At 42.5% G+C, this 144,179-nt stretch overlaps 2 protein-coding genes across 11 annotated transcripts; one reads left to right on the top strand and one right to left on the bottom strand.

Moving 5' to 3' along the window:
• The first annotated feature begins 1,320 nt into the window (after positions 1-1,320).
• KIDINS220 (kinase D interacting substrate 220) lies at positions 1,321-93,951 on the top strand. 10 transcript variants are annotated; one of them, XM_059132705.1, is made up of 32 exons: positions 1,321-1,458; positions 7,978-8,121; positions 14,659-14,757; positions 15,564-15,662; positions 20,304-20,402; positions 21,670-21,771; positions 24,417-24,515; positions 27,099-27,296; positions 29,283-29,381; positions 31,262-31,360; positions 32,864-32,962; positions 35,707-35,884; positions 37,162-37,326; positions 39,140-39,319; positions 40,348-40,513; positions 42,706-42,857; positions 43,035-43,324; positions 44,066-44,206; positions 44,924-45,167; positions 45,332-45,420; positions 46,874-47,018; positions 51,538-51,700; positions 69,863-70,041; positions 71,117-71,343; positions 73,764-73,877; positions 74,638-74,694; positions 78,907-78,942; positions 80,602-80,634; positions 85,086-85,217; positions 87,061-87,159; positions 88,148-88,384; positions 90,976-93,951. In XM_059132705.1, exons 2-32 carry the CDS (start codon positions 8,014-8,016, stop codon positions 92,236-92,238), a joined length of 5,391 nt encoding a protein of 1,796 aa, XP_058988688.1. In that variant the 5' UTR covers positions 1,321-1,458; positions 7,978-8,013; the 3' UTR covers positions 92,239-93,951. The 10 variants fall into 10 exon arrangements, with proteins under 10 accessions (XP_058988688.1, XP_058988690.1, XP_058988691.1 ...); XM_059132707.1 differs by having other exon boundaries at positions 21,673-21,771; XM_059132706.1 differs by having other exon boundaries at positions 1,365-1,500.
• Positions 93,952-120,884: 26,933 nt separating this feature from the next.
• On the bottom strand, positions 120,885-123,325 carry ID2 (inhibitor of DNA binding 2). The gene is made up of 3 exons (XM_059132716.1): positions 122,845-123,325; positions 122,464-122,527; positions 120,885-121,651 (listed from the first exon to the last, which is right to left on the bottom strand). Exons 1-2 carry the CDS (start codon positions 123,190-123,192, stop codon positions 122,471-122,473), a joined length of 405 nt encoding a protein of 134 aa, XP_058988699.1. The 5' UTR covers positions 123,193-123,325; the 3' UTR covers positions 120,885-121,651; positions 122,464-122,470.
• Positions 123,326-144,179: the final 20,854 nt, after the last annotated feature.

Raw genomic sequence — 144,179 nt, forward strand, 5'->3', positions numbered from 1 at the left:
TGCAATTGCATCCCTTGGAATCAGCTGGGCAAGAGACAGGGCAGAACTTCTAGGGGTGGAAACAACATTGGGAAAGAACAGAGATGAGACCGAATATGGCCCAATGTTCCATGAACTGTAAATGCTTGCCATTTACAAGCATTTGGGGGTGGGGACAGGATAGGAGGAGCTCAATGGCCAGAGCGATGGGATGGCAGGAAGTCTGGCAAGGGGCCAGCTCCTTAGGAGGACTGCATGCTAAGTACTTTCTGGGAATTTATTCTATGGAAATGGAAGGCTGCTGAGAAATTTAATCAAAGAAGTGTCCCGAGGGAGCAATCTCCTGTTGAACCAGTGAGTGGGGCACCAGCAGATACAGGGAGGGGGTTGGGGGCTCTTAGGATAATCCTGGTGGGAGTTTCTGCAGCCATTGGATCTGAGTTGATGAAGTGGCTGATGGGATGACCTTGGGGAGGTCGGGGGAGGGGGGGGTGGGGGGTGGGGGGTGATGGGGGCTGAGCCATATGAAATGACTTCCCAGTTCCGCTCTTGGTGGATGGGGCAGCAGCCCGTTCCCAGACTGGAGCAGTACAGGAGGAGGATCACACTGGGTCACTGGGTGCGGACGGGGAAGACTCTAGAAACAAGCAGTTGAAGGGAAGTGGAATCTGAGAGCAGCGGCCAGGGAAATGGGAGCGGAAATAGGAGAATGAGAGTCACAGACACCCAGGAAGCTGAACATGTCCAGGAGGGAGCCTTGAAAGGAGTCCACAGTAGGACCCGAGCTGAAAGCTCTCAATTGCTTTCGGCCTCAGGCAAGCCCAGGTACCTTCCGCAGAGACCCTGGGCGGCCAAGCCGGCAGGGCGGAGGTGGGCTCAAGGAAAGACCAGCGTGGATGTAACCCCCCGGCGCTCGGGCAGGGCGGACACCTGGCTTCCGGGTTCCGGAGGAGAGACTCTGGCCGGCTTTAGTTTGCAATGTATTAGCAATGTTTCCTGAAGCTATAATTGGGTTTATTTCTCTGCCTAAATTTTGATTACAGTGGTGAATAGGGACTATAAATTATCATAAAAGGAGTGACACTGACAAGGAAGAAAATCTTGCCCCGGGTACTTGTCAAAAATACACCCATTTGGAGGTCAGAAGGAGGGGGCGGAGGGCTACCGAATCCGGGGATCCGCCGACCTGCCTGCCCCACACCCACCTCGCCCGCCGGCTCCCCGGGGCCTGCCGGCTCCCCGGCCCTTCAGGCTCCCCGGCCCTCCGGGGGCGTGGCCACCTGCAGCCCCGCCCCGCCGCCCGCGGCCACGTGACCTGTCAGTTTGCGGAGAGGGACGAAAATGGCCGCCGGGTTTGGTGAGGGCGAAGCGCTGGAAGCCGCCGCCTCTCCCATTCCCGTCTTCTGACGGCGCCTGCGGCAGAGCAGACCCTTTCCGTCCGAGCTGTGGGGCGCGGGCCTCAGGCCGGGCTGTGAGACGGTCAGTGCGATGGTCGGCTCCGCGGCAGGACGGGCAGAGGAGGTGGGGGCCAGGCCCGCGGGGAGGGGGCGAGGCCCGGCGCGGCGGGCCCGCGGCCTGGTGGGGGGGGGGGGGGCGAGGCCGGGTGTAGCAGGGCCGCGGCCGGCGGAGGAGGGGGCGAGGCCGGGTGTGGGGGCCCGCGGCTGGGCGCTCGGGAGCTCGAGGTCCGGCTTTCCCCGGGAGGCCGCGCTTGCTGGAGCGCCGCGAAGGCCTCGCACTCGGTGTCTCGGGTGGTCAGTCTGGCGGGCGGCGGGGAGGTGCGTGTCTGGGGCGGCGGGGAGGGAGCATGGGGGAGGGGCCTCGGGGAAACTGTTTTCTTTTGTGCGGCAGCCGCTGGCACACCCTCGGTCTCGGGAGCCGCCTTAGCTGCTCCGTTAGGGCAGGTGCTCAGGTTTCTTTCTCCGGCTTCCGAGGGCCAGGTGGATGGTTTTCTTCCTTTGCTTTCTTACCGGGCTTCCTTGCTCTCTTGTCCGGTGCGGGCCTTTGAGTGCCTGGAAAAACAGCAGCAAGGCGTTGATTGCGATGCCTCCATGATTTATTTATAGGGAAACGATTTCTTTGTCCGCCAGCAATATTGGATTATTTTTCTTTCAAGTTGTTTTGACATAGAGAAAGCTTTAAACCAATGAAGGACGTTTTCTTGTTAGTAACTGTTGATGGAGCCGTCTCTGCGAGCCGCTAGGGGCGCCGGCTGAAAATGCAGTTTTCCGAGCCTTACCTTCAGAAATTGCTGTGCAGCCGGCCGGGGTGTGGCTCTGCAGTCACGCCTTCCGATTCCACCCGGCGATTCTGATGTTTTGTCATTGCCCACACTGGGACAACACCGGGGACTGAACATCTAAAAATGTTCAAAGCACCTTCGCGAGCTGATGGAGAGCCAGCCGGGAGAAGTGGCTGCGGCCGCGGCGTGTTCTTTGTTCCCTAGCTTTAGCCGCATGGAGACTGGTCATCAGAATCATTTTGGGCTGCTTGTTAAAACGTCAATTCTGGGCTCATCCCAGATCTGCCGGGTGGGATTCTTTCCGGTAGAAGCCAAGGAATATTTGTGTTTGACAGACTTGCCGAGGAGCTCTGGTGCACACAAGTGTGAGGATCCTCGTTCTGCATTCTTTGCGTGAATGATATCCAGATGGTTTTTACAGATACTGCTGGATTAACCAACCCATCCTTTTTGGGGCATGTCAAATTCAGCCTGGCCAAAGCACCCCATGGCCAGAGTAGGGAGGTGGTAGGGGGCTATGACCCTGCAGAAAAAAAGTCCTCACTTCCTTCTGACTTGCCTTTTGGTTAATGGGTGCACCTCCTCCAGTCACTGATGCGTATCATCTAGTCATCCTTGACTTTTTTTTTTTTAATCTCCAGTCACATAGTTTCTTTGATTTTACATCCAGAATCTCTCTTCTGGGTATTTTGGTAGGTTAAAAGGTCAAATATGGGGGATTTTATAATGTTCAAGCTCATATCTCTCATTTCTTCTTCATTTCCTGTGGGTTATTTTGGTGGTTCCCTGACTGGTGTCCAGAGTTCTAATTTTTCTTTCCTGGGCTACATACACTGCTGAGAGATTCACTTTCCTAGAATCATGCCCGTGTGCCATCCCCCTCTTCCTGCTTTTGCTCAAAAACTGTCAGTTTCTCAGCTTTATCTGCCGTGTATTAGGGCTGTTTGGAAGGCACAGAACAGAGACTTACTCTTTTACCTCAGGGAAAAGGAGATTTATGGGAATTAATGAGAATCAGCAAGAAATCAGGACCCAAGGCAGCTTCACCTTCTGCCTCTCTGTCAGGGGCTGCATTTGTTTTCTTACATCTCTGTTCATATCTGTTAGGTTCTCTCTGCTGACTGGTTATCTCAAAACTGTATCATCTGGCACATTGCCCATAATGACGGAGACTTTGGTGTCTGATTCCCAGTTCTGAAGAGGAATCTCACTGGCCCGGCTTATGTTTTTGAGCACTCACGTGTCCCAGATCATGTGCCTGTCCCTGATGACGGCTGATGGTAGAAAACAGGGCTGTCGAGGGTAGCAGAGCCTGTGGGCAGGCAAAGACCTAGGGAAGAGGCATGTTTAGTACACCTACGCAGTTATTCAGTTTGATAGTTACTGATTCTATTTGGTATATTCCTGGGATAGGTTCTAGGGATGTAAGGACAAAGGAGAGACAGCCCTTATCCTTGAAGAAGTTACAGATCTAACCAATCACCTTCACTTCCCGTCCTAGCGCTTACTCTTTACTTAAACATTCCATTCATGCTATTCATTGTTTTTGGGTGTACGCTACCTAGGCACTCGGCTGTCCATGTTTATCTTCTCGTGACAATACCAAGGTCTAACTGTGTGATGCAGGCCAGTTCCTGACAGTCAGGGGCTGCTTTTCTCTTTCTCAGCTCCAATTTTGTAGGCATTACACCAGATATAAGGTGGGTCTTTCCTCAAGAACTTGGGAGTTTAGAGTTGTGGACAAGAATGAGTAAAATGGTATATGAGCTGTCAACCTGAAGCATATCCACAGGTTATAGAGACTGAGTTCAGGGCACTGGCCCAGCCTAGAGCAAGCAGCCAGTTGGAGGCTTCCAGAAGATAATGTTAGAGCCAGTCCATATGGATGAGTAGAAACTGTCCAGGCATATCTATGGAGGATGGGCTTTCTAAGCTGAGGGAGAAGTAAATGCAGAGGCCTGGGGAAAAAAAAAAAAAAGTGTGGGGCAGCCAAGGGTTGCAAGCAGATTAGTCAGCCTGGACCTGGAAGAGTCGAGGTGGAAGCTTTGTGTCCTTTGTGGGAGGGAGACAGAGATGAGGCTGGAATGGTGAGATGGGGCAGGGTTGCGAAGGGTCTACAGGTTTTCATAATCATAATCCAGAACTGTGTTTATGAATCCTCACTGCTCTACACAGAGCATAGCTTTTCATAGGAATTATAGAATTGAATCTTTACAGTAGCTTTCAAAGGATTTGAGAGTTTCAGTCCCTTGAATAAACTTTTGGGTAATAAAGCCATCATCTTTTGTTCTCCCAGCATGAATTTATGGGGAACTAACAGAAGAATTTTAAAGAAGTGTATTTTAGGTCACTCTTGGTTCAGTGTGGCAGCTTGATTGAGATGGGGTCAGACTGGAGAGAGGAGACATAAGTTGGGGGCTGTCACATTGATCCAGGTGAGAGATGGTACAGTAGAAATTCTTAGGACAGGTTCCTAGATTACAACAGTTTCCTCTTTTCTGGAAACATTGCCAGTACTATGTGACCTTTAACCCCTTCCCAGTCCTGTGACTATAGTTCATTGGTTCCAGTAGCACTTGGCCCAATGTGGGACTTTTGAATCTGGGGACAAAGAATAATCTGCTTTCTCTGAGAAACTGTCTGACTTGGACTAGATAGCTGTTGGCAGCCAAATTCCCATTTGTGTAGAAGAAGTTGATCTAGAACAAAAGTAGATTAAGCCAACAGAGAATGAGAATTCTACTGGCATTTGCCTTTCAGCGGCACCCACCCTTCCCACAATGTGGTTATGGGAAATAAATCAGTATCCTTATTTCCTGTCTTCCTTAAGCTAGTTTAAATTTGTTTCTTGTACCGAAGGAGTCTTGATTCGCATAGATGGTGAATGCCCTAAACTAGGGCACTGAGAGTCTGGTTGGCTGATGTCAGATGTTAGGAAATGCAGTAGACAGAAAATGGTAATGGTTGTACTCTGGAGACAGTGGTTGATGCTTTGAAACAGTGGATGTGAGGATGGTGTTCAAAATGGAAGGAGTAAATTGAGCAAAGGCAGGTGTGCGGAGCAGCCTGCAGGTAGGGACAGCTTTGAGCTTGGCTGGGCTGTGGGAGGGTGTGGCGCTGGTATCAAGAGGTAAGAGTGGTCGTTAGAGCCAGATCCTGGATGCCTTACTGAGGTGTTAGACTTCATCTTACAAGGTGAACTAATGAAGACATGGATATTGGTGGCAACTGTTAATAAAAATCTCTTACTGGTTTGCAATGACAGAAGTGTCCTATTCTTAGATATGTGATGTACAGCATAGAGAGTACAGTCAGTAGTATTATAACAACTTTGTGTGGTGATGGATGGCACCTGAAATTAATAGGATATTGTATGTCCATTATAGTTCAGGAAAAAAAGTATCATATTCTGGAAAATTAGGAAATAAAGTTTCTAAAAAAAATAAAAATCACATTAATGCCATCAACATTTGATCTTTTTCATTTCTGTATTTAATAATGTATATATTTACAGTAGTTGAGATGCTGTATACTATAGTTTTTTAGTTAATTTTTTCTGCCACTGAATATGTCACAAGCATTTTTTGTCAGTATATTTTTTAGCAACATTTGGTGACTGTATATTATTCCACTGTGTGAACACATTATAATTTATGTACTCTCCCATCCTAAGTTTCTCATTATGAATAAAATTGTGTGGTACATAAAAATCTTTGTCCATGTTTCCTGTGTTTTTAGAATTGATACTTAGGGGTGAAGTTACATAACTTTTTTGATGATTTTTGAAAAGTAAAGTATTATTGAGATACAATTTATATCAAATTGTTTATCCTTTTTACTGTCCAGTTTTGAGTTTTGACAAATGCATGTAAGCTTGTAACTACCACCACAAGCAGAAAATAGAATAGTCCAAGGACTCCCCAAACTCTCTTAAACCCCAGTGTAGTCCCCTCTTTCTCCTCCTTTAGACTGACAACCTCTGATCTATTTTCTGTCCGTATAGTTTTCCTTTTCCAGAATATCATATAAATGGAATCATAGAGTGGAGTAGTTTCTGTCTTCTAGTCCCCAGAGATAGACTTCTAATCCACGTGCAAAACACATCACCGTATCCCAAGGCCCCCAAAGTCTCAGCTCATTACAGTATTAACTCAAGAGTCAAAAAATCTCGTTTGAATCTTGTCAGCTCTCGGGTTCTAAATCTGATTATCTAAATCAGGTATGAGTGAGGCTCTGGGTAGAGTCCGTCTTGAGGCATGATTCCTGTCCGTCTGTGAACCTCTGAAACTCGAGAAATGTCACGTGCTATCAAATACAATGCGGGGCAAACATGGGATACCAGTAATTGACATTGCTCAAGAAAAGGGAAAATGAAAGGACAACATTTTTAATTTTGGTGAACTCTGATTTATACTTTTCTTTTCTTTGAAGACCATGCTTTTAGTATTATATCAAAGAAATCATTGCTTAATCCAAAATAGTCTTATGTTATCTTCCAGAAGTTTTGTGCTTTTAGATATTTAGGTCAATTTTAGCATATGTATTTCGTTCAAGGTATGCACTGAAATCTGTTTATTTGCATTTGGATGTCTCAGTTGGGTAAAACAACATGCCTACTTTTTTTGAATTTACATTCAGTAGCGGTAGATGGACAAGAAACACCCAATATGATATGTTTGCAGTGGTGGTAAGTGCCATGGAGAATATAAAGCAGGGCAAGGGGGTGGGAGTGGGGACCGCTGTGGTGGATAGGTGAGGTTGTTACTGTGCTACATCACAGGGTCAGGTTAGAATTTCCTAACCAGGAAGGAAGAGAGGGAGAGAGCCATGTGCATTTCTGGTGGAAGAGATTTAGGCAGAAAGAATTCCTGAGGTGGCAGAGGGCTTGGTGTGTTGAAGCTGTGAAATGGGTAAGGAGGAGAGGAGGTCACTTAGAGTTGAGACCAAGGTAACACGTGGGATTTAAGTTCTTTGAGAAGCTGTTGGAGGGCTTTGAGCAAGGCAGGATGGACTCGGACTCAGTGCTCCTGCAGGAAGGGTTCTTCAGTGAGCATCCGAGGCAGTAGCCTCTCCTGGGAGCTTATTAAAGATGTGGACTCGGGTTGCACCCACACCCATCAGATCAGAATCTCTGACGGTAAGGGCCAGGCATCAGGGTTTTACAGGCTCTGTAGGTGATTCTGATGCATTTTACGGTTTTAGAAGCTCTGGTCAGACCTATGGTTTTAGAATATCGCTGTGGTTGCCTTGTGGAGGACAGACTGGGGAAGGCAAATGCAAGTGGGAAGAGCAGTTGGGATCTAGATGAGAAGCCACAGTGGCTGGGACCAGGGTGGTTGTGAGGGAGGTGGTGAGAAGCAGTTGGGTTTTATAGATGAAGCTGAAAGGATTTGCTAATAGATGGAGCTCAGAATGTAGAGGACGAGGTAAGTCATGGGTAATTCCATGGAAGAATGGAGCTGGAGCTGCCGTTTATGGAGATGAAGGAGCAGTGGGGACTTTCTTCTGTTTAGGGGCGGTGATGAGGTTGGCGCGGGAGACGCATCTGGGATTTGGGTGAGTTAAGACGGAAGTGTGTGGGAGTCTTGGGAAGGGAGGGGTGGGCATTTGGGCAGCTGAGCTGTGGGGTCTTGCTTTTATTCCTGACAGTGGAGGTGTGTTTATACAAGTTAAGGTTAAAAATGATAATATAGTTAATAATAAATTAGTTTTTTCCTAATCACAAATTATGCATATTTTATCTAATCTGCCTCTAACAGGTATTGGAATAAAGTTAACTACAGCTTTCTGTGAAAATGTCAGTTCTGATATCACAGAGTGTAATAAATTATGTAGAAGAAGAAAACATTCCTGCCCTGAAAGCTCTTCTTGAAAAATGCAAAGATGTAGATGAGAGAAATGAGGTAAGACCACGTCCCCCCCGCCTTTTTTTTTTCCATGTCTAGTGTGGGGCTTGAACTCATAACCCTGGAATAAGGAATTAGATGCTCTACTGACTAAGCCAGGCAGGCACCCCCAAGACCAAGTTTCTAAAATTAAGTTCTTTTCACAAATATTTGTTGACTACTGACTACTGTGTACAAGGCATTGTGCTAAGAATACAGGTGAGTATGAAATATAAAGTTAAGCTTGGTCAGATTGTTAAAAGTACTTCAAAGGGGCACCTGGGTGGCTCAGAGGGTTAAGCCTCTACCTTCAGCTCAGGTCATGATCTCAGGGTCCTGGGATCGAGCCCCACATCGGGCTCTCTGCTCAGCCTGGAGCCTGCTTCCTCCTCTCTTTCTGCCTGCTACTCTGCCTACTTGTGATTTCTCTCTCTGTCAAATAAATAAGTAAAATCTTAAAAAAAAAGTACCTCAAATTCCATACTTTTGGAATACATTTGAACTTACATGATTGAATATGGAATTTAGATTTATGATTGACTCTTCTTTTAGATGAAATAATCAGTACTTGGGAAGTTTGATTACTAAAGTCTGAAGTGTTTCTAGGAAGTTTTAAAGAACTTCTAGACCCAGTCTTTTTAGAAATAGATTAACTAGATAAAATATTTCAAATATTTTCTTTAATGGAATCTTAGTTCTTTTTCTGACTTATTCATTCCACACACTTAGGGATTTTAAAGAGCTTACATCTTTAAGACAGTTAAATAGGTCATGTGTTTTGTTTAACAAGATAGGGAAGTATATATTTACCATTTTCATTAACTTCTATTAGGTATTTCTATTCAACAATTAAGTAAGCTGTTGACTGTATTTTATCATGCAGCACCATATTACAGCATTTTAGGGACTAAGAAACTTTTTGTATGAAATTTTTAAGTGTCAAAGTTTGTATTTTAAAAATTTAAGAAAAATGAAACTTTAGGGGTACCTGACTGGCTCAGCTTGAAGAGCATGTGACTGTTTATCTTGTGATGGTGAGTTTGAGCCTCACATTGGGTGCAGAGCTTACTTAAAAATAAATGAATGTATGAATGAGTGAATAAACTTAAGAAAAAAACCCAAAACTTTCTTAAAACTGTATTTTCAATGTAACGTAATTTTTTTTTGCCAGTGAATAAGGTGAATGAGGAGTGATACGTATATATGTATGTCTGTATGTGTATACATATATGTGTCTGTGTATGCAGACATATAAAGAGTTTCATTTTTTTTGCTGTGGGGAAAAAACATAAAATTTATCATCTGAACCATTTCATTTGTGTTCATTCGTGCAACTGGTGCATAATGTTGTGAAATATCTCCAGAACTTCTTCAAATCTCAACCTCCGTACCTGTAGAGCAGCACCTGCCTCGTTCTTTCCCTCGCAGCCCCAGGTAACTGCTCTTCCACTTTCTGCTCCTAGGAGTTGACTCCTCTCAGTACTTCATAAAAGTGGAATCATAAAATATTTGTCTTTGTGACGGCTGATTTCACTTAGCGTAATATCCTTAAAGTTCAATCATGTTGTGGCATATGACAAGATTTCTTTCCTTCTTACTTTTTTATTTTTTAAAAGATTTTATTTTATTTATGTGAGAGAGAGAGAGGGAAAAAACAACAAAGGAGCAGTGAGGAGAGCAGAAGGAGGGAGGAGCAGGGAGCCTGATGCGGGACTTGATCCCGGGACCCTGAGATCATGACCTGAGCTGAAGGTAGACACTTCACTGATTGAGCCACCCGCACATCCGGATTTCTTTCCTTTTTAAAGCTGAATACTATTCCATTGAATTTTGCTTATGCATTTATCTATTGATGGACATTTGGGTTTTTTCTTCCTCTTGTCTATTGTGAATAGTGCTGCTATGAACACGAATATGCAAATATTGCAAATTTTTTTAAAGTTGTGGAATCAGCAGTTATTACTTATGATTATGATTATTATTTTTGACCTAGGTTACCTGATTTCATTAAACACTAACTGTCATAAAGAAATCTTAAAGATTTTATTTATTTATTTGACAGACAGAGATCACAAGTAGGCAGAGAGACAGGCAGAGAGAGAGAGAGAGGGAAGCAGGCTCCCTGCTGAGCAGAGAGCCCGATGCGGGACTTGATCCCAGGACCCTGAGATCATGACCCGAGCCGAAGGCAGCGGCTTAACCCACTGAGCCACCCAGGCGCCCCTCATAAAGAAATCTTAACATAGAATTTTGTTAATGCATAGCAAAATTTGTTATTGCGATAACCTTATGGGAGTTCATGATTTTATCGGATCAGCTCCTTTAATTTGCATAGCAACTCTATAAAGAATAGTGCTGTTATTTATCTTGATTTACAGGTAAATGGCTTAATTCCTTAGCTTCCTATTCCAGATACTGTCTGGTAGAACCCAAGTTTGAACTCTGTTCTATTTTATTTCAGACTGTAATCTGTTTATGCTCTATTGCCATTCTTTGCATTTTCAGAATAAGTTCATCTAATGATGTGCCGATATTTTCAGTGTTCCTATATGTTTTGGTTAGAGCACAGTATGTTTTGGTTAGGTAACTCTTATGTGATTATGAGTTGTCAATAATTGTTCTACATAAATAAGAGAGAAAATTTGTAACTGGAGATTGTTGTTATAAAGAACTGCTTAAAAGAGTAGTTGTTTTATTAGCATTTAACTGATACTAATAATATTTATTTTTAAAATTTTTAATATTTATTTATTTATTTAGAGAACACACAAGAGAAGGGAGGTGCAGAGGGAGAGGGATAATCTCAAGCAGACTCCATGCTGAGTGTGGGGCCTGTTTTGGGGCTCGATCTCACAACCCTGAGATCATGACCTGAGGTGAAATCAAGAGTCAGCTGCTCAACTGACTGAGCCACCCAGGCACCCCTGATTTTAATGGTATTTATATTTAAGTTTAATATTGCATTGGTTGAAATTGGAGTTTTAAAATAGTGGTTGGAAACAACCTGGATTGTTTAGTTATGGCTCAGTGTGAAGGTTGGAGAGAAAGTAGCTTTCTCAAGGCCCTTTTTGGCATTTTGCTTCTATAGCTATGGATAAAATGTAAATTTTTTAGAATTCTGTAAAGTTGTATGGATCCTTTCTTTCTTGCTCTTTAAAGTATTTAATTTATATTAATGTGTTTTATCAGTTTTGAAAAAGTCTCTTAAAGATTACATCAATAAAATAAAATAATGTGGGGAAAATGGCCATACTGTGTTTTAGCATACAATTGGCTGCCATAAATAAATGCTAATTTCTTGCCTCCTTTTCTGTCTGCTTTATTTATAAACTAGGTAGCTCTTGGCATGTGAATATTCTCGATGATGATGAATCTTTGCCCTGAGTCTCTCCACTTTCCTTTCCTTTCTTCCCTCTCCTCTCCTCAAAAAGAACAAAGTTACTCTCAGCTCTTCTTGGTACAGGATTATAGTGCTGAGGTTGGGCAGTATTCTCCTAGGAAGATGAAGTGGGACTTAAAATTCAAGGAGTGCATTTTGGTAGTTGAGCTAGTCTAACTACCGAGTTGTCCTGGCTACTTGGCTAGAGCAGTATCATGGGATTATTTCCAGCTGCAAGGGAAGCTGAACAATGTGGGGTTTTTTGTTTTTGTTTTTGTTTTTTTTTAGCTGAGCACATTGCTAACCAAAATCCCCTAAATAAAATCCCATCACTCTGGATACTGGAGAGACAACTAATATTTAGTTTTTGCAAGAGAAACTGATAACTACTCAGGTCTTTTGTCTGGCTTGTTTCTAGTTACGAGATTTATACCATCTTTCTTATTTGTGTTAGAGGTATTTGTGCACATTTATGTTATTTTTTTCCCTTATAGTCAAGAAGCACCTGTCTCTGTGAACAATCTGAAATGTGACTGTGACCCCAGAAAGTAAACAGAAAGCTTCTGAGTCTCTGCAATTACTAATCTGAAAACTCTAATGTAAAATTCATACATCCTTAGGGCCATGGATTCAGGAATAATTGGCTTTAATTTATGTATCATACCGATGTCCTAGTTACGTCATTTTTTATCTCAGGTGATTAGAAGGGAGAAGGATGCTATAGAAAGTTTGTCAGAGGGTGTTAGAGCTGGCAGAGGCAAGCTGGATGTAATAATTGATGTCTGTAGTTATGACTCAGTTGTGAACATGATGTTTAAGGTAATCTGTTCAACAAGTAGTAAGTAATATGTGCATTGCTTTTGAAAATAATGGTTATCATACTATATAATCAAATTTAATGTTTAAGGGATAAACTTTTTCACCTGGAAAATCTATTTGTGCATAATACCTCATTCCATAATGACCTTGGTTGAATGACATATAATTTAGTATCCATTGTTATATAAGAATGTCTGTATTTAATCTGTGTATTTTTGTACTTTGTTTAAAGGAGTATTTGTGTTTAACCCTTTACCTGTATTACTCTTATAATAGACTGTTTTATTTTGTCAGTTATTATAATTTGCTTTTTTTGTATGTTGCCACTGACAGATTTTTTAATTTGTTGAAACTTTACTTGCTCATTTATTTAACAAGTATTTGAGTACCTGTGTGACAGTCACTGTCCTTCGCACTGGTGATACAATATGATGATGATAATTGTATTATTTTTGCATCTACACTTATGTTGGTTTTTTCCATACAGTGAAATATTATTTTCAGGTGTACAATTTAGTAATTCAGCACTTCCATACAATACCCGGGGCTCATCGCAAGTGCACTCCTTAATCTCCATCACCTGTTTAGCCCATCCCCCATTCATCTACCCTCTGTTAACCATCAATTTGTTCTCTTTATTTTGTTTTATTTTTTGAACAACTTTATTTATTTATTTATTTATTCATTAGAGAGAGAGAGAGAGAGACAACAGCGAGAGAGAAAACACAAGCAGGGGGAGTGGGAGAGGGAGAAGCAGGCTTCCAGCTGAGCAGGGAGCCTGATCCTGGGCTTGATCCCAGGACACTGGGATCATGACTTGAGCTGAAAGCAGACCCTTAATGACTGAGCCACTCAGGCTCCCCTGTTCTCTATATTTTGGAGTCTTTTTCTTGGTTTGCCTCTCTTTTTTGAGGAATACAATATTAAAGAAAACAGACATGCTTCTCACCGTCAGAGCCTTTAGGAGAAATGGACAATGATCAGTTACTAATCACACAAATAAAAGTAATTACAAATGAGGATTAGTATACTAAAGAAAATTAGAGTGCATTAGTTAGGGTTCCTTGAGGGGTTGATGTTCACCCAAGAGTTGAAAGATAGGTGGTAGTTAATTGGGTGAGACAGAGGGAAAACTTTGTGTGAGGATCCTGAAGTGGGAAAGAGTTTAAGGGTATGTTGGTGAGGAGGGAATGGCACAGAGTAAGTTCTAAGGTAGTCCTGCCATGGCTACTGTAAATATTTTGGTTCTGATCCAAAAGAGCACTAGAAAACCACGAGGATTTTATGCAGAGAAATGATGCCATATTAGCATTTAAAAGAAACACAGATATTTCCCCCTACACTGATATACACATAGTAAGTAGATGTTTAAAAGAATAATTTGTCTAATTGAACTTAATTTTTGGTGTACATTTTGTCTTATATACCTTAGTATGTTTTAACACCTTCAGTACTATCACTGTGAGCCCAGTGCTCCTCCTCTGTTTCATTGACGGCACTTATGGAAGATGACTGTGTGTGTACCTACTTGGGGTAGGTGAGTCTTGCTGCTGGAGGGAACCCATCACAGGACCTGGCCGCCCAGGCCCTGCCGCACTGTCTCAGAGCTCAGGAATTACTGTCTCTTACTTCTGTGGCTCATTCTAGGCACCCAGGCTGGGCAGTCGTGGTGTAATGAGAAGAAGCTTTAATTTGAGTTAAGGTTTTAAGGGAGATCTTAAAAAACGATATACACATTATATATAACACCTGTATTGTTTCTGTTTATTGTTTTATTTTCCTGCCTCTTGCCCTAATGAACATCTTACACATACAGTTAAAATCACATTCTATATCATATTCTATCTGGTATTGTTAGAAAATTTGGTTACCATAGATTTGCTAAGATTTTTATACACATTGTAGTAACTACTTTTCAGAGCCTAGTGTTCATGTTTTACTTATTTTGAATGAAATTGTAGTGCCGAAACCAGACTACTACTGCTGTAGTGAAAACATGTTTCAGGGACGCCTGGGTGGTTCAGTCGGTTAAGCATCTGCCTTCTGTTCTGGTCATGATCCCAGGGTCCTGGGATGGAGTCCTGCATTGGGCTCCCTGCTCAGTGGGGAGCCTGCTTCTCCCTCTGCCTGCTGCTCCCCCTGCCTATGCTCTCTCTCTGACAAATAAATAAAATCTTTAAAAAAAAATTTCGTTTTCTCTTTGACTTCTATATTATTAGCAGACTGAAAAGATTTCAAAGGTGTTTCTAAATTTAAATTCTGTAAACAAGGTTTAACATACCGTTGTGAAAACGTAAGTGCGGTCTGTCTAACTGCGGTGTTCCATAAAGCCCTGTGTGTCTTTTTTTATTCTCTAGTGTGGCCAGACCCCGTTGATGATAGCTGCTGAGCAAGGCAATCTGGAAATAGTGAAAGAGTTAATTAAGAATGGAGCTAATTGCAATCTGGAAGATTTGGTATATATTAAAATAATCTACTTATTTGTTGTCTTTTTCTTTTCCTTAACTTTGTCCTTTGTTTTTAAGAAGTGGCTCAGAATTAGTAGATTACAGTTACTCTTTCAGATCTAGCTTAACTTTGCCTAATAATATGCTAAGTCAGTTTTTAAAGGGGTGATGCAGGAGAGAAATTTTTATTTTTATTATTATTATTTTTTTACTATATGCTGGCTAACTGAACATAATAAAAAATGAAAAGAAGTAAAACATTTTTACTTTAAATGAAAAACTTCAGCTCTTCATTTGTAAGTATAGATGGCTCTGGCTGAATAGGAGCACATATGTTTGGGTGCTTGTGGCCTTTCTTTAAAAATCAAGGGCAGTAGTTTTTTCTTTACCGCGTAGTTTCTAAATTTATTGTATGGGATCGCCTTAGATTGATAGCCAGTGAACATGCTCTTAAATCTGATGACAGCCTCTTTATTTCAATTTGTAGTAAGGGTTGCCAGCCACAAGGATTAGCTTTAAGGTTTCGATTGTCATCTTTTTTTTTTTTTTTTTTAAAACAAAACAAAACAAAACAACACAGTATGTGATTATACGAGCCGTGAAAAGACTGCGCGAGTGCTCGGGCCCCACAGCTGATGTGCAGAGACATTCTTAACAGAGCCCGTGCTGCAGTGTTATTTTAGAGTGGTTCAGAGTGGGCCAGATCATGTCAGTTTGGTATGATCATTTGGTATGTAAGCCTGAATTTAGTGTTCCTCACTTTGGATTGTTATTTTTGGTATTGAAATGGTGACATTGGTGACTGTGTGTTCAAGGATAACTGGACAGCGCTTATATCGGCATCAAAGGAAGGGCACGTGCACATCGTGGAGGAACTGCTTAAATGTGGGGTTAACCTGGAGCACCGCGACATGGTATGTATGTCAGTTATGATATGTTGTTTAATTCGCTGGAATCTTAATGTAATACATACATCTGCAACATTGTATTTTTGTGTGTGAGGTTATATTATAATAATGCTTTTAGGATTTGGGGCTCGGCATTGATGACTCACAAGAATGTGTGAAAACCCAGGTGATATAATGACCATATTTTAGAATACTCTTAGTCATCATTTTCAGTTTATTTCAGAGTTTAAAATTCAGAAATATTATTAAAAACAACTCATTAACTTTTAGTATATTAGTGTTTTAAAACTTTATGAGAGAACGGTTTCTTTAAGAGGAACTTAAAGAGGGACAGTATAGTTAAAAAAAATATTTTCAGTTGTTTAAAGTTATAACTTTCAGAGTAATATTTATAAATCTATTTTAAAAATGTGATTGTGTTCAGACATGCCATCTATACACATTACAGGTTTAACAAGAAATGATTCTTAATTATCTTAGTTCTTATGTGTTCCTGGCATCTCCTTAAACGTAAAGATGAAGAAAGAGATCATTTCCAGCTCATTTTTTCTGCAAAATGTTCAGCCTTTTCCAAAGTTAATTTTAACAGTGGAAGAGAGGAAGGAATTGATCTGCCTTGAGGTATAAAATGTGTACTGCTCCGCTGATAATGCTTTATGAAGTGCAGGCGGTCTGAGTTTGTAAGAAACTGCAGGGTTCTACCATCTTGATTATAATTTACACAGTGTGCTTCCCTGTTAATCTTGTATGTATTCTCAAACTGAATGAAGTAGGTGGTATACTTATAGGAAAACACAGAACCATTTATATCCTACTTATTTGTGAAAAGAAGTTAAAGTATATTGCTATAAAAGTTGAGAGAGAAAAGATCATGATGTCAGTAACCTAGGTAGAGGATGGGTCGGTGTGGCAGGTGAGAATAAAATGTGGTGTTCTCATCTTACTGGTATATAACGTAGAAGGGAAATGGGGGGGTTCCTAGTTCTCAATATTTTATTAAAGGCACCAAACCAATTAATCAGGTGAATTAATATTAAGTGTCTATTCTATGCCTGGTCTCTTTATGTGCTTTTTAGCTTCTCTCTGGTTAGCTGACTTCTCAGAACAATCCTCTGGGCTAGGGATTCATCTTGTTCTCAGCGCATATAGTTCAGGAAATTGAAACTGAAAGAAGTACCCTTTGCCCAAAGCAGTCAGGCTGAGTGTTGAACCCAGGTCTGCCTTACTCCAAAGTTTTTTCTCTATTGCTTTTCCACATGTATTAATAGGGAGTTAGGAACCATAAAGTACACATTATGAATGTGTCAAACTTAGTAAGATTTGTACAAAATGATCTTAAGCTTTTTTAGTTTTTAATATGTTTATTTCCCCTAAGTAATTACCACAGTATCTTTTAACATATTTATGGAGTCTTCATGTTTGGCTTTAAAACACCAACATTGGGGAAACTGAGGGCTGCGTCTCCCTGAATAGTTAGTGTTGAGGGACCCTAACCTCATAGGACTGGGTGGGTGGTAGTAACGGCTGAGCTGTGAGGGAAGGCAGAGTCCCTTGGACCTGTGCAGGGGAGGAGAGTGACCACCAGGGGTTGTCTTTGGGTCCAGGAAGAACCAGAATATAACATCTCGAAGTCTAGTGGGAATTTTTTTTTCATGTAAGGATTTTTTCTTAAAAGGACCTTTGTGGGTGCTAAACTAAAGGTATTCTAATCTTTTCATTCTGCAAATTCGGGTATAGTTTTCTCCTAGATTCTTGCATAGGGTGACATTATACAAATTAAAAGGAGAGCATGATAGTCAAACAATTCTGGGCAGGCATTTTAAAGATTAAAATGTTGGTGTATGTAAGACTTTATAACAAATGCCAGGCTCTATAATTTGACCTAAATTAATTGTCAGCCTTTCCTAGTCTTTGATGACCTTAACCCTTTTGAAGATTACTCCTCTGGCATTTTTATTTTTTATTTTTTGCTTTTTATTTTATTTTATTTAGATTTTTTTTTTTTAAAGATTTTATTTATTTATTCGACAGACAAAGATCACAGGTAGGCATAGAGGCAGGCAGAGAGAGAAAGAGAGAGTGAGAAACAGGCTTCCCGCTGAGCAGAGAGCCCGATGTGGGGCTCGATCCCAGGACCCTGGGATCAGACCTGAGCTGAAGGCAGAGGCTTTAACCCACTGAGCCACCCAGGCGCCCCATAGATTTTGTTTATTAGAGAGAGAGAGGAGTGCATGCATGAGAGCGGGGGGAGGGGCACAGGGAGAGGGAGAAGCAGACTGTCCACTGAGCAGGGAGCCCCATGTGGGGCTTGATCTCAGGACCCCAAGATCATGACCTGAGCCACCCAGGGACCCCTCCTCTGGCATTTTTAGGATGTCTCTCAGTTTAGATTGTTTGATGTGTCTCACGATGAGGTTGGGATTGTGCTCTGCTGGGTAGGATAGCACAGAGATGGTGTTCTCAGCGCACCACATGTAGGTACATAACAGCAGGCCTGTCGCTGGTGAGGTTAACCTTGATCTCTTGGTTAAGGTAGTATCTGCCAGATTTCTTCACTGTAAGCTTACTATTTCCCCCTTTGTAATTACTAAGCATTTTGGAGAAGATACTTTGAAATTATACAGATGTCCTGCTTTTGAGTGAACTTTCATTTGTTTTGCCATCTGCCAATATATCTTGCATGCAGAGTTATTAGTGTGGTGTTATAATGGTGATTTTTCTACTTCCCTCATTCCCTATATATACATTGATTAATTCGAATTCTTCTGTGAGGAAGAGTTCTTTCTCTTTCCATGTCTCTATGGATCTGTATGTTAGATCTATAGATACATGTACTCTGATGAATATTTATTTTATTATTTGGGTTATAATTTAGTTCTGTGCTTACTTTCCTGCTCGGGTTGTTCCAACTTTGGCCACTGGGAGCTTCTGTGCCCTTTTGAGATGTCCTGCCCTATCCTTTGTTTTTAAGCCCTTATTTTCTGGCATCCCATACTTCAGGCCCAGGTTTATCTTGTATTTTATCTGTCTTATTTTCCTAATTATCAGCTCTGGAATCAATCAGTTTTCCAAGGAATCATGGTTTCTTTTATTGGAAAATGTTATTGAGAAGCCAGTATCTTGGTTTAGGTGTTAGGTGTTAGGTTTAGGTGAGCTTATTGTTACGGGGGTGTCACTACCTATAGTCCTTCTCAATGGGTAAACATAGAAAATACATGCCTGTATACTAACTCTTAAATATACATGCATCTATTTCTATCTTTGTGTGTGTATTTTTAAAGAGACCAGGTTGATACTGCAAACCAATTTGTTATCATCTTTTCCCTTTCCTTAATTTGTAACTCTTTTCTGATGGTGAGAAATTGGGCTCTATTATCTACACAACATATTTACTTATTTGTTTAACTCTAGTATACATATAAAGCAGTTCCAGAATTGCTAATCAATACTCTGAGAGAAACAGATTTACCTACTAGGTACAGTGTTTGTGTTCAGTTCTTTAACATTACAGTATCCAGCCAAAATACTGCTTTCCAAAGTTACCCAGGGTTAGCATCTAAGTAGTTCTGTGATTATGTGATTCATTTGTGATATAGTTAGATGCATTTGGCCCAGTCTGTATTCAATTTTTTCTTTCCGTATTCTGGTTGATTTTTACATTTGCATACAGTTAAGTTCACTCCTTTGGTGTATAGCTCTGTGGCTTTTGACAAGCACATACTGTCTATGTCTCCCGCCACGTTCCGTATAGAGCGGTTCCACCCCTCAGCGGCACTCCTACCTGCTCCTTTATAATTGTCGCCTCTACCCACTTCTCAACCATTTCGAACCACTGATCTGTTTTCTCTTTCTACAGTTGTGCCTTTTTCCGATCAGGGCAAGTATTTTTTTAATCTCCATTTTAGTGATGATGAAAGAGACTGAGAAGGATTAAGTGATTTATATTGTCAAAACGGAATGTGGGTTAAATGCTGGTTTAAAAAAAACCAAAACATTTATTTCTTCATATAATTTGATGACATTGGTCTTTTTTACTGAACTGCATTATAGCTGAAGAGAAAATTGCTTAAAATAAAAAAGAAAAGAAAAGAAAATTGCTCCTGTAGTTAGAAAATAAAATATCACACTGATCATTCACACTTGGTGAATTCACCCTGAAAATCGTGATCTGCAGATGTCTGCCTTAGCATCCTCTCTTTTTTAGCAGAGGTGCTGTACTGATCTGGGATTTATAGGATGTGTTTAAATGCAGCAGTTGAATGTGATTGCTAGAAATCCTCTCTAGAAAAAAAAAAAAAACTAGACTCATGCAAGAATATCTAGGGACATAGAAAGCATTTCAAAGAAAAAATTTTTAAACAGCCAAAATAAATCTTGGAAATTTGAAAAATCTAACATGAATGTTCTCTATTTTAGTTTCCATGATATAGTCAACATTTGGAGTAATCACTTACGGAATTAAGAGATTTGACTTATTTCAGATACTATTTGTTTTTTGGGGAGTTTGGGATTTAAAACTACATAGTAGTGTCTTAATACACAATGGTTTTATATAGAAATATTCAAAGAAGGAACTTCATTAATGGCATTTTTGTGCTTGGCACAAAATGACAAAGTTTTCTCTCTTCCCAACTCTTTTGTCCTTAGGGAGGATGGACAGCACTTATGTGGGCATGTTACAAAGGCCGGACCGACGTGGCGGAGTTGCTTCTTTCTCATGGTGCCAATCCGAGTGTCACTGGTTTGGTAAGCGTTTACAAAAATTTCACTCTAATATAAGTGGTAAGTTCTCTTAGGTAATACTTAAGGCTGGTTATATTTTAGACTTTATATTAGATAGAAATTAGCTAGATCTTACTAAAAATAATAATGCAGGATATGATTTCAAATCACAGTGAGAATTTTTTTCTCAAGATAAGCTTATTTCTCAGTTTTTGTCAACAAAACAGTAACTCTTAGAGCTTAAATGTTAATTATAACTATATAACCTTTCAGAAGGAGATTTTGAAATCTCTGTGTCATATTGCCTGTTTTCTGTGGGTATGCATTCTTACTCTAAGTTTATTTAAGGAAAAGGGGTGTTTACCAGATACCCATGCCATTTCTCCATACATCTCTTTACATGATAATACATGCCTTACTACTCTGCTCGATCTCACACTGCAGGTTGAGAGATTATCCTTCTGAGAGGGGATATCCTTTTTTACTGTATACATATGTCAGATAATCATGTTGTAAACTTTAAATATCTTGTGATTTTATTTGTCAGTTAATAAAGCTGAAAAAAGGAGAAACTTAATTCAGGTTAATAGAAGGATTACGTAAGTTAGTGGAAGGATTATATTATACCTTTCTCTTACTAGTCTTTCCTGTTGGCTAGATAATCATATTAAATGTATTAATCTGTAAAAATAAATGTGTTCATACAACTATCATATGATCTCCCTGATATGAGGAAGTGGTGATGCAACATGGGGGCTTAAGTGGGTAGGAGAAGAATAAATGAAACAAGATGGGATTGGGAGGGAGACAAACCATAAGTGACTCTTAATCTCACAAAACAAACTGAGGGTTGCTGGGGGGAGGGGGTTAGGGAGAAGGGGGTGGGATTATGGACATTGGGGAGGGTATGTGCTTTGGTGAGTGCTGTGAAGTGTGTAAACCTGGTGATTCACAGACCTGTACCCCTGGGGATAAAAATATATGTTTATAAAAAATAAAAAATTTATAAAAAAAAAAAATGTGTTCATAATATACATATATATTTAAGGTTGAGTGCATCTTATTAGCTGATAATGTCTTATGAGTATTACATGTTTTTTTAAAGTGGAGAATGATCTGTAACTTAATTTCTAAAAATATTACTTTGTGTTACTCCCTTTATTACTTACTTTTCTTAGCAAATGTTTGTTGTAAATATCCACCTAAAGGATTTTTCTTTCCCTCCCTCCCTTGCATCCTCCCTCCTCATCTCCTGTTCTGTGTGCCTACTTCCCCCCTACCTGTCTCCCAGCAGTACAGTGTTTACCCAATCATTTGGGCAGCAGGGAGAGGCCATGCAGATATAGTGCATCTTTTGCTGCAAAATGGGGCTAAAGTCAACTGCTCTGATAAGGTAGGTCAGCAGGATCTTTCCAGGTTCCAGTCTGTATTATGTGCACTCAGTGTGTCTAAATGCAAGGTTTTTCACGTGATCTCATGAGACTCTGCTGGCTAATATTCTATTGATACATGTTAATGTATTTTATATAGACAGATAGGTGGATCCTGTACACGTATTACCTACTAAGTGTCCCTCCTTTTTTTTTTTTTTTTTTTTAACATCACGTTCATCATTCTCTGGAGAATAGGGAAGATTCCATCTATTTTCATTATTTGCAGTTTTCTCTTTTAACTCTTACTCCTGCCTTCAGGAGGAAGGTAGCTGCTTTCCCTGGATGCTTGCCAGATCGATCTTTCTGAAATTCAGGTTTAGTTCTCTCTCTCTCATGCTCAAAGGCTGGAGACATCAGTCCCGGGTATGATGTGTGAAGACAGCCCTTGGCTCCCTTTCTGCCCTTTCTCCTGCCTTCTGAACCCTAAAACTGCTTTGCTGCTCGACTGCCAATGGGTACAGGTGCCTGGATTCAGCTGGTTTTAGCCCTTCATGCCTTTGCATGTGCTCTTTCAGTGCGGAGAGCCTCTCCTCCTCATCTGCTTTACTTTCTGTCTATCCTGCACCCGGAGCTCATTTCCATTCGCTTCAGAATATTTCCCAGAATTTTGTTCTATTCACTTTTTAAATCCTTAATATTCATCCTAAACACTTAATGAGTATATAATTAGAACTTGACACCCTGTGGGTAACTGTAATCTTTTCAAATTAATAACAGTTCAGTGAAATATAGGAAAATAGCCAATAATTAGACATTTTTGATAATTGGAATATATTCTCAGCATAAATTTAAGTAAAATAGTATTGCTTAATCTGATGGGAACGTTGGGAATCATCCTTATGTTAATCTGAGTGGTGCTTGTATGGATAAATACATATGTAGAAAACCCAAGTAGTACATTTAAGATAGATGTTTTTTATTTTATTTATTTATATTTTAGATTTTATTTATTTGAAAGTGGTGGGTGGGGAGGGGCAGAGGAAGAGGAAGAAGAAGACTCCCTGCCAAGCGTGGAGCCTCACCCACAGGGCTCAGTCCCAGGACGCTGAGATCATGACCTGAGCCAAAGTTAGGTGGTTAACCAACTGAGACACCCAGGTGCCCCTAGATTGATGTATTTTATATACTTTATGTAGGCTATGCTCATTTTTTATAAAAGTATTACCTAAAATAATAGGTTAACAAGGACTCTAAAGAGACTATTAGAAATATTTATAATATGGCATTTAAAAATACTGTATTTTGGGACAATTCAGTAATCCAGAATGGCTGTCTCTTTTTTTTTTTTCTTCTTCTCACATTCTTGTTTAAATTCTAGTTAGTTAACATACAATGCAATGTTGGTTTCAGGAGTAGAATTCAGTGATTCATCACTTAACATACAACACCTATGCTCATCAAGATTGGCTGTCTTTTTTTCAGATTAGTGAGGTTTTATTTTATATCCAAAGTGGATATGGTTCCCTCTGTTGATGTTTCTGATTTGACACTTTAGTATGATGGTGAAATCTTTGATTTCTCTTTCTGGCCTACTGAAAAATGCTTTATGTGACCTGGCATTCACGGCCCCTCCAGAATCAGGTATTATGCTACCTAGTCTGTCACACTGACATTTCGAGAAAAGTTTAATACTACTGTGTGCAGTACTCTGTATCTGTACTAAACACAGAAGATAGAAAAACAAAGTTCCTTGGTCATACTTGCCACATTTCAAGTGCTCAACAGCTATATGAGACCAGTGGCTCCTGTATTGGCCAGTGCAAAATTAGAGAGCATTTCCATCAGCATAGAACTTTTTGTTAAAGCTGTTACAGAAAGGTGGCATTTATTACATGTTTATTTCAGTCTGTAGTCTCATGTAGTTAAAGATCACCATGGGTATTCATACATCTCTTGATTACCAGACTCCTCAAAGACAGAACATTGCTTTTATGCATAATGTGCATTCTCTCATGTTTTTTGGATCACATTCCAGGCGAAGGTGCTTTTAAGTGCAGTTTTTAGGGAAGTTTATTTTGTCAAGTTTATAGAGGCTGATTTGGGGGTGGTCGTTAAGAGCACAGACTGAAGCAGGCTTTGGGGTCATGGGTCTCACTCTACCTCTTGGTACCTTTGTGACTTGAAGCCTGTAATTAATTTCTCAGGGCGTCATTTGCTGTCGGTCAAAATGTGATATTTCAAATTATCCTTATTCTTATGATAAGGATTACATGAGTTAACCCATGTAAAGTAGTTAGAATTATATTTGTCATTTGGTTCTTAATGTTTTTGCCTGTAGTCAGACTGTTGGACTTTAAATTTATTTCACAAGGTGCAGGAAGCAATGAAAGCTTATTGAAGATTAGAGGCTGTATGACTTTATGATGGAAAAATTGCCACTAATTATAAAAGCTAAAGTTGGTTAAAAGAAGTTTCATATACTGGTTAATCATCGCTTCAGGAGAAAAAAACTGGGGAAAATATGGCTTATCTAGGATTAAAGTTATAATTTGTATAAACAGTAATTTAAGAATACTCAATATGATTTTTATTGAATTTATGTTGAGAAAGTTTCTTTTATCATAGTTCTAATGATAATTATACATTTTTAATTGTATTTTTGTAGTATGGAACTACCCCTCTTGTTTGGGCTGCACGGAAGGGTCATTTGGAGTGTGTTAAGCATTTATTGGCCATGGGAGCTGATGTTGATCAAGAAGGAGCTGTAAGTATCTTTTCTATTTAATAAACCCTCGTAATAGAGATTGTTTTTAGTTTTAAGGGAGAGAATGTTTTTTCTTAGTATATGTCTAGAACATTTTCCCTAAAGTTCTTAAGTGATACTTAGAAAAACAAGCATTTTCTTTCTATTATCCTGAAAAATATATTATGTTCTAGGTAGTATGTACTATAAATATATGCTTTTAAGGATTTATTGCTAGTGCATGTAAATTGTGGGAAGCTAAAACTATAAAGAATATCTTACAGTCATCTTACTATTGATTGAATCAGTATTGAAATACTCTTGAGAGCTTGTTTGGAGGTTCTAGTAGGGGAGCGCAGCTACTCGTATACCCTTGACCGAAGAACGGTCCTCTCCTCTATCGGGGAAGGTCGTCCTCTTCGACCGAGCGCGCAGCTTCGGGAGGGACGCACATGGAGCGGTGAGGGAGGAAGGGGACCCCCGCCTAGCCAGCCGCATCAGCCACGCCAACCCTGGCGATCAATGGGGTGACAGATGTCGCAGCCAGATCACCCTCACATCCAGTATTGAAATACTCTTAAATCAAATAGTTTGAAATACTATTAATTATGGGAAAGTTATGCTCTGTTAAAATACCTTTTCCTTAAATCGCTTCTTGGCCTTTTGGCTAAGATCAAGTGAAAATACCGTTTCCTTAAGATTTTAAAATAATATTGTAATTTTTTGGATATTTTTAGCTGTGACTTATTTTCCTCTGCAGTAGATTTAAAAATTTCAAAAATCAGCAGTCAAAACCTAGAAAGCTTAAAAATTGGTTCACTACATCCTACCAAGTAGCAGTTACTAATTCCTTATTGAGCACGCACTGTGCACGCAGCCAAATGTGCTGGTACTGGAGAAGCCTAGTGGATGGCTTTTCCCTTGAACTTGTGAAAGTATAGTTAAAGGAAATGATATTGATGCATAAGAAATTATTAATACAGAGTATTCTTTGTAAAATTAAATATTATGTGAGATGGATCATGAAGTATTGAGAAGGGTACTACCAGACCTCTGGCTGCTTTGTAACAAAAGTGGATTCTGAATCACACTTGGCTTAATATCAGCCGTTCCTCCTATTTTCCATATTGGCAGAAGCTCCTAATTGCTGACCTTAATGGAGTATATAATATTTTTAGTGTTGTGTGGAGGAGGAGTTTGATTTTTAGATAGCCATGAAATTCATACCTTTCACTTTCCTTTTTTCTGGACAGTTTATCAAGAGGATCAAGTGGCTTATTTCTATGATTTTTGACTCTTTCAGGATTTTAAAAGTTTATATTATTTTAATATGTTAGAGAATTATGACTCAGTTTGGGGAGCTGATTTATGACTGGGATATTTCAATAAGGAAATTATATGACATCTTAACATAGATCAGTTTCTTAGGAAGCGACTTTAATACTTCTTTTGGTAATGAGTCAGGTTCTTCTGTTGGGTGATTTATTGTTATAAATTAGATGTGTAGCTTTTTTTTTTTTTTTAATATTTTATTTATTTTAGAGAGAGCATGCAAGCAGAGTAGGGGCAGAGGGGGAGAGAGAGAAAAAAAAAAAATCCTCAACCAGACTCCCCGGATCCTGAGATCATGACCTGAACTGAAATCAAGAGTTGGCCACTTAGCCAACTGAGCCGCCCAAGTACCCCAGATGTGCATCTCTTAAAAGAACCACTAAGAATGAGATCATTTTTGAAAATGTAGTTTCTAGATCACTGTGAAACTACAAAATGTAGTTTCTAGATTCACAGTGATCTAGATCTTATATCATATCATATATGATATGATATATTATATATAATCATATCATACATTATATATCATATATATGATAATATATATTATCATATATACATGATAATATATACTTATTATATAATATATTATACTTTATTGAAATATCCTATAGCTGTTAATTCATTGTTTTACTTCAGTTTTTCCTACAGATTTTTATTATAAATAATTCTTTGATTGACCTTTTTTTGGATTATTTAACTTAGAATGGGTTTCATTTTGAATCATCCCATCTCATCTCATCATATTAGTGAGAGGGTCTGCTCACTGTCAGCAAATCCAATTTCAGATTATCGTTTGAAGAGTTGAAGAGTCTTAACTGTCCTCTTGACTCAAGAAAATTAATATATCTTCAGAAACAGAAAATAGGTTTCCTAGCTGGCTTTGGTATGTGACTGGTTATTTATTTTTTTTTTTATTAAAGATTTTTATTTATTTGTTAGAGAGAGAGAGAGAGAGATACAGAGTGCAAGCACAGGCAGACAGAGTGGCAGGCTAGAGGCAGAGGGAGAAGCAGGCTCCCTGCCGAGGAAGGAGCCCGATGTGGGACTCGATCCCAGGACGCTGGGATCATGACCTGAGCTGAAGGCAGCCGCTTAACCAACTGAGCCACCCAGGCGTCCCGTGACTGGTTATTTTTATTGGCATTTCATGATTAAAAAATCACTATTAATAGTAGGTCGCCTTTTTGAAAACATCAGTTTTATGACTGTGGCATAAATCATATGTTTTCTAGATTATGCTGATTTCTTGGGCTTGTTTTTGTTTTTTAGAATTCAATGACTGCATTGATTGTGGCAGTGAAAGGAGGCTACACACAGTCAGTAAAAGAAATTTTGAAGAGGAATCCAAATGTAAATTTAACAGATAAGGATGGAAATACAGCTTTGATGATTGCATCAAAGGAGGGACATACAGAGATTGTACAGGATCTCCTTGATGCTGGAACATACGTGAACATACCTGATAGGGTAGGTTACTTATTTGAAGTTCATCTTCTGGTGGTAACAGGATGAAAGATTACATTAACTTCACACACCTTTCAGGATTCTTTGTGTATGCCCTACATTTATTTTAATAAAAGATGAATTTTATTTCTCTCTCTAAAACTAAGAAGTTACAATATATTCAATCTTTGTGAAGGGTGCTCTTTTTAATCTTTGTCAAGTAATACCGTTACTGAAAATGTCACATGTATTATTAGTCTGTAACTGTCCTTGATATCTCTGACTGTAGTGTTCGGTGTTCATGGCTGGTGTTACTCACTTTCCTAAGGCTTCAGCTACACTTAAAATTTTCAAAATAGTGCCTCTTGCTCTAATCTTTTCTCAGAGCTCTACACTTGTATTTTCAACTTTACTTGAACTGTCTGCTTGCATGTCTGATGGGCTGTAAGAGATACAGCAAGGCTGATACCTTGTTTGGTTCATCCTAACCCTGCTTTTCCTACAGTCTTCTCCAGTGGCTGGCATCACCATTCACCCAGTCGTTAAAGCCCTAAGTTCTACACATTGGCCTTGATTTATTTTCCCTACCTACCACATCTAATTTTTCAGCAAGTCCCATTGGCTCTACCTCCAGAACACATCTTGTATCTGTCTACTTCCCTTCCCCTGTTCTAATCGGTTGTTGCCATATTAACTTTTTTCCTTTCTAGAACATACTGATCTTGTTGCTGCTTTGGGACCTCAGCACCAGCTATGTTCTGTTGGGAATGCTGATCTTCGTAATCACTATGTGGCTGTCTCCTCCTTGTCATTCTGACCTCAGCTTAAGTATGAGCTCTTCAGAAAGATCTACAGTGACCCAATCAAAAGTCACTTTCCAGTCACTTTCTATGTCATCACCATATTTTATTTGCATGCCATTTGTCTAAGTTTTTGTTTGTGTTTATTGTATATTGTCTGTCTGTCTCCTCTAGACTGTCAGTTCTTCTAGAGCTGAGAACATGTCTTCCTTGTTTCCCAGTACCTGGAACGGTACATGGCATGTAGTAAGCAATGAGATTTATAACCTTTTATTAACTTACTACTCTGGCACCACATTAATGCTAACATTCTCAAATAAAATTGGTTTGCTTTGGTTTTGTTTCTGCTTTTAATGTAGTAGTTAAGATACTACACAGGGTGCTGAATTCATTAATCCTCAAGGACTTGCCTCTTGATTTATTGAGGCCCACTAAGGATTGAGATGAGCCGTATCTCATGGACTTACCCACTCAAATTCCTACAACTGATTTGTAATTTAGAGTAAAAATAAGTTATGCCCATTGCCAAAATGGCATTTTGCATTTGAAATAGTAGGAAGATATATTTAATAATGATTTTTACTTGGTAAATACAGTTTTAGGACAAAGAGATGTCTTTATGAGGTAATAAACTTCATCTAATCCTTGTCTGGGGGGATGAGCCGGTCTTATGCACTGCTAGCTTATAGTGCCAGATTGCCTAGACTGTGGAGACTAGTCTGAGAACTACCCTCTCCCTTAGTAAAATGTGGTTATAAACTCACTGACAGCCCTACCCCTACAACTCCCTTTTTTACAATCCATGGCTTTCGTCAGATAGGATTATTCTAGTGGTTTTGTATTATGTGATTTCTGAATGTTCATTTGGTTCTTTGACAGCTCTGGTGTCATTTAATTTAATTTACATTTAAAATGGGAGGTTGGTCACCTTCAAATAGTATGGCTTATTGTTCTGGGTAACTCTTCTTTCTAAACTTTTGTCGTGGAATTTCAGAAATTCCTCATTTTGAGGTATAACCTGTCTCTTACTCTAAGGCTAATAATGTCTGGTATTAATGTTAGTTAACTAAAACTTTTCTGTTATTTTGAGATACTCTTTTTGCCAAAAAATTTGCAGAGAAGTATCTGTTAATATACGATTAACTTCAAAACAGCGTTTATTTGTTCTTATTATCAGTTTATCCTTTTTTTTCCTCTTTTGTCTTTTTAGAGTGGGGATACTGTGTTGATCGGTGCTGTCAGAGGTGGCCACGTGGAAATTGTCCGAGCACTTCTCCAGAAGTACGCTGATATAGACATTAGAGGACAGGTGTGTGCATCCCGTGCTGCGGTCCTCTTTGCGCACAGTTTACACGTTGACTGATGACTGTGCCAATCTTCTGATTGTTCTCTGGAGATGACTTAGTAGATCCCGCCTATATGAATTTTCACTACCATTATTACAGAATTTCTCTATTAATGTCATGTTAGATGACAGTAGAGCATGTTCAAAGCTCGTAGTTTTCAAATACGCCTCTCTTACTAGTGTATAAATACATTCAGTCCTGAAATGAGTAGTTCATGCTACTGAGACAGTTGCTGATACTTTGAATGTGTCCAATTTATTTATTTTCTTTAATATTTTTCCTCTGTTTTGTCTTCTTCACCCAGATGTTGTTTTTCCATCCTTGCTGTTTTATCTTTCTTCTTCTTCCCCATTCTGCTTGCCTTTCCAAGGACACCTTGATAGTGACTGTGGACCTTAAGGCAGTCATAGCTCACAGAGCTACAAAGCTTACTAGTATTAGGTAGACCTCCCCTGAACTTGTGAATATATCCAATATTTCAGCAGCTTTAGGTTAAAAATCTGTACTTAATAGTCCATTTTGTTGTTGGACAGCCTACATTTCTTGGATTTGTATCCAAATCTATTTTTGAATCAAACTAATAAATATTATGCCAGATGCTATGAGGGACTTAACATGAAACCCTTGGTTGTAAGAAATAAGTATTTTAGTTAGGGAGTTTTTACTTTGTTTTACGTTTATTTTTGTGTTTTTATGTAAACAAAGAGTGATGCCTTTAGGTATGAGATGGTATATGATTGATTGCCTAGTGAACTTACTAATGTAAGAGTCTTGAGGTGGAAAAAGAAGGCATTTAGGAAGGCTTTTGAGAGAAGGTCGAATTTGAGCAAAGTTTGAAAGACTGGTTGGATTTAGACAGAGAAAAAGGATGGCTGGTATTTCGGGCAAGGATAGTGGAATAATAAGATGAGGAAATTCAAGAAAACGGGCACAAGAAAGACTGTACTCCTCAGCTGGTGAAAAGGTCAGGCTGGTGGGGTGGTGGGGGGCGGCAGGGAACATGGCGTGGGAGACAGAGACGGAGTAGAAAGGGGCAGGGCTGGGGAGGTCTGAGGGCCAGGCTCGGAGTGTTGGGAAGCTACTGCACGTTGTTGAGGTGGGGAACTCTGCCAGGGAAAATCGTGTTGGGAGACTTGGTGGGGCAGCCTCAGCAAGTCAGTGACTGTCTTTGGCATTAAAATCGTAGTTTCACTGAAAGATGGTAACTGCATCTCCTATTTAGAGTTTATTTAATTCCTTTTTGTCTGTCAGTCCTGTTTTCCTATGTTGGAGTCACTTTGTTTTGTTCTCTAGCTCTCCTTCCAGGGTCAGTTGGATCTCTTCGGTTTCTGAGCTAGATGGGATTTTAAAGCATCAGATCCGCAGTGGTGTACGGACGCGGGGTGCGGGGAGGAAGAAAGCAAAACGTGGGAAAACCAGTTCCCCAGTTCACCGTTTGTTTGTGTGGTACATTCTCATGCATTATCTTTTGGAACAATTGGGCAGATGAAAAGCCAAGGGTCAGAATATTTGACTTGTTCAAGGATGAGCTCCGGTATTGACAGCTTCCGGTGCACGGCCCAGAAATCTGACCACATTAACAGAAGCACACTTGACCTTATCAAGTGTGTGAGGTTGCTGCTTTGTACATCAAGTAATATGTTTTCTTAGGCTTCTTTCATAAAGAATTTCTCAAGAGTCAATCCAAGATAGAATAAGGGTTAATACTATTTCCTGTTTTTTGGTAAGATCTATTAATACTTTCTGGCAGAAATGTTAAAAATCATGTTTCATGTTTACAAATAGCAGTTTCTGATACTGTATTTGAAATGAAGTGATTGTTGATTTTTTTTCTATTATATAGGACAACAAAACTGCTTTGTATTGGGCTGTAGAGAAAGGAAATGCAACAATGGTGAGAGATATCTTACAGTGCAATCCTGACACCGAGATATGCACAAAGGTATCAAGAACATTTCTGTTCTAGCAATATCCAGTGCCGAATATTAGTACTGCTTATTTTTTTTAGTTGTTTTTGTTTCATATTAGAATTATACTGATTTTACTGGTAATGATCTGTATTAAATTGAGGAATAATTTTGTATCCTTTCAAAAGTTATTCATAGGAAAATATAGTGTGTAATTTGTTATGGTGATTAAATACTTTCCAAAAATGTAGTATCACCTATTCATAAATTATGGACAGGTCATTTTTTCAGATCTTTGGTACTCTTATTTGGAATGCAGAACACATTTCCTTTTAAAAGACCAATGTGAGTGGTTCTTGGTTCCCCAAACCCATCACTTTAGTCTATTTTGCTCAAATCATGTGAAAAAACATAAAACTTACATAAGACTTTAGTAATTGTATTTTGGCCTTATGCATAATAGTTTTCTGTGGGGAAAGTGTACTTGGAATCAGTATATTTGGATTGAACTGGCAGGAATTCTTTTTTTTTTTTTTTTTTTTAAAGATTTTATTTATTTGACAGAGAGAGAGATCACAAGTGGTCAGAGAGGCAGGCAGAGAGAGAGAGGGGGAAGCAGGCTCCCTGCTGAGCAGAGAGCCTGATGTGGGGCTCGATCCCAAGACCCTGAGACCATGACCTGAGTGAAGGCAGAGGCTTAATCCCCTGAGCCACCCAGGCACCCAGAATTGGCAGGAATTCTCAATGAATAAACAGACTTGTGGAGTCATCCCTAAGATACTCCTGTTTTATCTGCTGGAAATTGTTACCAGCATCTTTCTATACTATGGTAGCTTTAGTGCCCTAGGGCAGAAAGTTTTCTGGGATACTTTTTCGTGTGAGGGTGACTCATTGATAATATATATATATATATTTTTTAAACTAATGTATCAGCCACTGTGACCATTTGGGGGTTCTGATCAGGTTTCTGTCTTCTAATTCAGTGCTGAATTATATATCCCTTAATTTGATTTTGAAAAGCAGTTGTGAACTTTGAGGTTTTCCAGAGGCACACTTTTTGTATCAAATTGTTTTCTGTGTTACAGACAGGTGCTCAGCTGCACAGAGCACTGAAGTGATGTTGGTAAAGATCTCTGACAAATCTAGGCACTGGCTTGGCTGGACATTTCCTGGCCAAGCTGTAGGTTGGTGGGTGGGAGGTGGTGTGAATGGGAAGTAGCTTCCCACGTGCCAATGGTAGAACCTGGGGGATGGTCAGATCAGTGAGGGGGAGGGGACTGTTGCCAGGAATGGCTGATAGGTAGCTGGGCATATCCATTTTTGGCTGAGTGATAGAAAATTACTTTGGTACAAATGATTGGTTGGGAAAGGGAAAACATTTTCTTGTTAGTTTTTACAGCTATGTCTTCCTGAGAACATTTTCAGTGTAGACTTGTGCCAGAGTCAGATATTTAAATTCTTACATGTGCACTGATGTGACTTCCAGCATTTATGAGTGAAGCTATTAATCTGGCAAACCTTCTTATCTCTGCCCGCAGGATGGCGAAACACCACTTATAAAAGCTACCAAGATGAGAAATATTGAAGTAGTAGAACTGCTGCTGGATAAAGGAGCTAAAGTGTCTGCTGTAGATAAGGTAAAACATCTGTGTGGAGAGAACACTTTTGGGAAGGTTGTTGGTAGACTGACATGTATATTCACTGGACTTAAGGGAGTCTGGTTTTATTTTGTGGAGGGAGAGATGACTTGCTGGGGCTATCTGTGTGGGATTTTGTTCCTGTGATATCTTCTTGGCCCTTCCGACAGTGTGCTGAGGAGTGCGCAGGCTTAGGATGCTATTAAAGGGGCTGCACCCGATTTTCCTTCTGTTGCTCGTACCAGTAGGGCACGCCGCCGTTGACCACCGTCCAAGGAGGATGCCGTCAGATGTCCAGCTTATTGCAGACAAATAGGAGGGAAGACTCTGAGGGGCTGGGAAAGATAGACTCAGAGCAGACTAGCGTTAATATCCACTAACAGGAGATAAAATGTTCTGCCATGTACTTGCCATAATCCTCTTAGAGAAATGTTCATATTTTCCATGGTAAATTTAACTCTCAATTGCTTAATACATCATATAGAATTGATTCCTGGCTTGATTTTTTCATTTTAAACAGAATTCTTTCTCTACTTCCAATTGATTTCCTCCCATAAAAGGAGTGAATTGATTTACATATGAAGTAAGAAATAAAACTTTTTCCATCTGAACATGTAAGATTTGGACTCTCCTAATTCAAAATGGATTGAAGTTTTGTCCTTCTGTTATTTATGAGGCAATTAAACAAACCACAGAATCAATATGCATTTGCATTTATCAAGAAACAATGTTATTTAAGAAAAAAAAAATCTCCCACCTATTATTACCATGTTTGTATAATTTCATATAAAAGGAAGGAAATGAGGAATGATACAAAGTCGGGAGATTTTGCAGTTGAATATATTTGACTTTGTAGAAAACTTCGTGCATTGCCTTTTTTTTTTCATTCTGCCATTGACTCATTTCTGGCTCTGGTCTCCTAATTTGCAAATAAGAAACTACTGGACTAAGTGCCCTTGAAGATTCCGCATGGCCTCGTTAATTTGGTAACATGCCATTAACAAATATTCATTTCATACTCAGTAATAAATTTCCTGGAGTTCTCTGTCTCCATATCCTTTTGTGTATTGCTTTGCCTCGTCAGCACATATTTGCTGACAAGCACACATGATACTTGGAGCATTTGTTCATTCATTCAGCACATACTTCGTGTGGATGGGTGAGGTGGCTGTCGTGATAGAATTTGGAATACAAACCTGCAAAGGTCTTGATTCTGGCTCTTCATGGAGGATTTTATCCAGATACATTTCAGAATGAGCATTAATGCTATTTTCACCTGGCCTCTTCCTGATCTCAGTTCTGCACACTGACTGAGTGTATTGTCTCCCCTGCAATTTCAGAAACCTTGTGTCTGGCAGAAATGTCACAGGTGATATTTCTACCTTCTCATAGGTTTGGGGATAAGAGATGGGGTTCAGGTGGGGAAATGATGAAATCTGGTTAGGATGTGTTTTGTTTGAAGGCTGATGAGACATTCAGGAGGCATCAGGAAGTGTGGGACTAGAATTTGGGCAAGAAATCAAGCCCAGTGATGAGAATTTGGCACTTGAGTTACCAAGAGATAAGGATTGCATGGTGCAACTACGGTCATCAGTGGGAAGAAAATTGAGATCAGAACTTTACTTTTCTCATGGCACATATCACTTTCTACTTTTTAAATTTGCATGTTTCTCTAATTTCTTCCTCTTATAGTGTAAGCTTTGTAAGGTCAGGGACTGTTTTGTCTTCCATCTTTATGTACCCCGTACAGTGCATTACATAGAATGAGCTCAGTACGTAGTTATTGTACCATGTGTTCAGGATGAGGAAAGAGAATCTAGAAAAGGAAGAAGTAGATCCAAAGCAGAAGAGGAGAGTCAAAATCAAGATAAGGTTGTGCGGTGAAAGCTATAGGAAGAATGCTGCAGGGTCATTTTCATTTAGTGTTTGAGAGAGATCCAGGGTAGTTCTCATCTGAGAACTTAATTTGTTAACTTTTTAGGTCATTGTCTTCAAGAGAGATATTTTTGAAGTAAAAAGTGAAGGACACATTGCAGACCCTTTTGTTTGTTTGTTTGTTTGTTTTTATGTGTTTTCATTATTGTTGGATGTGAATACTATTGTGATTGGGGATTCGAATTAGGGAAGAAGGTAGGTCGATGAAGGGAGAAGTGGAAGTTGAGGAGGGCAGAAGAGGGTGTATTGGCGAGAGATGGATGGAACGATATGAAGGACTCCAAGGAGAAAAGTGTAGGACGAAATTTAAGGGCTTCGTATGATGGTGGCTGATTGGCAGAGGGTATGGGAGCAGAGGAGATCATTCATGCTAGATGGGACAGCAGTTTGGATTGTGACGCCTTCTAGACAAATGCAGAAGAAAGTTGTACAGTAGAATTTAAATTAGTTGAGGAAAGTGGAGGGACAATAAATACCTGGGTGACGAGTAGGGGTAGATCCGTGGCCTGGGAGGTGCTGCAAGGAGAAAGCCTGTTCCTTCTCTTTTCAGTGAGTTGAGTGGAGGGGAGAAGAATGACTTTCCTTCTCGAGGGCTGTGGGAGAAATAATACCCAGGAAGGGCTAGGTGAGAAACTTGAGAAAAAGATGACAGAGAAGTAGAAATAAAAATTCAGATTATTTATTCACTCTATATGAAAAATATGAAAAGTTCAGATTTTTTCATTATTTTACAGAAACTTGAAAATTATTATTCTGTATATACCATATGTAGAGTACATGAAAGTTCCAATTTTCTGTCCGTTTTACAGAAAGGAGACACTCCTTTGCATATTGCTATTCGTGGCAGGAGTCGGAAACTGGCAGAACTTCTTTTAAGAAATCCCAAAGACGGGAGGTTGCTATATAGGCCCAATAAAGCAGGCGAGACTCCCTACAACATTGACTGTAGCCATCAAAAAAGTATTTTAACTCAAATATTTGGAGCCAGTAAGTATTGGGTTTTGTTCCTGACTGAGCTTTTAAAAAATGAATGTTATATAAAAAATTAAGAAGCCAATTTTTGCATTTATCACTTAACTGGGGATTATGGATGTTGAGAAAGTTATTGTTTTGCTGTGGAAAAATATTCCTTCCTGTCTCGACCCCTTCTGCATTGTCCTATAGCATCTAAATGAAGTACGTCCAGAGTTATCCATCAGCTTTTTTTTTTTTTTAATTTGACAGAGAGAGAGAGAGAGCACAAGTAGGCAGAGCAGCAGGCAGAGGGAGAGGGAGAAGCAAGCTGTCCACTGAGCAGGGAGCCCGATGTGGGGCTCGATCCCAGGCCCCTGGGATCATGAGCTGAGCCGAAGGCAGCCGCCTAACCGACTGAGCCTCCCAGGTGCCCCTCCATCAGCTTTTAAGACCTCTAAAAATCTAGCCGGCTTCTTAAAAATCCTTTCCCTCATTCTCCCAGGTATACATCGTGCTTTTATCTAAACATGGTCTGTTTTCTCTGTGGCCTGAGGGCTTAGAGTTCTCCGTGTTTGCTCGTTATGCCTTCCACAGGCCTGCCCTCTCCATCTCCACCAAGGTTCCTTGTCCAAATCCTCTCCTCCAAGGCTCCTGTCAAAGTGATAAATTAATTTGGTGAGAATTCCTGTCTCAAAGCCATTGAACCTTTCTACCTGGAGTCTCTTTTTCTCCAGTTACTATATTTTATTTTTCAGTAACATTTAATAGCTTACTTTATGTAATGAAGAAAGTTTTACATAGTAAGAACGTTTTACATAGTAAGAAAGTATTTTACATAGTAAGTATATTACAGTAATACACATATAGTAGTATACATAGTAAGTATATTATATAGTATTTTACATAGCAAGAAAGTATTACGTGTATTAATATTATTCCTATGTACTGGTTTATGTTTTAATCATATTGATTTTAAAATGTACCTTGTTTCACATTTTAAACTTTCTGAAATTGGAATGTGTCTTATAGCTGATGGATAGGAGAGCATCGGGTCACAGCTTGGCAACATGTTTTTTCTCTCTTGGTTATGCATAATAACGATGCATCTTGCAATAAGTAGGTGTCTTAAGTTCAGTGAAATATGGTGTTTAAGAATCATGAATCTTTTAACCTATTTTTTCACACACGTAACTGTTGAATGGAAGGTTTTTTTTCTAATTAAATGGCCAATTGATAACTGAGAATTGAGGTTCTTTTTTAGTGGTAATGTCTGTTTTTAATGTGAGGATATGGCATGTTTATAATTACAGGACACTTGTCTCCTACGGAAACAGACGGGGACATGCTCGGTTACGATTTGTATAGCAGCGCGCTAGCAGATATCCTCAGCGAGCCGACCATGCAGCCGCCCATTTGTGTGGGGCTGTATGCACAGTGGGGAAGTGGGAAATCCTTCTTACTCAAGAAACTAGAAGGTGAAGGGCATGTTTGTGCAAAGTCTATATATAACAAGGCTTCCTCTGGTGTTTTTTTCTGAAGTGAAGCACGATAGGTCTTCGTGTATGAGTGTATGTTGCACAGTTGTCTAAATGGGATGGTGCTACTCCTTCCGGTTGATCCTCCTCACAGTTATTTTGAGTTCTCCTACAACAAAGATCCAGTTGTGTTAGAACACTCTTGAGGCCCCTTGGTAGCAGATTTTCTGCATGTGCTGTTTGCTGTTATTTTTAATTTTAAGTAGACTCCACACCTAACATGGGGCTTGAACTCAGGACCCCAAAATCAAGAGTTGCATGCTCCACTGACTGAGCCACCAGGCTCCCCGCATTTGCTGTTTATAATCATCCTGTGCAGAGCCCTTCCGAAACCTGTCACTTTGCATGGCATACCCAGCAGCATCGCCTCCCGGGTGTGCCCCGTGCTGCAGTCCCAAAGGGCTCTTGGCTCCTGCAAGAGCAGACTAGGTCCTTTTCCTGAGTTGCTCCCTGTGTTACCTAGACAGCACCTCGCATTGTCCCTTTGATTGGCAAAATCTTACTCATTCTAAAGGGACAGGTTTCAATATTACCTGTAAAATTTTTACCAAGTTTTGTTGAAAGAATGACTTGTTCAGGGCTCATCTGGGCTCAGCCCACACGTTTAAGAGCAGTGACTCTCAAATGTGATTGCCGGGAGAAGGGGTGAGGAGGCGTGCCACAGAGGCAGGGTGGTCATGTGGAGGACACATAGCAAAGTCATGTGTTCCAGTTTTGTATGTGGAAACAATACAAACCACAAAAAATAACAGAATCTTGACAGATGGGAATATATGGAAAAAGATTTGTGTGTCCTCAGTATGAAGCAAGAGAGTGAGTAAAATGGGTGGGTGAACCCCTAGGGAATGAAGTTGGGATGTTTGTCTAAAGAGAACATTGGCTAAAATGATGAAGTGACATCATCCACGGCCTTAGTAAGTGCCCAGTAAATGTTCATGTTGAAAGTTTCAGATTGAGTTAGAAGCAGCCTCTTTGGAGAACAGTGTGGAGATTCCTTAAGAAATTAAAAATAGAACTTCCCTATGACCCTGCAATTGCACTCCTCGGTATTTACCCCAAAGATACAGATGTAGTGAAAAGAAGGGCCATCTGTACCCCAATGTTTATAGCAGCAATGGCCACGGTCGCCAAACTGTGGAAAGAACCAAGATGCCCTTTAACGGACGAATGGATAAGGAAGATGTGGTTCATATACACGATGGAGTATGATGCCTCCATCAGAAAGGACGAATACCCAACTTTTGTAGCAACATGGACGGGACTGGAAGAGATTATGCTGAGTGAAATAAGTCAAGCAGAGAGAGTCACTTATCATATGGTTTCACTTATTTGTGGAGCATAACAAATAGCGTGGAGGACATGGGGAGTTAGAGAGGAGAAGGGAGTTGGGGGAAATTGGAAGGGGAGGTGAACCATGAGAGACCATGGACTCTAAAAAACAACCTGAGGGGTTTGAATTGGTGGGTGGGTGGGAGCTTAGGGTACCAGGTGGTGGGTATTATAGAGGGCACGGATTGCATGGAGCACTGGGTGTGGTGAAAAAATAATGAATACTGTTATGCCGAAAATAAATAAAAAATAAATTAAAAAAAAAAAGAAGAAGTTGTATTCTCAAAGACTTGGGAGAAGAAAGCCAAAACTACTGAAACTAATATTACATTACTGGAATTTAAATAAAAACTTGGAGGGGGAAAAAAGTTGTTGTATTTCTTTAAAAAAAAAATGGATTAAGGTTTTCCCGTTTCTCTTTCAGATGAAATGAAGACTTTTGCAGGACAACAGATTGAGCCTCTTTTTCAGTTCTCCTGGCTCATAGTGTTTCTGACCTTGCTGCTTTGTGGGGGGCTTGGTTTACTGTTTGCTTTCACTGTCGACCTGAATCTTGGAATAGCAGTATCATTGAGCTTCTTGGCTCTCTTATACATATTTTTTAGTAAGTTTTTGCTTTTTATTTTTTTCAAAAAATAAAGATAATGTTAAGTACTTCTTGTTTTATTTAAAATATTATCTTAATATTTTATATTTATATACCTATATTTATGAAATATAAAATATTATCTATATCTCTCCCGTAAGTGATTTTCATATTTAATTACAAGAGTTTCATAATCTTTTTGCTATTTTGTAAGTTGGCTTCAAGGAACATTGTTCACAATCTGGCTAGAATAGCTTTAAACACTGGTGTACTGCTCATTAATATTGAAATAGAACTCTAATTTACTATACTCACTTTTTTATATGTTAATGATTTACTATATTTAGGTCTTTTTTGAAAGTAAGTCTTCATAGCCGTCAGTGGGATGCTGTTGGGCATTTTGATCATCCCTATGATCTTCATTTTACTTAAAAGCAAAGTAAAAAACATCAATTATAGTCCCGTTCTTAGGGGATATCTTCAGTCATAGCAGAGGAAATAGATTCACTATTGGAGGAACTGGTGATTTCAACAGGTGCAAAAAGTGACAAACCCCAAATCATTTATATTTGAGTCTGAACTAAGTCATATGTTTCTGTTTAAGGCATTATCTTTCTCATTGTGTTTCTTACATCACATTTTAGTTAGTTTACTTTTTGTTTTTTTAAAGATTTTACTTATGTATTTGACAGAGATCACAAGTAGGCAGAGAGGCAGGAGGGAGAGCGCGGGGGAAGCAGGCTCCCTGCTGAGCCGAGAGAGCCCGATGTGGGGCTCGATCCCAGGACCCCAAGATCATGACCTGAGCTGAAGGCAGAGGCCTTAACCCACTGAACCACCCAGGCGCCCGTTAGTTTACTTTCTACACACGTTCTCTGTGTTGGTGAATTAGCTGAGGAATTCTTTGAGGAATAGCTAGGAAATAGCATGGAACCAGGGAGAGTCATGTAAGCCTGCCTCTCAGTACTTAATATTTGCCAGTGTGAGAAAAGAGGTTGCTTGGGTCATGATTGTTTTGAATAATTTTTAAAAACTGTGTATTTCAGTTGTCATTTACTTTGGTGGACGAAGGGAAGGAGAGAGTTGGAATTGGGCCTGGGTCCTCAGCACTAGATTGGCAAGACATATTGGATATTTGGAACTCCTCCTCAAATTGATGTTTGTAAACCCACCTGAATTGCCAGAGCAGACCACTAAAGCTTTACCTGTGAGGTAAGTTGGTCCCTTTGACAGAAGTAGCTTTTTGTAAGATGAAGCAAAAATAAAGTTTATAATGCTTTCTCAGTGTACATTCCAAAAAACATTGGTTTCCTCTTTTTTTTTTTTGAGTTTTTATTTATTTGTCAGAGAGATTGAGAGAGAGCTAGCACGCGCGCATAAGCAGGGGGAGCGGCAGGAAGCAGAGGGAGAGGGAGAAGCACACTCCCAGCCAAGCAAGGTCTCGATCCCAAGACCCTGGGATCATGACCCAAGCCAAAGGCAGACGCTTAACCGACTGAGCCACCCAGGCATCCCAAGGCATTTTTCTTAAACTTCATATATGAGAAATAAAACAACACGTCCTGGTTAAATAGGTTTGAGAAAGCACTTTATATTATATCTTCCTCTTGTACGTAAAAGGAACAGAGACACCTCTCCCTAAAAAATTCTGGTTAACTTTGATTTACCAAATTTGATCCGAGCATCTCCCACCCTGCCACGACACGACGCCTTTCCCATCCTTTGGGAACACTTTGAAGAGAGCGCAGGATGTAGGATGGGGGCCTGGCATCCCCTTGCATTAGCCTATAATGTTGGCTACTGAGCGTGCCCTCTGAGATGCTCTTTCCTTGCCTGTGGAAATAAATTGACTTGCCTATCTAAAATTATCATTAATGTCAAAGAGGAAATGTATGAGAAAATAGTTCAGAAAAGGTGAAAAACATATATGTCAAGAATAAAGGAAAAGTAGAGGGCTCCAGAGGAACATCAAATGAAAAAAGGAATTGAAAGCAAGAGGAATTTAGTAGAAATTAGCAAAATAGTTAAATGGATACTAATGATTAAGAATTTTAAAATTATTAAAAGATAAAATGTGTAACTTAAGTTGAATAAATAAGCCAAACTAGATGAAACATCAAAACTGTGAATATAAGAGATAAAGATAAAAACTTACATAATTAGCATATATGATTAAGTATTAGAAGGATTTACAGATGAAAAGGTAAAATGAAAAGTTAAGAAAACATGCAGAGTAGAATAAAATAATTGAGGGAAATATTTTCACGGAAATTTTATTCTATTTTATTTTTTTCTTTTTAAGATTTTATTCATTTATTTGACAGACAGAGATCACAGTAGGCAGAGAGGCAGGCAGAGAGAGGGGGAAGCAGGCTCCCCACTGAGCAGAGAACCCGATGTGGAGCTCTATCCCAGGAACCTTGGATCATGACCCGAGCTGAGGGCAGAGGCTTTAACCCACTGAGCCACCCAGGTGTCCCCAGAAAATTTATTTTAAATTAATGACACGGTATTTCAAAAAAAGAACAATTAAAATAGCATAAATTGTGCCTGGGTGGCTCAGTGGATTAAAGCCTCTGCCTTTGGCTCAGGTCATGATCCCAGGATCCTGGGATTGAGCCTCGCATCAGGCTTTCTGCTCAGCAGGGAGTTCTCTCTCTATGTGCTTCTCTGCCTACTTGTGATCTCTGTCAAATAAATAAATAAAATCTAAAAAAAATAAAATAGCCTAAGTCAAGGTCACACAACAGAGTACAGTGTGATCCTGGACGGTATTTTGAAAACAGTGCTTTTACATACCATTGAGGTGATCATTTAGTTTAGGGATGGAAGGGGAGAAAGGAGCAAATGCAGAAGTCCTATCCGTTCAGAGAATCAGGATACAAATGATTCAGTTATCTCAAAGAATGACCTGAGAAGAATCTTTCACACCTCATTTCTAAGTCCTTACTAAATGTTTAAGCTATAAATAAAACATTCTAAAACTTGAGTTTTCAAATGGCCTTAAATTCTTAATGACTGTAGTATCCTGTCAGCGTTTTGATCTCTCCGTTGGTGCCTCACACACTTCCCTGAGTGGCTCTTTCAGTGACTGTGCCATCGGCCACCTGCAGTGGCCTGAGCTCTGCCACCATGTGTTACTCCTCTGCTTTTCGTCAGTTAACTTCATACAACTCTGCTGCATTTCACTTGGGTTATTGCCTTTTCCTAAGACAGGTATGTCTGATGCTAGAAGTGGGAGGAACCTAATTACAAGTTCTTTTCCCTCTTAAGAACTTCAATGACAATATTTTAAAAGAGACTTTAAGAAAATGTAGAGTCACATGATACAGAGATGCCGTATATAGAAATTATTTATTTCTTTAGATACCCAAGTTACATTTTATTCCCCCATTCCCCCCAAGGTTTTTGTTCACAGATTACAACAGGCTGTCCAGTGTGGGTGGAGAAACATCGATGGCTGAAATGATCGCTACTCTCTCGGATGCCTGTGAGAGAGAGTTTGGCTTTTTGGCGACCAGGCTCTTTCGAGTATTCAAGACTGAAGATTCGCAGGGTAGGCCTTCCTTGCTCCTCCTCCTCTGTGTGTGTGTGTAGAGGATGAGGATGGGATGAATATTCCTGTGAAAACATGAATCGAGTGTTAGAAATTCATATGCTATGACTGTCACATTTATGGTCTTCTAGATGCTTCGTATGTAAGTAATTGGTAAAACCATTTTCTGTCTTACAGGCAAAAAGAAATGGAAAAAGACCTGTTGCCTGCCATCCTTTGTCATCTTCCTTTTTATCTTCGGCTGCATTATTGCTGGAATTACTCTCCTGGCTATCTTCAGGGTCGACCCGAAACATCTGACAGTGAATGCTGTTCTCATATCAATCGCTTCAATAGTGGGCTTGGCCTTCGTGCTGAACTGCCGTACGTGGTGGCAGGTGCTGGACTCTCTCCTGAATTCTCAGAGGAAACGCCTCCATAATGCTGCCTCCAAACTGCACAAGCTAAAAAGTGAAGGATTCATGAAGGTAAGTGCTCACGGATCATTCGGAAGTAACTGAATGTGAGCTTGCCACCATGACCTTGATGGTGGGGCTTTAGGGCGTGGACTCTGTCAATGTTACAGTGTTGCATTTGTTTTTAGTTTTATTCCACATTTGCCCTGTGGAAATATATGTTTGAAGTGGGAAACATTAAAACAATACAGGTTTTTATAAAATAGACTTTTATAAGGTATTCCTAGGAATTAGGAGATTGCTCCACAGGTCACCACCACCTACCTAATAACTGGGTTTCCTGCCTGATAAGATAGGCTCCTCAGTAGAGAAAGCAGATTAAACCACTAAAACATATAAAATAGGATTGTACTTTTAGATTCAAAAGGGACTTCATACAATATCTATAGCCCCTTTCCTTTGATCAAGGTCACAGGCCATCTGGAGCCAACTGTAATGTGGTGTTCAGAGCATTTGAATTTGCATTCAATGACTTTCAGAGCATGTGATCTTGGCAAATAAGTCACTCAGCCTAGTGTGTCTTTTGAAGTGGTTATGACTGTGGCTACCTCATTGTGTGGGTAAAGGGCTCTAATTTATGTAAAGTCACTTTATAAATTGTGAAGCACTCACTGCAGTTTTACATGGGGCCAGAACTGGCTGTGAGGACTTGGGATTTTTTTTCTTCCTGTTAGATGAGATTCTGTCAGGCTTTTTAAGAAATGTGCTTCAATTTCTTACATCTTCAGTGCTTCTGTCCTTTCTGTTGTGCAGGTTCTTAAGTGTGAAGTGGAGCTAATGGCCAGGATGGCAAAAACCATTGACAGTTTCACTCAGAATCAGACAAGACTGGTGGTGATCATTGATGGACTGGACGCCTGCGAGCAGGACAAAGTACTCCAGATGCTGGACACTGTATGTCTTAGCCATCTTGAAACTTACATTTGTCACATGTGGCAGCCAAGAGGAATGACTTGTGAATTTCTCAAGTGGAATTTGAATAGTACTTTTTCTATTGTAAAACCAACCATTTTTTTTTTTTAAGTGCAAAAGCATAACAGGAGTAAATGTCTCATCACAAACAGATTTAAACAATTTTAGCCCAATGGCTGTGTGAGCAAATGAATGGAGTAGCTCTAAAGTCCATGGTGTGACTCCACCTTTCTTTTGCAGATGATTATGATTAGAATCAGAGGCAATAGTAGGGAACCCTCAGAATCTGTAGTTTTTGTTGAAGGCGGGGTACATCAGTGGCTCTCTGTGAGGCATGGTAAAGCAGTAGTATGTAGCTGTGGAGAGACACCAGTGTGCCCAGCGCCTCATGTCTGCTCACAAATATGTCTGTGTGTGTCGTTCTTTCCTTTAATGTAGACCACAAATATCTCAGAATAGGACAGGGTTAATTGTTTTCTGTGGAGGTTTTATCAGTTAGGTTTTATTACAGTTAGGTGATGAAAAATTGTCAAATGGTGAAAAACCAGATTGAGACCTTAATGAAATTTATTTTCATATGAAATAATATTTTGAAAAAAGTAGAATTTAAGAAATACAGTCATCAAAGGATAATACGGGTTTTTGTTGCTTTGGATAATTTGAACTTTATATCATAAGTACACATTTTTTCTACCACAGGTCCGAGTTCTGTTTTCAAAAGGCCCCTTCATTGCCATTTTTGCAAGTGATCCGCATATTATCATCAAGGCAATTAACCAGAACCTCAACAGCGTGCTTCGTGACTCAAATATAAACGGACACGACTATATGCGCAATATAGTTCACTTACCTGTTTTTCTTAATAGTCGTGGACTCAGCAATGCAAGAAAATTTCTTGTGACTTCAACAACAAATGGGGACATTCCGTGCCCAGATACTGCAGGTAAAGAGTCAGTTCCTTGGGCACTTCAGTTTGAAGGAGTTACGTAATGTTTTATGGTGACTCACCTTTTACCTTGAAAAATACTGTTGGTATTTCACTTCTCTTTATATGTCATGTACAACAGAATTTTAATAGAGTGATGCTTTCTCAACAAATTCTTTAAGGGACCCAGGAAGATGCTGACAGAAGAGTTTCACAGAACAGCCTTGGAGAAATGACTAAGCTCGGTAGCAGAACAGCCCTGAACAGACGGGTAAGCTGCCCCTTGTTCTGAGCCACGTGTTCTTGTGCTGCTGTTTGAGTAGAGCGAAGGTGATGCAACTCAAATATAAGCTATAAGCTGCTGTAGATGCTGCATTAAGCTCATCCAATATATTTTATTACTGAATTTCCTTTCGGCTTCAGATGGCTTTTTAGGAACTACGTGAGCCTGGAGCCCATAGCAACTGTGGATTGTACGGTAGTCCTCCTCCTCCCCTGGCCTGTTCCCAGGCACCGGCCTCAGAGCAGCCGAATTAGGCTCTCTGCGAGTGAGATTTTAAAACTCTCCAGAGGATGTCATCCAGGGTGGAGAAGGCCCATATCCATTCCAGGTCAAGTTGTACCCATTCCAGGTGCCCGTTGCCACCAGACCATAGCGGGGAAAGAGGCTCATGGTGTGAGAAGAGCTCCGTGCGCTTCCTGCCGGCCGTCCTCCCTCCCTGATGGCTGCAAGCCCCGTCCCTTTCTTTTGCACCCACGCAGTGATTTTGTGTCCTGCCCGGCCATCTGGGTTTCTCCTCGAACACTCAGGTTTTCCCTGCCCTACCCCACTCTTAGAACCCTGTTTTGTACAGAGATCGAGGGCGTGTTACAAGACAGGAAGATGTCCACTCGGGGTACAGGATGGTGAGAATGCCACTTGACGCTGGGCCAGCACTGGCACTCTCTTCTTTTTCCAGGTTGCTGCCATTACATTTGAGACATTTTATATGTGTTTTCAATGACATTTTGATGTTCTGATTTTATGTCTCTAACCTGTACAAGTATGAATGCAAAATTAATATGAAAGACAGTTGATCATACTAAATTAGGAGAGTATCATTTCCCATTTCAAATTTGTCTCTTAGTAGTCTGGCCTCTTGGGCTCCCTGTGCTTGCATCCACCATGACTTCAGAGGAGAACTCGCCTTTGTTGTCCCTGTTCTTCCTCCGACTAGAAGGGATTCTCTGCCCCACTCTGCCCACTGGAGTGCCTCTAATTCTTATCCATATGTAAGCGTAGTTGTCACACATTTAAAAATCACCCAAACATCAAAATGCTGAATCCTTGAAATAAAGAGTTTATGTACTCTGTTATTTCAGGGTCCCTCTGATATTGGAACTCCTGTAAGAGTTTGACTTGCATTCTCTACCAAATTTTGCTTATTTATAATCTTTAAGGCATTTAGCTTTCTCTAACTGTACAGCAATAAATCAAAATACATCTGAAGTTAAACCACACCATTGGATGCAGTTGTTGCTAATACAACTTTATAACTGCTCTGTAAAGATTTGCCTCAGGGAATAACAATAATAATGCCTATTATTGTTATATAATCTTCCTCTTTGACTAACATTTTGGATTGTTTTTATTGTCATCATAAACATACCATAACTTCTCAAAAAGCCCTAAGTTCTCAGACTTGAAGTATTGGTTCATGCTTATTGTTCTTAAACTCTTCCAGGATACTTACCGAAGAAGGCAGATGCAGCGGACCATTACTCGGCAGATGTCCTTTGATCTTACAAAACTGCTGGTTACCGAGGACTGGTTCAGTGACATAAGTCCTCAGACCATGAGAAGGTTACTTAATATTGTTTCTGTGACAGGTAACTTCTTATAGTAGATAATAAACTTGATCACATTAGGAAAGCAATTCAGTTTCAGAAACAGAAGGATGTACTGTGTTCGTAACGTTTATACTGCTGTGTACCACTTTTATTTGCATTAAGTATATCTAATAAAACCTACATTAGTTTTGACGATGAAAATCAACTATTGGTTGTACACTGTTATTTTTAAAATTCGATGACTTAAAAAATCTTTTATTTCATCTCAGGTTTTTCTCTTTGTATAAAGATAATTTTATGCTAACTTGTATGACTGAGTATATAATTTAAAATGTTGACATTCAGATTTTATACACCGCTATTGTTTCAGTTTTCAAATGACAGATTTTTTTCTTTTTTATTGGCTTAAATAAAATACACAACAAAATTTATGGTCTTAACCATATTCAAGGGCACAATTTGGTGGGATTAAACGGATTCACACTGTTGTGTGGCCATCACTACTACCTATCCCCATAGTTCTCTCCGTCTTGTAAAACTGAAACTCTGTACCCATTATATCATAACTCCCCTTCCTTCCCTCCCTCAGTGCCTGCGACCACTTTTCTATTTTCTGTCTCTACAGAATATTACTATGCTAAGTACCTCATATAAGTGGAATCATGTAGTATTTATCTTCTTGTGACTGGCTTATTTCACTTAACATAATGTGTTCAGGGTTCATGTTGTAGCATGCAGAATTTCTTTCCTTTTAAAGAATGAGTAGTATTCCGTTGTATGTATATATCACATTTTGGCTTAGCCATTCATTTGTTGATGGACATGTGGGTTGCTTCCATATTTTAGCTCTTGTGAATAATGCTGCTATGAACATGAGTGCATCATAATATTTTCCATGACCATGGTTTCAGTTCTTTTGGATGTATACTCAGAAATGGAGTTGCTGGGTCACATGGTATTTCTATTTTTGAATTTTTTTGAGGAACCTTAATTCTGTTTTCCATGGCTGCACTATTTTACATTCCTACCAACCATGCACAAAGGTTCCAATTTCTCTACATCCTCGCCAACACTTGTTTCTTTCTATTTTTTTGATAGTAGCCATCCTATTAGGTGAGAGGTAGTATCTCATTGTCGATGGGATTCGCGTTTTCCTAGTGATTGGTGCTGTTGAGCATCTTTTCATATGCTTATTGGCCATTCCTGTATCTTCTTTGGAGAAATGTTTATCTAAGTCCTTTGTCCATTTTTGGATAGAGCTGTTTGGGTTTTTTATTGTTGAGTTTTAGAAGTTCCCTCTATTGTGGATATTAATTCCTTACTATATACATGATTTGCAGATGTTTTCTCCCATTCTATGGGTTGCATTTTTACTTTGTGGATAGTGCCTTTTGGTGTACAGAATTTTAAAATTTTCATGAAGTTCCGTTTGTCTGTTGTTGTTGTGGATAGTGCCTTTTGGTGTACAGAATTTTAAAATTTTCATGAAGTTCCGTTTGTCTGTTGTTGTTGTTGTTTATATGCCTTTGGTGTTCTATTCGAGAAAGCACTGCCAAATCCGGTGTTGAGAAATTTTTGTCCTATGTTTTATTCTAAGCATTTTATTGTTTTAAGTTACATTTAGGTAACCTGATCTATTTTGAGTTAATTTTTATATATGGTGTTAAGTAGGGGTTCAACTTCATTCTTAAGCATGTGGATCTCCAGTTTCCCCAGCACCATTTATTGAAGAGACTGTCCTTTCTCCATCTAATGGTCTTGGCACCCTTGTCAAAATCATTTGACCATATACACGGGGATTAATTTCTGGGCTCTCCTGTTCTGTTCTATTCTATTGACCTGTATGCCTGTGTTTATGCCATTCTGTACTGTTTTGATTACTGTGGTTTTGTAGTCAGTTTTGAGATAAAGAAGTATGAGTCCTCCAGTTTTGTTCTTCTTTTTCAGGATTATTTTGGCTATTCAGTGTCACAGATTCCATATGAATTTTAGGATGGGTTTTTCTATTTCTGCGAAAAAGGTTATGGGAATTTTGACAGATTTCATTGAATTTTAGATGACTTGGGTTAAAATATCAATATTGAGTCTTCCAATTCATGAACCTGGATCTTAATTAACTTATAATTTAAAATGTTGAAATTCGGGGAAGCCTGGGTGGCTCAGTTGGTTTAGCGTCTCTTTTTGGCTCAGGTCATGATCCTAGTGTCCTAGGATCATCCTAGGATCCTCAGGCTCCCTGCTCGGCAGGGAGTCTGTATCTGCCCCCCCCCCCCCGGCCCTTGCACTCTCATTCACGTTCCCCTGCTTGTTCGCTCGCTTGCTCGCTCTCTCTCAAGTAAAATAAATAAAAAAGTAAATAAAATTTTAAAGTTGAAATTCAGATTTTATATGCTCCAGTTGTTTCAGTTTTCAAATGACATTTTGAATAAAAATGTTGGGGCACCTGGGTGGCTCAGTGGGGTAATAAGCCTCTGCCTTCAGCTCAGGTCATGATCTTGGGGTCCTGGGATCGAGTCCCATGTCGGGCTCTCTGCTCAGTGGGGAGCCTGCTTCCCACTCTCTCTCTGCCTGCCTTTCTCCTTGTTATTTCTCTCTCTTTGTCAAATTTAAAAAACAAAACAAAACAAAAAAAACCCACTTTAATAAATAAATAAAAATGCTAACAATAAAATTGAAGATTAGTGCCCTGTGACTGGATTCCATGCATAGAATTCTGCTCTTCACCATGTTAATGCTTACATATAAATTTAAATACATATAAACATAAATATAAATTTAATATGTAAGTATATGTTCCTTTGCATGACATTAAATGGTACTTAGTAATACTGACTAGTGTTAACACTATTATGATAGTTATACTGGCATTTGCTTTTAGAATAAAGTTGGGGTGCATGCTATAAACTAAACTTCAAGTGAGGTTGTGTCTAATATATGTGCAATATTTTTGGTAATTAAATCCCTTTAAGTGAGGTCTCAAACTTTATTGATTATGTTCTACAATGGAAATGTTCTATCATTTCCATACAATGGAAATGTTATCAGTATCTTTGTACATATTTAATAAATATATGGTGAGTATCTTGATATGCCAGATATCAGTCTGGGTATTGTGGAGATAGGCAGTGAACAAGATAAAGTTCTTGTCCTGTTGGTAAAGACAGAACATATAAAGTCATGTAATAATAAGTGCCATAAAAACCTCATCTACCCTTACCATTTAGTGTCAGGATACCCCTGGTGCAGTCATTGTTTCTTCTTTTTTTTATCTGAACTAGCTCCTTTGGTGATCTCATTTAGTCCCAAAGGGTTACATACCATTTACATGCAAAAGATTCTCAAATGTGTATCTTCAGCCTTGTTGTTCTCCAGCTGCCTGCTTGATACCTAGTGGGGTCTAATACATGTCTGAGACCATACCATGTCCAAAAGTGAACTTCTGATCCCCTGCCCCAAACTTCATCCATCCATCGCCTCCCATCTCAGTTAATGCAACTCTTTTTCCTGTTCCCTGGGGGGAAAAAACCTCGATACCTTGTTGACATATACCACCTCCAATCTGTAGTACATCCTTGAGTTCTGTTTTCAGACTGTATCCAGAATCTAACCACTTTTCATGGTTTGTAACATACTACCGGTATCCTCTGCGTCATCCTGCCTCATTGGTGTTCATTACAGCAGTAGCCTGCTCCTCCTCTTTCCTCTGTGGTTCTCCATGCGGCAGCTACAGTGACCTTTCGAAACAGAAGCCAGTCATGTTATTCTCTCCTCAGAACTCTCTTATTTTCCCGTTGTACTAAAGATAAAAATATTAAGTCCTTACAGTTTCTTATGGGGCCCTTTTTGATGTCTTTCTCTCTACCTCTTTCCCTATCTCTGAGCTTATCTCCTGTCCCGCTCTTAGATCCCTTACTGACCTCTTTGCTGTGTCCTGAAAATGCCAGGCACGTTTCTGCCCAAGGGCTTCTGCTTTTGCCTGTAATGATCTTTCTTTGGAGAGATGTATTCTGGCCTTCTCATCTCCTTTGAAGTTTTTGCTTAAAAGTCAGCTTTTTCATTGGGAACTTCCTTTGTTATCTTATATAAATTATACTTCCTCCTTCTATACACCTTGCTTTCTTCATTTGTTCCATAGAACTGATCACCTTCTGATGCACTCTACCATTTGCCTAACAGCTGAGATGGCACTTTAGAGGATGAGGTCCGTCACGGGTGCATCGATGTTCTGCTGTCTGATTGTGGGCAGTGTTGAGACTGTCTGACACATAGTTCTGAAAGATTTTTGCCTGCATGTTCATGGTCAAAGCAGAATATAACACTAGTGGCAAATAACACCAAAAAATTACTTTAGAATTAAACAGAATTGTGTTTAATCCCTAGAATTTTTCCAGTACAGCTTTTGGATTATAGAAGCCCTGGAAATAGTAAATTTGAATTTGCAGTGTAAATCAAGTTGCAACTTTTAAATATTTAAATTAATTGTCAACATGCTAAATGTTTCACTTAGTACAATAATACACATCTATTAATTTTAGAATGTTTTTATATTTTTTTAAAGGACGATTACTGAGAGCCAATCAGATTAGTTTCAACTGGGACAGGCTTGCTAGCTGGATCAACCTTACTGAGCAATGGCCTTACCGAACTTCATGGCTCATATTATATTTGGAAGAGACTGAAGGTATTCCAGATCAAATGACATTAAAAACCATCTATGAAAGGTACTTTGTCTGGCCTCTTGATATTTCACTTTATTTTAGATTGAGTTAGTTATAAGTTATAATTTATAACTTACAGTTATAAGTTAATGCATATAAAGCAAAGTGAATACAAAATAATATGCATGAAATGTATACTTCTGGATGGATTCAACCATTCTCATTAATTCCATTATAATTTTAGAGTCCTATTAGCACAGGTAAATATCTAATGTAAAATTTACATCTTCAGTTGGACATGGTCTTTCCTTTTCAGTGTAACTTACATGGTAAAAAAAAATTAATAGTTCTATTAGTTTTGTGTATTTGTACATACAAAATGCAAATCTTGAAATGTCATTATTATTTCTATTTTATTTTTATTCTAAGTGTCTTCATTGAATATTAAGGAGGTTAAATTTTTTAAATCATTAGTGCAGATATTTTCAGTTTTGTATCTGGAGGATTTTTGGAACTGAATATAAGCTGGAAAACATTCTTTGTATTAAACAGTAAAGGAATTTATTGTTACTTTAAGCTCAGTGATTTGAAGTACTTTTAAAATTGATAAATTAAATTTTTTCTTAAAAAACATGCAGTTAAGGTTCAGTGAAATGTCAGATAAGTAAAGTTTTAAGAGTTGACAATTTATCAATTCAGAAATGAAATTAAAATCCTTTTTGTCAGAGTACTTAATACCTTCAGTGTTCAGTTACTGCTCAAAATAAATTATCCCGTAGAAAACAAATAGTACCAAGAAATTAGACAATTTTATAAAACTCGGTGTAACTGAAACAATTATTTTAACATATCAATGAAGCTAACTCTAACAAAGCATTGAGTGTATAGTTCCTATATTAAAACTTCTGAGATTACAAAAGTTTTTTCTTAAAATACTGTCAGCATATGGTTTTTCCTGATTTTTCAATCCCCATATTTTTTAAGCTTTTATTTACTTTAGAGAAAGGTGGGGGGCAGGAGAATGAGGGAAGGGCAGAGCGGGCGGGAGAGGACACTCAGACAGACTCCATGCTGAGTGCAGGGCCTAATGCGGGGCTCCACTTTGGGACCCTGAGATCAGGACGAGCTGAAATCAAGAGCTGGTTGCTTAACCAACTGAACCATGCAGGGGTCTCTCCCCATTTTTCATATATGTATTTTTTTTTTAATCCTAGGTAAATAACTAGCTTTAGGATTACAGAGAATGGTGTAGTAATAGTCTACACATATGAACTCTTCTTGGTTTTGCTGTTTAATTTATACTGAAGTTGTTTCAACCGCGTGCTCTATCCAGTAGGTGTTCCAGCAGATGGCAGTGATACATAAGGGCCACATGCTGTAGATAGTGGCGCTGAGTTGCTTCTGCACTTTGATATTTTAGAAATTATCTTTTTCTTATAAGATATACAATTGGTTTTTCTCTGGGTTGTGTAGAAAAATACTGTTTTATTTCGTGAATAAGTTTTACATCATAACGTGTTGTGTAGTTACGATTGTTTGCTAGATGAGTACAGTCATTTTTCAGCAGTTAAAATTGAACTTTTTAAATGTTTTAACTTCTTAATTATAATTCATACCAATATAATGGGATTTATTCTTCACATGGTGTATTTTTTACACAAAGTGCTAAGTAGCATGGACAGGTGGTTCTTTGGCACTTCAGCTTATCCTTGAGCAGTTATTTGTGTGTAAATAAAAATATGTCTGAGAAAAGACTGAGCGTTCATTTAGGAACTATAAAGGGGATTCTTAGAGTCTGCGTGAATCGGTATTGTTGCTCGAGTAGTACAATCGGGTTCAGGAAATTTGAAATCCAGGCAGCAGGAGAGCTGCTCCTCTCACAGGGGTCCTCCTTAAGGAGGAGGGGTCGCTTCTCATTCGCATTTTCTCCTTCTGGCGCGTGTATCTCCAGCCTCTCTTCCTCAGGCACCAGGTTCTCTGTCAGGGGCCTTAGTTCTCTCGCAGCTTTAGAAGTCTCGGTGGTTAGAGCAGTTCCTTACTAACAAGCAGGATTGTGCTTCAGAAAGCTGAGGTCGCTTCCCAAAGGCGCTTAGCTCCTAAGTAGCAGAGCTCTTTCCGCCCAGGCCTCTCAGAGACCGGAAACTACTTACATGCTTGTCACAGTTCTCTACGCTTTAACACCTTTTATTCTCACAATCTGTGAAGCGGTGTTGTGATTCTTATTTTACACCTGAGCAAATCGAAGCCCAGACCAGGTGAGTCACTTCCTGAATTCAGTCTCACAGCCGCTGCGCCGCGCGGGAGAGCCGAGTAGCTGGCTGCAGAGGCCACCTGCAGAGGGCGCTGCCGCTCACAGCCCTGGAAAGCGTCGGCATTTTCTTCCGCGGTAGCCCTGTCGGGGATACTTGAGACACTGAAAGTTTATGATGAAAATGAAGTGTCTGAAGTTTTCACATTTCTGTGTTCTCCATTTCCTTCTAGAATATTAGAAGATAGTAATACTCTGTGTAAGACACAAGATGTTTAATATAAATGGTCTTATTTACTCCAGTGACAACTCACCTATGAAGCAGGCATTGCTATATTATTTTTTTTTCTACAGTTTTTCTTTGCCTTCATAAAAACATCATCTTTCTCTAAGATAACCTATTAGGGATTACATTTTTCAGTTGTTCTTCCACCCCCCACCACCCCCACCTTTAACTGAATAAATATAGTCCATGTCAGTCTGTGGTTTGGGTTAAGAAGGGACTCAGGTCAGGCTTTTTACCTTCCTTTAGTCGAGTATATTGCTTAGAAGTACACTGTGTCTCAGGATTACAGAAACACTAATCAACTTTTTACATGTCAAGGGCCGTGTGCTTGAAGTCTCAGGTGCTGGGCCCTCTACATGTTCTATGAAGAAGGTGGAAAGTGGTGCAAGTCTGGGTCCCCAGGAGACAGAAGTAGGAGAGTTGTGACAATAAACAAAAGGTTTTTAAAGTCCTCAAAGAAATTCATATTTCAGTTCAATCCAACAAAAATATATTAAGTGTTTATTGTTTGTGGGTCTGCTGCTGGTTGCTGGAGATACAGTGCTGAGTAGGTACGTGTATATTTGCTTTCAGTCCAGCGATCCCACTTGCAGAAATTTACTCTGAGTGTACACCACAGAGTACTAAACCCTGCGGCTTAAGCATACATGTATAGGAACGTTGAATGGATTTTAGCACATGCACCCTAATACCTTATAACTGTAGAAAAGAATGAGGAGAAACTCTGTGATTGATATGGAGGAATTTTCAGGATGTGTTAAGTGAAAATAGCGAAGTGTGAAAGAATGTACAACATGATAGTGTTTATACAGGAAAGAAGGAGGAATAAGAACATTTCTATATAAATAGGTAGGTATTCTTTTACAGTAAAAATAGAAAACAAACTCCAAGGAAGGGTAAACCAGATCCTGCTGAGAATCCTTGTCTGTCGTGGATGCACAGATAGGAGAAGAGGCCTCTCTACGTTTTCATGTGGTTGGACTCTCAGTCATATACCAAAATAAAGAGGACGGATAAAAGCAAATCTTAGTATCAAATGAAAACAGAAAGAAATGATCCTAACTGTATATGAAATTGATAACATAACCATACAGAGAAAATAATTAATTCAATCACCTTTGAACTTAGTATTCTGACTCTTTATTCTTAGTAGAATATATCCTAAGGACAGAATTAACTGCAAAGAAATCTTGAGCTTCTGTTGGTAATAATATTGCGATTATACCTTTGAAATCCTTTTGAGCATATTATAAGAGTAAGTGAATAAATAAATAGATGTTTTGGGGAACTAGTATTTTTCCCTTGGGAGAAGGAGATACAAATATTGAATAATAATTATTTGTTGCTTTGTTAACATTTTAACTTAAGGATATAGTTTAAATGCATCCAAGAACTGTACTTCTTAGTAAACTCATCTAATTTCAATAACCTTTACGCACATGCTACATGTAGTTGAGAATCATTATGTATATAAACATAGCTTTATTGAAGGCTTAAAAAAAAAATCAATGTTTTGTTTCATGGTGGCAGAGTGAATCACAAACCATCCTTGGTTCATTGATCGATTCTAATGTCAGTACCAGTAACTCTAAAACGTATGAAGCAAGTGAATGCAGGAGAGGCAGCGCTCATTAGTGTGTTAAGAACTGAGATCTAGAAATTGCCAGGAGGCCAAGTTAGCTATTTCAGACCCTACAGGAAGGAAATAAGATGGACAGTCCATCAAGGAGGTCAAGTATGATCAGAATCTGCAACTCTGGGGTTAGTAAATTTTTCAGGTGAAATCACATAGACCCTAAAAAGTCCACAGTGCCCCATTTCTTTGCAGAGAATTTCTTATTCCTGCATGCACCAGATAGAAGATGCTGTGTGAGACAGAGCTTTTAATTTATTGTTGGATAGTACTTTAAATTAGAAAGTACTAGTTTTGGAGTTTCCTGTTTAATCTTTGCTGGGATAGTGGCAGGAAGGCGAAAGATACAAAAAGGAGAGGAGTAATTTGATCTCATTTTAGATACTATCATTTGAACATAACATGTTTTCCTAAAGTCTTGCTTCTTCTTTTCTTTCTTTTCTTTTCTTGAGGAAACCAAGATGAGTAGGAGACAGAGAATATTCTATATTGGAGATAAAATGAGATAATCAGAACTTTGTTTTGCCATTAAATTAATCATTATTTTAGACTTTCGCACTTGCTGGGCCTGCCATCCATTTATGCATTGGATTCGGGGGATTTTGAGATTTTTAAAAGATTTTATGTATTTGTTTGAGAGAGAGAGAGAGGAAGAGAGAGAAAGCATGGGCAGGGTAGGGCGGAGGGAGAAGCAGATTCCCTGCTGAGCAGGGAGTTGATGCAGGCCTCCATGCCAGGACTTCGGGATCATGACCTGAGCTGAAGGCAGACACTTAACTGACTGAGCCACCCAGTTGCCTGTAGCTCTTTTTTTTTTTTTTTTTTTAAAGAAAAAAGTGTGATTTATATGCCTACAAATACTTACAAAGTCTATTTTGTAGATACTCTAAGGAAGAGAGAAAAAGACAATGGAGTAAGAATCTTCAAGAATTCATTAAGGAATTGACTTAGTAATTGAGTTTAAGATGATTTGGAATGAAAAACTATGGGAAGACAATTTGATCAGCCTATTGAAAGAACATATATTGGAATATTTTAGAATAATTTAGAAAATTTTAGAATAATTTAGAATAATTTATTTCTAGCTAACCATAGTTGAGTTCTTTGATTCCATTGCTTGTCATTTGAATAATAAAAAGTTTTATTTACAGCAGACAAAAACAGCAGTATATAATTGATATTCATTTATTTTATTAAAGAAATCTGATTTGATAAAAACAATCAGAAAATAGTATTTTTAACGCTAGTAGTAAAATTTATTTTTTAATCCATAAAAAGCCTCATTTATTTTTATAGCAACTTGATGACACATCTGCTTGCTTTATTCAGCTGAAAAAGAAAATGTTGGTTCTTGGTGTTTGGTAAAATTGCTTTGTTAAATTATTTTCTAAATTGTTCAACTTTTAACAAATGACATTTGATACTAACACTGGAAAGCAATTTCAGCTAATTAAGTAGATCCCTCTATAAACCATTGGAACATTAAGATGACATACTGTTCATTCAAGATTATTTTAATTGGTACAATTATTGTAATTTTCTTGCAATTATGTGTTGAGCTAAAAGCTTTTGTCTAGATCATTTGAGGGTTTTTTTTTTTTTTTTTGTTAACATACATTTAGTAAGAAGAAAGGGAGTAAAATAAAAACTATAGATAAAGATTTTCTGTCTACTTTTTATTACGACGTTTTAGACAACCATTGAAATATTTTAGTATGAAACTTTATTTCTGGTATTTTTCAGTATGCATTTTAAGCAATGATAGAGGTTTTTTAAAGGATCAATTTAAGTAGTTTTCTTGAAGATAATGTTTTAAATTTCTGTTTTGACACGACTCAAGCAGTCATTTACTCAGGATGATATGGTCAGAATAGTTTTGTGTGATAAGGATAATGCCATACTTTATTTTGATTGTTTAAAACAGTTGAATAAGTTTTGAGAGAGCCTTAGAATGGTAACCATGTTCCACTTCGCTGAAATAGCTGTTTGCTGAGTAGGCACTGTAGGCATCTAACTTAAAACGTTTATGCTCAATTCAGTATCCTTAAATTTTTTAAGTAGTGGTATTTCTGTACTTGACATTTTTCATAATAAAACCTCCTATCTTATGATGTTCTTCCTTGATACTCAGCCAAAATTTTCCCAAGTTTAATTCGCTCATTTCTGGTTATCTCCTGTCTCCCTTGGCTCTCACTGGCCTCCTCCTCCTCTCCTTCATGTTCTGGGCTGTGATTTGTTGCCCCTCCCCCGTCACATGACCTGCATTAGGAACAGGTTTGTTTCTGTTCTGTTGCATGTGGATGTAAGCCACGGATTTCAGTAGCATGAAAAGCAGGATACCAGTTAGTTTAGATTTGTGAAGAAGTTGTCTCTTCTCCTTTGTAGTACAAAATACATCCTTTGTACTAAGGATATTTCTTCTAATTTAAATTTGAGATACTAGAAATACTCATTCCAAACACTGTTTCATACATTTTGTTTCTGTGCTTTTTATATGTTGCTTAGAACCTTAATGAAATTCTATCATTTTGGTATGATGTGACCTCTGTATGTATTGGGTTGTCACCATTCAGCATTTACTAAATTATTGTCTTGTATATAATTATTGTTTCCATCCTTTTTCCCAGAACACACTGTCCCTTACTATATAGAATGTCAGTACTGTATTCAGGGTAGTTCTTGTTGGGAAGGTAAAAATTGAGTGAAGAATTAAAGGAAGTGAGAGAATTAACCCAAGCAGATATCTAGAGGAGGCATATCTAGGCAGAGGGAACAGTACGGACAAAGGTCCTCAGCTACTCGTGAGAGTAGCTGGAATGTACCAGTAATAGCAAGAACAAGGCCTGTGATGTGGCTAGAGAGGACTCAGAAAAGGGCAGGAGGCAGGAGATGAGGTCAGGGAGGTCAGGGAGTATGGGACGTGGAGGATCCTTGTAAGGGTTTTGGCTTTTTATCCTGAGTCAGAAGGAGATCTGTTTGGAGTCTTGAAAAAAATGGATCCGTACCCTATGTGCTCCATGGTGCCTTGGTATTTGGTTGCATCAGTGTAACTTGGCCTGGGCTAGGGAAAATAAAGTAAAGATAAAATGAGTGATAGAGAATGGCCATAGAGATGAATGTGGAAAAGCTAAGAAACGAACAATGTTCTCTACAGTCTTGTTGCAGTATACTTTCTTGTTGAAGAAAGCTAGTTAATCTGAACAACTGCAGTAATTGATATGACTGATTTCCCTGTATGTCTTTCCTGTTGTAATAGATTCTTGTTTCTTAAGATCATTGAATTCTTTATTTTCCAGTAAAATGTTGGATTTAGAAGACTGCTTTTTGAATTGTTTTTTAAATTGCCGCCTTTTCCTTAGACTTGCCAGCTGCATGGCTTGTCCTCTAATCCCCACATTTCAACCCCCAGTTGAGAGTGAATGAAAGATGGTTTCCATAGCATTGACTGATAGGTGTGGAGAACAATTAGTGGGTTGCTTGTAGAGTCATACTGAATTTGATTTATGAGTACTATAAGATGGAAATGATGGTCATTGTGTGTCAACTTGGTCTCTGAGGATAAAGAGAAGTAATTGGTCAAAATTTGGTGTATAAGGATCAGGTTTATCTGGAGTTCTGAGCAGTCCTAGCCTGGCTCTCCAGCCCATTCTCATGCCCTCTCCCTTTTGCTCCCCACCCCCCCACCCCCCGCTTGCTTTTCGCCTTTCCACCTGCACTTCTCTGTGGCCTATCCTCCCCTCCCCCTCCTCATTCACATCTTAAATACCACAACCTCAAGAAGCCTTTTGTGACCAGGCATACCCCATTCTCCGAGATTTTACTAGATACGTTCACTGTATGCTGGTATTTTCCGTTGTAGTGCTTGTCATAGTTACCCTTCTTTAAATAGTTGCATTGCTCTTTCTTTAATACTTGTTTCCTGAACTAGACTCTTCACTCCATGGACTGGACCTTCCTTAAACCTTGCTGAGTTCCTCGCTTCTAGACATTTTTGGTATGGAGTAGGCAGTGGTGATTACTTCTGAGACAGTAAAGAAATATGATGGTGACACTTGGGTTGAGGAAAGCACGGACTGGGCGCAGGTGGTGAATGAGAAGCCACATTTTATCTTGAGAATACTGTTCATATAGACATTTGTTTTTGATTCTAAATGTGGGTAAATGTTTCCTTGTTACTACACCGATATATCCCTGGGTCAGGCACTAAGTAAGTTCTCAGGGTACACAGTTGAATGGTGATTACATATTTCAGTTAACACCTACCAGTTTCCACCTTCTTTGGGTGATACTAAAATGAAACCAGTGTTTTTGTTAGATGTTTCCCTAAACTCTTGAGTTCAGCTACATTTCTAAGGCTTCTGGCATTTATAATATACTCTCATGAATGCCATGATTTGGAATTACTTCGTGCTGACACACTTTTAGACAGGCCCCTCCCATGTCGGGTCCTGCTTGCAGGCTGCTGTCTGTACTGTTTAAAAAGGCCTTTGAGTGAGGTGCGCTCCATTTTGTCATGCGAAACTGCCGTTGGGTTCATTCATTAAGCAAATATTTATAGAGTTTTATATACCAGGTGCGTGCTAATGAAAGTACTAGTTAGTATTAGTTGAGCCCTCAATATATGTCACACATTGGATTAAGCACTTTATATAGATGGTTTTATTTAATACTAACTCTGGGAGGAAAAAGAGTGGCAGTTACCTAAGATCCTATAGCTATAACTCTTGGACCTTCCCCAGGCCTATTTCTGGAAGCCAGGAGATGGCCTGTGATTACACAGTGGGGCAGTAAGTCTGACACCAGAAAAACAACTATAGTAATTTTATTATTTCCAGGTATATTTTATTCATCTTTCAGATAAACACTTAGAATTTTTTTTATTATAGTCAATGGGTATGTTATGTGTCAGTGGCAGATAGAAATTTTTCCAGAGGATTGAATATCTTCTCTATTAAAAAGATGCAGACTTCTTACCAACTTATGTAAAACTGCAAATAAATGCTTTATAATAGTTCTAATTGTATCTAGTAACTGCGGTAGGTTTCGTAGGGAATGCTTAAAAAAAATCAGTTTTGATATTTGGCACTTACACAGCTGTTTAACTTTATACTATTTTTATACGCAATAAGAGGCTGTAATTTTTTTTTAGGTAGCTTTTCAGTAACTTTTTTTTGCTTTAAATAGAGTAAAACTGGTTTTTAAAATATTTTCTCATTTAAACTCATGATGCCATATTCAGTAATTTTATGGTAATATAGAATAAAGAATTTCAAATATTCTAAAGTTGTGTGTTTCTAACTCCAACGTGCAAAATTGAAGTATATTACTAAGGTTATTTGGGAATGCAGAAATAGAAAAATTGATTTCTCTAAAGTATATGTTTTAATATGTGAAACAAAAAGTCTTACCTGTAAAGGTTTACAGTTTATTTTATGATACAGTGAGACTGTTATGCCCATTTATATTTTAAAAACCCCACTCCAATTACTGAAGAATTCAAATTTGCCACCAAACTATAAATATTTATATTTATTCTGTATATAGAGACTTTCAGAGATCAGGGTTTTTTTTTTTTTTTTTTTTACCTGAAATTATGTTTTACAGCAAAGATTTCTGATTTCAGAATTTCAAATCAAAATATTTTTAAGACTTCTCGAAATATGAGAATAAACAACAAAAAATGTTATGTAAATGAAACAGTAAAGTAAGGGGAGATGCTGCTGTAAACCCATGCTATGAGCTGCTTCTGTTGGCAATACCCAAGAAGTCCACGAGGTGGGGGTATTTCACTAGAGACATGATTAATATTTTCAGCCAAGAAATAAGATCTAATGCATTTCTGCTTTTCCCTTTCCATAGCAGAAAAACAAGGAAAACACAGAGTTTAAATATGACTATTTTAAACTTTAAAGTTTAATTTCCATTCCTATTTTTTAATGGCTTCCCAGGACATTCATAAGCACTGAGAATCATGATCATAGGCAAATGAATGGTTGTCTGACCATATGGCATAGCCTTTATTAAGTTAAATAGTACCTTTTCCTGCTAAAATGCTTTTAAATTAGCTTTTGGGAAGAGGGTAGACATGAAAAAGGAGGGTTTAAAATAGATCTGCTTAAAAATTTGTATTTGGATGAAAAAATACTAAATTTTAATTACTGTAGATCTTGGGTTCTATACCTATTAGAAATTAAATCCTCAAGACAGCTTATCTAATCAAGGTTTTGCTTTCATCTGAGGCATATTCATAGGCTTTGATTTCAGAGCCTCCATTCTCTGTGCCTGCCTTTCAGAGTTTTATTGCAACACACTTGCTGCTTCTATATAGTTAATGGAACAATTTTTAAAATTCCTAAAAGGAAACAATAACGTGAGTATCTCTTCCTGCTTGGTAGGACCTCACAGTACTGTGAGTACCTCCAGTAGCTATGAAACTTGGATCTCTTACTTTCATCAGAATATTTGTTAATATATCATAGTACAAACTCGATATAAAACAATGGTCTTTACTTTTTTAATGATTGATACTATTTTCATATTGAGTCAGTTGTGAATTATTTTGCCTCTCCTAACTTTTTTACTGCAGTCTTCTCTCATTACTCTACTTTGAAATTATTATTTTTCCCATCTGAGGTGTTGTCTGATCACTTGCATGGCAGCAACTAGGTAGGCATGCTTTAGTATTTAGTATTTAGTATTGTTTTTCAGGCTTTTCCCCCTAGTAGAAACCTTTCTGCAAATCAAATCTTATGCACAATCCTGGTAAATAAAGCAGAATGAATATAAATTAATTGATTCAAATTGTAACATTTCCTAATAAATTCACTTAGTAAGAAAAATGAGCTGTGCTGAAGAATATTAAATTTGAAATATGTGGGTGATCCTTGCAATCTCACATTGGTTTAAACATCTCTTTCTCTACTTAGTTTTGGTAATATGATATCAAGAATATTGTGGGGTGCCTGGGTGGCTCAGTGGGTTAAAGCCTCTGCCTTTGGCTCAGATCATGATCCCAGGGTCCTGGGATTGAGCGCCGCATGGGGCTCTCTGCTCAGCAGGGAGCCTGCTTCCCCCTCTCTCTGCCTGCCTCTCTGCCTACTTGTGATCTCTGTCAAATAAATAAATAAAATCTTAAAAAAAAAAAAGAATATTATAAATCCTGGAAGCTTGGGTGGCTCAGTGGTTAAGCTCTGCCTTTGGCTCAGGTCATGATCTCAGGGTCCTGGGATCGAGCCCCACGTTGGGCTCTCTGCTCAGCTTAGAGCCTGCTTTTCCTCCCTCTCCCTTTGCTGTTCTTCCTTCTTGTGTGCACGCACGCTCTCAAATTAGAAAAGAAAAAAAGAAAATTCTAAATCTAAGTAGATAAAAATGCTACCAGTTTTTAAACCTGCTTTACAGTGGCAGGATGTTTTTAATTAATTTGGGTTCATAGGTCAGTCACCAGTATTATCTTACAGTTGCTCCCATTTCTTGTAACTGGTTGAAGTGTTTGTTGGGTGCTGCTTCTCTGACTGACAAGGTCCTGGCACGTGGGTCATGTCGTGAATTAACATTGTGATTTTCTAGTTGTTTATTACACTCTGAACTCAGGCACATAGGGTGGAGTAGTGCACTTGCTTGCCTAATTTTATGAACAGAAAAACTGGGTTAAGAAAATGAAAGAATTTAAATGTGCACCTGAAGATGGAGAAAAAGCCCATTTTTCAAAGTCTGCAAAAAATTAAAACAAAACCCAGGATGACCTGGTGTATTAAACTTATATGTTGATCTTGAGTGTGTTAAGATTTGATATGTAACAGTGTTATATTTTATTATATTTTAAGGCGTTAAAAATATGTAAATCATTAATTAAGAACTTTGAACCATGTCTGTGGCACTCAGTTTGAACCGGTGCAGGGAACAAGGCTCAGGCTTTTGCATCAGGCCAGATAGGTTCCAGCTGGGCCACTTAAATCTGCGGTAATGTCAGGTGGGGAGCTTAACATCTCTGAGCCTTTGCTTTCTCGTTTTAAAAATTGAAATGATACATCATGGAATGTTGGGAGATAGAAATGAGATAAGCTAGCTCAAACACCAGGCCCAGAGAATGGCAGGCCATAGGAGATACTCTACAAATGCTAGTTCTTTTTAAAATTTTCTTCTCAACTCTTTTTAACCTTTAGATATGTTTTTCCTATCAGATTGTACATAAGAAAAGGGACGTGTTCCTCAGAGCATTTTCCACAACACACATGAATAGAAGGCAGTGCCTTATCAGAGGTACGAGCCTAGGCACGTACCTCTTTGTGCTTTCATGATTTACCCTTCCTGTCTGTCGGTCCTGTCTCATCCCTGTAGTTACCAAAATTGCAGCCTTTAAGCCAGATGAAGTTATGCTTTTGGTGTCATTTTTACACCAAAACCAAGGGAGCTGAGATGTGGAGGGGACTGTGTAGGCCAGTGCTTTCCTTTATCACTTTGAAAGAACCAGCATCTCCCACCTGGCGGGGTGTGGGGAGCACCCACAGCACTATGGGAGGATCCGAGAGATCTGCTTCAGCCCCCTGAAATAAGGGGACTGGCTTCAAGAGAGGTCACATGATTTGTCCCAAATCACACAGTTAACAAGTAACCCACCTTTTTAAAAAATATTTTATTTATTTATTTTTAAAAATTTTTATTATTTTTTTAAGATTTTATTTATTTGAGAGAGAGAGAGAGAAAGAGATCATGAGCAGAGGGGAGAGGGAGAGGGAGAAGCAGACTCCCCGCTGAGCAGGGAGCCTGGTACTAGGCTGGATCCCAGCACCCTGAGATCATGATCTGAGCCTATGACGGGCACTTAACTGGGCCACCCAGGCGCCCCACATTGCTTTAAATTTTTATTTTTAAATATTACAGCTTTATTCTGACTTGTGTGAGATGATCAAATCTGGGTGTAAGGAAAGCCATTGCCTCTGTCCTGTCCTTTCAGAATCCAGTTGCATTTCAAGTTGCAGTGTAGGAATTGTGTTCCTAGAAATGACTGCCTTCAATGGAAAGTGTCTGACATGTAAATCTGTAATAAGTTCATATAGTAGCTTCAAAGGGAGACTTTTACCCCCAACTTCGGTGTGTACTAAGTTTCCTCAGCAGTTGAACACACTGTTGTTCACCACTGGATTGAACTGAATCATCACTAGAGATTATTAAGGTGCATTTCTTTTTGAGTATAAATGCTTCTGTGTCAAAATAATTCAGTGCTTTAGAAAATATATATAAAGGAGATTTTTAAAAAACTCCCATATAACTAGCGTACAATGTTACATTAGTTTCGGTGTACAATATAGTGATGCGACTCTCTCCATTACTCAGTGCTCATCGCAGTAAGTGTCCCCTTAATCCCAAGAAGGAGATTTTTATGGTCATAAAATTTTCCTATTATTTCTAGTCCTAGTTTTTCAGTTTCTGACTCTGTTTGTTATTCATGCCCAAAGCAAGAAGCAAGAACTGAAACATATGAACAAGACATGGCCAGCAGCACTGCCTTACAGTTCAGAAGGGTGCACGTAACTGAGGAAAGGGGAGCCATGTCACTTGGGGTCCTGGATGTAGTGGTATCTCTGCCACCAGGGTCATATCTTGTGCTGCCCATATGAGGTCTGGCTGAAGCCCAGCTGCTCGCACACAAATTGTGGTCTTAATGATAGTCCACTGAGTTTGTGTATTGAGCATTTTAAAAAATGCATGACTACATGTTTCCTCCAATGTAGAAAAGTAATCTTTGGCCTTAATATTTTGACCAAGTAGGAAATATACATCTTGGATATGTACACATTCAGAGGAAAATAACTTTTTTTATGTGTAGAATAAGCTCTCTGGGAAAAGAATACATTTTTAGCTTTGCCAGCGGTTTATTTGGAAACAGGCAAGTACGCTTGTGATTGTATTATAGAACCCTAATTGGACCATCCTTAAGCACCATAAATCAAACACATTACTTGAAACCAGAAACAAACTTGAAGGTTTGGCCTAGATCTGTATTCACTGGGCCACATATACAGTGCTTTGTTGTTTCCTTGTGTAGTTACTGAAATAGGATGACTTTAGAATGCAGAATTTTGTAAGCTTTGAAAAGTGGCATTACTTAGAACACTTGACGCTGTGCACTGTTGTCTTGAGAATCAGCTCTGACCACTGCATGGAAATGTCTCTTTGCTTTCTAACAAGTTCTCTGCTCCATTGAGTGTTGTTTTACACTCAGCACAGTCTTCTGCATGGGGGCAGTTTTAGCTCAATGTGATCATATTAGAGATGAGGATTTTGGGAGGTAAGTAGGTTCGGAAGAAGTCATGAGGGTAGAGTCCTCATGATGGGATTAGTGTCCTTATAAGAAGGACCAGAGAGCTAGCTGCAAACCAGGGAGAGGGTTCTCATCAGAACCTGTCTGAGCTGGCACTCTGATCTCAGACTTCCAGACTCCATGAAATGTGAGAAATAAATGTTGTTTAAGCTGTGCAGTCTGTGGTGTTTGTTACAACAGCCTGAGTTGACTGAGACACCCACTTTCACCACTGCTATTCACTGTTACAGTGGAGTTCTAGTGAGTGCACTTAGACAAGAAACAGAAGTAAAAGGATCCAAATTGGAAAGGAAGAAAAACTATCTCCCATTGCAAATGACATGATCCTGTATATGGAAAATCCCCAAGGAATCCACAAGAAAGCTGCTAGAGCTGATAAGTTCAGCAGAGTTGCGGGCTCCTGATCAACACAAAAATCAGTTGTGTTTCTATACCTCTGCAGATTGTTATCTGAAAGGAAATTCAGAAAGTAATTGTATTTACTATAGCATTGAAAAGAATGAAACGCCCAGGAATGAACTTAACCAATGAGGTTAAAGAATTATACATTGAAAACTGCGAATTGCTGGGGTACCTGGGTGGCTCAGTGGGTTAAGCCGCTGTCTTCGGCTCAGGTCATGATCCCAGGGTCCTGGGATCGAGCCCCACATTGGGCTCTCTGCTCCACAGGGAGTCTGCTTCCTCCTCTCTCTCTGCCTGCCTCTCTGCCTGCTTGTCATCTCTGTCTGTCAAATAAATAAATAAAAAATCTTAAAAAAAAAAGAAAACTGCGAATTGCTAAATAAAATGTCTAAAAAAAAAATCTAAGTATATGGAAATATATTTCATGTTCATTAACAGGAAGACTAAATATTAAGATGTCAGTACTACCCAAAGTGATCTACAGATTCAGTGTAGTCCCTGTCTGAATTCCAATAGCCTTTTGCAGAAATAGAAACCTGATCCTCAGACTCACGTGAAATTGAATATGAATATGAGTAGCCAAGACAATCTTGAAAAAGAAGAATGAAGTCGGAGGGTTCGCGTTTCTCAGTTTTAAAAAACTAACTACAAAATTGCAGTAATCAAAGCAATGAGGTACTGGCCTAAAGATAGGCATATAGTCCAATGGAATAGATGAGAGTTCAGAAATACTTTCAAAACTTGCAAAAGTAATCTTGCGTTTTAAAGGCATCCTATTCAATAACTACACTAGGAAACTCATACATCTGGCCAATTGAGCTTTGAGAAGGGTGCCAAGTCCATTCAAGGAGAAAGGAATAGTCTCTTCCCCAAATGGTGCTGGGCCAACTAGATTTCCACATGCTAAAGAATGAAGTTGGACCCCTATCTCACACCATGTATGAAAATTAACTAAAAGTGGATCGACCTACACTTTCCCAAGCATAAATTTGTTTCCAATATCAGAAAGGAATTAAAGTGAAAATTAATATAAAAGAGTAGAGTTCTTAGGGAATAATGCATTTTTTGTGTGTATTCACAATACAGATAAAATATTTTTTTCACTCTAAAGATATTTAAGCAAAAGTAACGTGACAATGCTCTGCTTCAAGGCGCTGGAGATAGAAGAGTGAACACTACCAAACTTGGTCCCAACTTTAAAGGAACTTCTAGTCTAGAGGGGGAGTAGACATTAATAAAATAATTCCACTAACGGATTATAAAATTCCAGTTGTGATAGGTGGTGTGCAAGAAAGAATATGTGCTATGAGGGCCTGCGCTTGGAGAAGACTTCCTGGAAGAGGGGAAGTTGGACTGAGACGAAGGATGAGTAGGCATTAACTGGGTCAAGACAGAACAGGAGAGCACAGTTAGCTCCGAAGGTGTTCGGGGTGTTTGGTTGTGTTTGCACAGATGTGCACTTCACTTCCTCTTTTGTTCCTCACCCATTGGCTACAGTGCAGAGTAGCTGTTTTCTGTCTGTATGTTCCATCTCTTTCCAGAGTACATTAGAATGTTATTTAATAAATGGGCATTCACTGTGGTAGGAAGTATTTGAGTCTACTAGGAGTTAAATTGGTTTTAAGGTAAAAAATTCTGAGACAGTTAAGAGTTTTCCCTGTTTAAGTTTTTAAAGAAAATTTGTCTTATTTTTAACCTTCAGTGATTAAATAATGACATTGTTAGGTGGCTACTTTTAGATAAAGTATGATAAATAATGCCTTCATAAATTATGCTTTTCGAATCTGTTTATATTTTGATTTAAAATAGGAAGTTTTTTTCCCTGTAATTTAAGACCTCATTTTGAATGGAAGTGATTTGAATGGCTTATGTAATTTCTGCCAAGGAATTAATATGGACTTCTCTAAACCACTGTCATTTATAATCAAAATGCTTTTAACTTACATTGATGTTGGCATTAACAAGTACCACTAGATTGGTAGCATAGAAAGAAATTGCATCTAAACTTACTAGGAGCTCATTGATGCCTGAGGTTTTATAATGCTTTCTGTGGGCCATTTAACTGCTGGCAACTTTAATTCACATGATTCATAATACTAAAAATTTAAATTCACTCTTAATTGAAAAGTGAAGTTACTTAAATTCTTTAAATACTAACCTTTGGAAAAATATCTGAAAAATAAAGACACATATGATTTTAGTGGCCTGCTGCCAAAAGATTATCATTTACATAAATATCTCTTTCAGTAGAAGAGCTTAATGTATTGAGCTCAAAAGGTTAAAATCGAGCCTTCAATCTGGAAACCAGCAGTAGACTGTTGGCTTGTGAACAGCAGTATTGTTCATCATACTGAGAACACTGTTCACATTCAAGTTTAAGCAGAGCTGGCATTGAAATTCAGTTAATTTGTTTCATGTGACTTGTCAGCTGTGTGTTTTTATCTAAATCTTTGTAGCCTCTCTTAGTATTTCATGTTAAACTCCTCAAACAGATGAACTACCTTTTTAACTGTTAAAGTTCTGAAATTTTGGCCACTTCCGCAAATGATTCTTTGTAACCATTCTCCAAGGTTTTCATATCATTTAAACCATATTAATAATCAGTTGAATGCCATTCTAATTTATAAGAGTAATCCTATTTTGGAGGGCTTTTCCGTTTTGTGTATATGTGAGTGAGTCTGTGAGAGGGACTCCCTGAAATTCATGAAGACAAGATTGCTCTTCTTATGTTCTCACCAGCACGCTCTTCTCATCTTGTTTGCTAATTTTGTTCTCTAGATTTTCCCTCAGAGGGCTTTTAATATTTGGCTACCAGCCCAGGATTGGGTCTGAGCAGTGAAGAAATAGAGAATGAGACCTTTTTTGAAAAAGGAAAAACCTGTACTAACTTTTTTCTACTTTATGTAATTTATTTAAAAATTATTGTTTATTTCTTCTCTTCTTTGCAAAGGCAAGAACTGTGGTATCCCATAATAAGCACGGAGTTGGAACCGGTCAGCTTGTCTTGTGTGCTTGCGTGGATCTAGGCAGGTTGCCTCGTTTGTCTGAGGCTCACTCTCCTCGTGTGTAAAACCATAACTCATTTAATTTGCACAGAGCGGTCCTCACCAGCATGTGGGTGCCTAGGATATACTGCTCTCCTTCCTGTGACCGCACACTTGTTATCTCAGTAATTTTGTAGTGTATGTACCAGTTTTTGTTCTTAAGAAAATGTTTAATGAAAACAAGATGTGTAATGTGATATTCATTTTCGTATATAAATTTTAAGGTACATGTGGAATTTTCCTTTCTGATACTGACATTAATGACCTTTTTTGTTTGTTTCTTGTTTGAAGAATATCAAAGAACATTCCAACAACTAAAGATGTTGAGCCACTGCTAGAAATAGATGGAGATATAAGAAACTTTGAAGTGTTTTTGTCTTCAAGGACCCCAGTTCTTGTGGCTCGAGATGTAAAAACCTTTTTGCCATGCACTGTCAACCTAGACCCCAAGCTACGGGAAATTATTGCAGGTGGGTAGTAGTAGTAAATGTGATTTGTCTTCTCTGGTCTTCAAGATGTTTCTCATTTCTAACTTAGCTATGTGAGTTTGTCTTGCTCCATGAAAAACCAAGAAATACCAAACCAAGCACTACACAGGACAGTTAATGAAACTGAGGATTAGGAGTTTTGACCTCCTTTAGAGACTGCTAAGGAATACCTGCATACCTGACTTCTTTGCATTCAGATTCCTTTTAAGAAACAGTCAACACTGTAAGATGTTAGTCCATTTTAATTTTTCTCTGACGGATCTTAATAGGGGTCTCTATCTGAAGGGGTACAGATATTCTTATATTACTTGATAAATTTTAACTTAAACTTGTGGACTGGAACTTAAGGATGGTGACATTAAAGTTTTGGAATCATTTCATTTGTTCTTGAACCACCGCTGTATGCACACGCACATACACGCAACCATTCCTGAAGCACATTATCTTCCGTGTGGCACTGCTGACCCGCTGTTGAGTTTCCTGAGAGTTATGAAGAGAGAGCTTCAGTCTACTTCTGCTTTCCTTTTTAGGTATCAGTTATAAGGCTGATATCAAGGTGTATTTTGTGGCTATGGAACTGCTTGTTTTGTTCAGAGAAGGATAATTCATATAGTTTGCACACCCACAGTTTACCAATCACTGTATTTATTAGTATTAGACCACTGAGTTATTATTAGTTATTATTCATAACTGTTGCTAATAGTTATGAATAATAACACCTTATGGATCATAACCACTGTTAGAATAGCACAAATACCTTAAATAGAGAAAAAATATTATTGTTCTGGTAACTGAAGAGAAGAATCCAGATGTTGGTGACTTTTCAAATGGTGAGAAAAGCTTTTATGCAAAGTAGTTGAGTTTTTCTCACTAGAATGTCTGTGAACAAGATTTTTATGAGTCAGGATGTCCTGTCTCCTTTAAGTCAGTTGGAATCCTCGGCAAGAGTGGAAAAAAAGCTTGTTTCTATTTGATAACTAAAGGAGGATGTGATAGCCGGACTGATGGCTGTAGTCCTCTTTTCTTTGGTCTTCTGGGGTCCTGTTTAATCTTTCAGATGTTCGCGCTGCGAGAGACCAGATTAATATTGGGGGGCTCGCGTATCCTCCACTGCCTCTTCACGAAGCTCCAGCGAGACCCCCGTCAGGCTACAGCCAGGCCCCATCTGTCTGCTCTTCTTCCACTTCCTTCAATGGGCCGTTTGGAGGTGGGGTCGTGTCACCACAGCCTCACAGCAGCTATTACAGTGGGATGACAGGACCTCAGCATCCGTTCTACAACAGGGTAAGGAAGTGCAAGGAATCTTTCATTCTAAGAATTTGTTTGGGGGAAATACCAGAAGTTTTCTGCTATGGAGTCTGTTACTGTTTTGAAACTGCACATTAGCTTTAAAATAGGAAAAATGTTAAGTTTGAATTTAAAATATATGATTTTTTAAAAAATAAAAAGAACTTTTAACTTTAATGGGGCCTAGATCTCAGCTGAATCTCGAATGTTAGAGACGCTTTTTGCTTTTTTAAGAAAGTGAACTCCACGGGTCATCAGTGACTATCCTGTGCCACAAAGGGAGCTGTTTCTCTATTTGTTCATAAACAGTGTTCCATTTGTTATATTTTGCATAATTATATTCGCATTTAGAACAATGATTTAACTTCAAACTTAAATTTCCACAGTATTCAGTAAATCTATTTCATATGTGTTACAGCTTTTAAATGTGAGATTATGATAGAAGATACCACTTGTAGGATTCAGATGTTATTGCCAAGTAATAGCACTGTAGCCATTTCTGGAGTTATATTTCAGGTTATATGCAGTCATGCATAATTATTTACTTAGTATAAATGTGATCATTTTCTACTGCAAAAGATGGAAGTACAGTGATCAGGAATATACAGACCCTATTAAGTTTAGCGGCCTGAGCTATACCCATCCTACTGATCTTAAGCACTAATATTTCCTACAGGATACTGGAGCGTGAGCCCTAGTATTGTACTTTCTGGAATGGTATGCTAAGGTCCATTACTGCTTCTTATTTTTGTTATCTCCCTCTTTAGTCTAATTTGAGAAAAACGTAGGGGCTAGTGTTCACAGAAGCCAACTGCATGCCTAAGTAAATGTCACGCGAGCTAGGAAGAAAGCAAAGTCTAGAGTAAATGTGGCAGTGAAGAAATTCCAGAATTTAAGTTAAATTTTCAGGTTTTGAAAAATGTTGGCCATATAAGTACAGTTGATACTTGAACAACACGGGTTTGAGCTGTGTGGGTCCACTTTTACACAGCATTTTTTAAAAAAGCAATTACAGTACAGTACTGTAAGTGTGTTTTCCTTAATATTTTCTGTTCTCTAGCTTATTTTATTGTAAGAATACAGCATATTGTAAGAATACAGCATATGCATAAAACCTATAAAATATGTGCATTTGACTGTTACTATTGTCGGTAAGGCTTCCAGTTGCCAGTAGGCAATTAGTAATTAAGTTTTTGGGAAGTCAAAAGTTATTTTGACAGACTTCTGACTACATGGTTTCGGCGGTGAGGGGTGGTAGGGATCAGAACTCCTCACCCCTGTGTTGTTCAAGCTCAACTATAATTAGGGGCATTCTTCATAGAGGTCGTATGAATGTTATTCTGTTCTTTTATTCAGACAAGGAGAAAAAGGTGGAACAATAGCATTTTATAATGTATTCCATCCTTGTAAAAATTAACTGTGTGGTAAGACAGTGTTGAAATGCAGGGTTTTATTTAGCAGTCTTAAAATCTGCTGTAATTTTACATAAAATGGCTCATTGATCGGTAGATGACAGTTGAGATTTTGAAACCAAGAAATTTATTTATTTTTTTAATTTACCATACCATCAGGCTGATGTGATGCTTTAAGAGTGTTTTATCATTTTAAAAACACTTAGCATTTTCTCATCTTTTTAGATCTAGTTATTTTTTGTTCTAGTTATTTGAGGTTCTTAGTCTGAAAGTTAAAGGGGGAATAATTTTCTTAAATGGCAGCAGTAAAAAGGTACAGGAAGATGTTATTTCAGTGTGATGAGGCCTAATGAGTTTTGATCTTTATGCTTAGCGCATAGAATCTCTTATCTCCTGTTTATGTGGAGTTGGCTACGAATAAATGCCGGAGTTATAAATCTCGCTAAACAATGGATTCCCCATTTAAAAATACACCTTATTTAGGAGATACACTCTAGGGCATAGAATATAAAGTAAGCACTGGGAACTTAGAGTAGTAATATTCCTGGAAGCCATGCTAGGGTGTTCTCATATATATTAAGACTTTCTTTGTCTTTCTTAAGGCTAATCTTTTTTTTGAAAAGAATGGTATTAAGAGTCCATTTTGCTGATTTTTGTTGTTGTTGTTAAGTAAATTGTGAGTTAATATTTGTAAGTCACTTAGGAATTGATACATGGTAAGCCCATAAAAATGTTAAGGAGAAACTCTTGTCAGACAAGGTGTAAAAGTTTAGTTGCTTAAAAAACCTTATATTAAATCAACAATATGAACATTTAAATACTGGGTCTCAAATTTGGGTTTGCTATCTTAGAGACTATAAGCAAGGCTCTTTTTCTTTTGTTTTGTCACTTGCATTATTAAAAATTTGGAGTTGTGTTTTATTGGTTAGTTTCATTTGATAAATCTCATCACACTTTGATTTCTGTAATTGTTTATCCCTTCTTTTGTTGCGTGTTTTTCCATAGCCATTCTTTGCCCCCTACCTTTACACGCCAAGGTATTACCCTGGCGGCTCCCAACACCTCATCTCACGTCCATCAGTAAAAACGAATTTGCCCAGAGATCAGAGCAATGGCCTAGTAAGTATAAAAAAGGGTAACTAAAGTATTAATCTAATAAGACACACAGACAGCAGTAGACGTTTGGTTATTTCCTTTCTGTAACAAAAGAATGCAACTTACTTTATAAATAATCTTAAGACAGATAAGCTATTACTAACACAAAATGTATTTTGTTTTCATTTCTGGAAAATGTCTATGGAAGGAAAATGACTAGCGACCTTAGTGAATAAATGTTGAGCTGTTTACAACCAGAGTTTCTGGCTTAGAGTGCAGTGTCTGTTACCCAAACTCTAAAAACGAAACCTTTACATTTGCTGATTTCTAATATCTTTTTACAAAAATATACATACATGGCATCTGTGTGTGTGTGTGTGTGTATATATTTATATATATGTATGTATGTTAGCTCTATGGTATAAAAATTCGAGGGTATATTGGAAGAGCATTTTAAATTAAAGCAGAAATTAAATAGAATTAGGGAATTACTTAAACGTCTGATTGAATCTAATCCCAAACAAAATACATTGTAAAATATTATGTGTTCCTGATGGTCAGCTTAGTTTAGCAATTCACAAAAAGAAATTTCTTGTTAATATATTTTTATACATTAGAAGGTAAAAGCTATAGAACTTAAACTGTTATTTCAGATTTGAGGGTCCCTAGGGGAATCGACTCACAGCCAGGTTTCAGTGTCGTGTGTGATCACGCCAGCATCGTGTTCATTCGTCGTCCTGGTTTGCCTTCACCTTTCACCCACGCTCCTGTTTTGTGTTGTTAGGAGGTTATCAAGGAGGATGCTGCTGAGGGGCTTCCTTCACCCACACACTCCTTGCGGGTAACGGAGTAGTCTTGTGGTGGGAACACGAGCCTGTCCTCGCTTCTGCAGCCATAACAACTGTCCTAGTTGTGGTGACAGCAGTCCCCTAACTCTGCATCTGTGCTGTTGTGGCCGCTAGCGTAGAGTAGCTGATACTAATCGTTATAGTTCATGGATTAATTGAAAAGCTAATGTTTAACTTTACCCTTTATTTCCTCCAGTTTTCCCCCTTTTTCAATGACGTGGGATGGGCTCTTTCTTTATTGTCCAAGGGCAGGATTTTTCTAGCAGCTTTCAGGAGCAGTCAGTTGGTGGCATATGTTCCCTAGTGTTGAGCAGTATTTTCACCTTTGATTATTTTTCTTAAGCCTACAGTTGGTACTGCACATGTGGAATACTTTTGAAAGTATCCAGAATCACCCTCATTAGAAGCTGACATTAGAAGCTCAGTGGTGTAGACCAGAATGCATCTGTAGTAACTCAGTCTTAATCTGGGTGTCCACAGTTTGTGAAACCCCAGTGTAATTGTAGTGCTATTTTTCTTGACCTGTATTTTTATTAAAATAAAATTGCTAGGTAAACAGGTAGTTTATTATGTAAAGGGAATTATTTAAACCTTTTTGGGCCAACACCTTAAAGTGGGGTTTCTTAAAAAAAATTGTATGGGAAATCATTTCGTATATTTGTTATTCAAGACTTTGTATTTAATAAGAAATATGTTTAATGTGATGAGCCTTAAAATCTTCATTTACTCAATATGGAATTTAGGAACCCAGTTTGTATTTTACCTTCTTTTGATTTATTTGCAGAATGTTATGCCCACGTGGACTTGATCAGTTTAATCTAGAGCTCTGCTAACGTGTGGCTTGACAGAATTAACGTGGGGGAAATACTACATCCTGAGCTTATCCTTAACTTTGAACTTAAAACATGCATTTGGGTAGGCAGTAGTTTTTTAACTTTAATATTCTTTGAGTTAATGTTAGTAAGAGAGGAAAGAGAACCATCTTGGTGTTTTCATTGAGGAGTTGATGATTCCTTTTAAGTCATTAACATTTCAGCTGAAGTGTTTGAGTGACTCCAATTATCCAGGAATAATAGACACAATAAACCATAATAATTCTGTTTGGGTGTTGGGGGAATCTTTAATGCGTGGATCATTGCCACTATATGCAAGAATGACTTTTACTTTAGTCAGAGAGCCCTTCATACACACATTCATGCATGTAATGCAATTCTCTAAGCTAAAATTCCTCAGCAAACTTTTGATGAAAATCAGATACTGTGAAGAATTTGATTGGTCTTAATGACACAGACATGCTAAAATAGTAGCTATCCCTATGCTTGAGTATGTGGACAAACACTTGTAATTAGAAGATATCTGTAGTTTCTTTCAGGGACCAGTGAAGGAGCATTAAGCAAATTTGAAATGAGTTTTTGGGGAAGAGGAAATAATGCAATTCTTGTGATGTGTTTAGAAACCCAATAACAAAGGATAAAGGTGCTCTGCATATATTAGTGCCTTTGTTTAGTGAAATAACCGTACTATTTGCTCTCCTTTTAATATTAAAAGATAGTTTGTGATTGGCTTAGTGAATAATAAATGCTCACCAAGCTTTCTTTGCTTTTAAGAAATTAACAATGACAATAGCATGTAAAATTTGTTTGGTAGAGGACTAGTAAAAATAGACACTTAGTTCAAACCCAAATCAAAAGCAGTGGTGGAAATGTGAAGTATCTGTATTGGAAACATTGTCTAGGATTTTTATAGCTGAACCAACACAGAAGTAGTTAATATAAAAATTATTTACCCCTTTGGGGCTCATATGGCTTTCCAGTCCTGTGGTATAAAGTTTTGTATTTCTGAGATAATAGGGTTCTGGGGCAAGTCTGTTTGCTCATTCAACTGTCCTCCCATATGCACCAGCTGATGACAAGAGCTACTTATAGATAAGTCAGGAGCTACACAAACACTTTTGGATAAATTGTCATTACAGACACAGAGTAAGGAGTAAAAATAAATAAACAATACCACCAATAAGAGGAAGACCATAACGAGTTAACCAACTGTTATTTTCAACATAAGTGGTCCCATCTTTTTTTACCACAGGGAATTCTGATAAACCTTTAAAAAGCAGATTCTAATAAAACAATTGGGTTTTCTCACATTAAGGAACATTGTCGTGAGTATAGCTTGTGAAGGCCAGCCAAGGACTTCCACGTAAGTTACAGGCATGTCCGGGTGTCTCACAACAGTGAAGAGGTAAAATACAAGACTCTATGCTAACTTTAAAAAACAATTGTATGTAGAGAAAATACATGCCAAATCTTACAAAACTGGGGAGGAAGATTAACACTGGACCCAAGATATGTTCCGCAGAAATCAGAGCTCGAAGGAACTGTGGTTTTCAAACTTTGAAAGCAGAGAAGTTTTTTTCAGAAATGAAATACTAATTAGAACTCTAGTTCATAAAACCAGTAAAAGTGCAGGTGTGGCCCCCACCCTGGACTTGCCTTCCCTTTTGAGGGGCTGCAGGAGCACTAGGACCTGTGGCCTCATTCAGCTCCACAGTGCAGAACTTTCCGGACTGGGTCTGAGAGACTTGTCTGAGGTGCACAGGAGGGGAGTGCCCCATGTGGGGCCGGAGCCACATGCCCTTGTCACAGCCCCTTCCTCAGACCGTGCTGCTTTCTTTGCCCCTGTTAACACTCAGCGTGCCTTAGCCAGGTGTTCCATCTGAAGTCCCACAGACCCTACCCTGGTGGCTAGCGCTTTGCCTTGGACAAATTACTTAACCTCCTCAATGCCCAACTTCCTCATCTGGAAAAAGCAGACCTACCACATAGGTCTGATGTAAGGATTACTCAACCTTAGGACACTTTTAAGACTTAATTATTATTATTATTATTACTACACCAAGGCCAAATTTTATGGAGCTTTAAAGACTCGAACTAAAAGTGTTTCATGTTAAATTACCTGTCTTAGTAGTAGGAGTAGTGTACAGATACACCAGTGTGGGTTAACTCTGCCTTTCATCTGCTGATGCTTCTGTTGGTTTGCTTTCTTAGAATTTAGAAGGATTTCTGGGCTATCTGAGTGCTCCAAATACTTTAAAGTTGTGTCTGCTTTCCAGGGAATGTGCATGGTACCTATGCTTTCTTTCAGTCCAGGTCCCGCTAGAAATAATGGCATCCGAGCATCTGTGACCATGAAGGGGAAGACCCAGTGGGGAGGGCTTCTCTCAGGCCAGGGAGCCTCCTTGGCATTTTGGTATGGTCTTTCAGAGTTGCTCTTAGCAGTACTGGAGTCGGTTTTTATCTAAGGTTTGCTGCTCATGGTGGAAACTGTATTTCTCTGAAAAGCAGTCCTTCAAAAGCAGGAACGATACAGCATTTCTTTCCTTCTTATCTGTCCTTGAATTACTTAGTGCTGAGTTCTACAGGTCCCTGTGTGATCACTTACTGGCTCAACAGATCTGTTGAGTGTCTACCGGGCACCATCCTGATGGGACACAGCAGAGGACAAAACTGATGAGACTCCTGCCCACATTGAGCCTTTGGGTTCAAAGGCTGCCAAGGGGATTCTCTGGGCTCCGAAGTCAGTCATTCTGAGGTTTCTGTGCCACGGATTTACTTGATACCTTCAGGCAGCTGTATTTAGATCACTTACATACCACATTGAAAAGTCATGAAAAATTGGGGCACCTGGGTGGCTTAGTCGGTTAGGTATCTGCCTTTGGCTCAGGTCCTGATCTCAGGGTCCTGGGATTGAGCCCCACATTGGGCTCCCTGCTCAGCGGGGAGCCTGTTTCTCCCTCTGCCTGCTGCTCCCCCTGCTTGTGCACTCTCTCTCTGGCAAATAAGTAAATAAAATCTTAAAAAAATTAGTTAATTTTTAAAAAAGGCATGAAAAGAATTAGTACTCAGTATTATTGTGAAGAACTTCAGAAGTGCAAAGACAATTAATGACAGTATCCTTATTTCCCATGTGCTACTAGAGATCAATGAAAATTGATGAATTAATAAAGGTATTAAAAATGAAGGTCTTGGTTTTCATGAAACTGGATGCAGTTGGCAGAGTAGCTATAAGTAAGCAAAAAGAAGAAAAAATAAAGTAAAAAAAGATGGGGCTGAACTGTAGATAATTTTTTATTTCCACCACTGGCTTAGAACTTTTAACCTGTTTACAAACAAATGTATATCCAAATCAAGCTGTTTCTCATTGTTCAGGAGCAGAGTTGGACGAGAAAGTTAAAGATGCCTTGGGTAAGAAATGGGCTCATTCTAGGTTTTGTTCAGGGTCTAGGATCCGGACACACACTCGCGGCCACCTCTCAGTGGCTTTTCTCAGGGTCATTCACACTTTCTAAAGTATATTAGAAATGTGTTTTTATTATTCTGTTTCGGTATAGAAAAGTATTAACTTATTTTTACTTTCATGATATAGTGAAAAATTGTGTGCACTTTGGGCTTGAAAGTCTTTGTGCCAGTCTCAAACTCAAGAAAACTTTTCTCCCTAAGCAATTAATAAACGGCACGAAATTGATGGAGAGATTCCCACAGAAATATATTGCAGTAACGAGATCACAGACATCCTGAGTACAATTAGAAGTTCAAAAATAACACAATCACATTCATTGCAGTTTTAGTACTTTTTTTTTTAAGATTGCCCTAAAAGGTAGGTTAAGCCTCGTCTGTCAACTTTGACCTCATTATTATTTCTCATGTAATTTGAAGAATAAGTTACATATTTAACTAGGTTTACAATAGCTTTCTTTTGTGTTTCTAGTATCTTAGACTAAGCTGGCATTTCATAGGACTCCTTTTTGATATTTTTTTCAAGGCTTCACAAATACAGAGATACGTGGTAACTTTCTGCAAATCCTATTTATGAGGTAAATTAGAAAGCAAGGTTTCCATTAGGTACAGCAGATACTGAGTAGGTCACAAGGAGAACATCTGACATTAGGTTAGCAAACAGCAAAGCCCTGTCCTTTACTGAAACTGACTCATGGAACACTGCATCAAAAACTGATGTACTGTATGGTGACTCACATAACAATAAGAAAATAAAATAAAAATAGTCATACTGATTTAAAAAACCCAATATTGGAAACTAATTTTGAATCAACATTGTCAGTCCTCTGTAGATTAGTTTAACTATTGAACAGTTTTTGCCACCAGCCTAGTGGGTACCTAATTCCGTGCCTAATGGGTACAGAAAAATGGCATCTGCTTTGAATTGGAGCTTTTAAAAAATCTCCATCACTAAAATTAGTTATGTTAATCATGGTATGCAGATATTTTTCGCCAATATAGCATAAAGCCATAAGGCTGTTAAGGCCTTTCTTTTCAGATGGTGTTTTAATGCATCTCTCATGTGCCAAATGCCCAATGAAACAAAACCCAAGTATGAAAAGTATGTTTCTGAGCATTAAGTGTAGGGTGGCTAGATAACAGCTCATTTTATGAAGTGATCATGTGAATTCCAAGTGCTTGTATTCTTATTAAATTGGTTAACTTTAGCTGTAGTGTTTTAATCAGAATATTTAAATGTTAATTTTATGTTGGTATGTGGTAGAAAAACTGACTTTTAGAGCAAGTTTTATTTACTCAGTTTTATTGTTGAATGTATGGCCCATGCGTCATTCGTTTAATGGGAAGACTATGAATTTTGGGAGTACAATGATCAAGTTACCAAGCACGTGTTAATGACATTAAACTACTATATGTGTGTGTGTGTGTGTGTGCGCACGTGCACGCCTGCGTGTGTTCCTTGCCCTGTGTTGCTGCAGAAGTGGTGTGTTCAAAGCCATGATGAAAGTCTGAGGAATGACAAGCGTGCTGCCTGTGTTTATTATATGTGCCTGTTTGATGTTTTACTTAAGCTCGTTTCCTTCATTCTGTTTTATTCCTTCCTTAAAGCCGTGTGACTCTGGGTTTAACAAACAAAGACAGGTACAGAAATTTTCAGTGAAATCTTACTCACGTTTCTTATTAGACTATTAGAAGCAATCATTGGCACTTTCATGCTGGGCTGTTGATAAATCTGTGCTTATTTCAGTGCCTTGGGTTTATTTTAATAGCTGCTTTCAGCCTTTGCATGGCACTCATTCTGGCTAACCAGTTCTAAGCTTATTTCATAAATTTACCAAAATGGGAATGTTTCCGAGTGTAGTTATAATCTACTTACAATATAAAACAATACACTTATATCAAGGTAATTCTAGTCTGTTTTGTTATCTTTGCTTTTTCCTGAAGAAATTCTGATTTGTATGCATTTTGAAGTTTATATTTAACAGTTTAAACAAACTAACATCTTCTGTATTCAAATATCTGCATTAGAAATTTTTAAAAAATAAATTGTTATTTGCTGAAATGATCTGTTCTAGACTTAGAGCAGTATATTTCAAGTAAGAATGCATGATAAACTTGAATGTATTACCAGTCTTTGTATTGTCAGAGTAATATAATTAGTAATTTACCTGTTGAATTATTAAGTATGCTTTTTTTCTTATCACTTTTTTACTCTTTCACCTTCCTTTGATGAGATTTCCACCCAAAAATCATTATTTTGGTTACTGAGATTGATTTGGTTTCAGAATAGTTGTATTATATGTGATTACTTGAGGAAAGACCTGGCAGATAATTACCAGTTCTCCTACTCAAAGAAGCATATTATAACATATTTTAATTTATTGATAATTTACTCTTTATCTTGATATAGCCCTACTTAAATCTAATCAAGAGTCAGACGATAGTTTTGATGGAATTACAGGGATCTTAGATATGTTCCTGTTTGTCTGTCTTATAAAACTTTAAGTCATTCAGGGAATATATATTTTCTACATAATCCCCAACGATAAATTGTGGTTTTTTTTCTTTTTTGAGAAGTTATGTTTTCAAATAATTGATAAAGTACAAGTCTTTTAAAGTTATATGGAGCTTTCTCTTTCAAAGGACGAGAGTAGTATCAGTCAGCAGGTCTCTCTTGCGGAGTTCCCAGATTCCCTGTGGAAATAAGATACTCTAAAAGTTTACATTTCTCTTAAGCTGGCAGAGTTAATTTATTCTACGCCTATTATACTTTTCCTTTTCAGCGCTGTCAGAAATAGAGTTTTTTGGGGATTAAAAAAAAAACTTTACTTTAAAATAATTTTAAACTTAGAAAAGGTACAAAAATAGTACTCTCGATGTTAACATCTTTCATACTGTTCAAGAGCAGAAATTAAAGTGGCACGATTATGTTGACTAACTATAGATTTTACTTGAATTTCACCCATTTTTTCCACTAATGTCATTTTTCGGATCCAAGATCCAATCCAGGTGTGTTTGGTGCTAATTACTTCTTAGAGTTCTCTGGTCTGTGACAATCCCTTGGTCCTTCCTTGTCTTTCGTGACCTTAATTACCACCGTTGAAGCATACTAGTCAGGTGTTCTGCAGACTCTTCCTCTACTTGGGTTTGTCTTCTGGAGGTTTTATTACCTCTCATAAGAGTCCCACAGGAATGATGTGATGCCCTTCTCTGCACGTCCTTACTAGTGCTGGGCCGCGTCTTACCACTGGTAATGCTGACCTTAATCACTTGGCTAAGGTGGCGTCTGCCAGATTTCAACACTGTGAAGTTTTACTTTCTCCTTTGTAATGAATAAATATCTTGAGAGCGATACTTTGACACTCTGCAAATAACCTGTTTCTGCTTATACTTTTACGCAATAATTTTAGTACACGTTGAGGTATCTTATGTACAACCGCTATGAGTGTGGTGGTTTCTTCATGGTAACTTTCTGTTTCCTTCCACGTTTATTAATCCAACTCCATAAGGAAAAGCTGTCTTTCCTTCTTCATTTATTCAATTATCTGTTTCCACTTATTCAGTTATTTCTTTACATCATTATGGACTCATTCTATTTAGGATAAGTTATAATCCAGTATGATAATTATTTTGGTGATCAAACTGTTCATTTGTTGTTTTTGAATGAAGAATATCTAAAGTAGAAATGTATCCAGAGAGAAGAGACAGGTTGAGGAATGAGAATATTTGGAGGGTATTAAAGATCATTAAAGATCATTTAAAGGATAAATATTATTCAGCAATACAAAGAATGATGTGCTAGTACATGCTATCACATGGCTGAACCTTGACATTATCCTACATGAAGGAAGCCAGACATAAAATGCCACATGTTGTATGGCTCCATTTATAGAAAATGTCCAGAACAGGCAAGTCTGGAGACAGAAAGATTCCCTGGTTGACAGAGGCTGGGAGTGTATATTGGAGGGATGGAGAATGACTGCTACTGGAGACAGGCATTTCGTTTTAGGGACGTGAAAATGTCATAAAATGAATTGTGGTGATGGTTTTATAACTATGCAAATATACTAAAAACTATTGAAAAAGAGTTTAAAAGAGAGAATTGTAGGGTATGTGAATTATAACTCAATAAAGCTGTTTAAAGGAAAGGAAGATAAAACAAGTTTGGTTATTAAAAATTCTTACAAAGGATTTTAAATTTCCATTGTAGATACTGAGGAATTATACCTTGAATATTGGCTATATCATTCAGGCAGAAAATCGAACTATGATTAGGGATATGAAAACTGAATTATGGAAATACTAATGTTTTGCTATTAGTATTTTTGAAGCAGCGTAGCTTGGACCATATAATACATGGCATATTTAAAATTTATATTTCATTAAAAACAAACTATGACTGAAGGTGTTTGGTACAGGATATTCCAAGTCATTAATTTCTGTACTTTTCTGGGTCCGTCTCATACTTGTAAACTTGCTGAGACTCCCTGTCATAAAATTGATACTACAATTCCCTGTTTAATATGGTCTCATTCCCTAGCTGTATTTATATGTAATACAGATATACATTCTGTATGTACTATTTGTGTATATATTTATTTATCAGTTCTTAAGACAGTATCATTTATGCTTTCACATTACAAATAAAGTTTAACAACTGGCTCCTAGGCCATTTTGGGTGTGTTATGGTGTACCTTTGTCCTGTTAATGGTAAAAGATAGAAAATATAAATTTACACATCCTTGAGGATAGGATAAGTTTTACTTATTTTAAGATCAGATTGAACGGTAAACAGGGCAGATCATTTGGAACGTTGTCGTTACCTGCTATGCTCGTTGGCTTGTCTTCTGTCCATTGTGGTTCTAGTTTCTTTAAACTTTTCAAGAATAGACGTTAGAACAAGGAAAGTAGGAAGTTGTTAAGAACTGGTAAGTTAGGCTTCTGGCCCAAATCTTCTACTAACCAGCTATTTGTTCTGTGACTTTGAACCCAAAATTTAACCTCATTAGACCTCAGTGTCCATATCCGTGAATGTCCATATGTAATGGACCACGGGGCAAATACTTCTGTAGTATGTCACCACATTCAGAAAACAGTTTTCTTCTAAATAAATACTAGATTATTTATTGTTGTGATTTTTCTTTTAAATGAGACCAAATTTTGGTAAATACAGTAGATTGTATTTACTTTTACATGTGTTAAGAAGTAATTTGTTTTATGTTTATATGCTTATTGTATAGATTCTTTTTTTTTTTTTTAAGATTTTATTTATTTATTTGACAGAGATCATAAGTAGGCAGAGAGAGGAGAGGAAGCAGGCTCCCTGCTGAGCAGAGAGCCCGATTGTATAGATTCTTAAAGGGAAGTTTTAAATTCCTTGGATATAAAATATGATCAGGATCTGAAAACTTTAGCTGTACGTAGAGACATTTAAAGCTGTTTACTATAGGGGCGCCTGGGTGGCTCAGTGGGTTAAAGCCTCTGCCTTCGGCTCAGGTCATGATCCCAGGGTCCTGGGATCAGGCCCCACCTCGGGCTCTCTGCTCAGCAGGGAGCCTGCTTCCTCCTCTCTCTGACTGCCTCTCTGCTTACTTGTAATCTCTGTCTGTCAAATAAATAAATAAAATCTTTAAAAAAAGCTGTTTACTATAGGCACTTAAAAATTATTTCATAGATTTTATTTTTGCATTTTGTATTTTTATAATCTAGGCATCAGTAATTTTCCCTCTTTGTTCCTTTTTTTTTAACCCCCTCCTTAAGGGCTGTACCCTATTCTTCTGTAGTCAGGCTGTAAACATTTGATAAGTTAGCCTGTGCTTGATTCATGGAATGTTTTGTCTTCTTAGAAAAGTGGTTGTGATCAGGCTATATTTGCTATAATACAAGCTACTCCTTAAAGTAAAACAGTAGCTAAATCTATCCCTTAATGGCATTTCCCATACTGCACACATTTGCTGTTTTTAGCTTTAGTCTGAAAATGTGTTATTAATCAGAGTACTTCACTGTGCAACTCCACGAGTGTTTCTCTCTCATGTGCGTCGTGCATCCGGCACTAAATGCTGTTCACATGTACTCTTCCATGGCTCATCTAGGGGTCAGGCCCAGCCTCAGGAGCAGTGGTATCACTGAATTCAATGAATGTGGATGCAGTATGCGAGAAACTGAAACAAATAGAAGGGCTGGACCAGAGTATGCTGCCTCAGTATTGTGCAACCATCAAAAAGGTGATGTACACATTTACCTGCCCACTCAAAGCGGGCCTGAGCGCATGTGGGGTGGGCTCCGTGGAACGTGAACGCTGCAGTTTTAGCTTCTGAAAGTTGGATTCTCTGTTGGAATAGGAACGCTCCAAATGGAAACATGATTCTTACTATTTTGTACCCTAAAATTGCCCTATTATTCCTCAGTTTATAAATGGATAAAAGAAAATAAAGTAGCCGTATCACAATGCTATTTTTTAAATGACCTAATGTAAGTCAAAATGCCGTGGTGGGAAGAACAGAGCTTTGCGGAGCTTCACAGTTAGAGACACGGCAGCTCATGTCTCCGGAGCGCAGCACAGAACCCTTCAAGGCTTTTTTGGGGTATTTGTTTATGCATTATTTATTTGTGACTTAATAATTATCAGAATAAGCCACACTTGCTTCATTTTCCCCAAACTGTTATTTTCATGTCTTAATAGGACTGATGAATATGTTCCATCTGATGAACATCAGATTTGGTCTGGTTTGTAAGACTAACACATTGGAGGAAGTTTCTTTCTTCCTAGGTCCTGTTCTTGCCCGTCTCGTAGCTACTGCAAAGTTGGACAGTGTTGCCCGGGGTTCAGGAAGGCTTCCCATTTTGTACAAGGCTGTGTCCCTGTTATAGTAGATACTAATACTATGTATGCTTTTTATGCTTTTCCTAGCAGAGAACTACAGTGAACATTAAGAATAAGCCTCTCATGTTTGCATACTTTAAAGAATGGCATCTGAAAAGTTTTGTAAAGAATTATGAGCATGTATAGATACCATTTTACTAATCTCAACCTACGTTTAGGAAACAAAAGTACGTTTATGTCGGTTTCCTTGCAGATGTGGTTAGTGCTTATCCTTGTTTGAGAAAGCATCAAGCACCGCCTTTCCAAGGTGCAAACCTGACTCCTTCAGGCAGTTGGGGTAGTGTCAGGAAAGGGTGAGGCCTCCAGTTTGAATCCTGGGCAATTTTGTTTCCATTATGACAGCATCTTCTTCCCACTCAGTTCTGCCTGAGGCCCTGGCTTTGGAGGCCCATCTTAGCACCTGGTTTCTTAAATGCGGCGAACTGCCTTGTGTTTCTGCAGCAGGACCTCTGTCACAGGCCTGCTGTGTACACTCATGTCTTCAGAATTATCCCAGAGACTGAATATTGCATCAGTTTTAAGCACAAGTATTCTATCATTTTACCACAGTTAACAAAGCCAGGTTTTGTATTTTGTAAAATCAGCAAGTCACCTATTATTATTAAATTCCATCTCTTCTCCTTTGGCAGAAATTAGAGTTAGACCCAATAGTAACACAGTAATTTTTGGTGAATTTAATAAATTGGGGACTTAGTGGGTGGACATTCTTTATGGCCGAAGTTATCTAATGGAACTGATAAAGAGGCTTGTCGGAGCTTACTTCATTTAGAACTTTGTCTGTGACTGACATACTTGTAAGGACAGATGTCTTTGTCCCTCCCAGGAGCTTCGTTCCTGCTCATATTTTACGAGACTAGAGGAGAAAAACTAATGGTTTTGTTTATTGCCCATGACAGAGTATAGGTAGTTTGGGAAATCGCTGGGAGGGCTGGCTCTGGGCTTGTCCCTGAAGAGTGACTTGCTTTACTTGTGTGACTAAGACACTTGGAAAAATACAGAGTAGCTGATGTTCAAAGGAAGTTGGCTTATTATTTTAATACACATGATAGTAACCTTGTTTGGGTCGGTATTTTCTAGTCTGTAATGATTTTCTTAGTACTAAATGTAAATGTACTTTTTAATCACTAATAATTGAGATATCTCCTGTTTTGTTTGTCTTTATACTTGCCTTTATTTTTATTCAGGCAAACATAAATGGCCGTGTGTTAGCTCAGTGTAACATTGATGAACTGAAGAAAGAGATGAGTATGAACTTTGGGGACTGGCACCTTTTTAGAAGCACAGTAAGATATTTTATGTTTATAGAATTATTTATAATATCGTATGAGGCAAATGCTATCATTACTGGTCCAAACTGCTATGTTTATGTATTTTTAAAAAACCTGTAACAAGTGCACTTTACACTTAAGTACAACCCTTGTTTTTTATGTTATGCACAATGTATGCAGCAGCACATGGCAACCTTTTCTTTGGGTATTTCACCTGGAACCTTGGTAAAGAGGTGACCTGCCAATTCTCCATGCTTTCATTGATGAAGGCTTTCTCTTTGAACTGCCTCTAGTCAGCCTCCCCAGGGCTCTAGGCCTCGACTTTGGTGTCTGTCCTTGTTAGGCCTGCATCGCCCAGTTTTAACAAAGATCATGTTAAGTCAGTTTAGAAACAACCCCCCCGCGCTCACTGTCTGATCATCCTTGGTCCCTGATGAAACTCCTCATTCCCCACCACCCCGGAGTTGATGTCTGATCACCCTGGCCTGCCTTCAGCAAGAGTCCTGTCAAGTTGGTTCAGCCAGAATTCCCCCTTAACCTTGATGTTTCCTCCTAGCAATTTTCCACCCAGAGACCCCCACCCCAAAGCTTGCTATAAATGCCCTCTCGTCCATGCTGCTTTCTGGATTGAGGCCCCCCACTGTGGTAGTTTCTGATCAGAATATGCTTTTACCACATTAGCTACTCTCCAGCTTTGGTTCTCTTTGACACACTACAGTTGCATCCTGTTTCGTTCTCCAATTAAATTTTAAACTAAAGTAATAACGTAATGGTCAAATTAGAGTGTGCTATGTGTATGATGGTTTTACCATTACTTCTTTTAGTATAATTGAAATGAAAGATAAGCAGATACATTTCAGATTCATTAGAAACTCAGAAGTCTGCTTTCTCATTTTCATTATAATAACTTTATAATGTTTTATTTTAAAAAATGATTTCTAAAGCTTCTAAAATGTGATTTGTCAGTGTGGATATTAACGTTATTTTTTTTCTTCCGTTAAAGGTACTAGAAATGAGAAATGCGGAAAACCAAGTGGTCCCTGAAGACCCACGTTTACTTAGTGAAAACAACAGTGGCCCAGTTCCTCACGGTGAATCTGCTCGTCGCTCTTCACACAACGAATTGCCACATACCGAGCTTTCCAGTCAAACTCCCTACACACTGAATTTCAGCTTCGAAGAACTGAATACACTTGGCCTAGATGAAGGTGCCCCACGTCACAGTAATCTAAGTTGGCAGGTATTTATTAAATGTCGTTTTTCATATTCCCGAAGAGAAGTAGGGCGATTTTAATTCACTGAGAATATGTTGGTGCATTTATGTAGTCATTCGGAAAGTACTTAATGAGTACTTCAGGAACAAGACAGAGGGTTCCAAACCTATTCTTAAGGAACTGTATTTTTCTGAAGAGGACAGTGAATAAAACAAAACAAAACAAAAGATACGTTTGGAAATTGGCAAGAACTGTCAAAGCAGTAAACTAGGGTAATGGCACGGAGAGGAAGTGGGAACTGGACTGGTTTGCTTAGGCTGGTGAGAGTTCAGGCTTCACTTGCTGTTTTCTTGTTAAATTCATTCATCAGTGGCTAAGATACATCTGTATTGGAAAATTGCCACATACATTATCCCTTTGAGCAGCGTCATCTGGTTTTCAGTACCAATACCCAGCGTTCATGGATATTCATTTTCTTTCTGTTGACTGATACCAGGTATGGGTGAGTTTCTTCTTTGGATGTTCTTAGCAGACAAGAGCCAGAGGAGGATCAGAAATAAAGAGGAAAGTGAGAGACACGTGAGAAAGAGTAAGGAGGAAATAAGAAAAATAAACTAGGGAAAATGGAGTAGGATGCAGGAAAGAGAGGAGATAAGGCAGGGAGGAAACTCAGTTAGTAGCTCCAGAGAAGCGGTGCTGACGGGAGCTGTGTTTAGGGAAAGCAGCCCCTGGTAGGTCTACCGGTTTTAAGGCAGTTGGGCTAGGTTTGGTACTAAAAACATTTTTTGTCATTGTCATTATGTTTGTATGTTACTAGGTGCCTTTTTCTTTATGTTGGGAAACTATTTTATAATTGGGTACTGACTGAGAAAAAAATTCCCTTCTTTTATAAGAAGATAAGTTCACACTTGACCCTTTTGTCCTTGTGTTTCTGCAGTAGTGCTTCCTTTCTTTTCCCTGGGATTCCTTTTAGCATTCCATAAGAAATCTCTCCTCTGCTTTTCCACACTTTTATCTCCTCCCGTGACCTGAGAACTCCTAGCCTTCCCGTTCATGCCGCAGCTCTGCAATGGTCTTGTAATCGCAGTCCCCTTGTACTTGTGAAAGTGACTGAAGACCCCAGAGGGCTTTTGTTTACGTAAATTTTATTCTGTATATTACGTTAGAAATAAAAACTGAGAAACTTTAAAAATACTTACTAGTTTATTTAAAAATAAACCACTTACGTGTTAAGATAAATAGCATTTTTATGAGAAATGGGAATATCTTCCAAAACAAGACAAACTTTAGTGAAAATGGGATTGCATTGCAAATCTCTTTGATGCCTGGCTTAATAGAAAGCAATCAGACTCCCCCTTCCCCCCTTATCTGCTTCTGCATTAAATCTCTTGTGACCTCACACATCATGGAGCCTCTGGAAGCCCCGCTGGACACACTGGTGGGAACGAGAGTGAGAGGCACTGGCATCATCCTGTGATGCTCTGATGAGAATTGTTGAGACCTCTGGGGTCCCCGAAGTGGTGTGTACACACTGCATTTGAGAGTGGAGAGGTCGCTCTCTGAACAATCCGAAACCACTCGCGGGAGATCTTCTCAAGGAGACGGGCCATTTTCTCCCCTTGGGAGGAAGACTCTGGGCCTTATTTCTGCTTCTTTGCTTCAGCCTTCACTATTATCCTTTTGTAGAATTTTTTTGGTCTTTTTCTTCCATTTCCCTTCTCTTTTTCCTAATCTGTATTCTTTACTCCTCCCTTATCAGCTTTTCTGAGATCTAAAGCAATTCAAATCCTGAAACTTCACATTGGAAATCAAACTTTTAAGAATACTTCATTTCTCTGTTTACTGGGACCTAACTGCTGGCCTCATGGCTTCCATTTCTGTTCATTTGGATCCTGTATTTGTCTTTTCTGTTGCTCCCTATACTTTATTCCTTTTAAATTATTATTTTTGGCATTTAGAATACATTTTCATACTCAGTTAAAATTTGACAGAAACATGTCATACAAGTTGAGAAAGGTTCCTTTTTTTTAATTTCAAGAATATTTAGTGAATAATTCTTTTTTTTTTATTTAAATTTTTTTAAAATTCCAGTTAGTTAACATACAATGTAATTTAGTTTCAGGTGCACAATATAGTGATTCAGCACATCCATCCAATAACCAGTGCTCATCAGAGAAAGGTTCTTTTTACATACATTGAAGACTTGAGTATTTTGTTTTTGAAATATACCTTTAGTTTTCTTGTCTTTTCTAAGAGGAGTTTTTGTATTTTATCAATGAAGGTGACTTTTGCCTTAATAAAAGCTAAAAGTTTAAAATTATAAAAATAGGTGCTAAGATTATTTGTTAATACAACCTTTAATTATACCTTTAAATATTAATAATAAACTAACATTATTAAAATTTATATAAAGCTATTTAATAACAGTAAAATTATCCATAAGATCACAGCTTTTATTAAACTGTGTTATGTAGAATTCTTTTAAAAGAATTTGGTATTTTGAGGACTTTAAAAATTCCGAGTGTATATATATATTTCCTAAGTTGATATTTATTATGCCTTTTTTTTTTTTTTTGCTTATTTGAAATCTTAAATTTATTTTTTTCTGTCTTCACAGTCACAAACTCGCAGAACCCCAAGTCTTTCGAGTCTCAATTCCCAGGATTCCAGTATTGAAATTTCAAAGCTTACTGATAAGGTGCAGGCCGAGTATAGAGATGCCTATAGAGAATATATTGCTCAGATGTCTCAGTTAGAAGGGGGTGCAGGTTCCACAACAATTAGCGGCAGATCTTCTCCACATAGCACGTACTATATGGGTCAGAGTTCATCAGGGGGCTCCATTCACTCTAATCTAGAACCAGAGAAAGGGAAGGATAGTGAACCAAAGCAAGATGATGGAAGGAAGTCGTTCTTAATGAAGAGGGGAGATGTTATAGATTATTCGTCATCAGGAGTTTCCACTAATGATGCCTCACCCCTGGATCCCATCACGGAAGAAGATGAGAAGTCTGACCAGTCAGGCAGTAAGCTGCTCCCTGGCAAGAAGTCCTCAGAAAGGTCCAGCCTCTTCCAGACAGAGTTGAAGCTTAAGGGAGGTGGGCTGCGCTATCAAAAACTTCCAAGTGATGAGGATGAATCTGGGACGGAAGAGTCAGATAATACTCCACTGCTCAAAGATGATAAAGATAAAAAAGTGGAAGGGAAAGTAGAGAGAGTATCAAAGTCTCCAGAACACAGTGCTGAGCCGATCAGAACCTTCATTAAAGCCAAAGAGTATTTGTCAGATGCCCTCCTTGACAAAAAAGACTCATCTGATTCAGGAGTGAGATCCAGTGAAAGTTCTCCCAATCATTCTCTTCACAATGAAGGGGCTGATGATTCCCAGCTTGAAAAGGCAAATCTCATTGAGCTCGAAGATGATAGCCACAGTGGAAAACGGGGGATACCACATAGCCTGAGCGGCCTGCAAGATCCAATTATAGCTCGGATGTCCATTTGTTCTGAAGACAAGAAAAGCCCTTCCGAGTGTAGCTTGATAGCCAGCAGTCCTGAAGAAAACTGGCCAGCGTGTCAGAAAGCCTACAACCTGAACCGAACACCCAGTACCATGACTCTGAACAACAACAGTGCGCCGGCCAACAGATCCAATCAGAATTTTGATGAAATGGAAGGAACGAGGGAGACTTCCCAGGTCCTTCTGAGGCCTGGTTCCAGTTCCAACCCAGCTGCAATTCAGAATGAAAACCTCAAAAGCATGACGCATAAGCGAAGCCAGCGTTCAAGTTACACGAGGCTCTCCAAGGATTCTTCAGAGCTCCATGCAGTGGCCTCTTCTGATAGTACAGGCTTTGGAGAGGAAAGAGAAAGCATTCTTTAAGAGAAATGAGCAAAAGCAGAATAGTATTACTCTACCCCTGGGACAAAATTGACCCACATTTATAGTGAAGCCATCCGTGCATGCCATCTTTGTACGCTTCATTCACAAATAATGAACGGGAAGGTCTTTGGTAAAAGAAGCATACACTATACACAGAGGAAAGTGTAAGAAGGGGCGATGGATCAGTCAGCCTCCACTGTCTTTGTAATTAGAAGCTTAAAAACTCACTATTGTTATTGGAACTTGCATTGGCATACAACCTCATAAAAATTTTTAAGACAAGATCTAAGTATAAAAATAGGTTAGAAATATCTTATTAGATAGAAAGGGCATGATTTGCCAAAGAAAATGGAAAGCTAGAGACCCCTTTTGGATAACATTCACTCATCAAATATTCAAAGGAAGACATGGTATTAGATGAACCAGAAGCAAATTTTGCTCTTCGAGGGTAAAAGATAAGAATTTATAGGTTATAGAGTAGCCCAGAGACTACTGCATAAATAGAGAACCATTGTTGTATATAATAGACACATTGTTTAACAAGGGCTTTAAAAACTGATAAGAAGGTGAATGAATAGTGTTCAAAATAGAGACCCAGTGATGAGACCTTTCCGAGCTGCTAGGAGAGTGGCCCGTGGGGAGGGGCTGAGAACCTGCCTGGGACCTGGATGCTGGCTTCCACATCCCAGACGTGGCTCTCACCCCATCCACCAGCTTGAGAACCCATGCTGGTCTCTTCTGTGACTCTTAAATCATGTACCCAACTTTTCTTAGCCTAGCAGTGAGAGGGAAAAACATGAATTCTTTCTCTGGAGAATCAGGAAGACACGGGTAATAATAGGCTCTGATACTCATGGGTCAAGAGAATGAGGAGATAATTACATCAGAAAGGTCAGTGTCACTTGACAAAGACAAGGAAATATTTAATCAAGTGAAATTAAATTATGCCTTCTATACCAGGGTAGAGTATATCATCTACTTCATCTATTCCAAAACTAGCATGCTAACCCCAGAGGAGGACCGTAAAAAAGGATATACTTTAAGAAGTTTTAAGATGTAACAAAGCAAGGGTAAAAAGCAGATAAAACTGGTGAGACTTTGCATTTATTGTTAGCAGGGTTAAGAGAATGACCACATTTAAGTATCATATGGACTAGAAGTGGACCCTGTCATCATGCATTGAATTTTTTTGTTGTTGTTTTAACATAGCCTATTTATATAGAATTAATTTTGGCAGTATATCTTCAGTCACAGATAAGATCGTAGATGGTGAGATCGTAGAATGTGCAATTACCCAAAGTTTTCACTTAATAGATTTTTATTAATACACTGAATAAATTATTTAGTTGACCAGTCATTGTGCTGAATAGTTGCTGTTTGGGGTTTCATTGTCTTGATGTTTGAGTATAATCTAACATTTCCTTAAAGTGTTTATTTTGCATGACTTTAACAAATGTTTTTAACCATAACCAATTTAATGCAGGATGTTATTGACATTATATATTGAAATGTTAACATTTTAGTATTTATAGTGGTTTAGTTCACAATATTGTATAATTAGTAATTATTTCAGAGGCAATATTTTGTTCTTTTTCCGGTGAGTAGATGCAGCTTAATATCATTGTCGTACATTCTTTACGCTGTTTGTGAAGTTAATACTAGAGTATTAAGTGTACAAATAGATTTAGAGAACAATAAAAAAATTGCATGTTATTCTGACTCATGAATTTTTATTCACTACAGTGATGATTCACATTTGATTACAAATAAAAGAGTAATTTGTGTGTTTGTTTTGTCGTATGTGTGTACAGTTTGTGAAAGATGTTCAGGTTCGTGGAGCAGTCGCACAACTGGCAGACGTGTGCTGAGCTGCCCCGCTAGTCCTTTGGAGGGAACTTGGCTCCTCGGTCCCCGAGCCTGAACGGTGCTGTGCTGGGGCGTTAGTGCCCCACAGCACTACACTCCACCAGGCATTTCTGTAGCTGCAGGAAGCAGCTCGTCCAGATCCTGGGAGGATGTCAACTTAATTATTATATGAGCAGTATGGAAAAGTTTTCCTTCTCATACTGTTACAGAAGTCGACAAGCCAGATGGCGTATTGAGTCATACCGTCATCCCTTTGAATCTGTATGTCTATGTGTGTGTGTGTGTGTGTGTGTGTGTGTGTGTGTATCTATTTATACTGTATAGCTCAGTCTGGTCCTCACATATACGAAACTCTGCTTTAAGCTGGGTGGAACATGATAGAAAAGAAAATCGGTGCTTTAATCTTGCCAGTCCCTTCGCTTCTGTGTCATTTAGAGTTTTACCATATTTTATAAACCATTCTGCCTTCACCGAAAGCCGTGGGTAGTTCTGTTCACTTAGCAGAACAGTAAGCCCAGTCATTCACCTTGGACATGTGGAATGGTGGGTAGGAGTACAGCCCTCCTGCAGGGGAGACTGGAAATGGAAGGAAGCTATTGCATCTCTCAATTGATAGAATTTTCACAGCGCTGAGGGTGTAAGGTCAGCGCCCAAATTCTGGGAAATTTAACCATTTGTAACTGAATCAACATTTCCAAAATTGATGGGAAAATCTGTTTTTGTGTTATATTTTATTATGTAAGTTTTAGCAGTCAATAATTTTAATTGCCTAACCAAGTAATTTTAGAAATTTGCTGAAATTCTCAACTTGAGAACTCCTTAGATCATTTGCATGCTGTAGTGCTGCAGTAACATACATTTTAATCATGTTTTTTTTTCTTACAAATACTAACCATTAGAAAATACTGTTTGAATGAAATTAAATTCTTTATTCTTCTGGCTAAAATACTAAACTTAAAAGGTTTTAAGACTACTTAATTTTTGGTTGCACCAGGAATTCTCAGCCTATTTAGAAGTATCCCCGAGTTCAAAAATCTCTGAATTCCTGGCTCACTCTTGAGTAAATCAACACAACTGCCCAGAAAAGAGGTCACTGTCCCCTTCACTTTGCGGATGAGTGACATTGAGGGAAAAGCAGGTAAAAGGGAAGGTACGATAAAATTAACTTTGGCCAACACTTGAGACTGAACATCTTGGTTCCCTTATTCCCTACCTGCTCTTCTAGACTTACGCTGACACTTGGCAGAAGGGAAGAAGCAGGTGGGGAAACTTCTTGCTTGGGGTTACTGGTGAGGGCTATCTAGCCTGGGGCGGGCTATTTGAAATGATGGTATTTTTAATTTCCAGGTGGTGGTGCGCCTACCCTTCTCTACCCCATAATTTCAAGCATAGGCCATAATTATGAAAATTAATTGAAAAATAGAAATTTATATATAACAGTGAGCCCACACTGGATGGTCTTTTAATGGTTCAGCACTTCAGAAAGGTTGAGAATCCTTGGTTGAGACTGATTAACTAGAAAGAGAAGTTAAAATCTTACGTAATTTTAAACCCTTTCATGTCTAGGAAGAAAATGCGGCCTTTGAAATAGATACATCTTCAGAGGATCCAATTTAAACTAAGGTATGTAAAAAAATTAGTTTTCAAAGTCAACTAGTTTTAAGCCAGTTGTTGGACACAATTTTCACCAATTAGAGAATTTGTATTCTTACCGCTTTAAGAAACAGAGTTAAGTAAGAACATCTAAAATCATCGCTGGAAATGAACCACTTCACAAACAAAGCTTTGCAAGTAAAATTACTAGTAAAGCACAGTCTTGGTTTACACCGTCCTGAGTCTGCTGTGCCCTGGTCCCTGCGGTGGCCGAAAGGTTTCACTGACTTGGCTTTACTCGAACTGAGAGCAGAGTACTTCCTAAATGGGACGTGGGTCGTTTGTATGATTAGTTCCACCCTGAATTTCCCATTACAGTGAGGCATTAAGAAAATAAAGAATTTTTAAGAATATAAAAGGGTCCTGGAGAAGAAAGAACAATTATTTCTAGACTTTTAGTAGTACAACTCTTTAAAAAGCCCATGAAAATGTCGATGATTTGATCTCACTGGAGTGAGGACCAAAGTTGGCAGAAACGTTAATTACACCATACTGTGGGGTAAAGGCGGTGTGATTGTCCCCCAGCACATGGTATTCTGAATGTGCCCAGGGAGTGTCGTCAGCACTCCTCTGTTTACAGAGAACATGCTTAAGTCCCGAACTTTCTGAGGCTGAATATGGTTTTTGTAGTGCTATTTACACCAGTGATAGACATCAGGAGCCCTTGCTTAGTTTTGCCAGGAGTTAACAAAATGTGAAATAATATATCAAATCGAATTATTAAAATTTGAATAAATGACACTCTACTCTTAAATCTAGAGTTACATGCTCCATATTTTTCAAATTAAGAAGCTGTTTGAAATAACTAAGATGGTCTTGATTACCCACTATCATTTTCTAATTTTAACATATATTTTATACTTATTTACCTTGTTTTCTTTCAAGGCAACAAGGGCTCTAGGTCTTAGTACCCTGCCCATTAGACCATTTCTCGTGACAATTCGGTTAGCTTCTCACGCTCGGCTTCCTCAGCAAACCTAAGGGGGTCAAGAAGATACTACCTACCACTCAGTAACCTGCTACCAGTTGCTGGAGAAGAGAAATGTTCACCTCTGCCAGTTTTCTTTCCTAGTAGTTGTAAAGTTTGAATTGGTTTTAATGAAGTTTTATGTTTATGAAATTCTAGATGAAAGCCCAAATGTATAGCAAAAAGCATGTCAATGAACTCCACATAACCCGGCATTTGTATCTTCTAGCATCATCTTGGTCAAATACCTAATAAAAAGTTAGATTGCTATTTTTAAAATTCCAGCTCCCGCTGTTAGCATGTGTTTCGGCCAGCATGTCTCTGAGACCGCACGCGCTGTGTATTGTTCTCGTTAATGCACATTAAACTCTCTGTGTTCCTAAAACAGTTACTTTCTTTCTGAGTTCTTTGTGTTTTTCTTCCTCTACCTTTAACCTGACTTCTTTGGCTCCTTTCCACCTTAAGTTTTTTTCTGTTGTCATGTATTTCTCCGCTTTTGCCGCGAAGCCTTCTTCAGACGACACAACGGGACGGAACCTCCAGCAGCTTTTACAGCGAACCTCGGACTCGGTTAGCGCGGGGACCTCGGGGCCGCGGCGGCCGGGCAGCGCCTGCGCACGGGCCTGGGCAGCCTGGACGCCGGGGCTCTGCGCGGCGGGTCGGGCCGGCGCCCAGCCTGTCGCGCCACGGGCGCCCCCTCCCTGTCTGGCCCCCGGAAGCCTGTCCCGACGCTTACAATGACCCCCCGGGGCAGGGTCTCCCCAGCCCGGCCCGAGACGCGCCAGACGCGCCGTCGCTTCCAGGTGCCAGGCCCTGTGTCGCTCGGGGGCGTCTGTCACCCCCTCCTGCGCTCGAATCCCGTCGGAACCTTGTGGGGACGCCCGTCGTCCAAGGTAGCGCCGCTGCGGCGTCAAAGCAGGTGCTTCGTCTGTGTTCACTTCAGGGCGCTGAGTGTCTGCGGGCCGGACGCCGCGCGAGCGCGTCTCCTCGGCGCCCGGGCTGCGGCGTGGCCGGGGGACGCCCGCTGCGGGCCGCGCGACAGGCCGGTGCGCAGGCTCCGCCGGTCGGGCTCCGTCTCCAGCGTCCTCCGTCCGGGAGCCGCGCTCGCTCTGCCCGCCGACCGCCTCACGGCTCTGTCGCTTCCGTCGCAGCGCGTCCCGTGAGTCCGCGGGGAGCGAGCGTGTGGCTCCGCGCTCGGCCGCGAGGGTCTGCGGTGCGGCTGGGCCGCCGCGGGCTGCTCCGCAGTGTCGTTCGTGAGGCGGCCCGAGCTCGCCGACCGGCCCGTCTCGCCGCTCAGCGCGGGGCGAGTTCGCTCCCGGCTCCCGGCCGGGTCGCCGCCGTCCGAGCCGACGTGAGGACTCGGGCCCGCGCGCCTTCCTCCGCCGCCTCAGCAGGCGCCGCCGCGCGCGTTCCGGGCGGGCGGGAGCGGCCGGGCCGGGGGAGCGCGCCAGGGGGTGGCCCACGCCCCTCGCCCCGGCCCTCTGGGCCCCGCGGCGGCGCCGAGCGGCGGGGACGGCTGCGGCGCGGGGACCCGGCCGCCCGGCGGGAAGAGCGAGCGTTCCGGGGCGCGCGGGGGCCCTCGCGGCGGGGACACCTGCGGGGCTTCCCTGCGGCGGACTCCGCGCCGCCACCGTCTGTTTTCCAGCACAGCGGCCCCTGCTCCGGCCGGCGTCGGGCGCACATTCTATCCCGTGCGGGTGTCTGCGGGGCGCCCGTCACGGCCGGCCGGACGCCAGCGACAGGAGCGCTTCCCGCGCAGGCGGCTTCCGGCGAGCCCGCGCTTTCCCGCGCCGCCCAAACGGGCCTCGGGCGCGGCGCGGGCCGCGGGAGGGAGCCGCCAGGCAAGCTCGGGGGCCGCGGCGCGCTCCTCGGCCCGTCCGGAGCCCGCCCGCCGCGCGGCCGCCCCCGGGCTCGGCGAGCGCTCTTCCTCCCGGAGCAGGAACGGCGGCTCTCGGTCGCTTCTCCTCGCGGTGAGACGGGGCGGCGCGGGGTCCCGGGGGGCGCCTGGCCCCAGGCCGGGGGCTGCTGGTTCGGAGACCCCAGGCGGCGGGAGGTCAGACCCCAGGCCGCGGCTTTGTCTGGAAACGGCCGGGCGGTGGTCGAGCTCTGTGGACCACTTCCCGGGGTTTCCTGCCCGCACCTCCTCACTTCCAAGACGCGTGTTTTCTTATCACGTTTGACTTTTCTGAAGTGTTTTGACAACCGGCAGCGTTTTCCTTTAACGTTTCCTAAAGTAAGGAAGTAAGGCCCCGCACAGTCGATGGCGTCGTGCGGACGGATAAGGCGCGGTGCTGCTGCGGGCTGTGGCGCCGCCGGGCCGGACCGCGGCGTCCGCGGCGGCCGCGAGCTGGCGGTGATGGACGTTCCACCGACCTCCCAAAGTCAGTTGGTGCTGACTCTGCGTTCTCGGGGACTACGCCTCTGCGTGCATTTTGGATATTTAACATATTGTCATGCATTTATTATAATAAAAATAGCTTAGATTTATTGAGCGTACATGCACCTGACGATGTTCTAAGACCTCTACATGTATTAACTAATTTAATCTTCACAATAACTTCATGAAGTAATTACTATTACTCTCAATTTGCAAATGAGAAACTGAGTTTCAGAGAGTCCCAAGGTCACATGACTACTGAGCGGTGAAGCCATGATTCAGGCCCAGGCCGTGCGGCTCCAGAATGTCCACTCTTCGTGCTACGTTTATCACTATTGTTCTGCAGCTAATTAGAGAGGAATGCATTCTTACAGTTTCCAAGATAGATTTTAGTTTTAGCTTTCTTTGCTATATCATCATCGTTGTCTATTCGTTTTCAGATAGGATTTGGGGCCTCTCAAGTAGCTTCCTGTCTGTTTTAGAAAGATAAAGATCTTAAAAATAATCTATAACCGTGTTTACATTTATAGAGAAAAAATTATCATCCAACATCTTTGTTCCTACTAATTATTTTGGAACAATGTTGGATTTTTGGTTAAAAATTTATTGACTTTTAAAAAAATGTCTTATTATTATTATTCATGAATTAGACCACTCATTAAAGCTTGCACATTATGTTGAAAATCTTCATTTTATTTGCAGTGTTGCTGTCACATGGCTGTCAGACACTTGCTCTTCTGTGTGTCTATTACCAATGTGCTGTGTTGAATTATAATCCTAAACACCACTCTGTGCATTTTTCTTCATATCCTATTGTTAATCAGAATTATGGTTTAATATTGTTCACAGAGAAGTCATATGTATCTATTTAAAAATCACTACTGCAGTAGAGTTGGTTTTTTGTGTGTTTTTTTGTTTGTTTGTTTGTTTGTTTGTTTTGAATGATTCTGGTCACTGCCTCCTCAGAAAGGAAGGGAAAATGGGCAAAATTGGACTCTGTATCTCATGATGACAACTGGTCACTAATGGTGAGAAGCCAAGAAACGCTTCGATTATAGTGGATACACAGTGCATTGAGATGGTGGTTGGGTGACCATCTAGTTTTGTATGATCATCTGCCCAATAATGTGCTGCTCACTGGAGCCAGACACTGTTGCAAGTGCTCACTTGGGCCAAGGAAGTAGATCCTGTTAGCAGTCCTACTTTACAGATGCGGAAACTGCAATGCAGGAAGTTATAACTTTTACATAATTTTACATGCATTATATTTTTATAACTGTTTCCTAAAACATTGGCATCATTAGTGTTCTTTGTTTCTGAGAAAACTGAAGATTTGGGGGTTTGAGGCCCATGCCACCCTCGACCCTACCCCCAGGGTCACCCAGCAAATAAACAGAACAAAGAACACCAACCCTGGTTTTCTGTCTCCAAATTTTGTAATTTCCCTGTCAGTCACCACACTGCCTGCCTCTCTTCCCCCAGCACCCCTCACTGGGCGCTGCATGGATCTGTGATGCTTCTGCTCTCCGTTCCCTCGTCAGAGAAAATGTTAGCGGAGAGTAGTAAACATGCCTGAGTCCCCACACTCAGCTGAACGAATGTCAGGTTTCCCAGAGAAGCTCTCGTGTTCTTTCTCTGTGCCGTTCCCCCGAACCACAGCCGCCCTGATGCTGGGCAGTACAGTGGGCCAGATGTGCAGGTGACCCCGGCGCTGCGGATCCTTGCGAATCTTTGAAAGAGTCCCCTGTCTGGCTGTACCATCCTTGCTGACGGGATCGCCCGAGCTGAACTCTGTTCATTTGGTACAGATGACCAAGGTGAAATACTTACAGAGTGTGTGTGTGTGTGTGTGCACTTGCAAGTGCATGTGTTAAAATTTTTCCTTGCCAGATAGCTGCTCTGACCGAGCCCACCACTGAATTAGGGGGTCAGCCGGTCAGTCAGCCACTGATGAAGGAACACAGAACAGAGTCGTGAGGCTTGAGTGGTGGCCCTGATTCTGTGACCCGTTCATCAAATGCCATTTACTTGTCTGCCCTGGTTTCTTCAGAGAAATATGGAACGATGGAGGGAGAAGGATTCCCTCCCCAGAGTTGATGATGTGTTGGCCCCTTGCAAGCATTAGTTCTCTGCTCTTTGCAATAATATGGAGGGGCAGGCACTTCCCCTACCTTACGAACAGGGGAACTAAAGCTGAGAGAAGTTAAAAACCTTGCCCAGGGTCTTGCCGTTATGTGTTAGAGCAGGGATTTGAACTCAGGTCTGACACCAAGGCCATGAGTATCCCCAGCTATCCACGTGCCTCTGCAAGGATGTCCGTGAACTCCGCTTGCAGACACCAAGCACGCAGATGGAAATGCTGTGGTCACCCATGCAGCCCCCTCGGGTTTACCCACGGGGACATCACACAGTGGTCATACCATTACGAGTGTTTTGGGCTGCCCAGAATGGTTTGCTTCCACTGACTTTCAGCTTCCTTTACCTTTGTCTTAGCTCAGGCTGCTGTAAGCACGTACCACAGACTGGTGGCTTAGAAACACCAGAGTTCATGTGTCAGTTCTGGGGCGGGAAGTCTGGGATGGGGGAGGCAGCCTGGCCAGGTTCTGGCAGAACGCTGTTCTGGCCTGCAGATGCCCAGCGCGCTCGCATCCTGGCGCGGGGGACAGCAGGCGGAAACGAGCTCTCCTGTGACTTGCATGTGGGCACTAATCCCATCAAATGAATTTTTTTAGAGATTTTTTAATTTATTAATTTAACATAGAGAGATCACAAGTAGGCAGAGAGAGAGGAGGAAGCAGGCTCCCTGATGAGCAGAGAGCCCGATGCGAGGCTCGACCCCAGGACCCTGAGATCATGACCCGAGCCAAAGGCAGAGGCTTTAGCCCACTGAGCCACCCAGGCGCCCCTCCATCGAATGAATTTTGAGGTGATACAAACATTCGGTTCCTAACAACCTTCCTCCTCTGGATCATTTTCTGGCTAGCGGAAACCAGCTCTTTGTTATTAGACCTCATAAGTGCTAACGTTCAGCATGAGTAGAAACTGTCTCCTACCTGTTTGCTCTTTGGGTCCCACTGACTGCCAGTCTGCCGGAAGTGCTGCGCCATCACTCTGCTGCTGGGGGGCTTCCAGGACCGCACAAGATGGAAGGCCCCAGCCTCTCTGTCAGGCTAGTGCATTGATTTGCCACCCCCGGAGGCCTGGCCAAGCACAGGGAAGACGGTGGTCACAGGGCGTGGCTTCCAGCCAGACATGGCTTCAGCATTAGGACAAGAAAATGGCACATCCTGGACCTGCTCACCAATCAGCACCCCTCTTGCAGGTGGTCCCTCACCGCTGGAAACAAGGTGATCTTTCCTCTAGGACCTGTAGACACTATCCAAACTTCAAAGCAGCCACTGTTTCTTCCAGAAGTTCCAGAGATCTTCCAGATCTCCAGCCCCTTGTGCCTTCCTGGAGGATGGGGAATAGGGCTGGAGGTTCCATGCTTCTAATCATGGCTTGGTCTTTCTGGTGACCCGCCCCACCCTGAAGCCATCCAGGAGCTCACCGAGAGCCATCTCTTTAGAACAAGATGTACCTCTCCTCCAGGAAATTCCAGGGGATTTAGAAGCTCTGTCAGGAACCTGCATCAAAGATCAAATCTCTCTCTCTCTCTCATTGTGCCACAACAATAAAGCAAATATCAACAATATCAATGTAACTATAGTAAGGTTAAGAATTAGGAACTGGTGATATCTTAGAAGTCTTTTGCATGTCTCTTCTGGAAGTCTAGCCAGAGTACCATTCCTTTGCTTGAAGCATCCTCTCCTTGCTTATCTTTATGACTTTACCACCTGTGTATGTCTCCTGGAAAAATTTTACCTGCGTTTGATCTCATATAAATAAAATAATTTAATATTTACCCCTGACTTCCTTTTTTCATTGAACACTGTTTATCAGTACTACTGTACATGGTTATAATTCATTAACTGTCACTGAAGAACAGTATTCTCTTACATAAATATGTATAACTTCCCTATTTACTTTATTGGATGTTGGGTTGTTTCCAATTTTTATTGCAGTGTTTGTATGAAGGCGTTTTACATGTCTCCTGGTTTACTGGTATAAGATTTTGGACTTTTTATGTACAAATTTCTGGGTTTGAGTTATTTCTAGAAAAAAAACATGTATTTTTGTAATTCAGAAGAATAGTGCAAACAGCACAGACTCTCCTTGGTTTATTATATCTCTAATGCCCCCCTGGGGTAGATCTATGTCTAGACTGCTGTGACGATCCTGAAATCTTAAACGTAACAAGAACTGGGAGCTTGTCAACAGTGAGTGACAGCACAAGAAATTGCCATCTGGAAACAGACCAAAACCGGGGCCTTTCATTTTGAAATGATGCAAGGAGAAAAGAGCTGTGATCCAAGACATTGGCCTTGCGACAGGTGTGGCCAGGAGGTCGCGTGTGTGCCCAGCAACCCCTAGACTTCCAGACCTCCCCTTCCTCCAGCACCAGTGGAACTTTCCACCCAGATGTGGGTGGTCATCTCCTGTGCTGGTCTAACATGGAACTATCCCCCAAGTCAAGTCCCCCAGGTCAATTCTCCCCACCATGTTTTCCTCCTTCTCGTTGGTGCCATAATGATTTCCTTACTCAGGCTCAGAACTGAGTTATCTTTGCCTCTTGTCCCTCCCATCCTCTCAGCCCATCTGTCACTAAGCTCGTAGCTATCCTCTGCAGTGTCTCCCTAGGCTGTCCCTGTAGGTCCCCTTCACCTTGACACTAGCACCCACCACCACCACCTCCCACCTCTTCCCTTCTTCCTTATCTGCCCACAAATACCATTGAAACCTCCAAAATCACGGAGTTCATCATTTCCTGCCCAACAATGGTGATGTCTCTCCTGCCACCCCAAGTAGCCAAACTAGTGACCTTCCATGGATGCTCGAGACCCTTCATATTATGGCCCCAATTTACTCCTGTTCACATCGATTTCTAGGTTAAAGTTGTCCACTCACGCCGATTTTCCCGAGTATCACAAAGATCTTCAGAAAACTAAACTCAGAGATGATCCTTATTTTTTGTGGGTTTGTCCTCACTTCGTCAGTGCTCGGTGCACACTTTCTCTTCCTCACATGCTGAGCACTCTACCTTCTTGATACAATATTTCCTGTTGAAATGCAGTTGTCTGGGGTTTCCCTTAAAGCCTAGAAACTTTTCACAAACCAAGGGAGTGTTCATTCGTGCCTTCTTGCAGACGGCCACCACCACAGGCAAGGCATTGGGGGCAAGAGTCAAACTGGAACTCAGTGGGTAGCAAGTGAACAGAATTTATTACAGAAAGAGCTGCCATAAATTGAAAAATAATTGGATCTCAAAATTTTAGAATTAAAAAACATTATAGAATGCAATCATACTGGGACGCCTGGGTGGCTCAGTCAGTTAAGCATCTGCTTTTGGTTTAGGTGATGATCCCAGAGTCCTGGGATCGAATTCCGCCTTGGGATCCTTGCTCAGCAGGAAGCCTGCTTCTCCCTGTGCCTGCCACTCCCCCTGCTTGTGCTCCCTCTCTGACAAATAAATAAAATATTTTTAAAAATGCTATCATATTATTTATGGAAATAGAAGGGTCCTGAGCTTAGCAACATACAGAAGCATAAAGTTCTCCAAAGAGACCTGACAAGATTTGAGTCTAACACTCAATTTGTAAATTAAAAAAGTCAGAGTCCGAGTGTTTTCTAGCATGTTGCAACTTGTTTTGACCTGCGACAGCACTAACCTTAGTGTTGTCAAACTAATCTTGTTCCAATAGCCTTAGAGACAGAGGAATGCATTACTATGGACTAGACGAGAAATTGTCGACCAGTAGTTAGAGTGAAGAACATCAACGAACATGTGAAGTCAATTTTTCACATAATTGTAAATACATAAAAAGAGATGTGATTGAACATAACTGACATCAAAAGTAAGAGTGTGACCCTGAAGATTAAACAAAGTACAGATGATATCAAAGACAATCCAAGTAAATGGTCAGTCAGTGACATTGCCAGGAAAGAGGTAATAGCTGTGATTCTAGCAACGGGACAAGTGCTGGGAGACGAGTTGATTTTCGAGAGCAACTCACGTGTCCTGAAGGACCATTTGAACACAAGGTAAGACTTAAAAAAAAAAAAAAAAATCTGTACCATTAATTTGAATGATAAGAGGAGAATTCAAAGGCTTAGCATTTGTTCTGGTGTTTCAAAGGAAACTGGACAAAAATAGCATGGATTTGAGGAAAACAGTAATTGGTGATGAGAGGTGGTGTTTTCTCTGTGACCCAGAAACAAAACATGTCAAAGTTTGCACTGGAAAATTACAACATTCCCAATATCCCCCGAAGCACACATGTCAAAATCCCAAATAAAGAGCATATTGCTTTGTCTCTCTGCCATCTGTGGCATGATTCAAACCGGAAGTCAAAAATCCATCCATCCCATCATGCACACACTCTCAAGGTCCACAGGATGCCTTACAAGGCAGAGAGCTGAATGGGGATCTTTGTCTGGTGACAAAAAATGATTTGTCTGATGACAAATCTGTCACCAGATTTGCCATGGACTTTAGCCTTTCCCTTGAACATTTGTGGAAGGCTGGTTATGTGAGGACATTAGTAAGTATGACACAAAAAACTGGATTCATGGTCTGATGAGTTTGGAAAGTCTATTCAAATGGGTTTGTTACATAATGTATTAAAACTTCCAATGTATATTTGGAAATTCCAAGGAGAGAGAATGGTGTGCAATCTCTTCCAAACAGAGCTGACCCCGAGCCCTGCTTCTCTTGAACATCGACCAGGACAGTATTCCATAGAACTTCCTATAAAGAGCCTTGATTAATTGAGGCCTTTCCTCCAAATGACTTTTGGAAATTTCAATAAAGAAAATGTGTCACTGAGCCTATTCAAACAATCTTGCTGTCCCTGTGTAAATGGTTGTCACCCAAGGCTCGTCTTAGAGTGTAAGACATCGGTTTGGGTAAGTCTAAGAACTTGCCCTTCCTGCTACGTAGTGACTTCAGTACCAGTTAAGAATGGGAGAAGATCACATGGAGCTCTTCTGTCCCATCCTGACACCGACCTGCAAGAACAAGGACCCCAGGAAGGGGGATGACAGCAGTGGGCGGGGCCGACACATACGCAAGTCTGGAAAGCAGAGACACAGGCTGTATCCCGTGTTTACCAGTGGGTCCCTGAAGAGACCCAAGTTGAGTTGGTGTGCAGGGGGCCTCAGAGGGCTTCCAGCCGAACATTCCCCCTCCCCCCGGCACGGGGGAAGCCCAGGGTCGCCCCCCTAGAGGGAGAGGTGAAAGTGGTTGAGAACCGGAAGGCCGGCTGACTGTCTTCCCATCACCCCCCTCTGAAGCCCTCTCCTCCTCCTGTCCCCAGAACATTTGCCCAGGAGATGTTCAAGCCAAGTGATTTCCAGTTGTTTGCTACCAATAAAATGGAAGCTAGATGTAGCCGAGTTGTCATGGTATAGAGCGCTAAAAATAACGCCTGAGACTGGACTGCTATGCCATTCCTAGCACGTGACTTGGACAAGTCCCCTGCATAGACATTGATCTACGGAAACTGCTTCCAACTCCAGCTACTTCGTCACGTGAGTGTGGCTTCTCGGCGCTGAAACCTACACGATTACAAATGGATTAAAATTCATGTTGAACCCTGGCTCATTCTATACGATAGGAATACTCATCCGTGGATACTGAAAATCACTGAAAAAAACAAAACAAAACAAAAAAGGTTTGCACATCTTATTTTCTGTAAAATATTATCTTAATGTTTATAAAAATTTTTAAGGGTTGGGGAATGTTTTATGGTAACAGAAACAAAAACACTTATAATTTCAGTGCGTAAGTGCACATATTCTTTTTTGCAGAAAAGCATAATAGGATGAGAAATAATTTTCAAATGCAAACATCTAATTAGAATAAAACTCTGTGGGGGGCTTGGACTAGAAGCACTAGGCCAGAGAGAAGAAGCAGTGTGAAATTTCTGACTCTGAAAGAAGAAATGGTTCTTGTATTTTAACTTATCATTTTATTTTATTTAGATTTTATATATTTATTTGAGAGAGAGAGAGAGAGCACAAGCAGGGGGAGGGGTAGAGGGAGAGAGAGAAGCAGGCTCCCTGCTGAGCAGAGAGCCCTATGGGGCTCGAACCCAGGACCCTCGCAGGCGGTGGTGGTCAGATGGTGGGAGGGTCTGGAGGCCTCGTGAGGGTTTTCCCACTCCCGTGCCCAGTGGGTGACAGATGAGGTGTGAGCCGGGATGGCAGGTGTTGGTGGCAACAGCTACATGTCGTCTCTCTCTGCAGCTTGGGCTTCCTAACGAAATGGCAGCTACATACCAAGGGTGATGAGGGAGGGAGAGAGAGAGAGAGAGAGAACCATGCCAAGTTGTACGACCTTTTATGAACCAGCCTTGGCATTCACAGAGCATCCCTTCCTTTGCATTCACAAAGTCCAGCCCAGGTTCAAGGGCAGGAGACAGATTCCTCCCCTTGCTGTGGAAGTAAGCAAGGTTCCAGAAGAGGATGTGGGACTAGAAATATTTTTGCAGCCTTTTTGGAAAGCACAGACTGCCACAGATCAGTATGGAGATCAGGAAGGCAAATTCTCCCCTGTGGTACCATCGTGGCAGAACACGGATGGAAAACCAGCTCTGCTCCATGCAGCACACACTCTGGCCTGATTTTTGAGACCTGATCTTCTTCTGGGACAGGAGAATTTCAGATAGTGTGCTGGAGCTGAAAGGACCCGAGGCTTTGTTTCCGTGGGCCTGACAGTAAGTGAGTGCAGTCGCTTGCCCGTGGGGCCCCGGGGAGAACCGCCTGCCGCCTGCCACTCTCCGCGGGCTCGACCCCAGCTCTGGGTTCCATGGGGTACCCGTGAGGGTGGCCTGGGGCAGGAAACGGTCTTGGTGGAAGACCTGTGAAGTCAAGCAGAGCTGATCCCTCACCACCAAAGCCCTCAATGTACTTTTGGTGGCTAATCGCGTCCACTCACATCCCCCCGGAATGATTTCCACTGAGTTGGAAAATGTCAGTGAAAATTTACACCCTTACTATAGTGAAAAAAAAAAAATGATGTAAAAAATAGAAATGGCTTTCTTTTCAGACACTGTCACCATTTCTCTCTTGCATATGGCTTCCAGCAAGAGGTTTGTGTGGTTTTTTTTTCTTTTTTTTTTCCCCCTTTCCTTCTATTTCACTGATGATTTGGCTATGGAATCTCAGAGAACTTGGGTCTTTGCCTGTAACTAAGAATGTAAAGGCCTTACACAGAAAATGTGGAAGTGTATAAAAAATCTTCAATATATACTATTTTCAGATTGCATATCAACATAACATTTAGGATTCAAGTCGCCTATCTTTATCTCTATAGACATTACACCAGAGCTACCACAATCCTATGTATAAATGTGTGGAAATGGCCCAAGAGGCATTTTCAACATTTCCAGAACTTTGATCTTTTTATCTCCTTAACTACTTGAAGGGTGTCACTTTCTTTGGTGGATCTGAAGAACATTATCGATTGTGTGTAATCTTTCCAGTAATTAAAGTATTTTCCCCAAGACAGGCTGCATATATATTCTCGCCGGGTGGGGTAGGCAGAGGGAAGGATTGCCTGGATTTTATCCTGGGCTATTACACCTTGCCATTCCATGTATTAGTAGAGCAATCATTTCAAGTTCAAAATATTTAAGAGTATCTAATATATCTTTATATCGATGTATCTAATCATTCAGATTTGTATCGATGTATCAATGTATCTAATCTTTCAGATTTGCCATTATTATCCCTGCCATTGAGAAAGTGGAAATATTATTTGCCTCACTTTAGTTCTATTTATGACTGGGTGTTTAATCAACTGAGAGTAATATTTGGGAAAAGGAAAATGATTTAAGGAGTTACGATGTTCTGTGATGTGTGGTTACTTCTATGCTATTTACTTCTTGGGTTTAAAAAGCCAAGTTAATTGTAGTCTGGTTAATAAGTTTGAAATATATTGGCTATAACTACAGAAGACACATATAAGCCATTGACATCTAGACATCTCAGCAGCTGGAGAAAATGCCAGCATAATTCCTAAATCGAGAGTTTTAGTGACAAAGCAAGATATGCCTGGAGGAGTCACACAGCCAAAATTATCCCTGCCATTTCCAACAAATGTTTCCAAAGAGCTTCTAAAATGGTGCCTGCAGTGAGGACTTAGCCATATCCCACTTGTAGGACCTATGGGTTATAGCAACTGCCCAGGTCTAGAAGTCTCTTGATTTTCCCCAGCAGCATAGGAATTGGGACACTCAGGTTGGCTCTGATCCCACCTCACCCCAGGGCCCAAAGTTCCTAGTGAAAACAGCCTGTGGAGCCAACTTCCAAGATGGCGTCAGGAATCGCCCACTCCTGGTGCCCCCACTCTACATCCCACACTTCTGGTCCCTCCCACTGTACCAGAGTTGGTCTGTGACCCATTATGGCGGCATGTCACTTCTGGCATTCTCTCTTTAACTCTGGGGAAAGCCAGCTGCCATGTCATGCCCAGCCCTGTGGAGAAGCCCAGGTGTCAAGGAACTTAAGATTGTTGGCCAACAGCCATGAGGAACAGAGACTTGTCACAACCACGTGAGTGAGTCTGAAGCTGACCCCCCAGCGTGGCTAAGCCTTGGCCAGGGCCACCCAAGTAAGTCACTCCCGATTCCTGACCCTCAGAAGCTGCTCAAGGTAATAAATGTTCGTAGTGTTAAGATTCTAGGTTTTGGGGTACTTTGTTACGCGATAGTGTAGAACTAACCCATAACTAGCATTCTATTTTAAATCCAAGACTTGGTGAACCTGTGCATCTGTTCTCTGAGCAGGTGAGGACACGGGGGTCCAAGAGTCCAGTGCGCCAGTCAGGGTCCGGTCACAGACTTCAGCAGAAAGAAAACAAACTGTGAGCTAGGTTTCAGGCACCGACGAGGTAATGGAAAAAGTGAGAGGAGAGCTCTCAGGTATCCCAGAGGTGGTTCCTGCAGGGAGCATTTCCACCCTTGGGCTGAGGACAGGAAGAGAGGGGCTGGAATAATTCACTCCCAGAAGCTCTGAGGAAGGGGTGCCACTCACTGTGTGGGGGTCTCTGAGCCGGAGGGGTGCCCCGGGCCTGGGCCCCACATCCCACGAGGAGCAGGTGCTGCTCGCTGGTGCTGGAGCCTGCGAGGGGAGTGGGTCTGCGGTCTGTCTGGGAGCTGGAGCCGCAGACAGGATCCAGGGGGGCTGCTGCAGGAAGGCTGGGGGCAGACGTGTTGGGTGTGGCTTCTGGGAGTGCCAGGAGCAGCTCCAGTCCTGCTGCCCCACACCCACCCATGCCCTCCCTCGCCCGCCCCGAGGCTCTCCTTCCGCAGAGCCACCAGCGCACATGGTTGCTGATGGCGGGGTGGGCGGGAGCCCAGCGAGAGTCGGTCAGCCCATGGCTCATCTTGCCGCCCCTGTTGGCTTTCCTCACTTTAAGTTCCTTCATAGCACTTACCCCACAAATGTGCTAGAATTTTCCTGTATATGATCTCAGTCTCATTGCTGGAATGCACGTCCTCCCCCGCGATCAGGGCAGGGACCCTCGTTTTGCAGCACCTAGTAGAGTGTGGGGCGCGGAGACAGCATCGGGTCAGTGTTTGTGGAGCAAATGCACTAGGAAACGTAACAGTCAACGTGACCCGTCGGACACCTCGGACCTGAGCCCTGGAAAGAAGCGTCTCCTTGGGCAGCGGGAGCGGCTGCGGGCCGGAGCACTTGTTCTCATGGACGACAGCCCGCGGGGGGAGAATCAGCAGGACACATTCCCGCATCCCTGGGTGATTTACGACTGTTTCTTCATCAGCTGGAGTGTGCAGCGATCACACTCCAGGCCGCTCGGGTTTCCGGACAATTCTCCAAAGTCACTGTCAGCCACAAATCCAGGGCCTGACAAATGTGCCCCGAGATTTCTGTCTTTGTCAAGACAGATTTAAGCTGGATTGGCTCAACCCATATGGATTAAATTTAAATTGGAGGGTTTTTTGGTTTGTTTTTCTCCTTTAAATATTTTACCTTAGGGGATTAAAGTTTCAGTTAGCATTTTTGGAATATTCCCCCCGCCCCCCACCCCCAGTAGGCTTTGGCAAATTCTGGTGAAATGAGAACATTGAGGATGGCCCTTCCATCCCCTGGTCTGCGGTGCTTCTGTAGGGTTTTCTGAGACGTAGAAGTTTGAAGGAATGTGGGAGGTTTTGAGAACTTTCTTCCAGATCCGATGGAACTTGGCTAGAAGACTGTCTGAGCAAGGTGCGTCCCGCAGCACTGTCTGTAGCCGGACGCTTACTTAAGACGAGGACGGTATTCTGAGAGGAAGGCATCAGCATATATGTGGACACACATGTATGGTTCTCTGCTCATGACAGAGGAGGAGAGAGTGGGCAAGGACAGGAAGACGCGGGTGGGCCTTGTAGAGAGGGTCTTTGCTGCCTGTTGGTGAGACGCTGGTGTCCCTGGGCTCACTGAGCGGCGTGTCTTCTGGGGGGGCGGGGCAAAGGCAGCTGAGCCAGGTGAGGAAGGAGAGTTCACCTGCGCTGTAGGTCAAGGTCAACCTTGAGGGAGGGAACAAGGATGCCAAGCCACAGGGCAGGAGGCCAGAACCTTTGGAGAAAGGACTTTCTGACCTACCAATCATGACCACTTCGGGAATATTTTATTTTATTTATTTATTTTTTTAAGATTTTATTTATTTACTTGAGAGAGAGACAGTGAGAGAGAGCACGAATGAGGAGAAGGTCAGAGAGAGAAGCAGACTCCCCATGGAGCTGGGAGCCCGATGCGGGACTCGATCCCGGGACTCCAGGATCATGACCTGAGCCGAAGGCAGTCGTCCAACCAACTGAGCCACCCAGGCTTCCCTCTGGAATATTTTAGAGCGATTCTTCGACTCATGCCACCTTACCTGTAAATACCCGAGTAAGCATCTTAAAAAGGCAGGGCCGCTCTCCAGTGTGACATAAGACCGACTTCACATCATGGAGCTAATTCTGTAACATCACGTAATGCCCGTGTTCGTGCCAGCGTCTCCAGCTGCCTCGAACGGTTGCCTGTTGAGAATTTAGGATGCTGAACAAGACCCATTCCTTGCATTTGCCTGCTATATTTCTTACGTTGTCAAGGACAGCTCTTCCCTCATCCTCCCCAAGCCCCCTGCCTTAGTGTCACCGATGTGTTGACCAAGCCAGGCCACTTGTCGTGAGGAAACCCCCATTCTGGCCTTCTGCTCACTTCCCACAGACAAGAAGTTAGACGGAAAGGCTTTATGTTATTTCAAATTGGGTTATTAGAAAACATGCTTTCCTAAAAATATTTCACGAGTGATGTCGTGTCCTTCTATGGGACATATCTCATAATCCTTTGTCTGACCGACGTGGAGGTTCAAGTAAGCATTTCCTCATAAACAGCCTGATCATGTCATCATGGAGTCCCCCATCAATCTGTCACCTAGTGATTTTGCTAGGGATTTAGTTCCTACGTTCGTTGTGATATGAGGGGCTATACATGGTGGTTTGCTAATTTTGTCCTTCTCTTGAGGTTTTCTGATATACAGCTTATACGGGGAAGGTAGGACAAATGCATTTTATGTTTAATTTTATTTATTTTTTTATTTTTAGAGAGAGAGAGAGAGAGGGAGAGAGAGAATCTTAAGCAGGTTCCACGCTCAGTACATGAGCCCAGTCCGGGGCTCGATCTCAACGACCCTGAGATCACGAGCTGGGCTGAAATCAAGAGTTGGACTCTTAATGGACTGAGCCACTCAGGTGCTCCCAGGACAAACACTTTCCATTTCCCTTTGATTATCCATTTTTTTTTTTTTAAAGATTTTATTTATTTATTTGACAGAGAGAGATCACAAGTAGGCAGAGAGGCAGGCAGACAGAGAGAGGAGGAAGCAGGCTCCCTGCTGAGCAGAGAGCCCGATGTGGGACTCGATCCCAGGACCCTGAGATCATGACCTGAGCTGAAGGCAGCGGCTTAACCCACTGAGCCACCCAGGCGCCCTCCATTTTTTTAAATGAGTCAGTGCTCTAGAAGCCTTCCCTGGGACGCGGAGAGTTTTATTCTATTTTCGTCTCTTCTTTATTTTTGTTTTTATTTTTACTTCCTGCCCTAGATGGAGAATCAACCATTTCTCCAAGAAACTGCTTATTTCTAGGGGTAGATGGTCCTGGGGAACGCAAACTGGTATAGGGAGCTGCTTATCGCGGCCAAGTCACCTTTGCTTCTAGGCTTTTTCAGTGGAACATTAGAAAAATATTTTTATAAAAGAGAAGCAGTGAGTTTAAATTAATATTTTCAGTTCAAATCTAAGGTTTTGGGGCTTTTTCTTCTTTAACTGTTCCTTGTAACTACTTTCTCTTACATAAAAATCTTGGTCCCTAAGCCATGAAGCGTGATTACTTCTTCACTTACCTTACAACATACATTTACCAGTTGAAAAGAACAATAGCAAGATTATTACGGACGATATGACAAGTGAATGAACTTTACGATTTCTCTGCAGCTCTTCCTGTCCTTAGACTATCTCCAGCAGGCACGTTGAGTAAAACTGCCATGTGCCGCAGCCAGCTGGGGTAACCGATGGCTTGTCACGGGTGTATCACCAACTCGAGATGCAATTAGACCCATTTGTTCTATTATTTATAAAATTTTTAAAAATTACATATTGCTTTTTTCTTTAATTTTAAAAAAAATTTGCATCATGATCAAAAATACATAACGAGATACCTTTAGAGATGTCGCATTTCTCTGTTTTACCCCTCTGCCTTCCTCCATCAGCAGCCATGTCAATTGGTTTATCCACTTTATTTCTCTGCAAATACAAACATATATGAATCTCTATGTATATATTATGGTTTTCTTCTTCCTCTTTTTAAAGAGAGAGAGAAAGTGCACGAGTGGAGGAGGAGGAGCAGAGGGAGAGAGAGAGAATGCCAAGCAGGCTCCGCTCTCAGCACAGAGCCCGACGCGGGGCTCGATCTCACACCCTGAGATGATCTGGGCTGAAATCAAGAGTTGGTTGCTTAGCTGACGAAGCCACCCATATACCCCTAAAACTTGCCTCTGACACAAAAGTTAGCCTGCTACGTACACTATCCTGCCCTTGACATTACACCCTGGAAAGCCCACATCAGTGTAGAGAGAGCCCTTCCTCTTCACAAGGCAGCGTCAGGATGTTCCACCGATTTTCTGACCCGCCCCTGCTGCCCTGGTGGACAGTTACGTTGTTTCCGATCATTTGCCCACTGGGTGAAGGAGTAAACGCATACACAGTCCTGCTGGCCGGTGTCCAGTTCCTCCGCATATGGGTGGTGCCTTTTTATCATGGATAAGATTGTTCCCCCGCAGTCTTGTCAACAAAGTGTATGGACGCTTTTGGGCCGCTGTCCGTCTGCTGAGTGAGAGCTGGTATCTGATGTCATTTCCACGCGTACTGAACTTACTACAAACAAAACATACCACCTGTTTCTGTGTGTAAAGGCCAACGTATTACTTCACTGTGAGTTCTTTCTCTTGTGCCGTTGGACTTGTTCTCTTCAATTTTCAGGACATACGTATGTGTGGCACATTAGCTTGACTAAAGGCTTGTCGGACACTTCGGCGTGTCTCATGTTCAAGTTCAAATCACCTGTTCCGCACTCCCCTCTGTTGCGCGACCTTAGGTAAAGTCTGCCTGCGTGTCCGACTTTCCCAACCCACCCTCTGGGTCCTACCTTGATTTCATCGCTGTGAGCCTTTATCTCTCTGTGCTGTATTTTGCGTTATTTCCCCTGATCCATCTCCCAGTTCTCACATTCTCTCTCTAGTAGCTTAAAATTTTTTTCTCTGGTAAAATGCACATAACATAAAATGAACCATCTGAATTATTTTTAAGTATTGGTATTAAGTACATTCCATGGTATTAAGTACATCCATCCATGGTATTAAGTCTGTTCATGTTGTGGTGCAATCATCACCGCCATCCATCTCCAGAACTCTTTCATCTCGCCGCGCTGAAACTCTGCACCCATTAAGCTCCCCCTTCTCCCCTCCCCTGGCACCCACTCCTGTACTTTCTGTCTCTGTGATTTTGACCCACAGAGAAATGGAATCACATGATACTTGTCTTTCTGTGACTGGCTTACTTCACTTCGTATCATGTCCTCAAGGCTCGTCTTACAGCAGATGTTGGAATTTCCTTCCTGATTAAGGCTAGTATTTCATTGTCTGTCTATACCACATGGGGCTTAGCCTCTCAACTGTTGATGGACACTTGGGTTGCTTCCGTGTTTTAGCTATTGTGCATAACGCTGCTGTGATCATGGACGTAAATATTTCTTTGAGACCCTGCCTCAATTCTTTTGGATATATACCAGAAATGGAATTGTTGGAGCATATGGTTATTCTACTTTTCAATTTTCTTGAGGGGATGCCATACTGATCTTCACAAAGACTTCATTATTTTACATTCTTTCTAGGAGTGCACAAGACTTCCAACTCCTACACATCCTCCCAATGCTCGTGATTTTCTGTTTTGTTGTGTTTGTTTTTATAGTAGCCACCCTAATGAATGTGAAATGTCATTACGGTTTGGATTTGCATTTCCCTAGTGATTAGTGATGCTGATCTTCTGTTCATGTTTTATTGGCCATTCACATGTATACTTTGGAGAAATATTTATTCAAGTCCTTTGTCTATTTTTGAATTGGGTTGTTTGATTTTTGTTGTTGAATTTTAGGAGGCCTCCATATATGCGGGCAATTAATCCCTTATCAGATCTATGATTTGCAAAGATTTTCTCACATTCCGTGATTTACCTTTCTGCCCTGTTGATGGTGTCCAGTGAGGCACAGTTGTAAATTTTGCTGAAGTCCAGTTTTTATTTTTGTTGCCTGTGCCTTTGGTGTCATATCAAAGAAAGCATTGTCAATTCCAATGTGGTGAAGCTTGTGCCATATGTTTTCTTCTAAGGCTTTTATAGTTTAAGCCATTATGTGTAGGTCTTAGATGCATTTTGAGTTTATTTTTTGTATGTGATGTTAGAGAAGGGTCTGACTTTGTTCTTCTGCATGTAGATCTCCCGTTTGTTGAAAAGACTGGGCCTTCTCTATTAAATGGTCTGGGCATCCTTGTAGAAAATCATTTGGCCACATATATGAGGCTTTATTTCTGGATTCTGTAGTCTATTCCATGGGTCAGTGTGTTTGTCCTTATACTGTACCACACTGTTTGGACTGCCGTAGCTTTATAGTAAGTTTTGAAGCCAGGGACTGTGAGTTCTCCAACTTTGTTCTTCTTTTTTCAGTATCACTTCTGCTCTTCAGGGTCCCTTAAAATTCCATATGAATTTTAGGATGAATTTTTCTATTTCTGCAAAAAAATGTCACTGGGATTTTCACAGGGATTGCACTGAATCTGCAGAGTGCTTTGGGTGGAATTGACATTTTAACAGCATTAAAATCTCCAATTCATGAGCATGGGATGTTTTTCCATTTATTTATGTCTTCTTTAATTTCTTTCTGCAACATTTCGCAGTTTTCAGTGTGCAAGTCTTCACTTCCTTGGCTAGATTAATTCCTAAGTATTTTATTTATTTTGATGGCATTGTAAATGGAATTGTTTTCTTACTTTTACTTTTTAAAAATAGGCTCCATGCCCAGTGTGGAGCTCGAACTCAGGACCCTGAGATCAACAGTCCTTTGTTCTCCGGACTGAGCCAGCCAGGCCTCCCACCCCTGGAATCGTTTTCTTAATTTTCTTTTCAGACGTTCATTGTTACCATCTAGAAATGCTCTACGTGTTTTAAATCTGGGTTTTAACCTTCCATTGGGTTTTCAATTTCAGTGATTGTACCTTGCGATTTTCTTATGTTTTTAATTAGTTCTTTGATTTCTTCTCCTGAACCGTTTTAGTTACCCTTACCTTAGAGCCTACAGCTCTTTGGTTTCTAATCTTTCTCTTCATCGTATCTACCAATTTTATTTTTACTGTAAATTGGTTTTCAGTAGGTTATAAAATTTTTAATTGTAAACCTATTTTCAGCAAGTCATTGAATATGAGAATTTTGTGTGGTCGGTATCTAGGGCTTCTGTCTCTCTGTGGAGAAGTTTTGCATTCACTCCTTCCAAACACCCCGTGGGTATCACGGACCAGGAACGATTTTTATGTTAATTTATCAGCATTAGAATTTCTCAAATGAACAGGGCACTATACATTTAAATCTCCATTCCCCAGGAGGGCAGATCTGTGGCTATGGATTCTCAAGGGAGATGTTTCTTTTCCTCCGGAGTTCCAGGGGAGAGATGGGCCTCACCATGATCGCCCTGGATGAAGGATAATTTTCTTTTCAGTCCACACTGTAACTCTGATCACCGGCCTTTGAGAACGGTCTCACTTCCAACGCCCTGCTGCACGGGGAGCGAAACCTTGTCTCTAGTTCTTGTTGGGTCAATGTCTGCACGCTGGGGTTGGTGCCCTCCTTCAGGAAGCGCCCCCCCTCCCCAGGTCCTCACACTGATGTTCTGTTCGCTCTCAGTATCAGCACTAAACAAAATACCTGTATTTTGTCATCTCTGTCTCAGATGATCTTTATGAGGAAACAGACGTTCAAAACCTGAGCAGAACCATCACCCAGAAAGAGAGTCCGGGCTGGGAGGCCCCGTTCCTGGAGCAGAGGGCGTCAGAAATTGGAAGGGTGTGCGGTGAGCCAGGCTGACAGGGCTTTGGAGAGTTCTGGAGCTGCACAACCACAATGTGGAAGGCCTGTAAATAATTATCCTTGAACAACAACAAATGCTTTATTGATAAGAACGCTCTTCCTTATTAACTTCCACATCTTTGTCCACAGAAGCCCCTTCACCATTCAAGTAAAACCCTGGTCAGGGTCTGTGCACTGACTGCTGTATGTCCTTCCTTACGCCCTTCATATCTGTGAGTCCAGTTTCTATAGAGCAGAGAGACCACGTGTTTGCCTGCCTTCGAGGATTTATCCATGGCTTTGAGAATTAAAATTAAATGAAAACTGACCTGCACATTTATTGTTTGAGGTCAGTGTGACCTTGATTCCAAAAACAGATAAGGACAGCACAAGAAAAGAAACCACAGGCTGTATTTTATTCTAAAAAATTCCAAGTAAAATGTTGGCTAACAGAATCCGACAGTGTATGTGCGAAGTAATCATACATCATGTTCAAGTAGGATTAAGTACAGAAATGTAAGGCTCATTCATGTCAGAAAAATCAGTGTAATCACTAGAGAAAAGTAGAATCAATAAATAGAATAAAAATGTTTTACCAAATGTGCTCCCAAATTGTGATTCAAAATCCACCCCCCCCCCCCAAACCATCTAACAATTAAAGGGTTCTGCCCAAAATGGATCAAAACTCTCTATTACAACAACATCCTAGAGTCAGGTCATGCATGAGGAGAAAGCCTGACTTATTTTCATCAAGATCTGGACTAAGAGAAGGATGCTGGGTTTCACCCCATATTCCTTTAATGCAACAGTGGAGCTCCTGGGTAATATTATTAAGCACTTCAGGAAATATAAAATAAAATAAATGTAAGGAAAAGAGAAGGGAAAACTCTCTGGCTTTCATTTAACTTCCCAATTTATTTCTCTCCATAATGAAGTCATAATGTCTTGGAGTCTGGGGGTGATGTCTGATACTTGCATTAAAATCCAAGACAGCAGGGAGTGTAGAATTGGTAGTAGACACTCGTTTGCAAAAGGGGATCCTAAGTTAGGACGCGGTACAGACGACCTAAGAGTCACACGTGGAAACGACTGTACACATATCAGAGAGGCGATCTTTCACCAACGTTCATTATCCAAAGGCCGGATCTCCCCTACGATTTCTCCCCCATCGCTGGGGCCCGGGGACCCCCGCCCGCGAGCCGCCTTCCCCGCGCCGGCCAGCAGGTGGCGCCCGGCCTCCACCGGCCGGACCCCGAAGGGCAGCCCGCGCTCCGCCGCGGAAAGTCTCCTCCGAAAGGCGCCCCTTTTCCTGGACGCCGCTGCTCTCGGGGTCGTCGTCCAAACGTGGCAAGCGGCGCCCGGCGCCCGGTGACCGCGCAGGCGCTCGATAGGGCCCCGCCCGCACCGCTTCCTCCGGGAAGCCCGCGAGTCCCTGCAGAAGCCCCTCGGTCCGAGTCGGAGCCCCTCGCCCCGGCGAGCGGAGCACCGGCCTCCGAGGCTGGGGGTGTCCGGGGGTCGGGGGGCTGCGCCCGAAGAAAAGGACGGGGTGGGGGCGGGCGGGCAGCGACGGGTCCTCGCGCTTCCCGCCGCCGCGCGGCCCGACGACAGGTGGCCGACTCAGGTGCCCGGTCCGGAAGGCGGCCGCCGGGGTGACCCGTCCCCCCGCCCCGCCCCGCCCCGGTGCGGCAGGCCGAGCGGCGTCCCCGGTGGTATGACTGTCAACCACCACGACGGCCCGGCTCCAAGCACGCGCTCCCCGGCGGCGTGGACGCGGAACGGGGCACGGGGGGGGGGGGGCGCCCGGCAAGGCCGCCCCGCCCGGCTCGCCGACGCCCGCCCGGGAGGAGGGAGGGTCTCGGGCGCCACCGCCGCAGGGGATGCGGGAGGCCGGCGAGGCTGGGCGGCCGGCCCGAGGCCGCCCCTCCACACCTGGCCCCGCGCTCCCCTGGACGGATTCCGTGTCCGGGCCGGAAACGCCACCGCCGCCAGGGCAGACACGGCGGCGCCACCCAAACACCTGCTGGGCCGGGCCGGCGAGCGCGGCCCCAGGTGAGACGCCCGTCCCCACCCGCCCGGCCTCCCGCCTTCCTCCTCCGGGTCCCACCCACCGGGGCCCGGCCCTCCAGAACCTCCCTCCCCGCCCTCTCACGCCTAAGTTCTGTCTTCCAGGGTGGGAACAGGTGTCTACGCAGGAACCTTAGGCACGTATTCGCGTTAACTGCGTGTTTAAAGCGGGGTCCCAGAGCTGCCAGGGGAGGACCGCAGTGGAAAGAGGCCGCAGGTTCTTCCTGGGACTCAGGAGGCCGGTCTCCTTTCCCTCCCTCGGCAGTCCGGCAGTCCGGGGGTGCAGTCAAGGGTGAAGGGCGATTTAACAGCCACCTGTCTTGGAAAGTGGGCCCCACCCCAGCCCTGTCCGCCGCAGGCTGGGTGCGCCGCAGGCTGGGTGCGCTACAGGTGGAGGAGGTACAGGTTAACTTGGGAGGCTGGCAGAGCGCGGGGCCCTCTTACAGCCTTACTTCCCGCTGGCGCAGGGTCGCGGGCGGCCAACAGTGAGGGAACACCCGGGGGTCTTTTCTGACTTTCCCGGAAAGGAAATCTTTTAAACCATGTCCTGAACTCCTGTGGCCTTTTTCCTTCTGATTCACAAGCAATTTCATATCCTCCAAAAGTATCTGAACACCTACTCAGACAGGTAGTCCCTCCAGACTCCACATTTATTTTGGGTGATCTAACCCCTAGAAGTCCGGGCCACAGCAATTTCTTGGTTTGAGACACAGCCCCAAGCCTTAGAACTAATATTTCCCTGCAGACTAAGAGAAACTTGTGTTTACAGACTTCCCAGCTGGGTCAGCTCTTCTGAAATGCCCGAAGCAGGCCTTTGCCCCCAAGTGCTGGCTCAGACCACACATAGATAAGAAGTTTCTCGGCACCCAAGTTCTACGGCTTCCGGGGCGGGCGGAGGGATGGAGAAGGGGTTAAATTAACTAGAGAGAGAGAGATCTTAAAAACCATTCAGAATTCAGGTATTGACTTCAGACATGTTTATTATAATCTTATACAGTCTACATAAATTTGAACTTGTATTTATTTGGGTTGTTCAGTTATAACATAGCATAATAAAAATCAAAGCACTGGTCCTCTGAAATAAAGCAGGCAATCACCATTCAATAAACACACGATTTATTTTGTAAAAAAGGGTTAAGTTTACAACTAAACTTTTATAAAAAGTTTAGCATGAATAAGTACATCATTACACTTTGTATGCAGAAATACACATCTCTGCCACTATACAAGAAAACTCTAATTAAAGAGTTCACAAGGTTTCACTCAATATATATATATATATTTATATATAAATATATACACAGCATTCAGTAGGCTTGCGTCAAAAAGGTAATTTCTGACCAAAAGACTTCATCTAAGTAACTGAATACTGGATCCTTCTGGTATTCACGCTCCACCTTTGAAAAAAGGCAAAGTCTGCTTAAATTGGGAAATTCCTTGTGATTTTAACGTTTTCGCTCCCCATGGTGGGAATAGTATATAAAGAAAACCTTCCAACTGCAGAAAGGGCATTTAAAAGTCTTTTTCATAAATAACTAATATCACAGTCCAGGTCAGAGAACACCCTGGGGAAGATGATCACTCTTAGTTTTCCTTCCATTTTTTTTTTAAAGGTCCATTCAACTTGTTGTTCTCCTTGTGAAATGGTTGAAAAATAAGAAGTTCAGCGCCTGAAAAGATCCTGTGGATTCGTTGTTGTTGTGCAAAGAAAAAGAAAAGTCATGAACACCTGCAAAAGATTGGGGGAGAGGCACGTTTTAGGAGAATGGAACCTAAGGGCAGAGGCGGGCAGACTGGCGCCAGGAGGAAGCCGCAGTTTGAACATTTAACCACCAAACACTCAAAGATTGGGCAAACCCTGGCGTCCAGATGCAACACACACTCTCGGCCTCGACAGCGAAAATTAAACATGAAAATAGCAGAGACTCAAGGGAAAAACTTCCCAACGCAATCTCCTATTTGGATCTCCAACAGCCGTGCTCACAGGCGCCAGTCTGCTTCTTGTAACAATTATTTGATTGAAAACAGCCCTTTGGTTAACAGATAGGGAAGTCGGAATCCCACATCACAGGGTCAGGCGCAGGGAAGCAATGCTCTGGCCAGCCCAATCTCCACGGGCTCCGGTTTTAGGGAAGGAGGATCTCTATGGAATTTGTGGCGATAAGATTAATTAGATGGAGGTTAGTACCTCATAGTACCAGAGCAACAGCAGAGTGGAGCCAGGCCGTGACGTGTGTGGCAGAAGCCAGGACGCCTTTTCCTCAGCCGCCTTCCTAGGAAGTTAACTGGGTATTTTTCGTTTCTTTTTTATGTTAAAGGAAAATGTGCTGTGATCTTGAGTGACCAGAGCCAGGAGCCCCCTCAGACGCGGTTTACGAAGACAGCGGGCTGCGTGTAATACCCCTAAGTACACATTCATTTACTAACCCCCCAATTTTGCAGAGACACAAAGCACCTCCCCACACAAATAAAAACACACGCGGGCGCACACACACACTCCAAGAGGCAGTTTACCAACGGGAGGCGCGAGCAAACACTCACCATTGATTCAGCCACAGAGCGCTTTGCTGTCATTTGACATGAACTCAGAAGGGAATTCAGAAGCCTGCGAGAGAAAGGGGATGAAAGGCGGTGTTAGACAATCTTAAGGAAAAGGGGCCTTTTTTTTTTTTTTTTTTAAGGAGCCCACAGAACAGCAACTTTCATTAAACACGTTTATGCTAAGATTCAGAATCACAGTTGCATTAACGTGTCAGAACTTATCAGCGATTTCACGCACGACTCAATCTATAGCAGATTTGGTTTTTTTTTTTTTTTTTTTTTATAAAAGTTAATTAGCTCATCTGTAAGTCCCGGACTGCGGCCGTCTCGACAATGGGTCTGCCGCTGGCCGCGGGCGGGGGCACCGGGAGCACGTCTTACCTGCAAGGACAGGATGCTGATGTCCGTGTTTAGGGTGGTCAGCGGCGTCCTGGACGCCTGGCTCTGCCCAGGTCGCTGGTGGTGCAGGCTGACAATAGTGGGGTGCGAGTCCAGGGCGATCTGCAGGTCCAAGATGTAGTCGATGACGTGCTGCAGGATTTCCATCTTGCTCACCTTCTTGTTCTGGGGGATGCTGGGCACCAGCTCCTTGAGCTTGGAGTAGCAGTCGTTCATGTTGTACAGCAGGCTCATCGGGTCGTCCACGGGGGTTTTGCTCCGGGAGATGCCCAGGCTGTGGTCCGAAAGGCTGTTTTTCCTAACGGACCTCACCGGACTGAAGGCTTTCATGCTGACCGCGCGCGGGGAAGGAGAGACCGGGAGGGAGCGGGCTGCCTAGGAGCTCAGGCCGCCGCCGCCTGCGGAGCTTCCTGCGCTCGGCACCGGGCTCGGCTCAGAATGAAGCCGGGCGCCTGGCGGGGCGGCTTTTATCGGCACTCGCCGGGGGCGCACGATCCGGCTTCCCTGCATCCCCATTGGTGGAAGGCGGCGCGTCCATCAGGCCGCGCGGGCGCCCCCATTGGCGGACGCGGGCGCGGGGCGAGCGCTCGGTCCTTCCGCGTTCGCAGCCAATCCCCGTGGGGTGGGCGGGGCGGGGGCCAGCCCAGCTGGGGTGGTAAATAGAGTACAGTAAGCGCGGGGCGGGAGGGGAGCGGAGAGGCCCGGGAGGCCAGTGGGGGAGGGACGGCGGGGAGACCCCAGGAATCCAAATGTGCATCTTTATTTTAATGCCAGTGGTGAGCCAGAACCCTTGCCCGAGCGTGTCCCCCGACGAAGCCTTCCCCGCCCTGGAGGTTTCAGGAACCCTAAAACCACAGCGCCGCGGGCGAGTTCCGCACAGCAGAGGGAAAGTCACGGTTCCCGCGACCCACGGGATGTCATCAGAGAGGAAGCATTTCTGCAGAAAGTAGAAACGCAGAGACGTTTGCCGTCGCCAAGGGACGTGTGTAGAGTTCGGTCTCCGAAGATAAGACTGAGCCTGGTCAAAACACAACAAAACACGAGACGCCCACGCGCGCCCTCAACGACAGGTTTAGTGTGGGATCGTGCGACCCGGAGCGACACGGGAGGCGTTACTGGTAAACTCAGTAAAATGGGTGCTTATTGGAACCGCGCCAATCGCTGTGGAGCTCGGAGAGGCCGGACGCTTTCCAGGGTTCCTCTTGTAGAACAGGCAGGGCTACTGTAATGATCCTATTAATCGGAAATCATTAGGGAAATTTGCATACCGAAGCTGTATTTACATACGTTGCCCTTGAGAGGCTGCAGGTCTGTGAACTTGCAGTGTGGGTGGCAAAGTGAGGTGATTAATTATGCACAAATCCTGATTTCTGGTGTCGCATTCTAGCATTTAAACAGTATTTTTAAAGTTTTGTGAAAGGCAGGTGTCCCCAGCCAGTGACCGACATCTTCACACTATCAAAAATAAAAATCCTTTCATGGGTGATGTTGGAAATCATTTCAGCCCTCGTCCTGGGCGCAGTTTCGCGTTTGGTTTTTTTCCCTTGTTTTCCCTCCATAAATCCTGAAGAAGCTATTCCTGTTGTCTAAAGTTTGCAGCCACTTACTTAAGGCCTTTTCAGTTAATTCAGACAATTCTAGTCTCACTGAAGACTACAGTACAGGAGCCTTGTTCTGAAAATCCTATTTCCCCAGAATACAAAAAGCTCGAAAACCTAAGGAAAAACTCATTGTTGTCAGCATCTTGTTTAGTAGTCTTTTCAGTCGCCACCTTCTTTGCATTTAGGAAAGAGGAAGGGGGCAGAAGAGGAGAAAAAGCAAAGCTTGATCATGGGGAACCTGTAGTTTGTCCTTCAATTAATGATTAATTTCTCAGCTGGTGGGCCAGTCTCTGACACCAACTGCAACTGCATGCCCGTCCCAGGGTTTCTCTTTAGGGAGGCAGTGGGTCCTGCTGAGGTGCCTGTCACTTTGAGATAACCAAGCCCCCTCATTTTGGAGGATGGAGGTGGATGGCTTCCTGACCAGCATAGGATTCGGCTGAGAGCTGTCCTGCGGCAAATGCTGCTGGCTACCCTGTTCCGGAGTGTTCGATGAACAGCCTCTCTTCTGATATTAAGTCTGGAAATGATTTAATCCTGAGTCCCCCACAGTTCGAGCCTTTTGATGTACTTTGTGTGCATGTGTTTCTGTCACATACGTGCCACAGTGGAACAGATTTTGTTTTGACACTATTTTGGTTCATGATGTTATACTTTGACTATTTTACAATAATAGCCAATGTAAACAAACATCTTTGGGATTCTCAAATTATTACTTGTGATTCTTGGACATTGCAGCTCTGCGATACTGACGCATTCCTAGCTTTTTCCAAGGACACCGTATGTTAACAGCCGTGCCAGCCTCATTACCCCAGCAGCCAGGCTCCGGGCTGGTTCGTAATGAGCGTTGTACCGTATTACTTTGCACACTCGCAAAGTTGATGAAGCCAGTGTCTTCTCCCATGATCGCTTTCTGTAGCCTGATGCCGTGAAACTGCTCAACGTGGTGAAAGTTTCGTGGTCTCTTTCTTTAGCGGCCATGTCAGAGTCCGGTCGGCCTGACCGTGTTGGATTCGAACGGCACGCTGCCCGGCTCGACGTTCATTTAAAGATCATTTTAAGGGGATGAGGAGGTCGTAGAAGTTAATGATTAAAAAAAGGCCTGAGTTCCTAGGGCATCTGTGTCTGCAAGCCCAAGACGAAATTACCTTTGAGATGATGCTTCCCTGGAGAAAATCGTGTTGGAGCATTTTCGGGGTGGGGGTACAAGGCATTAAAAAATCTGTCCATTGGTGTCTCTGTGGATTCGCAGTTGAGGCCTCTAAAGTTCACATGGTCCCAGCTGCAGAAAGGGCCCTGGATTTGCTCGATCCGTGGGTGGCGGGAAGGTGTGAAGGGCTTCCGGTGGGGGTGGAGATACCGTCCCCGAGGCTTACGCACCGGGGCGCTCCCCCCCCGCCTCCCGGTTTCAAGCCGCACGCCTACCCTGGAAGTTCCCCTGACCGGGTTCCAGGCTCGCTCGCACAGCCTCCCTCTCCGGCCGCGTCCAGCCCCTCGCCGTAATCAGAAGCAGCTCCGGGCCGGGCGCGCCGGGCCTCCGGGCCGCCTTTGCAATCCCCGCGTGATGCAACGGGGGGCGGGAGGAGCCTGCGGGGGGCGGGCGGCGGGGGGGGCCCAGGTCCTCCCCGCACATCTGGCGCAATCGGGAGCGCTCGCCTTTCTTCCCTCTGGTTTTGTTCTCACAGCTGTGTCCATTCCGGCCCGTGACCCCCCGAGTGATCCCTGACAGGTGATGAATTGGCAGCGGCGGCGGCGGCGGCGGCGGCGCGCGGGCCAGGCCGCGGCGGGGCCGGAGCCCGAGCCCCGGAGCAGACTCTCTGGCGCCAGGCGCGTGACGCCGCCCATTCACGCCGCCCTGCAGCCTTGTCCTCGCGGCGCCGCTCAGGCGGCTGCCATGGCAACCGCGCCGTCACTCAGCGCGCGCGCCCAGCTGATCAATGCCTGCGAGGCCCGGCGGTCCCAGGCTCGCCCCGGCCCGGCCGCCCGGCCCGCGCGCACCTGCAGCCGCCGCACGTCTTAAGTTTCGAGCGATTTGGGGGAAGGAAAGAGGACCGAGAAGAACAGGAAAGGGGGGGCGGGGTGGGAGTCCGGGGAGAAGAAAAAAAGCCGAGAGAGGGAGAAGAAAGAAATCTTCTTTTGCCGACAGAGGCATAACGTGGCTTAGAGGTTGCCAAAGCAAGAGGTTTTGCTTGATTTTGTTTGTTTTTGCAACCGAGGCGTTCAGGGTGGGGCTGGCGCGAGGGAGGAACGGATGGGGAGAAGGTGACCGTCTTAGCGGATGGCGAGATTTATTTATTCCTTTGGATCTTCGCGGGGATGACCTCGATGCTGGACTCCTAAAAATACATATGAAGGACCCCCACCCCGCCCCCACGGCCCCCGCTCCCCGCGCCTGGCTCCGCGGAACCCTGGGAGGTTGCACTGAAAAACCATCCGCTTTTTCAAGAACAGCCCCCACCGGCCCTGCGCCCCGGGGGAGGGGGAAGGATGTGCGGCCGGGGCCGCGGCTCCCAGCGGTGACGCGCTGGCCGACCCGCGTCTGCGCCCTCATTACCACTACAAAGCCGGCTCCTCAGCCCCATTCCTGGGCTGCGTTTTCAACTGGGAGCACCGAGAGGCCAGAAACTTCCAAGCCAGCCCGCGGACGCAGACGCCGGCTCAGTCCCGGCTTTATCTCTAGGGAAAGTTCCATTTTAAGAACCAGATGCCAACATTCCGGGACAGTTTACGGCATCCGGATCCCTCAAGGGTGCTCATCTGCAGTTCAGAGTGTTAGCAGCCATTATTTATCGCTGTTCTGGACGGGAGCTCCTGAACTAGGATGTCTGCCGCTGGCCCTAAAACGGGGGGTCGGGGGGGGGGGGCTGTTCTGATCCTGTTATCTGGTTTCGCAGAGTTTGTTGTGGTTTTCGAGGAAACAGCATCTGGATTACATAAGGATTCAAGTTTTTGGCTTTACTTGTTTATTTAATACCTTGGCAAGAGGGAGCCCTTACCCTGAAATCAGATAACCGAATTTGGGTTTAAAACAGCCTTAGATGAGGGGCAATGGGAGGGGAAGAAAATGAGTAAAGCCACAAAAAGCAAACAAGAGGATGTTTATTTTTCTCCCTTTGGGTATTTTTGAAGACCTGCCTAGCCTCTTCTACTTCTTGTCGCACGCAGCTAATGAATTGCATTAACAAAGCACTTCAGCTACCACCGTGGCTTAACACACATCCCAGCCCGCCAGGATCCGGCCCTAATTCCTTCTAGGATCCGGCGCGCGGTCCTGTTTGCCCAGAGATCCCGAGAGCACGGGGGAAAACGCCGTGATAAATACAATTGCTTTCCGCCGTCTGATCTCTTTGCAGGGAGAAGGGAGATCACCTTTCAGCTCCGTTCAAAAAAAAAAAAAAAAAAAAAAAAAAAAAAAAAGGGCAGAGTTGGGGAGTTGGAAGTTGGCGGAGGGGCCTGTTTAGCGACCAGCCCAGCAAATATTAGTTACAAATGCTGTGAAGTGCCCCGACTGGTGGCCGCGTTTGGCTTTCACAGAGGATCGTCCTATGACTTTTGTTCGGGTCACCAAATTAAAAAAGAAAATTAACTTGAGCAAAAGATAAGGTCTTAGAAAACAATCTCGGGCTGCCCGCGATCTGGCGGGCGCGGGGCAGGCGTCGCCGAGTCTGCGCCGCGAGGCGCGCGTAGCGGGGTCCGGCCCCCGCGGGGAGCTCTGGTCACCGCGGGGATCCCCGGCGGCCGCCAGCCGCGCGCCCTGGGCGCCCAAACGCAGCGGCCGTGGGAACCCGCAGCAGCCCTCTGCAGCCGGCGACAAGGGCGGGCTGGTCCGGAATCAAGCTCCATCTTCCCATTATAATGCGGCACCAAAAGCAACACCCGAGCCCCGGCTTGCGGGTCCCTAACAAGAAACACATTGTGCGCTCGCCACCCCCACCCCCTTTTTGGCCGAAGCCGCATTCGCGCGCCCGCCCGGACGCAGCACGCCAAGTCCATGACTTCAGTGGGGAGGAACCCGCCCGCCCCGCACCACGTGCGCACTCGGCTCCCGCCGCCTCCCCGCTGCTCCCCGCGGTTCTGGCCCGCCGCGGGGACCGGGACTGGGGCCCAGCGCAGCCCCTTTTGTGACGGGAGGCCGGCGCTGTCCATCGCCCGAGGGCCTGGTGGCACCCAGGCGGCGCCCGCTCGGGTGATTCTAATCACTGCCCTCTCAGGTTGGCTGGTGGAGAAACTTCTGTTTATAAAATAGGCCGCCCTTCCCTCCCCCACCCCCACCCATGACCTTGAGGCTTTCACTCCCAGATTCTGCCCCCCCAAAGGTCAATTTACCTTCTCCTTCTAGGCTAAAATGAAATCTAGCAGAGGCTCTGCAACCCGCCCCACTCCCCCCATGCACACCTGTCCCCTGTCACTGCCACGACTGGCTGCTGGAGGGTCATCTCCCATTTCCCCTGGGAGGTGAGTGCTGGGTACCCTAAGGCCTGCAGACCCCTGGAGGAGCAGCCCTGGGTACTTGTCCTCAGCTCTTGGGGGTCCTGCCATCTTCCCAGCACCGCTGACCCTGTGGCAGGTGGGACCTCATCTGTCTCAGTGCTGGCCTTGGCCATCTGTGCTGGACGCTGGTGGAAAGACGGGGTGAATGAAGTCGTACATTTCATTTAACCATGCCTATCTTTCCGGAGTCTGAAGAACAGCAACATTCCATTTCCAAGAAAAAAGGGCAACACAATGGCCCTCTTTAAGGGGAGGTTAAACATTCACATTGGGTAGAATAACTAATAATTCATAAGCCATTCACAGCTCACCTGTTTTGCTCTTCATCCTGATCCCATGAGTTAGGAAAGGCAGATGCTCTCCAGGTTTTACAGAAGGAGAAGCTGAGGCACAGATGGATGACAGATCCCATTGTGGGCCCACACTCCCTAGGACATCACCCTGTGACTATGCAGAAGTGTGTGACCTTGACCCCACGGCGGGGTTATTGATTCATTTTTTTACTTTTTTACCTTGAGTTTTGTTCCAGTCCTGCAGGGTTGGATTGCCCACAGCTAGGACTTTGTGAAGAACTTTGTTCTCACCTTCCTCAAGAGTTTAACTCTGAGTGACTGAGCTTGATCCTTTATTAACAAATGATCTGAAGACTTTTCAAACTTTAGTGTATGAAAGAATCTTTACACCCAGAGTCCTGGAGCCCAGAACTCTAGAAATTCCGACTCAGTGGGCTTGTTGAGCAGCCTAGGGAACAGCCTTTTCAGCATGTGTCCCAAGGAGCTGCTGATTGATGCAAGTGGTGAAGTGTCCACATTCTGAGAAGCTTCTGGTAATCTGGCCTCTCAGATTAAGCTTGCAGCTGGTGTAGTTTGTCTACTAGGTGGGAATGAGCTGTCTTGGACCTGCTGAGGACCGCTACGTTTGTTTTTTGAAAACCCAAGAGGACAAGAAATTCTGTACATTCACCTACATTTTTACTTTTTACTTTGTTCTTTCTTCCTTCTTGATGTTCCAATAGTCTTTCTTTTATCAGTTTGTGTGTGTGTGTGTGTGTGTGTGTGTGTGTGTGTGTGTGTGTGTTTCAAAAGTGTCCTTTAGACCTTTTTTTAGGGTAGGTCTGTTTTTTAGGGTATGTTCTTTTAGATTTCCTGCCTCTGAGAAAGTCTTGCTTGCCCTTTGATTTCTGAAGGATATATTTGTTGTATCTCAACTTGTGGGTTGACATTCTTTGTTTTCCCTTTCAATGTTTGACATGTCCTGACACTTCTTTCTGGCTGATATGGTTTCTGATGAGAAATCCGCTGTCATTCAAATTGCGTTTTCTTTTGTAGATAATGTGGCATTTGTCTCTGCCTGTTTCCTTTGTCCTTAGTTTCTAGAAGTGTGCTTATGATGTATCTTGGTGTGGATTTCTTTTTGCTTTTCCATTTTGGGGTTCTCTCAGTTTCTTGAATCTGTAGGTTTAAATCTTTTGCCAAATTTGGAAAAATTTCAGCCACTATTTCTTGACATATTTTTTTTTCAGCCCCACATTCTTCTTTCCTGGGATCCTGTTGACATGATTGTTAGATCTTTGGCTATAGTCCCTCTGGGATCTATGAAACTATGCTTGGAATTTTTTTAATTTTTAATTTTTTTTAAAGTCTACTTTCTTTTTGTTTTTCAGATCAGGAGGTTTCTGTTGTTCTGTTTTCAGGTGTATTGATTCTTCTGTCCACTCTATTTCACTTTTTTTTTAAAGATTTTATTTATTATTTATTTGACAGACAGAGATCATAAGTAGGCAGAGAGGCAGGCAGAGAGAGAGGGGGAAGCAGGCTCCCTGCTGAGCAGAGAGCCCGATGCGGGGCTCGATCCCAGGACACTGGGATCATGACCTGAGCCGAAGGCAGAGGCTTTAACCCACTGAACCACCCAGGCGCCCCTCCATTTCACTTTTGAGCTCATCCAATGAGTTTTTTGTTTTGCCTGTTGTATTTTTCAGCTCCAAAATTTTGATTTGGTTCTTTATATCTTCTATTTCTTTGTTGATATTTTCTTTCCCCTCCCCCCCTTTTTGGGAGCATGTTCATAATTGATCATTGAAAGACCTTTCTGATACTCAGAGAAGCATTGAGCTGACTCACCCCCGCTGTTACTTGACTGCCCCAACCCAAGATACCCCAAGCGAGACTGCTCCCCAGGGCCCAAGCACGAAGATTGGGAGAGAAGAAAGTATTGTCTGAAGCTACTAACTTTTCGAGTGGTTTATCACACTGATAACTATATGGCCACCAAAAGAGAAATGGGGCCATTCGGGGGGGGGGGGGCAGCAGGGATAGAAGTTTCTAAGTATAATTTTGTATATGTATTGTAATTGTAATCACTTATAATTATTCAGGCTTCTGCCCCAAGAAGTTTTACAACAACAAATTACTTACAGTGCATCAAATAATAAAATTGTGTATCCCACATCCAACAAGAGTGTTACTTTTAAAAGACTTGAGTAATGTTTTATTTGACATCTTGGTGTCCAGTATATACTCAGGTATATAGTGTGGGTCTTTTTAAATTTTTTATCTTCTAAATTAAGAAAAAAAGATTTATTCATTTATTTGCAGTAGAGTACTCACGTGCATGTGTGAGTTAGGAGAGGGGCAGAGGGAGAGGGAGAGAGAAATTCTCAAGCAGACTCCCTGCTGAGTGCAGAGCCCAAAACGGAGCTCGATCCCACGACCCCGAGATCATGACCTGAGCCAAAGTCAAGAGTCAGCTGCTTAGCCAGCTGAGCCACACAAGGGCCCCCTTGTAGGTCTTTTCTTAAGTAATCAGAATCCCTATCACCTTTTCCCTAAGGTATAGACTCTATAACCACATGTGATAACTATATGTTCTGAACCCAAACCGAGTAGGATAAGTGGTCCAACTGACTGTAGGGCCCTGGGGAGGTTGGAGGAGCTGAGTGGTAGCGGAGGGTGACTGGGAGCAGACTACATAGTAAGAATCCGTGCCTCCAGACATTCCAGAAACTGTATGGCTGAAGCATCTCACCAGTATCACTGCTCATCACCAAGATTTTAAGGAGATTTTGACTTTTTTTCTCCATACAACATGAAGACTTTGAGTGTGGAGCGATCAGTCACCCTGGTTAGGACGAATCTGTCTGTCCCACTGTCTTGTTGATTTAGCTTCCAGGGACCCCTGGGATACTGTTTACCTTTCCGAAGACACTTTGGGACAAAGACTCTGACTCTGGTACCAAGAGTGGGGATGGGGGAACCCTGCAGGCAGCAGCTGTTGGCAATGGCCCAAAAGCTTCTGTCTTCTCCACGAGACACTATCCCAGTGTGGCCGTTTTGGATCCTGAGAAAGGAGCCAGGAGTGGGTTGGTACAATTACAATTCATTAAGTCCTGCTTTGAAGTCGGGAGCACATATTCCTGGGGAGGCGCCCCTGTGGAAATGCAGAAAAGCAGAATACTCGCTGGCTGTAAAGGGATGAGGCTCTTCTTGTTGCTGCCCCTGCTGTGTGTGTGTGTGTGTGTGTGTGTGTTAGGGGAGCACCCAGAGGCAGGTTGAGGCAGGGTTCAGGGCCTGAGGGCTCCGGCCGCTCGCCCCTTCCTCAGTCTGAGCCCTTGGCCTTGAGGGGGTGGCTTTGCCCCAGCCCTTTATTTCTTTATGCTCATTGAGTATCTGTCCCCACTGTCTGCGGTGTGTCCTCAGGTGGGTCACTGGGAGCCCAGGGTTCCTGTCTCCTGCACATGTGCGCTGACGGGTAAATCCAATGGCAGACGGGATAGAGCATTTAAACTCCAACCTGTACTCAGCAAAATGTGCTCTGAGAGCAAGCCGCATGGGCACGCTGAGAAATGCAGAGTCTCAGGCCCCAGCACAGACCTACTGAAGCAGAGCCATTCCTGCTCCACAAAGCCCGAGGCTCGGGGAGCTGAAATTCTCCCTGTAGCTGTGGAAAGAGCAAGCTAGAGTGAACGTTCCCGCAGTCACGTTTAAATTGACATCTTTTCCGGGAGCCTGGCTGGCTCAGCGGGTTGAGCATCTGCCTTCGGTTCAGGTCATGGTCCCAGGGTCCTGGGTTCGAGCCCCACATTGAGCTTCCTGCTCAGTGCGGAGTCTCTTTCTCCCTCTCCCTCTCCCTCTGCCCCTACCCCTGCTTGAGCTCTTTCTCTCTCTCTCAAATAAATAAATAAAATCTTTAAAAAATCATTTAATAAAATAAAATGGCATCTTTCTGAGCAACAGTTTGCCTCTGAAGCATGTGCAGACGGAAGGACCCTACCCTATGACTCTTAGGTGGCCCAGCAGGGCAGGGAGCGTCATTCCCATTTTGCATTTTGCACCTAGTGCAGAGGTGAGCCCACCGCCACAGGGCCCAGGCGTCACCTGGGAGTCAGAATGAGGCTCAGGGTGCTTTTCTAGTCGCTGTCAAACCGCCATGGACCAGGGAACGCCTCTGGAGGGAGAGCAGGCGAGGTGTCTCATGCGGGGTGCGAGTCTGGGTGTTGTATGTGGCCTTGCAGCTGCTGGGGGGCTGTTAGGGCTCATTCCCTGACACGGATGCAGGGGTGGGGGCATGACGGAGCTGAGCACGCAGGACCTGGGAGCTGCGGGATGGGGCTCCCCACCAGGCCCTGGACTGCACCCCGCGGTGGGCCTTCTGGGGCACCCTCTCACTCCGCCTCAGGCCTCGAGTAAGCACTGGGCTGGCCTCACCCTGCTGTACCCTTGGAGATCCCCAGAGGGGGAACGCCCCTGGCTTTCCCTGTCGCAGGCCAGGAAACTGCTGTGTAACCTGGGGGGGAAATGGGAAAGCCAGGGTCTGGCCCCCACGCCTGTCTGACTTCAAGGTCGGATCTGAGCACCCTGTTACTTCCTAAAGCTTCTCCAGGCGGCTCAGATACTCTGCCTCTGGGAGACATGCTCGCTTGAAAGAAGGAAATCTTTACCATGGGTATTTCATGACAGTTTGAGACATGGCACTTGGAAGTAAAATATTCCTAACGATACCTTCTTCGCCGTATCTTCGGCTTCTCTTATGGGCTTCTGTGCCCTGAGGACAGCCCTCAGGGAGAAGGTCATGCTGTGTTGGGCATGAAGGAGGGCCACCGAAGCTGGAGTGTCCCCGAGCTCACCCTGTGGGCAGCAGCCTTCTGAGCGCGTGTGATGGCGCTGCGGGTGGCCTGTGACCCAGGGAGAGCGCCTGGCCCTTCTGATGTCCCTTCTCAGTTTGAAGCTGCGACTGACCGGCATTCCCCCTGATATACTGACCATTCGGTGCATGTCCCACTGGCCACCTGGAGGAGTCTGAAGGCTCGGTAAGTACAGGCCAGAGGACACGCGGGGCCTCCACTGAAGCAGTCATTCCAGAGAAATAAGAATACTGGTTTTGGTATACAGCCTGCACTTCATAAACGATCACTGGGACAGCAGCAACCACGCCTCCTGACAGAGTTAACGAATCTGAAAAAAAAAAAAAAAAAAAAAAAAAAAGGAATATGCGTTTCTTTTTTGCTCAGTGGCGAGTTAAGATAACTGAATGAGAGAAAACATCCTTAACTAAACTTGAAAATGTGGAGTGTGAAACTTCTAATCTGAAGTCCTTCTGGGACCAGAATGGCCAAACGTGGCCCTTAGAGGGCTTCTTTCGAAGTCACAATTTCAAAAGTCCCTCACAGGCTTCCCTAGGTCCACAGACACCCCCGTTTCTGTGTACAGGGGAGCTCGGAGTGTCAGTTGTAAATTGATTTCCAAGGAAACGCACCCCGCCACCCCGCGCCCCTCTCCCAGGTGGGGGGACTCAGGCTTCCAGAAATCCCCCAGGGGATGTCCACTGGTCTACAGCGTTGGAGAATGTCTCGGAGAAACTGCAAATGTGTCTGTGACAGAGCTAAGGCAATACCACAGCTGCAGCAAACACGCCCAGAAAAGCGTAATCGCTTCCACATGCTGGAAGTTTCTCACTCCCAGGCCAGAGTGGGCGTTCCTGGTGGGCAGGCGGCTCTGCTCCAAGCAGCCACTGGGGGATGCAGGCCCTCCCCATCCTCGTGGCTCCGCCCCCTGGCCGTGAGCTTCCCGGGTGTCTGGGCTCATCCACAACCAGCCTGAAGACCGGACAGAGCGTGGAGAAGCCCAGGGAGAGCGACTTGGATGGTTTTTATGGATCAGGCCTGGAGCTGGCTCACAACACCGTTGCTCTGCTGGGGTTTCTCAGGCTCCGTCCTCCTGACCTTTCGGGCTGACCGTTCTTTGTTGTGGGGCTGTCCTGAGCGGGATGTTCCCCTGGGGAGCAGAATCGCCCTGGCTGAGAAGCCCTGGGTTGGAACTCAGTCCCGCGGCCACACCTACCTACAGGAAGGCCCCCAAACCTAAGTCTGGTTGACAATCAGGGAGAAAATAAACTGGTTTGGGGTCTGCTGGCCTATCTCTTTCGCAATGACCTTTAGTGCCGGGAGGACTTTCTTGTTGTGGACACATGGGCTGTCACAGAACCGTGGCCCCCAGGGGAGAAGGCAGGCGATCAGGCGAGGTTGGAGAGAAGCTGCAGAGGAGGACATGGCCTCTTTGGAACATCCTCTTACAATGCACTGAGCACTTTCTACGGCCCACAGCCCTGTCGCAGGAAGGGCCTTTGGTAGCTCTGTCTTACCCGAGGTCCCTTGAATTCTGCAGAAGGCAGAGCAGCCTGGGGGGAGAAGGGGAGACATGGAAGTCTGGCATCTGCGTGTCCTCTCTTGTCCTCTGGAAGCCCCGTAGAGAGGATGGTCCGTCGGCCTGCATCACGTTTGTGCCTTCCTATAATTTACACCTGAAAGAGAGCAAGAGGAAACATGTAGGAAGGTGTTTTCTTGGTTCTTTTATTAACGTTTACATGAGTTAATGAACATGCAAACAGATCTGATGAAAACATGTCGGTAATAAAACAACAAAGTTGGTTTTAAAGAAGGAAGTTGCTGGCACGTGAGCAATCACATCTGACCTCAGGCTGGAAAGGAGACAGGTTTTCTGAGCTCAGGATCTGCAGCCAGTGTGAGTGGAAGCGCAGAGGAAGGGGAGCTCAGGGGCATCCATCCATCCATCCGTCCATCTGTCCATCCAGTAAATGTTCTCCGAGCACCTAGTATGCTCCAGGCACTTTCCTAGGGATGTAGGGACCACTCGTGAGCAAAACCTGGGCGTGTACCAAATTCCAACTACAACCTGAGAGAAGCGGCTTCAGCTTTAGCAGTTCCATTTTAACATGAGTAAGAAGCCGAGGCTCAGAGAGGTTAAGTAACATGTCTGAGGTCACAGAGCCACTAAATGTGGAATTGGGGAGCAAAGCCAGGGGTGATGGATGTGCTGTCCACTTCTCTCAGCCAAACAGTGAGGAGGTTAATTCCCAAGAGAGGAGGTTAACAGACCCCACAGGCCACATGGCCATGTCTGGTTGAGAGTCATGCTGGCGGTAATGGGACCTTGCCATTTTGTTCTTGAAAGCACTGCCGGAGAAGACCTGACTAGAATGATCTGGAAGCTTCTGGAAAACATGGGTTTGTAGACTTTTCCACCTCTAACTATTCCATAAGGATCTGGGGTTGGGATGAGGAATAAGGCCAGGATTTACTTACTTTCTTTCTTCTTCTTCTTCCTTTTTTTTTTTTTTTTTTACAAGATTCCTAGACAATCCTGGGGTTGGGCTTTAAGCTCCCCAGACCCCCAGCTTCTGAGCAGAGGTGGAAAATGTGACTCCAGAACCCACATTTTAGATACGATCCCCTGGCTGATCATTCTAACCATATGGTGACGAGAAGTGGCCATCTGGTCATGTAAGGAAGGTTCTGGTGTTTGGGGACATTGAAGGTACTCCAGGAAATAACCACTCAAGCTCACGCATGTCCCATTGAAAAACACCGCCGCTCAGCATCAAAATCAATTCGTTCTTTCACTTTTGAGTACAAACCACACAGTACTAGACAGATCAAACAATGAAATTTTTAAAAAACCAAATTGAGGGGCGCCCAGGTGGCTCAGTCGTTGAACGTCTGCCTTTGGCTCTGGTCCTGGTCCCGGGGTCCTGGGATCGAGTCCTACTTTGGGCTCCCTGCTGGGCGGAAGAAGCCTGCTTCTCCCTCTCCCATCCCCCCTGCTTGTGTTCCCTCTCTCGCTGGGTCTCTGTCTCTAAATTAAATACATAATTAATAGAAACAAAATAAAATAAGACAAATTGAGGTGATCTCTGTGTTCGGAGGGTGATCACGTTCTGCTTTTCGTTTTCATCCCCTACCCTTTCCAGCCACACTTTGGTTCCTCCTGCTGGTCTCTGTAGACGAAGTGCTAGCAAGTACAGTCTTTGCTGTTTTGTAAGAGTTGGGATGTGTCAGCCACTTGTGGGGCCCTGGCCTGCCTTTTCTGGCCCTGCCAACTGTGACCCTGACCTCCCCAGGATTTCTGGGGCCCGGGTTGGCCTCAGCAGCCTGACTTTTGTCAAGAGAGCCCACAGCCGGTATTCAGTAAACCTCCACTCTGCTGAGCAAAATCATTGTAAATCCAGCGCGCCGGGAAAAGAAGGCCCGGATCTCCTCACACCCGGACTGGAGGCTGCAGGCGGCGCTTGTTTCCCTGAGGCCGAGGCCGGGAGCTGCGGCTCTGAGGCGGTCTGGGGCCCAGAGAGCAGAGAAGCGGGACAAGCGGCCTCCGTGTCCCCAGAAAGGGGCTGAGGGAGGTATGTCCTCCTTGGCCGGAAACCAGCGGCCCGCTGGGGAGGGGGAAAACAGCCCAAAACGCTTGGTGCAGCCGCCTCGGTGGTCATATCAGCTTCATTTATTTGGGGGGAAAGGTACAGTTTATCCCAATTTTTTTAAGCTCAGCAAACCTTCAGCTTCTGCCCTTTCTCTTTGTCGGTGGCATGACAGACAGTATGGCGATTTAAGAAGGACACGGAGGCTCTGACGTGGGGCCATCTCTGCAAGGGGACATTAGTGCTGTGGACCCTGCGAGGAGGGTCACAGGGTCACGCTGGCATTGGTTCCTGGGAAGCCCAGGGGAGCTCGCTGCCGGTTCCCCCTCAGCCTTCCTGGGGCCATCGAGTTAAGCCTGCAGGGAAAGGACCGCCTCACGGAAGCCTGCCTGCGCTGGCCTCCTCGGCCCAGGATGGTTTCTCAGTGTTTGGTCTTCACATGATGTAGAACTCACACTGGGTTCCTTGCCTTTTAAAGTTTTGTTTTGTTTTTTTTATTCCCAGCTGAAGTGGCTTGTTGTGCTTCAGAAAGATTTTGCTTTTTAGGTCATAAAGTGGAGCTTTGAAAACTGGAAAAGGGTTTTTTGGTTTTGTTTTGTTTGAATGTCTTGACTGTGTGCTGATTGTCCGCAGGGTCTGGGAGTAAGGGAGGAGAGCGACAGGTCTGCGCGCGGAGGGGTCCCCAGGGGCGCCGGACCCGTCATGGGGGGCGGGCAAGGAAGGTTCCGCCTCGGGCTCAGGGTCAGCGCCGAGGCCTTCACACACTCATTCTCCCTCCTGCCAACCGGTCTGGTTCTCTGTACAGCCCTCACACCCTCGGAATGTTCTCCTCTAACGAGTGCCGGGAGAGCGGGGCCCCGCGTGTCCCCTGTACCCCATACCCAGCTAAGTATGTTGTGTGTGGCACGGAGCTCAAGGGTTCACACACAGGGATGACGTCAAAAGTTGGCATCATGAACATTCTCCATTCTCTGTTCAGTAATTCTCGCTTTACCTTTTTAAAGATTTGTTTGCTTATTTATTTTCGAGAGGAGGAGGGCAGGAAGGGACAGGGGGAGAGGCAGAGAGAGAATCTCCAGCAGACGCCTCGCTGATCACAGAGCCTGACACGGGGCTCGATCCCAGGACTCCAAGATCATGACCGGAGCCAAAACCAAGAGTTAGACGCTTAACCGACTGAGCCACCCAGGTGCCCCAGCGACTCTCATTTTAAAATGAGAGATCAGTGGCTCCAGCTGGCCCCAAATCACAGGGAACGGGGCAGGGAGAAGGGCCGAGGGTGTATTGGAAGATGTCTGGCAGAGCGAAGAATCCCGAGAGAAAAGGAAGGTTGGAGAATCCGAAGCTAGTACAGAAAGGCAGGACATCAGTGCCAGGCACAGACGAGTGTAACCGTTCGCGAGTGGATATTGACTATCAGGGAATGAAACCAAGTGTGATTTGATCCCATAGAGATCAAGAGAAAACCAGTAATTGATTGCTTTTCAAAAAAAAAAAAAAAAAAAAAAACGGTGACACTCACATGGTCTGTGTTCCATTTTGTTGTTTAATTTTTAACTGACAGCAACTCCCTTGCGTGTGCTTCTGGAGAGAAAATCGTATTTAGGGGTGATGTCCGGCTTTACCAGAAGGAGCATCACTGATAGATGGGGACAGACAGCATGGGACTTCTCTATGAAGTCATGATTTTTCCTAAATCGGTGTTTTCTTTCCTCCTGCAGCCCTTTGGAAATGTAAACCAACGTCAGCTCCGAGCATTCTCACATCTCTCCTGCTACAGATGGAATGTTCGTGTCCTCCCGGATTCGGGTGTTGAAGCCCGAAGCTCCAGAGCAATGGTATTGGGAGGCTGGGATCTTAGTGTCAGATGGGGTCTTCAGGGTGGCGTTTTCTTCTAGCAAAACTGGGATCTGGCCATTCTCCTGCCCTGAGCCTCTCCATAGCCCCCCACAGCTGACAGAAAGACGTAGGACTTCCTCTGGAAGCCTCCATCCTGCTGTCACCTCCGGTCTCGGTCACTGGGTTCCGTGACCCTGCACCTCTGCTCGAAGGTCCTGGAATGCCTCTTCCCCGATGGTTCACAGGAGGCCTTTGAGCTGCTTCTCAAATCCCCTCCTCTGAGAGGCCCCTCGGGTCATTGTCAGGCAGGGGCCGCACCCTCTTTTGCGCCTACACCTCCGGGGGTCTCATCCACCTGGCTAGACAGCATGGACTCCCTGGCGAGAGACCCATTTCTTATTCATCTCCTGTCCCCCCTCAGGGACCATCACAGACTAGGTGCTTCCAGATTAGCTACTGGACTGGTTGACTTTTCTATTCCTACGTATCTCCGGGGTGGGGGGGGGGGAGATCCTTCCCACTCCCCCATTGGCCTCCAGGGACACGGAGGAGGACATTAAGAAATCTCAGTGTCAGGAGGGATGGGGGGTGGACAGTGGCCCATGTCCCCTCTTCAGCCTGACTTCTAAGCACCATCTGTGCCTCTCAAAGCTCAGTCCTCAGTCCCTCGGTCCCTCACAAGTGTCTCCAGGCTCTCCAGGACCCCCTGCAGGCCCAAGCGTGCGCTCAGAACACTGGAGTTCCTGCATATCCCCCGATCTTAGCCACTCCCCAGCCTCACGGGAAGATCTCCCATTTCAGACTGAGATCCGCAAAACCTTTTGTGTCCTCAGCCTTCTGTCAGAAGAGGCCATTTCCCGTGTCATGCACCCCCCCCCCATGTGGGGTGCCCCCACAGGGTGAAGAAGCCTCTGGGTGAGCACTCGGCACACAGCAGACACAGTGAGCTCCTTCCAGATCCGATTGCCGCTTCTGGTTCACTGTTGTGACCCCAGCACCTAGCCCAGCCAAACACATAAATGTCCTCAATGAATATTCGTCGAATGAACAAATGCAAGAATTTACTTCATTCTCTGTAGAAATAAAAATGAAAACAAATGAAAGACAACATCACCCACTCGCTGGTATCCATCATAAGAAACAGAAAGACCCAGATGTGTCTACTTCCTTCTCTGGAATGAAGAAAAGATGTCAAACACTGATTGACTTATTTAATTGACACAAATCTTTTACCTCCAGAATATTCTGCCTTAGCCTGGAGAGGTCCAGAGCCACCAGGTTTGCTGGCCATGTGGCACCTTTGGACCATTGGAGGGCCTGACTGGGGAGACACATGTCCTTTCTGGATTCGGGGTACCCAGAAAGCAGGGATAGAAAAGTGCAAAGGTTGGCTGGTAATTCGTTGCTTTATTATTATTTTTTAATTCATAAAGAAGTTTTTTTTTTTAAAAGATTTTATTTATTCATTTGTCAGAGAGAGAGAGAGAGAGAGAGAGAGAGAGCAAGTGCACGCACACAAGCAGGGGAAGCGGCAGACAGAAGGAGAGGGAGAAGCAGGCTCCCCGCTGAGCAGAGAGCCCAATGCGGGGCTCGATCCTAGGACCCTGGGGATCATGACCTGAGCCGAAGGCAGAGGCTTAACAACTGAGCCACCCAGGTGCCCCTTTTGTTGCTTTAACCAGCTGATTTTATAAGGCCACAGGGGTCAAAGTGAGCTTGTTGCTGGGGCTCTTGACTTACTCATGTCCCAAGAGGACAGCATCGCCGGGCAGGGAAGCAGGTACACCGTGAGCGCCTAGGTGACCGCATGTCCGTGCCTGCTCTCGTCTTATGGCTTATATCTGCTATGCTGCTGGAAATCTCATTAAATTTTGAACGTTATCACTGTCATTTCAAAAGGGAGGGAGAAAACATTTCCTTTTTTGTTAGTTTTAATGTCACTCCTTCAGAAGTTTATTCCCAGGGAACTCTCTGCCGATGCCCTGAAATTTCTGATTTATCTCCTCATGGAAGTCAGCATTTTCAGAGCTGGTCCATGATTGATCAGCAAGTTGGGAACTCGCCCCGGGAGGACCGTGCCCCTGACATGTGCACTCAAATGACATTTGCACTGAATCTTCATGCTTGGCTTCTCCTCTCCCGGGTAAAGCAGCTCTGCTCACATACCCTGCGGGTTCTTCCTCCAGTCAGGACCAGGCCAGTTCTCTCCTCGCCTTCTCCGTGCTCCTCCTGCTCAGTTCATGACCCTTTTGAAGATGAAGAATTGAGGCTATGTAATAGGGGAAAGGTCAGGAGTGACCGGGAAACATCAAGGATCATGAAAGGCACCTGCCTGCCTGTCTCCTGTTCTGCACGGAGCTACTCTGCTTCCATCCGGGGGAGGAAGTGTGGGGGGTGCACTACCTCCAGAGACTTCCGAGCCCGAGCCAGCTGGTCCCGAAGCAGAGGGGCCGTGCGGGGCCACTGGGAAGCCAGGCGCAAGCCTCCTTTCTGATGGGGATGCGGAAGATGTTACCTGCAGAGAACATCGGGCCTCCCGTTTTCTGAACAAGCTGGTGGGAAGCGTCAGTGCTAAGATGTGGTGAGAAGGTTGGGGCTCTGGGGCGGGTGGAGAGAGTCGAAAGCGGGAGCCACCCAGAGTCCCCCCTCCGCTGTGTTTGTGGTCAGAGGCGCGTGAGCCAGAGCTGCGGTGGGGAGGACATGGTTGGACAAGTCATCCCGGAGGAAACTGCGAGTGCCCGAGCCACAGGAGAAGCCAGAAGTTACATCGTTGTCGGGTATTGTTAAGAAGAGACTCAACAATAAACCAACCACTGAGCGCCCGCGTGGGACAGATGTTTTCATTCATTCATTCATTCATTCGCTCACTCATTCATTCATTCGGTGGGAGCATCAGCGCTGTGGCGACGGCTGGGATTGGAGAAGAGAGGACGATGCAGATTCGCGGCAGAGGCGGCTGGGCAGAGCCGTAAGCTGGGATGCAGGTGCTGCGTTCTGGGCCAGAGGCTCGCTGGGGGCCGGGGAGCCCAGAGAAGGGCGGGTGGGGTGGGGGACGAGACCTCCCCAGAAGGTGGGCCTTCCAAGACGGTGGGCCTGGGGGGCAGCCATGACAATGCGCAGGAGGAGCGGTCCTGGGTGACACGGCCGCTGCCAGGGGCCTGTCGGAAATACCTAATGTGCTCCTTGCTCCACAGGGGAGCACTGTTATTGTCCCTGGGGTGGTCTGAGCTTTGGGAGGGGGATTCAAGCAGAGGAAAGCGGGGAGGGCATCGCAGAGCTGGCCGCTCCCACCAGTGTCCTCCAGGGCTCGGAGTGTGGATCCTGCCCCTTGGGCTCCAGTGCTCCGTGTAGGTTGGCACTGAGGGATGTTCTCGGGGGTGATTCTGAAGCAGACGAGGAACAAGGGAAGGCTGGCTCTCCAGAGAGATCCGTGCGGCCCGGATAGAGGGGTTGCCTGGAAGGAGTTGAAGAAGAGGCCTTGGCCTGGGAATGGGGGATGCCGTGAGCCGGAGGCGGGAGGGAGGGCACGTCGGGCACTCCTTCAGCCCCAGTGCTTGTCCCAACAAGGACGCTGACGGTCCCAGTGGACCTCAGAAATACAGCAGGTACATTGCAGGATTCTAGTGCAGCTCTACTGACTTCGTGAGGAACGGGCTCTCCATCACGCCATGGGAACTGAGCCTGACCTTCTGTCCCCCCCCCCCCCCCCCCAGTTCTGTGATTTTTGTTTAAATCTTTCCATCCAGCACCGCGGGCTAAGATGGGGTCTCTTTCAGGGTCACAGAAGGGAGAAACCTTTTCCTCTGAGCTTTTTTCTTTATGTTCTGCTTCAGTGGGCATTTGTGGGCTTTGAATGGAGAGAGCCCAGGCTCCTGGCTCACACGAGTTAACCAGCGGTCCAGAAAGCAAATCAGCTCATGTGTGTGGCCAGCCACGGCGGCTGCTGCCAGGGTCCCAAGAGAACTCTCTGGTAAATGGCAGACAGGTGCGTCCCTGTCCTACCTCAGGGCAGAGCTCGAGGCGGTGCGGCTCTCAGCAGCCCCGATTCTCTCCCGTGGGGGACTGTCAGGCCTGCAGAACGGCATTGATTCACTTTTGACTGAAACGCACATTTTAAATATTTAGTTGCTTCTGCTAAGTTTTGTTTAGAGTGAGTCGAAACTGGAACCTATGAGAAAAAAAATGTAAAAATCTTCCTTAAACTCTGAAAATAAGTACACTTTTTGGCTAGGATCCAAGAGCGAGAAACTTCATCCAAGATGATAATTCTTTGGAAAATCGAGGAAGAAGTCCCGGGACGGGAGGAGGGGTTTGGACCATAACTTGTCAGGAGTAAGTGCTGAGCAGGCTTTCTGAGCAGTGTCTTCCTTGCCCAAAGGGATGGGCTTTGGTGGACCTGCCCAGTGGCTGCTTCTCGGACTTGTGTCTGTACCTTTAGGGAAAAGGTTGAGGCACTAACAGAGCTGGGTGGTCTCCTCCTTTTCCTTTGAAACCTACAATGCAATTAATTACGAGATTCACCCCCATGCACCTTCCTTTGATAAGGCCTGGTTTGCTTCTAGAAGCTTCTACAGAAGCCCAGTCATCTTGGTGATTGCAGTTTCCTGCCCAGCTTGGCAGCTTCCGGCAGGATGCACACATATCCGCTGGGTCCCAGGCCAGCTTGAAGCCTCTGGC

The sequence above is a fragment of the Mustela lutreola genome, chromosome 9 (genome assembly GCF_030435805.1).
Source record: "Mustela lutreola isolate mMusLut2 chromosome 9, mMusLut2.pri, whole genome shotgun sequence".
Taxonomy (NCBI): Eukaryota; Metazoa; Chordata; class Mammalia; order Carnivora; family Mustelidae; genus Mustela; species Mustela lutreola.

Bases quoted from the DNA above. Each gene is read 5' to 3' on its own strand.
- KIDINS220 (XM_059132705.1), top strand. From the start codon at position 8,014: ATGTCAGTTCTGATATCACAGAGTGTAATAAATTATGTAGAAGAAGAA. The intron at 14,758-15,563 runs GTATATATTAAA...TGTGTGTTCAAG, and splicing joins ATTGCAATCTGGAAGATTTG to GATAACTGGACAGCGCTTAT. The intron at 32,963-35,706 runs GTAAAACATCTG...TCCGTTTTACAG, and splicing joins AAGTGTCTGCTGTAGATAAG to AAAGGAGACACTCCTTTGCA.
- ID2 (XM_059132716.1), bottom strand. From the start codon at position 123,192: ATGAAAGCCTTCAGTCCGGTGAGGTCCGTTAGGAAAAACAGCCTTTCG. The intron at 122,528-122,844 runs GTAAGACGTGCT...TTTCTCTCGCAG, and splicing joins TCAGCATCCTGTCCTTGCAG to GCTTCTGAATTCCCTTCTGA.